Source organism: Python bivittatus, unplaced genomic scaffold, assembly GCF_059951505.1.
Source record: "Python bivittatus isolate LINGU-HERP-01145 unplaced genomic scaffold, Pbiv_v1 ctg000220_np1212, whole genome shotgun sequence".
Taxonomy (NCBI): domain Eukaryota; kingdom Metazoa; phylum Chordata; class Lepidosauria; order Squamata; family Pythonidae; genus Python; species Python bivittatus.
In genome coordinates this window covers 29,954,891-30,099,069 of record NW_028277048.1, presented here as the reverse complement: position 1 = coordinate 30,099,069, position 144,179 = coordinate 29,954,891, and the positions used below count along the sequence as shown (strand labels likewise).

The following is a 144,179-nucleotide window of genomic DNA, read 5'->3' as shown; positions in this document are numbered from 1 at the left end:
TTAATGAACTTACCTTGCTTTCAGACCTCTGTTTGGAAGTCCCCTGTATAAAATGAGTTAGGCAAATATCTTCAAAGCTTCAGGTTCCTGGTAATTTTAATGTGCTATTCTATCTGTGTTTCACTTGAGCTGTGTTCATGCAACACACTGAGCTACAAGCTAGCCAACCACATCTTAACCTAGATATTATGCAAACCCAGCCTCCTTAGTTGGTCTTATGATTCAATGTGTCACAAAAAATGGAGTTAATCCAGTAAATCAAGATTCACCTAACCATAGGTAAGCATATGCAAACCCAGTTTTTCTTTAAAGAACACTAATTCCCTTTTGCTGAATATGTCATATATTATTACTAACATCATTTAATAAATTGTCACAAATGGAAACAATAGAGTTGTCCCTTTTATCTAGCCTAGAATTCTGCCAAGCTCCTTATAAACAAAAGCACTCATAATTTATTGGAGGAATTAGAGGCTGATTGGGCTGAAGCTGATGGTATGACAGGGCTGATACCTTACAAGAACATCTGGGATTTGTATGAACCTATGATCTTTGAGCAATTGGCAGGGTTCTCTGTGAAATAAGCCCTCCCCCTGTGAGCTTGATCCTTGCCTTCCTCATTGGTTTTGGCTGCAAGGAAAGAGATGAGGTGCTGAGTTTGGGTGGTAGAAATGCTCCTGTGAGGGAGGGGTGATGTGCCCCTTTCTCAAGATGATTTCTCTTAACCCAGCCTATATGGTCAACTACAGGCTTGTCTCCAATCTTCTCATTTTAGAGTAGGTTGCTGAGAAGATGGTGGGGCAGCAGTTGTAGGAGCCCTGGATGAAGCAGATTTTCTGGATGCATCCAGTTGGTGTTCAGGCCTGAGCATGGTATGGAAACTATACATATTGGTCTTGTAGATCGGTGGTTCTCAACCGGGGGCAGTATGGCTTCCTGGGGGCCCTAGGATATTTCAAAGAGGCCACAGGTGAAAATCTTGTAACGGAGCCACAGCACATGCCAAGGGAATCACAGAAAAGCAAAGTATATTATACTGCAAATACTGTCTTGCTGATGCCAGAAAAAGCACCAGTTACTGTATTGTCCCATGTCTGTATCTGGTAATGGGACCTGGAAAGAGGGACCACAGGAGAAGAACAAGGTCTGAAGGGGGTCACAGTGAAAAAAGTTTGAGAAACACCATTGTAGATTATCTGAGAGAGAATTTAGATGGGGGGAATGACTCCCTTCTTGTCCTGCTTGATCTTGTCATGTTCAGTATCATCAACCATGGTATTCTTTTGGGCTATCTGCAAGGGTTGGGAGTTGGAGGCATTGTTCTGCAATGATTGTGCTCCTTCTGAATGGGCAGTTCCAATTGGTGTTAGTAGGTGGGAGAGGTTGGGCCCTTAGCCACTTCAGTGTAGAGTGCCCCAATGCTCATCCCTCTCCCTATCCTTTTCAACATCTACATGAAATTGTTGAGAGGTCATCCATTGGTTTAGAGTGAGGTACCACCAGTATCTGATGTTAACTCATGCTGAACAGATGTGGTGGAAGATCTGACCTAATGTCTGGAGGTTGTGAGAGACTGGATGAAACCAAACAGGCTTAGAATGAACTCCAACAAGATGGAAATGCTGTCTATTCAGAAGTCCTCAGGTTCCAGAAATTTGATTCTGGATTGGGTAGCACTACTGAATGAGCAGTTTTGCAGCTTGTGGCTCCTCCTGGACTCATGGCTCCTCCTCAAGTAGCAGATGGAAGTCATAATCAAGAGGTGTTTTGGCCAACTTTTCTGGATCAGGAGGCTTTAGCAACAGTTATTCATGCCCTTATCTCATGGCTGGATTACTGCAATTTACTCTACTTGGGCTACCCTTGAAGACAGTTAGGAAGCTACAGCTGGTACAAAATGCAGCTGTCCATATGCTGACTGCTCAATACTGATAGAATAATACGAATAATATGGGAGCTGCATTGGCTACCAGTTGACTTCTGGGTCCAATTCAAAGTATTGGTCATTACCTATAAAGCTCTTTATAGTTCAGGTCCTTGTTACCTTTGGGACCATTTGCCCATCTACTATATCCTGGTCAAGGGGGTAGGCTGAGTATCCCCCCCCATGAAGTTTGGGGCATCCCAGAAGCAAGCCCACTGAGCAGCAGCTCCCCTGTTCTAGAAGAGCCTGCCCTGAGGTTAGGATGGCCCCTTCCTTAATAACATTTTGGAAGGCAGTGAAAACTTTTCTCTTCCAATAAACCTTAACTGAAAAATGTTACTGAACTGGAGGCATCTGTGGCGGGGGGGGGGGGGGCAGCATGCAGCGTGGCATAATATATGAGTTGTGATGCTTTAAGGTATTACCAATATAATGTAATCCACCCAGAATTTGTGGAATAGGGGGGTCATATAAATGTATGCAATAAACAAGCAAACAAACTTTGAGGCCATTATACTTCTTTGTGCTGGAGCAGCATCAGTTCTGCAAAAAGCACCATTGGTTGATTAAGCTCATCCTCTAGTCATCAACTGTGGTCACCGAAGCATTGCTTGATGGTCCCCCATTGTCAGGAAGCTTGTATCAAGCATCCGATCTAAGATTCGGTATTAAAAGCTCAATTTGAAAAGGTTTCAGTTTCTGCAAAATACACTGAAACTTGGGGAAATTCCAGCCTAAATGAGCAAAGTACAAAGAAGGGATAGTCAGTGACCAATGTGCATTTGAGAGTTACTGAAAAAGAGAGATCAAGAATCACGCTGGAGTGGTGAGTTCCCAAGAGTAGCGCAGGAGTCTGCAATTTCCCTGCTTGCTGTGGAGATCAGAAAAGGACATATTGAATATATGATGGTTCAGTCTCACTTAAAAACAAAAAACTTGTTGCACATCTTGATCAGGAATTCTATATACCACCTTCTATTGCTATGCAACTTCAGGCACACCTATTGGTTTCTTCAACCCTTTCCAGTGTAGCATTTGTCCCACAATATATGGCACTAAAGGATGTGCAAGTGGCCTGAGCTAATGAGTCTCCCCACAGAAATCAATAAAGGAAATTGTGCCTTATTGATCATATTAGATCTCTCTGTGGCCTTTGGTACTATTGGCTGTGCAATGTTGCCATGATAACTGCAAGGACAAGTATGCTGTATATTTAGGGATGGCTTTGCTAATTCCTGACAAGGAAATCCCAGAGTGTGGTGATAAATTATTCCTGTTGAAATCCCAACTTATTTTTTTATCCTGCATTGAATGGCAGAATGCATGCTCTTTTTTGGGTTAAGGGCCATGCTTGGATTTTGAGTGATGTGGCAGGAACCGTGGCCTAAAAATTAGATGAGGCTGGAATAAAAATTTGATTTGATGTCAATTAAATTAACTATAGAACAATTAACATGATTATTACCCACCTACTTATTAATTTTCCTCTTCTGTCACATTAAAATTTATAATCCAGGGACAACTTTTGGAGGATATCTGGACCCCACCAAATGTATGGAAAAGCTGTTGGTTTTGTATCCTTGGTTGAATGGGACTACAGCAGTAGCTGCTACTTTACCAGAGCAATGTGTAAACTGCATTTGGGGTGTCTGCTCTAAGGAAGGTTTTTCCATAACTGAAGGGCACTGTGCTGAGTTTTTAAGATGAGTTTCCAACTTGCAGTTTCCAACTTGCAGCCACATTTTATACTCCTTCCCTAATTCTTCATTTCTCCTCTTCCCTTAAGAAATCATAATTTGGAATATGATATAAATCTGAAAATCCTAAGTATTAAATATTCTATGTGTAAGAGACCACACATAAGTTCATGAAGAAGACAAGGGAAACAGACTGGAGCTTCTCTGGGTATGGCTGAGGAGTTTGGCTGGCAGTGGACTTTTCCTCCAGACTAACACTGAACCTTGTGGAATTACCTTCTCCATGTGCTTCAGTGAACAAAAGAGTGGTTGAGTGGATCAAGAAAGCAGGAGCATAGTAAGTAGATCAGCTTGTTGAACACATCTTTTGCAACAAAGATTTTGAGATTTTGTAACAATGGAGGTCTTGAGTTCTTCAATGGTACTGGATTTGTCTCTCTCTCTTCTTTTTTTTTGGTGTCTTCAAGTCAGTGTTGACTCCTGGCGACTGCCTGGACCAGTCCCTGCAGTTTCCTTGGCGAGGCTTTATGGAAGTGGTTTGCCCTTGCCTCCTTCCTAGGGCTGAGAGAGAGTGACTGGCCCAGGATCACCCAGCTGCCTTTGTGCCTAAGGCAGGACTTGAACTCCCGATCTCCTGGTTTCTAGCCTGGTGCCTTAACCACTAGACCAAACTGGCTCCTAAGTGTCATAGGTGCTAATAAAGATACTACAGAATTGATCATTTCCCATCATCACTGGAGAAGTTACTGGAGACATTTTGCATTGGCTGAGTCTTCAAAACCATCGTCAAAGGCAGACCCATACAGAATATTCTAGTCTCAAAGCTCTAAAGGCATTTATTATGATTGCTAAGCCTCAGTAAGAGAGAAAAGGCTATTACAGAATTCTTTGCTGAGTTATCATTGTTTCCTTGTTTCTTACATTCCTGCTCCCTCAGTTTGGATTGGTACTTTTACCATATTGGTGTTTTTAGTGTGGCAACAATCTCTCTTGGATGGCAACCTCCTCTGCCCGATTGCCATTGCTGCTTGCAGAATGAACAAGAGTAATATTCTTTTTTTCTGAGTTGTAGGGTGTTTGAAGTACTAACATTAATTTAATATTTTCCTTTATCCTTTTAAAAGAAGGAGAGAAAGAAAAGCAAATGTATTTGGTTCAAAGGTGTATTGTGTGAGATAAGAATCTTGACCATAAGTTTTTTGTTTTTTTTTAAAGAAGCAACAGTAGAAGAGTTTGGTGAATTCATATTCCATAGAGCTGGTTTGGGTAGGCAGCAGGCCATGAATAAATTCATAAATATTCTCCTCAATCTCACCAGCTCCTCCCCCCCGAACCTTCCTGTTATAGGCCCATCTTATGACCAGCAATTCCCAGATCTGTGCCACATGGATGGAGGTGAAGGTGGGGGACTTCTCTTTTAGCAGCTAAGATGGAGGACCGGGGGTTGGGGAATTTAGATGAGGGGAGCATGCAAGAAGGAAATGACTTAGTGATGCAACCTTTTGCACCTGTGCTTCTGATCCATCCATCATGGACACCCCAGAGGCAGCTGGCTGGCAATTAGACATTCACTGCCTGAAACAGCTCCACCCCCCTGAGAAAGGCTGATGATGGCAAAGACCTTGAATAAAATGTGTATTTATGGTGTGAGCCCCCCTCCCTTACCAGCCTGTGTCCCTCTTGGCATCTCAATGGCCTTGTACAGAATGAAGCCATCTTCCCTTCACCCTATCCTCCCCTCCACATTTGAGGTTTATGATTTTTAAAAACTGCTATCCATTATGACAGCTGAATACTTAGAGCATCTTGTTCTTCAGCAACCTGTGGTAGTTGGCCTTGGCCCTAAAGAAAAACTTAAATTACATTATCCCCATTTCAGCACTTGAAGTAAAGGTTAAGAAATTGGAGGAGGAAAGGCATAATAATACTTTGAAAAAAAAATCCTTGTCTTCCTAAGTGTAACTGAACTTTCCTGAGAATCTGAGGAATAAAGCCCCCCCCCCCAAGAACTCAAGCGTTGCAGGCTATTAGTTCCCTAGCAGCAGAGACTTGCAAGAGTAGGTAATCCCAAAATTGCCATGCTTACACCACAGTGGGTTGACAGTTATCTCTATTAGAAATCATTATTTTATTAGAAAATTTTACCAGATTTTCAGGACTGTAAAAGAGTACGAGGGTAATTTTTTTTAGTGACTAGCTTTCCAAGTGGGACTTCCGGTCTTTAAGCAAGTAGTGGAACTTGCTCATCTTAAGACAATGCTGATGTTATCGGCGCTGCCGTCATACACCAGCAGCAGCAGCAGTAGCAGTGTTACTACTATCTAATACATTCTTGGTGTGATGTGCAAAAATAGAAAGTATATTCTGCTGGGTCCAAAGGAAAAGGAATAGAGACAAATCTGTTCAGGCTCTTGCACCTTTATTCACTGCACTCCTCTTAATGTTCTTAATGTTTCACCAACCTAGTGCTTTCACATGTGTTAGAACTCATCCTTCTGTATGATGTATGGGAATTCTGTGGGTTGGAGCCCTAGAACACCTGGAAGATGAAGACTAGGGGAAAGTATTCAAATGAGTCACAATCATTTTGAGACTTAAAAAAAAAAATTAACACTCTGTATAAGAATTCCAAATTAATTGTGTGACACAGATAAATATGTAGAGTAAAATACAAGGCCTAAGGGGACTGAAGCTGAGTTCATATCTTTCTGTGGCCAAGAATTGCTGTGAGTCATAGCTGTCTCTTACCCTCACTGCTTCATCTATAAAATGGGAATATTAATTCATTATCCCAGGTTGTCATAAAGATGTCTAGGAAGAGCACTGTAAAACATTAGCATCTTGAAAGTGCCATAGAAATGATTAATAGCAATAATGTGTATGCAAATGTGGCAATTTGCATAATGTACTCCCAAAATGGCAAATTAGCATAATTTTATTTGCTGGACAGGGAATGTTTAATGCTTTTACTAAAAACACGGAGTCATCATTTTAACTAAGGTCATCGAAGGCATGGGGATTACCTCTTTTTCTCCTGCCTTTTCTCCAAAAAATCAGTGTTATATATGTAGGCTTTACTGCATTTTCCTCACAGCAACCCTGTCAGGTCGACTAGACCAAGAACAGTGATTGGCCCAAGATTACTTAGCATGTCTCATGGCTAAGCAAGAATTTAACTTCAGTCTTTGATCCAATCCCATGTTTCCTAGATGAGAGAGAACACCAGCTCTACAACAGTGGCTAAAATAACATGCTTAGTTAGCTGTTTTTTCCCAACCGTTTAGCACAACTAAGGCAAATTTTATGCATATTAGTTGCACTTTTTGCATATAAAAGTGGTGTCTCCTTTCAGAATATGCTTTTCTTTCAGCTAGAGATCATGTTCCTTAACTCTGTATGACAACATTGTGTTGATAGAAATTTATTATTGTAGAGGGAATGGGGAATGGCCTTGAAGGACAGAAGGAAGAGCAGCTACCAAGGCAGTGTCAGATAAGCAGGACTTGAACCCAGCCCAAGAAACTAACTTGAGAAAAAGTCTCAGACAAGCCTCTTCCTAGTTCACCCAATGATAAAGGGAGGGAGGGGTAAACACATTCAGATTGGAAGATTCTGCTACTATAGCTGTTACAACAAAAGTAGCCCTGACCTACATGGCATTGGATTCTTTGCCTGGTCTATTTGTTGGGCTGACAATTATACTCCAAGCTCTCCAATGTCCAACTTTTTCTTACTCCTGTACTAGGCAAAGATATTTATTATTCCCTTTGTCCACATAGCCTTCTCCAACCTGGTATCCTCCAGACTTTTAGAAAAATGCCAGTGAACCTTAGCCAGGTTTGTGGAAGCTAAAGCCCTGAAGAGTACTAGCTTGGGGAAGTTAATTCTGATATCTTTCTCTTTCCACACTTACTTTATTCATCTCCAGCTGAATGCTGCACAGTTCAGGGACCTTTTACATTCTTTTACAAAAGCAGCATATTCACCAAGAAATCCATATAATTCCCCATAATCATGAATGTGGAGGGTGCATTGAGTGGCAAGTGCAACAGAATTAGAACAAAATGGGGGCATTGAGAAACAAGAGTAGGCCTCCACATCCTAAATGGTGTAACTTTGTGTTGAGTCCAAGGTTTGGGAAATGAAAAGAAAGAAAAGAAAGAAAAGAAAGAAAAGAAAGAAAAGAAAGAGAGGGAAGGAAGGAAGGAAGGAAGGAAGGAAGGAAGGAAGGAAGGAAGGAAGGAAGGAAGGAAGGAAGGAAGGAAGGAAGGAAAGGCAGGCAGGCAGGCAGGCAGGCAGGCAGGCAGGCAGGCAGGCAGGCAGGCAGGCAGGCAGGCAGGCAGGCAGGCATTAAATAAAGAACAAACATTCCCAATTAGAATGCATATACTGTATATGCAGTCCATCCTGTTTATATATAATTTATAGTTTACTGGAGAACAAAGTAGCTAGTTGGAACTCTCAAACATGAGTGTTCCAACTGGGAGGTGAGAACACTTTGGAGCATATTATTGTACATTGTTGCTGCAGAATAATAAATACCTCTCCCTATCCTATCCAACTAGCACATTCATTTCAGTTAATAGTGCTCTCTGGAAGCTGATAACTCTCTTTCTCTCCCAAATTCATATAATATGTTGTAAGATTTTTGTTTGCTTTAAACAAGCTTAGATGAGAACTTTGTTATCTACCCTGAGCCCAAGATGGGAATGTTCATCTAGCTATCACTTTAACAGGGAAAACAGAAGTACATGTATAAGGTATAAAATTCAGAATATCTCCTTTCCTTATAGGGGCGTTTTGCCACTGCATTGCCTTTACATGCAAATGGTATGGTCAGCTGAATTCAATGGCAAGGCACCTTGCATCGTAAATTTGGAGATGGGATATTACACTTCAGCTCTTGGACTTGGAAAAGTGAATGCTTTTAACTGTTGGAATAGCCTTTTCCATTTTCTAACTGGGGACTGCAATTCCCAGAATTTCAACAGCTGAGAATTCTGGTTGTTCCACTGTAGTGGGGGAGCATCAAGATGAGGAAGGATGGATAAAAAGAATAAAGTGAAGGCAGTGATGGAGAATTCCAGGTATCTCAGGTCTTACATATGTCTTTTTCTATTGTTGAGATAGGAGGATTAAGCCTACTGGGTCAAATATTTGCTAAGAAATAGGGAGAAGAAAGTGTTTTCTTTTGAGATAACACAACAAATCTGAATGAGTATTAATGACTAGTGTTGGAATTTGGCAGTGTTTCCTGGAAATAATCTGTTGTGGTTCACAAACCATAATTATGAAATTTGGAGAAGGCGGGGAGGAAGAAATGTAAGTAGCCTAACACATTTAAATGTGCTTTATCAGGCAAACATCAATATTAGCAGACAAATCAAATCAATGCAAGAATATACACATATCAGGAAAGGCTTGATATGCATCAGAAAGCTATTAGGATACAATAGAGATCAGCCCAGAATCTAGGATTGTACAATCCATGTAAAAATGGATGTAGAATTATTTTGGAAGGAATTATCAGATGCATTACATTATAAACATTGTCAAAATGTTTTTTCTAATTCAAACGTATTGTCTGCATTTACCACTTTATATTTATTGATTGAAGACATTTTCATTCTGCTTAAAATACTTCCAGAATGATTTGTTTACAATACACAACAAGACTGTCTCCTGCCTCTAGGCTTATACAGGCAGAGGTACAAAAGGAAAGCAAGATGGAGAGGGAAAAGGAAAAAAAAGAGCCCAAGTATCAATTCTTAAGATGTAATATTTTTTATTACTATCTGAAATGTATTAGGGGAAGGAGGAGAGAACTGAAGTTGTTCCAGCAGTAATACAAAATCTGATTGGAAGCAAGATACCAGAATAAAAACTGGCATGAACCTTCAGAATACAATATGGGTGTATTTCATGCCAGAACCAGAGATTGGCCCTGATTTCAAGAGGTTCATGAGGGACAAAGACCTCTCAAATGTAAGGTTTCACCAGTTATATTTGTTTTTAACTTCTGTTTGTTCACAGGACAGGGTAGTAAGATTAACAAGGAGCATATTCTACAACACACCACATAATAGATTACATCTACGTTGTAATGTGTGTGTGTGTTTTTTTAATGTAATGCTAAATTACGGAAGCAGAAGCGTAGATGGTCCCTGTATAAATGCACTAGACCTCTCAGCTTGTCAAGTGATATATCCATGTCCCATATGCTTAATGTAAGGTGTGAACTTCCCCCTCCCTACCCAGTTTCTTGTACTTTTATGATAGTCAGATGCTGCCTTGGGACACTGTCTAAATGAGGGGTCAGGTGGATTTCTGGACTGTTTTGGCCTCCAGTGTGCTGGTGCCTGAGGCTCCATTTCTGCAGTTATTGGCTCTTTTTTCTTCCTCTCAGTATAATAATGGTAAAGTGTAGGAGTGGGTTTCTTTGTGAGTGGGAAGAGGGAGCTCATTATCTTGGGAGCATAAATGTGTCGGGATCACAAACTCTGATACATTTGGTGCCTTCTGATCTTCCCTTCCTCTTTAAGATGGCTCTTAAATCAGTCTAGCAGGGAATTCTACACTCTCATCCTGGAATGCTTTTCAGGAGAAAAAATAGCTAGAGACAAAATCTGAGTTCACATGCCAAACTAACTAATAATGTGCTTTGTTTGGTTGTGGCTTAGTGTTACATGTGAACTGGTTTGTCCAATAAACTGTAGTTAAAATGTGGTTAAACAAACAGTGGCTTAGCATGATGTATGGCTCCAGCTATCATAAGAATAATATCATATCTCCATGTTTTTGTTCTTGGTTGTTGAAGGAGAGTGGGTTCTGATGGGGAATAAGAATGGGAGATTTTGTTTACTTGTTTGGAGTCAGGGAACAGAAATATATCAGATATATTTCAGCCTTTCCCACAACAACTTCCAGAATTCCCTGCCCTAATGGTGGGACAAGATTGAGAAGGCAACATCAGACAACTGATCCATCTACTGCAAGAATAGGGAACCTGTGACTGTTAATGTTCCAATGGCTGGAAATAAGGAGAATTGTAATCCAGATACATCTGAAGGATCATACCTTGCCAAACCCTGATTCTTGTCTTCTGCTATGACTGGGAGTAGTTCTCCAGTGTCTCAAATAGAGAATTTTCATTTTATGAAGTCATTTTAACTGGAGAAGCTGGAGACTGAACATAGGAGCTGCTGAAAGCAAAAGACATTTTTCCTCCTGAGCTGCAGCCCTTTCCAAATGGCAGTTTATGGATTTCACTTTGAACACTTAGCTTTCATTTTCAGAATAAGCAGGTAGCATATAGTTATCCTAGTTATAACATCTTATAACATCTTAGCCAACCATCTCTTCAGCTAAGTGCATGGGGCAAAGTGGGAATGTCCCTTAGCTCAGGCAGTTCTTTGGTTAGATCAGCTGCTGGACAGTTCCTCATGCACAGTGGTCCTGGAAGAAAGAAGCATGACTATCAGATTATAGTGAATCTTTCACACTTTTCTGCCCCAAGGAATTATTTCCAACCACCTCAGGTTACCAAATGCTGGCAGATAAGTAACAACAGAGAAGGCTTCTGAGCTCCTCAAAGTATCAGGCTGGCTACCCTCTGGGGACAGAAAGCTGTCCTAGAACTAGCAAAATGATTGGGTTTATGTTTCTTGAAAAAATAGACCCTAAAAAGGACAGCTCCTGAGACTACAACTTGTGCTGAAGTCACTCTGAAGCTGCCTGCAAATAGGTGGAGGGGTGCCCAGGAGGTGAGTACAGCCCAGGATCTAGAAGGCTTGAAGGGATTAAAAGCACACACAACCTGAGTGTCATAATGCTGCATCTTTGCATTGCATGAACCACATCTTTCACCAGATTCCCAATTCTGTGGATTCATTCTTTTGTACATGGAAGGGGGAAATGGACCATTCCAAGTCCCAACATTTTGGCTCCTGAGGGTGACAGATGCCATAATTGTCAAACCTTGGAGGCCTCTCTCTCTTTAGGGAGGAGCAAGGCCTGTCCTTTATTAGATCAGTTGTGGTGGTTCCCTCAAGCAGATGTTTTGGGGCCATCATTAAAACAGCGGAAAATTCAAAGTGGGTTATTGCACTATTATCGCACTGATACTGTTAGGGTTGGGAAAGAGGAATGGCACTTGATTTTCCAGATCTTAGGACTTAGGCATCCTGACTTTGAGAGTGAAAAATGTAATTTGCAGCAAAATATCTTGGTTAGCCCTGAGACAGGGCCTTGGAACTTTCCCATGGATTCTTAATTCTCCTACTTATTTATAATATTTTTCCATGTGATGATTAAATAGGTTGTTTGAACTCCACTGTACTGGTTACTTTGAATAATTAATTATAATTAGTTTGGAATCTAAGAAATTCTTAGCATCTGCAGACTTGGTGCCCAACCAGATTTCTGCCTCACTTAATTTTTGTTTATTTGTTTATATTTTTATAATGAAAGAAAAAAGGGGAAGTCACCATGCTACAAAGCACAGCACCACCTTCCAGAATCTTTGTTTACAAGAATGTCTCAATTTTCCACATTAACCTCACAGGTAACCATAGAAAATTACAACTGCGGGGTATGGCTCCAGTTTGGAATTTGATCACCCTTTCCCTAGAAAAAAGACAAACATGGGGAGGGAGAGAGCATCTTGCTGGGGACGTGAGTGAGGGACCAAAGGGTGACACTTCATAAAATTGCCTTCTGGCAACCCTTTTGTGAGTGTGCCAAGCTTTCAAAATTCCTAATGTGCTTTATTAGTCTAAAAGGTTGCTATCCCTGAACAGAGTAAGAAGTGGGAACTCTACTGCTCCAACAGTGCTATCATTGCACTGTTTGCATGATGCACTTCCCTTTGCATGATGCACTAAAAACAAACTAATGTGAGGATTTGGATTACAGATGTCCTAGCTCTATGAGATGAGTCCTCTAAATCTTAATATATGTCACCCTTCCCTGATCTGGCTCCCTCCTGCTGTGTTTGGGTTGCAACTTCCAAAGTAATAACAGTTCCCAGAGTGAAGTTGTGACCCCCTGGCATTCAAAGGGAACCACTGACTGCTCTATAGCTAAATACACTGCACAGAACCTAATCCCCTTCTTTGAGCTGAGAACTGATGGAATACTTTTTTCTTTTCACTTCCGCTCAGAGCCCAGCCTCTTCTACAAATAAAGAGAACTACAGAATTTCTCAAGCTCCCTGAGTGTGGAATGGCTAGTTATTTTCCCTTCTTCTGTCTTCTTTGTTGCTGTAAGTCAGTCAGGGATGAGAGATCAAGTCCTTGCTTTGCATCTTTCTCCCCTGTGCTAGGAGAAGAGGGTGAGAATACAGATGGGCTAAGGAACCTCTTGGATATTATTAATAAAGCCTCCAGCCTGCTTTGCAATTGCTAGCTTCTTATTTCTGATTGTATCCTCACCCCTCAAGAGATGGATGGTTTTTTAAAAAAAACTTGGGGCCAGGAATCTAATCTATCAAAATGTAGAAAAACTACCACTTGCCTTTTGTCAAACTATCTCAGTTCTGCTTTAAGGTCTGCTCAATGTCAATCATGCTTATTTGGTAGGATCTAGTGATTAGTGTGAAATTTAGAGCTTTTAACTCCTGTTTTTTTGGGGGGGGTGTTTGCTAATGGAAAGTGGTGTGTCTTATTTGTCTCTCATTAACCAGCAAATTAAATTACATATTGCTGTATATATCAATAAAATTGATTATTTGAAAATGAAAACTAACTAAAGTCACTGCTTCTTATTGCCGAGGTTATGGATTACCTATTTAATTTCTGATGCCTCTTGCATACACACATACATTCACTCACAGAATAAAGTACTAAAACAATCAGTAAGATAATAGGAATATTTTTCAGTTATGAAATATAAAGAAGCTATCTTGTGAGCTATTGTCTATTTTCTTTTTTTAACTCCTGCAGATGAAGAATTCTGTATAAACTGAAAGATTACTTTAGACATTTTGACCTTTAGCAGCTCCAATAAAGGCACAGTGTCACTTGCAGACAAATCCTTCTCTGTGAAGGGATATCGTCTTAGACATCATGGCTTGAATCAAGAATTGCAAATGGATTGTTTACGACACTCACACTGAAGCTCTCTAACGGGGATGGTGGGAGCAACTCCTGTTATAAAAAAGTACACATTTTACATGTGTTAATTATTAATAAGCAAATAAATGAATGTTTTATGCAGCAGTATCAACGTGCACAAACCTTTACAGAGTTTATATAAGTAAAAATGACAGGTCCTTGACTTCCAAGGGACATACTACTGAAATTTGACAACTGGGAAAATCACAAAAGCTGGAAGAGAGACATAAAGAAGCCATAGAGTAAACATGCAAAATGGGGAAGAGGATAATATGTGTAAATCAAAAACTAGAAAAGATGAACCAGAAAAGAATGATTTTTTCAGAAGGAATTAAAGGGGGAGGGGGACCCTCACTTTAGCATTCATCAGAAAGGACAACCCCAGAGGGAGAAGAAAGAATGGGGTGTCAGCTTTTTTCAAGTGGGTCTTTTAAGGATGTGTTGGCACTACAGCTCCCCAAGTTCTTTGCAATCCATGGAATAAGTAGACCTTTAGGAGCGCTTGCTCTAGGCCATACCTCCAATCACAGGAGCCCAAAATCAGAATTTTGGCTTGTGATTCCATATCCAGTCTCTCCCTTCCCTTCCTCCCCAACCACGTCCTTCCTGCATAGTTCAACTAACTTGCCGCCGCTTGGCTCTGGGTCAAGATTCCATTCAAAGTGCTGCTTTTAACCTTTAAAACCTTTGTGCCTTTTCCCCACCGCTGAGCTGAAGAATTATAGAACCATCCTTGAGTTGGGAGAAAAGTGGGCTGGCGTGAAATGTGCTGTCCCTACTGCTGAGCCCTGTTCTACCTCTATTGTCTGTTCTGAGTCATTGCTGAATTATGCTGTCCTGATTATGCATGTGTGGCACATCATAACAAAGGTGGCTGGTTTATTTCTCTAGCTCTGCAATAGCCCTCAGTCAATAGTGGCACTGCGGTAAGGAAGTGTGTGTCTGGCTGCAGGACCCCCCAGCATTTCTAGGGTTCTTCCTGTGCCCCTCCTCCTATACCCATTCTGTAGTAACCAAAGTTGGATAAATTAAAAAAAAAAAAAAAAAGACTGCAGGGAGCTGAGTCAAAAGTAGCATTTTTATTTAGTATTTCTCCCCCCTTCCTTCCCTTTTTTTTTTATAGAGGCAGCAGATACTGACTTCCATGTTCCTCAGTGCTTGTTTATTTATTTATGCAATTTACCTATCACCATGGGTCCTTGCAGGCTACTTGGGAGACAATGTGTGTTGGGGTATCTGTGTGTGTGTTTAATCCCACCATTCTATTCTTAGGCTTCATCATTTTGAAATGCTATTTCAGCCTGTTACACCACTTCAAGCCACTCATCATTTCCCCCCCTGCTTTCTGTGCTGCTGAGTCCATCTCTTTGGGGACATGAACACAAAAGAGCAGCAGAGGAAGCTGACTGGGAATAGGGCCGAGGTGTGTGCTGCCCATCGCAGCCTGAAATGGTCATTGAGGACCTCTTCAACCTAGTGGTGCTCACCTGACTTTGCCTCCAACCCAATGGATGGTAAAGCAGATTTTACCCATTTTGCAGCTGTTGTTGAATACTTTTCAACTTAAAAGGGAAAACACTACTATTGATGACGTGAAGGATGATTTAAGATTGTTTCATTCATGGGCTGGGAATGAGATGAACGCAAAGCCAGGAAGACTTGGCAGAAAAAAATGTTGTGCTGTGGGTAGGTGTGGGCCGCTGGGGAAAGGCCATTGGAGGCTTTGAGTCAGATTACTTGAAGAAGCGTTTCCCTTTGATTTCATTGTGTTGAATTCTAACATCATTATCTAAAATCCTCCAGCAGATGCCGCACGAAATGAGGAAGGCGGGTGATACAGGGAGAAAGCCCTTTTTAGTGGCAATGCCCTGTTTCTGGAATATCCTTGCATCACCTGGTGCCTCTGATCTTTTCAGCATCAAATAATGACCGTTGTCCTTTCTACAGCATATGAGGAACTAAGTTTCTATGCTTTTAAATCTTCACAAGATTTTTGTACTTTTAAAAAAAAAATACTTTTGCCTATAGTTTTAACCCATACTGTTCTTTTATCATTTTTTAATGGTTTTAATGTATTTGTATATTGCCCAGGGATTTTTGGCAGTCTCAAAGTGTAATCAGCAAACCCACAACAACCACTGTCCTGTTATGTCAGTCAGAGCAATGCTTTCTAAAGGACATGTTCCGGATACACCCGTGGACACTTCTACATGAGGAGTCTGCACTAGCTAAAAAGCAACTGTGGATTTCTGTGATTCCCGTGGCATCAGCTGTGTTTGAAAACTTAACTGGTTTATTTTGCTCAGTTGTCCTAAAGCTAGTCTTTGGAGTTTGTAGGGAGTATCTCTCCCATTTGCAGAAACTCAGAACCATTTGCATTTTTAATATGACTGGACAGATGGACAAAATACAAAGTAAGAATATGGATGGGTAAGTGTGCATGCAAGCAATTTATTTTTCTTTTATGAGCAATGGAGGGTGAGGAAAGGGGATGTTTGCTTGTTTGTTTGTTTGTTTGATCAAATTTATATAGCTGCCCATCTCACACAAAGTGACTTTGGGTGGCTACAACACTGTTACTGTAGAGCGGTGTTTTTCAACCTTGGCAACTTTAAGAAGTTTGGACTTCAACTCCCAGAATTCCCCAGCCAGCGCTGAAGTCCACACATCTTCAAGCATCCTGGCTGGGGAATTCTGGGAGCTGAAGTCCACACATCTTCAAGTTGTCAAGGTTGAGAAACACTGCTGTAGAGGCTGCAGAAACTTGGGACAGAGCGGTGTTTCTGTTCCTAATTCTTGGTGTTTAGGGTTGGAAGGCTTCATCTTCAGATAACTTTCAGGGGCTATGGAACAGAAGTGGTAGTAGTCAGGAAATGCTATGAGTCTGTTTGGCTATGAGAAGGAAGGTAGAAGAGCAAACCTTATTAATGGGTAATAGTTGGAAGAAATCATTCATTAGGTGTACTCAATACCAGTTTCCCTGAGAGTGTCTCCAGATTATATAATGCAGCATTATGTAGTTTTTACTTTTTAAAAAAACGTTTCAGAACTGTAGTTAAGTGAATGTGAGATAGTTAAAATGTAAGCTGTTATAAGTGTGCGGTTGGTGTGTGCTTCTCCCGGTGTCCCAAGGCAACTGAAAGATGCGAATCAAGTCATGCCTCAGGGAGAGAGCGAGCGACTGCTTCGCGTTGCTTTGGGATAGTAAATACAGCTTGCTAGAATAACACTTTCAATTTTCTTATGTTGAAGAGACTTTTGGCATTTGATTTTATAAAATGAGCTCTCTGAATATGGGATTTGAGGCTACTGTATGATACAAAGAGAGTATACAGTTCCTTAGTTATGATAAATGTATTTGCTGGGTACCTGGGCTAAAGACATATTGCACAGAATTTGAATTTATTATCTAGGGGTTGCATGGAATTTATGAACATTTTGTGTGTTCATATGTTTGCTGTACCCTGGATGAGCATTACACTCTTTTCCTTTGATGAGATCAGAGTACACAAAGCTAATATTGCATGCATTTTAATGCTATGTGTAGGTTTTTGTTTTATTTCTTTATATGATTTGCAGCATATATTTTTGATGATTCATTTCTATATTGTGGGATGCAAGGAAAGTGTAATTGTGCAAGAGTGCCCAGTTCGTATGATGTTTTGAAACTCTTGAAGGGACTGGATTTCTCATACCTTCCTAGTTGTCAGAACAAATATTTTCCATGAATATGTCTTATGGCTAGGCTGTGCCCGTTGCAGCTAATGGAACAGACTAAGGGAAGATTGGGAGGCTATGGGTAGTGGGGGCTGGGTTGACACTTCACCCCACTCTTTAGTAGGAAGGTCAGCAGGAGATCAAACAAAGGTTTTGGGGGATCCTTCTTGTTGGCCTCATGTTGCTTAGGAATTACAGACAGTCCTCTACGTATGAACAGGTTATGTTCCAAGAACCTGTTCGTAAGTCCGTTTTGTTCATAAGTCCAACCAAGTAAAAAGTCTTGTCAAAAGTAAAAAAAAAAAAAGAGGAGGAAGCAGGAGGCATGGCAATGGTATGGGCAGAGAAGCCCTGTCTTCTACTGCCAGTGCAAGAAGCGATAGCCTGCAGACTGTGGAGAGTGCAGTGGGATGAGCCGGTGCGGTGCGGCACACTGCGTTGCCAGGCAAGACAGGAGGGGCAGTGGTAGCTCCCTGGGCGAAGGGGGTGGCTATGCAGGAGGCAAAACTTCTGGCCCTTCATGAGGCCTTGCAGGAGGAAGGCTGAGGATTGCAGCCTTCCAAAGCGCGCTATAAACTCCAGTGCAAACCGCCAACCTCCCAGAAGGTGGAAAAAGGCAGGAAAAGTTTGGTTGCAGCCGACTGGAAACTAACCCTTTTCCTCCTTTTCCCGACTTCTGGATCTATCTTGTTTGTATTGGTAAAAGTTCACAACTTGAAAGTTCGTAAGTAGGGGACTGTCTGTATATGTACAGCAACAGGTGCTCCCTTTGCTGGAGAACAGAGAAAATCAGACAGGCCAGAACAGCTTTCAGGCAAAGAAGGGAAAAAGGCTTCTTTAATCATTGGTGTGGTACCATTATGGGGGCAAAATGGTGGAAGTCAGGCAGAAAAAAAAAATGGAAATTTCCAGTCTTCCAGCCTTTATCTTGTATGTGTTGTATACAGCTATGGCCTTGTACTCTTATTTATTGTTTAGGTTCAGTGGTCACACTTCTGAGTCTGTGTAGAAAGGGAAGTAATTAGGGCAAGCCTTCCCCAGAAGTCTCTCCTGAAACATTGTAGTAATGGATTCTAGTCTGAGACACATACAGTAGCTTGCTGAGGAAAGTCCAATGCTTGAAACAATTCAGGAAGATTCTGGAGAAGTTGTAACCAGCTAAGTGCAATTCAGCATGTTGGAGAAGAGTCCCCAACTGCACACTGTTCTTAGTGCAAGTGCTGGGGATCATGGATTGCTGGGTCATAGATTATGTAGGACAAGCCCCATGAGGATTTAACCCAAGAACTCAGTAGTTCAACTATTTCTCTTTCAGCAGGACAGCTCTTTGTAGGGGGGAACTGGAATGAGGTCCAACCTGAATGCTACTTAAAAGGTAAAAGACAATGTAGGAAGTAGGGTATGGCCTTTGTAGAAGTAAGAATGGTTTCCAAGACTAGAAAGATAGAGAGAGGTATCACGAATGGCATTAGAGTAAACTAGATTTAGCTATTTTTCCTTTTCCTATCTCATGCCTTAATTTTTTTACTCTTTCTTGCACCTTTTATGAACTGGACCGAATGTTGCTTCCCATAAAAGGTATGGGTATACAGTATATGTTTGCTGACTATATGACTATACCCTGGGATCCTCATGTTTCCAGGAATCAAACGATACCTATAGCAAGCCTCAAGACACTACCAGCCTTCCCTAAAGCTCCTGCTTTCTCTCTGTCTGAGCCACTTGACCTGAAGGCAGCCACAGGAGATCCCTCTGTGCTGCTAATCCTGTCTACTGCTGGCATTTCTGCCTGATTTTAAACACCGCAAGGCAATGAGCGGAGATCCGCTGCTGTATTTCCCATCCTGCTTCCCCTGCTCTTTCTTGTTTTCCTGGGAAGAGGCAATCCTGGAATTTTGCTTGCCCCAGTAATAGAAAATGATTTGGTGGAAGGGACTCATCCAAGAACTAGGTTGACTGTATCCAGGCTTTTGAAGATTGATGCAAATTCCTTGAGTTAATCTGTTAATCCTAACAATCAAGGGAAATTCCATTTGTATCTTATAAAACGGGGGGGGGCAGGGGGGCGGGGAGATAGCTTTGCTGGGGGCGTGTGTGCTGTCATATTGTTTTTAACCTTCTCTTGTTTATAGGAAAGGAATCTGGGAAAATGCATATTCTTCTGGAGAGGGAAAATTATGCTCTCAAAGTGTTAAATGTTTAAGAAAAGGAACAGCTTCAAAAGGTGCAGAAGATTGGCTCATGTTAAGCCACTACAGTACAATATCCCATGTCTCCTAATTCTGCAATGGCATTTCTTACAGCACTTGCAATGTTTAAACATGGGCAATGTAGTAACTAAGGTGTTAGATTGGGACTCGAGAAGTCCAGATTCAAATCTTCTCTTAATCATGAATCTCAGTGGATAACTTTGGATTCCTCTCTTTCAGTCCAATCACAGGTATGATGGTGGGAGCATAAAATGAATAGATGTTGCTATGGGGAATAATATGAGGATAAATATGTACAAATAATAAACATACCAATTACACTGATAGTTTTTTGTGGCTGAAGATTCGAAGCAGATAAATGCATCCTGGGGTGTCTCTTTATCCCAAAGGCACCCAGCTTTCAAAGCACCATAAGTAATATGTTACATAAATGCAGCTCTATGTGTTGATTGTGAATCTAATCTAGACTATTAAAAGGCAAGGAATCAAGGAAGAGGTTGAGCTGTGTTTTTTGTGAAGTTGAAGCCGGGCAATGCAATTTAACCCTTGTTCTGTTTCTTGATTGTGGGCAACAGTACCTTGGTCTGTAAGGTAGTTTCTAGATTAGAGACTCTATCTTGCATAGCATAGAGTGAGCGTGCTTGGCGTAAAATGGGCCTTTAGCTGTACTTGTGGTGTACTGGTCCTGGAATGCCAAAGATCCGCAGTACTGCCTTGCCATTGGCAGTGAATGCTGCATGTGGCGCAAATACAAGTGCAGGTCAAAACTAGTCTACACCTTCTCTGTCTTACTAGAAGCATTATGTGAATGCCTCGGTTGACCAAAGCCATGTTGAGCAGAGAGGGTCAATATCAACGGGACCTGTAATAACATGGGTAATATGGATGCGACATGGAGTGTAAGAGGAATAATCGGTAATTGATAAAGAGCATGAATTAATGAATGAAATTTTAAAAAGAGAGAAATAGGCATGTTATATGTCTGTAAAAGTAAGAGAAAAATGGAAGGATGTAATAGATCTGAATGATGTCTGATTTTGTGGAGTGGAGGTGATGAATACAGACAAGGAAATGAAGTATGTTTAAATTATGAATTATGAATTGAGCATGCCAGAAGATATGAATAGATGCCATCTATATTGCTGGAGTGTGTATAAAAGTAAGAATCTATAGGATGGTGATAGTTGCATGTTACCCTCCAGTGAATGATGAGGATGGAAGAACCAGAGATGAATCTTGGGAAAAATTGCACAGTATTTCAAATGGATATAATGCAGAGAAAAAAGAATTTGGTTAGCTGACATGAATGGATGGGTGGCAATAAGACAAGAGAGTAGAACAAGCCTGATTGGGCCATTTAGAGACCCAAGAATGAATGAGAATAGAGGCTGATTTAGTGAGCATCTGTGTAGAAAAAAGGTCTGTTTGTTTAAGATATCTGGTTTAAGCATGTCTATTTATATGTACATATGGCAAAGAAACTAATATAATTCTGAAAGCATGATTAGATTTGATTGTTCATGATGTACGATTGAGAGAATAATGAAGGATAAAAGGTGTTGAAAGGTTCTGAATATGGGTCAGACCATTCTGGTTGTATCAAGAGTGGATTTTGGGAAAAAATGGACTTGGCTGAAAAGGAAAGAAGTAAAGAAAACAGAGGGAAGATAGAATGTATGAGACGTATGAACAAGGATGCCTGTTTTCCTGCTGTGGCTGAGGAAAACAATGCATAGAAGAAAATGATCAGTGCAAAAAAAATGAAGTCAACAAATATATTGTATAATGTATGTATAGAGAGAAAGATAGTTGCAAAGGATGTTGTCAGAGAGAAAGGAATGGTTAAGATTAAAAGAGGAAGAGAAAATGCAGGGCAACATTGATAGAAATAAAGTGTTTTGGAAGTGGTGAAGAGGACTAAGCAAGGAGTTAGCAGCAAAATGATTAAAATAAAAAAATGAACACGATGACATGATTTGGCATGAAACTGAAACAAGGGAATTCTGGAAGGAGTGTTTAGAGATTTATATGGAAATTATAGTAATTTCAACCTATAGAATTGCAACAAATGCTATAAGTATCCAAAAAAAAATTATGAAAAGGAAGATATAAGATGAGAATGTTGCAAAATAAGGCTGCAGGTTTAAGTGTTTTCATTTGAGGAATATTCAAATGTGGATGTGCTTTGCTTATGCTGTGGCTGAGCAACTTGTCTAACAGGTGTGTGCAGACTATATCTGTGCCTGATATTGTTCTCTTATACAAACAGAAATAGGGCAAGAGTGAATCTAAAAGCTATAGGGAGAGTAGGCTACTAAATGTATTTTAGAAAGCATTTGGCAGAATTCTAACTGAAATAGTACAAGAAGTGACAGTGAACAAAGTGTGGGAAGTGCAGTATGGCTTTAAACCAAGCAAGGGTGTGTAGACAGATTTTGCTGTTCAGCAAGAGAATTGTATGTAGATGAGAAAGAAAGTGTGTTGGACATCTGCTGATTTAGAGAAAGCATATGATAAAATGATTAGACATGAATTATGGACTCTTTTGCATTAAATATGGAGTTGAAGGTTGGTTGCTGAATGAAGTAAGGGCAGTGTGTGATGGAAATGAAGCATGTGTCAGAATAAATGGAATGCTTAGATAATAGGTCACCAGTGAGCAGAGAGCGAGACAAGGATTGGTTGTTTAAAGCACTTATGGATAAATCTATAAGAAATCCTTGGGTTATATTAGAAGTGTGATGGTTGTATGCAAATGCTGCCGTGTTGTCAGTTGAGAACCTGAATGATCTGCAGTGAATATCAGCTAGATTATATGATGCATCATGAAGCATAAGGAACCATGTTAATTATGCTTGACAATGGAAAGTGGAGTAAATGATTGCAAGTTATACATAAAAACTAGAATTTATGTACCTTGAATGCTTACTAAAGGTAAGGAAATGGAAAAAAATTTATGAAGTGCAAATATTGGTAGAAAGATAATGAGAGCATGTTGTCTGTTGCAAGACATGAATATTTGTTGAAAGAAACACAAACTGTTAGGTAAAGAAGTGTGTTTCTGCTTACTTTGTTATATGGACATGAGATTTGGATATGTCAGGAGAAACATAAAAGTAAGTTCAATGCAGGGAGAATTTAAGAAGTCTGGAAAACAAGAGAACATGGAATCAAGAATTAATGTGGATGTGAGTGATCAGTACATTGAGGTGGCTTAATCACAGAATAAATGAGGATCAACTTGCAAAACAAATGTGTAGGAAGAGTGAATGAGTCAACAGGAATAGGAAGATAGCAAAATTTGTGGCTAGCTGGTGCTGAGACCCTCAAAGAGAGAGGTCAGAAGTTCAAAGAACAACAAGCAATATATGGTCTACAGATGTAGGATAGTTTGCAAAGTCAGAGAAGTATAGTGAATATTGGTGGAAGCTAGATTTAGCTGTATTTCCTTCTCTTCTTCTCACACTGTACCTTTTTTTTTGCTTATTATTCTGCTTATTATTGTGCTTTGCATAATGCATTATAATATGCTTATTATTATGCTTTGCATAATGCTGATGACCCTAAGAGAGAATAGTACCACGTATGTAGGATGTGTGTGCCCCCATATAGCTGGTAAAGAGTTCCCCAACATGCTCAGCTAATGCATCCTAGCATTGAGCTAGCTATGATTCTTAAGTGACGTTCACATAACTTCTACCTAGTTAGGTCAAAGTCAAGTCTACCCTCAGCCATAAAAACCCACAGAGTGTTTCAGGACAATCACTCACTGGCAACTCAAGCTACCTGACAGGATTGTGGTGGGGTTCAGAGAAATCCCCATAGAAACTGCCTTGAGCTCCTGGAGGAAAAATGGGATAGATGTGTAATAAAATATTAAACTAAATAAAAGATTAGAAGGATCAAGATGGACACGTTTTAGGGCGAAGAAGGCAGAGGTAGTGACATACAGTATTTGACTGCTGCTTGTGTGCATCCATGTACACATCAGCTCTCACGCTCCCCCTCCTTTCCTGTTTCCTGGCAAGAGCTCCATCTTTTTAACATTTTAACGTGGCATGTATGCATCTACATGCATTTGCATTCATTCTTCAGCTTACTAAACAAAATCTATTTATAAACAGTTTTAGAACAGTTCTGAAGATTAGGGAGGTGGGGGGAGGAGGTATGCTGGTGAACTGGGTGCAAGCCATGAGGCCTTTCCGCTCTTCCCCCATCTCTCCGATATGCAAATTCCCCCTCTGAGGGCATTCCATCCATAGCAATTGAGGGTTTCTGCAGTTTTTAAATGTTCTGCTTGGCTGCACCTCTCGCCCGCTCCCTCAACTTTAAAAGGATGGGGAGCATCTGTGTCTGCCTGAGATGGTCTAAAGCTACATTTCCCCTGCAGTCCTATCTAGCATGGCCAATGCTAAGGGGTGCTGGGAATTGTATTTCAAGCCTGTCTTATAAGGAAGGAGAGCCGCGGAGTCCTTGGGGTTCTCTGAGCTTGGTTGTTTTCTTGCAGATGTTGCATTACCCGTCTAGGTAACATCTTCAGTGTCAGCGTGGAGAGCTAGTTTGGTGTAGTGGTTATAAGGCACTGGGGTAGAAACCAGGAGAACGCGAGTTCTAGTCCCGCCATAGCACGAAGCCACTGGGTGACCTTCGGCCAGTCCCTCCCAGCCCTAGAAAGCAAACCACTTCCAGAAAACATTGGAGGGAAAACTGCAGGGGCTAGTCCCAGCAGTCTCCAGGAGTCACAAACTGACTCGGAGGCACACACGCACACCGATAAGGAGGGGCGAAAGACCTCATGCCCTAACCGTGCCCGGCCCCGCAAATTCTTCGCTGCAAGCGGGCGCCCTCTAGAGCGGCCGAGGCCTGCGCGTTCGCGGCTCCGTTTACCCGGCGGGCTAGGTGGAGAAGCGGGGTGGCGGAACTTTCCAGTTGCGAGGGCTAAACTGTGCTTCTTTCCTCTCAATTATTCTGTTGTGACGGGACCAGGAGACAAATTGGCATGTCAGGGTAGCTGGAGAAGGTTTGGAAAGAGAATTGTGCAAATGAATACAGATGGGCTTCAGGCGGCTGGGCCTGCTCGCCGTTTAATCCAGGGCCTGCTCGCATTAAAACAACCGCTTCTACACCGGGCCCTAAATTGGATGAAAATTGCCCTTGAACGGCTACAGAAACCCAGAAACGAAAGGGGGAGGGGCAAGCACGGGATTAAAATAACAACAACAGACCAGGTTTTTGTTTTTTTGGGGGGGGGTGAGCTCTATTTGTTTTGAAGTGAGTGGGTAGGAGGGGAACGCGCGTCCCCCGGGGCAGTCGGAAATCCATCTGTCTCCTCGGTAAATGTAAGCAAGGGAAGGAGCGGCCCCGGCAGGGCTTTATTGAAACAAAAATTGACTTGATTGTTGGGGATTACGGAGCGTGGCACGGAACGGCGCGGAGGATAATAGATTTGTTAGCATAATAGAGCCCGTCGCCAGGAGCTGTTAGCGTCATGCCTGGGTGGAGATCACGTTTCGCGGACGGCTCGTATATCACGAAATTGAACCCCTGGAGGGTCCCCCATCAACCCGGCGAACAGCGCTCTGCCAAACCTCCCCTCCCCTCGCTCGCCGAGCTCTCCCCCACCCCTGCCCTGCCGACGAGGGGGAGGCGGGCAGGGTGTGCGTGTGGACGTAGACGCGGAGCAGGAAGCCAAGCGAGGAGGTGCCAGCCCGGAGGTATTCGGAGGGGCAGACGGGAGGGTGGGGACTGTCAAGTGTTTATTGGTTGCGGGTGAACAGAGTTTTATGCGATCGTCAAAAGCCTGGAGGCTGAACGAAATGAGAAAGTAGCGCACGGAGCGGCACCCTTGCTCCGAAACGGGCTCTCATCGGCGGCGGCGTGAACGTGCCAGTGCGCAGGGCGGGAAAATGCACCCTGGTAGCGATCCATGTCGAGGGAGTGCCGTAGCCGCACGTGCAGAGTTAGGCGCTGGGATGCAGTGCGGAGGTGCCGGCTCACTAGTCCAAATGCATATGGGCACCCCGGTGTGAAAAACTAGCTGCTTTGGAATAATGCACATTTTGATTTCACCTTTTCTCTGAGCTCAGGGCATCCTACGCGAGGATCTCCCCTCATTTTATTATCTGCCAGGTAGGATGGGCTGAGACAGAGTTCACAGTCACTCAGTGTGGTGAATGGGGACTGGAACCTGACCCTCCAACATCTTAGATCAAGTTTCTAGTTACCAAACGGGGTGGATTACAAAGCGATTTCCGCTTATTCACTCCTTGCTCCAAGCCACAGATTTTTAAAAACCATGGTTCAGTAAGTTGCAATGGCTGAGTTCACACCCTAAGATAAATGGGAAATCGTGTTTTACTACTACAAAGTTAAAAACAAAAAACTGCCACACTGTACAATTGCCTATGTAAGGAAACACAGTACTTGGCAAACACATTTACAGCAACCAGATTTTCTCAGTCTTCCCTGGCTCTGCTCACAGAAGTCTTTTTAAATATAATGAAGTATGTTGACTTGGGTGGGGGACCTCTTCCTGCATCTCCTTTTTCAGATGCAGTGTTCTGCAAGAATGGATCTTATTCACCCAAATCTTTAGGACCTCTGGGGAAGTCTTTATGTTTCTCATGGTTGTTTTGAATCTTAGTGTTTTTGTTTTAATATCTCCTTGAGATTGTAACTTACCCAGGATCAATTTAAATAGGGACATTTGCTCTTTAAATGGATCTTTTAATTGTTGATACCTGTGGAAGGTGAGGAGAGGGATATAGCTCAAATACATAAAATTGTACAAGTCATTTTGAAATGCACGTGTCTAAGAAGAATGACCGAGTCATTTCCGGTTCCGTTTATGCCACTGCTGTTCTGTCCTGTGCACAAGGTCCCCATCATTACTTTATGCTGTGTAATACAGTATCAATTAAGGCATTTGGCCTTAATTGGTGATAATGAGCCTGTCCTCCCCTGGGGTGCCTAGGGTAATTCGTGCTATCTGCCCCACCTCTCCCAGCCCATTTCCAAGGCTGGCCCGTGGCAGGCTGGCTCTCTGCCCGGCGGCTGCGTGGGGAGGCTGCTCTTTATTAAGGGCTCCCAAGGTGCAGGCAGGTCCCTGAGCTGTCAGCCTGGCCTGTTTTGCAGTCTCGTCACGCTGTTCAAATTGGGCTCAGCAGAAAGCAATTTAAAGAGTGTCAGGGCAGGCAGCTGACTCTGGTGGCAAAGGGCCCTCACGCCAGCAGCTTGATAAACGAGATCCAGCCTGCCATAGTGAGGTCGATAACCAACAGCTGAGCATGCCATGGCAGAAAAGGGGAATGACACCCTTCCACTACGCAGGCATGCACACACAAAACCTTTCACACCTGACAATCTTGCCCTGTTCCCCTCTGTGCCCCTACTAGGAATGAAATGTAGAACAAATCTGAAAAGTATTCCAGGCAGTCCAGCACATTGGAGTTGGCTGTGTCCACCCTAATCCATGATTTATTTAAGTAACCCAACTGTATGGGTCCCTACAACTTACTGAACCATAAACTAATCCCCCCCCCCACCGATTAGATGTACTGTGGATTTCCGCAGCACATAGAATTACAAGCTAGGTAATCACATTTGGATTTCTCCTGTTGTATACAGTTGTACACAGACCTCATACCATCCAGATCAGTTTTCTGCAATCCTATGCCCTTGCAATTTGCTAAAGTGTGGTTCCCATAATCTCCAACCATTATGGCTATTCCAGGTATTGCTGGCATATAAATTAGATAGATAGATAGATAGATAGATAGATAGATAGATAGATAGATAGATAGATAGATAGATGGATGGATGGATGGATGGATGGATGGATGGATGGATGGATGGATGGATGGATGGATGGATACTTATGGAGGGATCCAGGTTGGTGAAGGCTCATCCAACTGATAGACAGCAGGAAAACCAGTTATACAACATCACTGCATGATGATTTCATGCAAACCAGGAAGGATGTCTTCAAGAACTTAACAGTTTTATTGTATTGTTCAACAGACTCTTTTGGTCATTTGGGTCCTCTTCCTCCACTTCCCTTGAAAAAGAATCCATGTTTCCCAAGGCTTTGTGGCATTGTGATAAAACTTTTGTTAGGTTCCTGAAAACATTCTTCCTTTTTTGGTGTTCTATCTGGGCCATCTCCTTCCCCTTCCTTCTCCTGCATCATGATAATGTAACACAAGGATGATAAAAATAGGCAAACTTAATCCTAGCCCTAACCTCAACCCTCCAGTATTTCCAGAATCAGCAGCTTATCTGATTCAGGAAATCAGCCATGAGAGCAGGAAATTCTTTAAGTGCTAAAACGAAATGCCCAAGGATTAGAATCAGTTTGAGACGGGTGCTTGTGTACCTCTGAAGGCATAGTCAGTTAGGCCAATGGACATGAGAGCCCAGCCCTTTCTGCCTGGTTGATTGACTCTACCAGTACTTTGGGTGGTACTTGATGTCCAGCAGTGATTCTTCTAATATCTTAGTTTCCTCTGCAGCTCCCAGGAGGTTAAAAATCAACTGGGGCCACAATCAGTATGGGGTGTGGGAAGGCTTGGGCACTTCATTCCCTTTGAGCTTATGTAGGGTAGAGGGTTGAAGAGTTAGAGTTAACTTTCTCTTCTGGTGCACACAATGTAGCCTGAGTCAAGCTGAGTAAGTAATTAACAATTACCCAAACATAGATGATAAAAGACAAAGAAGGCTCTAATCTACTGGAGAAAGAAAATATAAAGAAGAGATGATAATACAAATATATGGAAAAACTGTACAGAAACAATCCCAAAGTCAGTGATACTTTTGAAGGTTTGATAACTGAACTAGGGCCAGGCATTTCAGTGGCCCCTAAAAAATACTGTTAACAACAAAGCTGCAGGAGTTGATGAAATATCAGCAGAACCTTAGCAAGGTAATGCACTTAAGGTGCTACTTGTGATTTGTAAACAGGTGTGGCAAACACAGCAGTGTCCAAGGGACTGGAAAAGATCAGTTTATATTTCACTACCAAAAAAGGGCAGTGCTAAAGAATGCTCAAATCAAATAGTTGCAGACACCTTACTAGCATGTAAAGTAAAGTTCAAGATTTTGTAATCCAGACTTTAGTATATGGAACGAGAACTCTGAGATGTACAGCAATTCAGAAGAGACAGAGGCACCTGAGATCATATAGCTAACATCTGATGGATAATGGAAAAAGCAGTGGAGTTCCAAAAAGACATCAGTTTTCATTGTATTGATACTACAATTTTTAACTGTTTAAACCTCAGTAAGCTGTGGATAGCCCTTAAAAACATGGGTGCATCATGTCTATTTGTCTGTTGATGGCCAGGAAGCAACAGCCGGGATGGAATATGGAGCAACCAAATTGTTGAAGGTTGTAGATGGTCACCTTACTTATTTAGCTTATATGCAAAATATACCTTGAGAGAAATGCTGGACTACAGGAACTAAAGATTAAAATTAACATTGCATGGAAAAACGTCATTCTCAGATATCTGATGATACTTCTAAAATGGTCAGATATGAGGAAGATTTAAGGATTCTCTTGCTAAAAATGAAAGAAGAAAATGCAAAAGCCAGTATGCTGTTCAGAATTTAAAACGCAGGCAGTGCCAACCTAGCACAAATAGGCAGAGAAGAAGTAATAACAGATCATACTTTCCTAGGCTCAGAATTTTTCAAGAATGAGGACCATAGCCATGAAATAAAGAGACAGACATCTGCTATTTGGGAGAAATATGGCAGACAAAATATTAAAGTGCAGAGACATCATACTGCCAAACAAAGATACATATTGTTAAGGCTGTGGTTTTCCCAGTCATAATAGATGACTGTGAAAGCTAGAGCATCAGAAAGGTTGAACAATGAGAAATGGATACCTCTGCATTGTGCTGCTAGAGAAGATTGCTGAGAATACCTTGGATTGCAAGAAAAAAGTATGATTCAGTACTAGATGAAGTAAAAGACTACAGACTGAAAGCACTAATAAGCTAAAGTTTAAACATTTTGAATGTAATGCAAAGGTAAGAATCATCAGAAAAATCCTGATGCTTGGAAAAATCGAAGGTAATCAAAAAATGCAGTCAGGCAAAGTGGCTAGATAGACACAAGCACAAGTTTACAAAAACTTTAAAAAGCAGTTACATACAAACAATCCTGCAAAACAGTGTCAATGAGTCACAAAGCATCAGAAGTAACTAAACAACAACTTGGTTAGGGTTGTCATATCTGACCTGCAAAACTCCATGCAAACACTGGAGGGCAGCAAAGAGATGCAAAAAGTCTGAGTCTCTGCTGCCACCTGGTGGTGGTTTAGATGTTTACAGCCCAAATATGATAACCCAAACCTACTTTAGAAGACACAAATCAATTGCTTACTGCACAGGAATCTAATCAGGAATGTGTTGTTCTAAAAATTCTGACATTTTCTGAGCTATAAAACCTATATGAGAGCCAGTTTGGTATAATGGTTCAGGCACTACTAGAAACCAGGAGACTCAGATCTAGTCCTGCCTTCGACAAAGCCAGCTGGTGACCAGTCACTCTCTCTTAGCCTTGGGAAGAAGGGAAGGGCAAACTACTTCTAAAAATCTTGCCAAGAAAACTGCAGGGACTAATCCAGGCAGTTTCCAAGAGTCAACACTGACTTGAAGGCACACACACACACAAACCTATATGCTTTTAAAATCACACTAGGATTTTTAAACTCTGGTTTGCGGAATATATATATATATACACACACACATACATACATACATACACACACATACACATACACATATACATATACGAATGAATGAATGAATGAATGAATGAATGAATGAATGGGCTGCCTAACTCTGGTGGGCTTTGGGTGGCATACAAAACTAGAATGAACCATGTAATACCATGAATTGGTGAATATATTATTCTACACAATAAGCAAGCCATAACATGTTTTACTTGCATTCTATATGAACCAGGTTATGATTTTAGTAAACCTTATGAGAGCTTTTCAGTGGAGGGCAGAGAAAACTATGTTTAGACACTGATGGGTTGATAGCTGAAGCACACCCTTTTTTCAATTGCTTTTATGGCTCTTCTCTTTGACCAAGTTAGTGCTACCCATCAGTCCTTGAGCCAGCAAAAAAATTCATTGGCATAAAATTTGCTGCCTCAACTGGTGATCCCTGTCCTTCCACTCGCACAATGCTGCCCTTATTTCCAGTGTATATTAAGGACAGGGATTGGATCCCCCCAGCTTTATTTCCCTTCCCTCCCACCAGACATCATGAGCCAGTTGAGAAACATCCACCACTCTCCTTAGTAGCATGGGACCAGACAGAAGGCGAGTTTTGACCAATGTGTAGATGTTGGGTTTAACAAAACTCATTCTGGATTTGCAGAAGTGTTATCTGCAGGTGCATTCAAAGGGAACCTACCCCCTGGTCTCTCCCTTACTTCACTGTGCAGACTCCATCTCCACCACTGTTGAATCACTTGCTGTCCAGGTAGATCCAGGTCTCCAAGCTGGAAATGGTCAGAGACCTGGAAAATAAGGGGAAGAGCCTAGTTGGAAAGAAATGGATTCTCCTACCATCCAAAACTGAATGGCCTTGGAAGACCCAATCTGGCAACTGGAGGGAAACGGCCATGGCTGCACCAGTCTAAATGGGCCAACAGGTGCTGTGCTGATCCTGCCCCCAGGGGTCACCGGATTGCATCACTGACTGGAAGGCCACTGACACATGTCAGACTGTACCCATGGGAGAAAGTAGTACTTTAACACAAGTACTGCTGAAGAGGCCTTAAGGCTGCCTCAGTATGAGCTGCAGATCAGATGAAAGCAGTGTCATGAGGATACAGTAGATCAGTGTTTCTCAACCTTGGCAACTTGAAGATGTGTGGACTTCAACTCCTAGAATTCCCCAGATGTGTGATCTTCAAGTTCCCAAGGTTAAGAAACACTGCAGTAGATCAAGGAGATTGCTTGGTATGTATGTGCTGCAGTTAGATGCATGTGAGAAAAAGCTGTTTAAAACATAAAGCAACAGGAGCCCTGTATTTTACCACTTATACAGGCATGGAAATGAACTTTCTTCTGAACTTCCTATTGCCTCTAGCTTTGGCCTAGCAAGATACGTTTATTGGCACATTGCATGCTTGCTCCTCCTTAAACAGGACAGAAACGGCCTCTACTAACTTACTCATTTGATTTATGAGAAATGTGTAAGACAGAGGCATGAAGATGTGCATGGTTGTCCACAGGAGGGGGTCATGGAGGGTCAGAAGACAACATGTGCATTGCAGTATTGTGATGCAAACCCTGTCGCTTACATTCTCGGCTGCCACACTGGAAAGTTGGGGTTTGTGTTTGTTTGGCTGGACTTTGCGTTTGTTTGTTTGCTGGGTTTCTGTGCTGCTCCAGTCCAGCAGGGTTCTGAGTGTTGTGAGCTCATGACTTTCATTTTGTCATATTGCAGCACCGTGATTTTTACCAGACCTAGGTGTCTGGGAGAAGAGATAATACAAGTACAACCCCACTGGTTCCAATGATGCTATTGTAAGTAATGTTTTATAGACTCATATATATCTAATATTGGGATTTAAGGTGGTTAGTAGTCAAGGCCAACTTTTCAGGAACTGTAGAGATAGGACTCCAGGCTGTGGGAGCAGCTGTTTACCGAATGCCACATGCTGACCTCCTGTTTCCTGACATGAGTGTGTGCTGAAGATCTGAAGGAACTAGTAATGTCACCTGTCACTCAGCAGTGCATATGTTGTTGACTTTTGGTAGGTGAAATTGTAGAACATGGGTCCATGCTTTTCCTCAGGAGAGCATACTTACCCCTTCCCAGGGCATTCCATAATTGCATTAGACTGTAGGCTTTAGATGGTTGTGGGCTTCAACTCCAAGGGCAGTTGGAGGGCCCAAGTGACATATAACACAATACATCGAATTAAATATGTTTAAAGGTATAGATGCAATTTCAGTAGATACGACTCAGCGGCTGAAACTCCCATTAAGTCTTTGGGGTAAGATTCATGTTAATCACAATGAATAGTACCTAAGAATTAATGCATATTATATGAGGGATTGCAATGTTAATCCTACTAGATACTTTATTTATTTTATTTATTTATTTATTTATTGGATTTCTCTTCCACCCACCTCCCCTACAATAGATTTATACAGATATACAATGTGTATGGCAGGCTAAAATCCCTCAAATACCCTTGGCCAGACTGAGGTTGCCTTATAATGACGGTGGCTTTAGCCTACCAGATTTCCAACGATCATTGGGTTTTTGTGTTAACATCTACGTTCTTTTGGAATGAGGTTTTTTATGATTTTCCTCTCTTTCAGCTCATAGGGAGAGCAAGTGTGTAACACCTCTGTAAACCCAGCAAGTCTTAGAGTCCAAGTACAATATGCCAAGCAGGGATCTTTGAAGGCTGCTAGGCACATTTGGTGATTAATAGGTAAGTGGTTACGTTTCGATCCCAAATCACATAAGAAATTGATGACATGTAATAATCCAAATTTGAAAATGGTGGGAAAGATTGGAATGCCTGGACTAAACAGAAGGTCAGCACTTTAAATCAGTTGATTTCTAATGGTTGTTTTAAAGATTGTGAGAGATTGTATCTTAAGTATGACTTACCTAGAATATGTGGTTGGCAATATTTGTATTAATTAAATAGTACGGACCAGATGCCCTAGCAGCTTTCGAGGGTGCCTGCAATTTTAAGGCTTTAAGAGATGCAGCACTTGAATGAAAACCAACGATTCAATTTTATAAGAAATTAAAAAGTAAAATGAAAGTTAGTTTTAGTCATGTATCTGGACTGTGGAATAAAAAATGGGAACATCCAATTTTGAAGACTCGATCAGTCCAGATGTTGAGAAATGTGAAATATACTTCTTATGATTTAAATATAAAATTAATTTATCAGAAAATATTATTTTGTGTTTATAGGGCCCCTTAAATAATGTTTAAAAAAGGATGGACATTAGGTGATTTGCACTGACGTTGTAAGAAATTGGAAAGTTCTTTTACTCAAATGATCTGGTCTTGTTCAGCTATAGCCTTGTTTTGGTTGCAGTTGCCATATATGTCAATGCAATTTTGGGAAAACATAGTTAATGCGATGTTAAATATATTCCTGAAACAAGGAATTAATATCTTAGTAAAGAGGATAATTTTATATAATGGAAAGAAATTTAAGATTTTATGGAATGGAACCAGGATATGAGTTTGTTATCTATTTTTTAAAAGTCTCTGGGGTCTAACAGTGAGAGGATGATGCAGTATGTTTTTATATGGTTAGATTTAATGATAAGCCTAAAGATTGTATTAACTTTATATCATTATCTATAGTTATTATAGAAATCTTTTTCTTCCCTGTTAGTTTTCTTTTTTTTTTCCTATCATGTTTATTTTAATCAGTAGAATATATCTAGGTTTTCTTTCTTTACTATCTTTTTTTTGCTGTGGGCGTGGTAGGGTTTTTTTGACTTTCACCATTATTAAACAAATAATACATGTTTTTAAAATTGAAAGGGCCCAGTGTGGCAGAAGAGGATCAGAGTGAAAATCTGAACATCTCTGCAGAACTTTGCATGTCTGTTTTCCCTGGGAAAATGCCCTCCCAACCCTGCTTGTGCCCTAGCTGGGCTTCTGGAATTCCATGGGGTGGGTCCCTTCATTATGGCATGCACCAGACTGCAGGCAGTCTGTCAAGAGAAGTCCTTTCCCTGGGCAGTTGTGCCTGCTGCCTTGACAGGCTGGCAGAGACATAGGCCTGGACACCTGCTGGCTTTTTGAACACAAGCAAGGACGGAGGACTCTCTCCTTGCTGGGAGTCACCTCTTGCCCATGCTTGATGAAATATTGAAGCAGGTTGCTGGTGACAGACTGCTGCCTGCCTCAGGCTGTGCAGGAGCAGGAGTGGAGGAGTGTGGATATTAATCTGAAGACAGATGGGGCTAATGGATGGGTGCATTTAAGTCAGTCAGAGGAGAGGAGAGATGCAAAAACTCATTGCCAAATCTGCATGCGGAGGGTCGAATGGCAGAAGATCCCTAAGGACCAGAATCTTGCAGGGAGAATGCCCTGCACAGGCATGGTTCAAAGGAGGGCTGGTCCTTAGGTCCCCTTCCTTTACACTTTCAGGGTGAGGAGAAGCTCAGTGGTATATTGTGGCATTGAGCAAAGAGACAGGCGGTGATCGGAGGGAAAGGTGAAAAGTAGATGGGCTGCAAGGCAGAAGGGAACCTGTGGTCCTGCGTTCACCTTTGAATAACAAGCGGCATGTGTTAGTAAGACTCCCAGAAGCAAATCTGGGAAGTTATATCTAGCACAGATAGTAACCCTGTTGCTACTGGCTATTTATGACTAGGATTAAAGAACAGGCACCGTTCTTGGTTTTTCTTCTTCGTGCCACTTAGTGCAATCCTTTGCGTGTAGACTTGGAAGTAAATCCATTATGTTCAGTGGGTCTTATTTCCATAAATTGAGAATAAAATTGCAGTCTTGTTGTTATAACACAAATGAACACCTGATTGTGGTTTGTGGGATCTGTTGTGTTTTGTTTTTTGGGGGGGTTTTTTTGGCTAGAACTTTGATACTCACCAACAGAGCCTAGTGCTAAAGATGCCCATTTTGAATTCTCAGTCTAGGATTAAAAATTGACAAAGAATTCTGTACCAAAAATATACTTCTTCTTATCTGCCCCCCAAGTTTTATTCATATCTGTAGGGCAGAGGAGGACAAATTAAATTGTAGTACTTCCATTCTTGGGAATAAAGATACATAGAAATTATATTCCGTAAGTAATCATTTACTGCCCTTTTAGAGCACAAAATAAATGGCCAGGGTCAGCCATTCTGCCAGGGTTTGCCCTGTAAAGAATGCCTGCTGTGTTAAACCCTTGTTTTGCAAGAAATCCAGGTTGACCCAGCTGTTTGAAATCTATTTAATATTGATTAGCAATTAAAAAGCAAATATTAATTATTCTAAAAGCAACAATAACACTGCGTTTTCAGAGAGGTGTTCTCATTATAATTCAGCCTAAGAAATGGAAAGTTAAACCGGTATAACCTTCTATAAATGACTTCAAAACTGTCCAAAATTTGATCTTCAAGGAAATAGGGAAAGCTAGGAGTTTCACAAGCCATTACAATGAACTGATTTCTGAAAGGGGTCCCTAAGAAGCATTTAAAAATCGGTACCCTTCAGATTTACGGTAATAAGACATACCCAGATCTTAGCTTCAATAATGCACAATCCTCCTTCCCCTAGCTATGCTCTTTAGCTCTGGTCAGCAAGGACTTTTATTGGAGAGCCATTTTTGATAAAAGAGTCAAAGAGTCAAGGGCAATAAAGGCTTTAGGCAAAACTTAATTATTATACCTTCCCCTCCTTCCACCCCCAGGCATCTTGCTGTCTGCTGGACAGTATAACATTAGCATCTCAAGTGCAGAAAAGGGCAATCCAAATAGTCGAAAAGCAAGAGCACTTATGAGAAAAAGGGAAATATTGGAGGCTTTTCGTTGGTAATAAGGGCACCTAAAGGAGGACATGATAAAGGGGTTGATAAAATGATGCACGGGATGGGTAAAGCAAACAGAGTTTTCCTTCTCATATCGGCACTCAGATAACCAGTGAAATTGATTGGTATTATATTTAGAACCAAGGGAACTAAAAGCTGCTTCATGTAATGCATCGTTAGCTTGAGCATTTTGCTCCCAGGCTAGGTGGCAATGACCATTGGTTTAAAGATGTGTGGGTGTGTTGGTTGAGGGGTACCCAAACTCCTGGTGGATAGACCTCTCAGGAGGCATCAGCTATAATGGGGCTAAAGGAAGCCTGCAGGTCAGAATCTGCATGGTCCTGCACACCAGTAAACAACAAAGTAGAGTGATGGTGCTTATCTCATGCTTGAGGGGTTCCAAGAGATACCTGGCTGGCCTCTATGGGAAACAGTATGCTCATCAAGAGGTCCAGTCCTGCAGAGTTCTTACCTTCCTACATTGTTAAGACTGTTTAGGGTACATGTTTTATATTTATCAGAAGTGTCAGTAATTAATAGTTATGCCCTGTTCAGGACCCGATGGCTTCTCTAGAACAGGGATGGGGAAGCAGTGGTCTGCCAGATGTTGTTGAAGTAAATTCCCAGGCAGCACTGCTGGGATGAAGGATGCTGTGAGTGGTAGTTTAGTGCAGTAGTTCTAGAGAGCCACAGGTTCCCCATTCCTGCTCTAGAGAAATCTGCCCTCAGTGGGTGGCTTCCAGATACGTTGCACTACCATTCCCATCACCCTGCCAGCATGATCACTGACTGTGCTGACGATGGTAATTTAGTTCCAACCGTTATGGAGGAGGTCTATGGGGACAGAGAAAGTTAGGAAGTAAATTTTGCCTCCTCAGCTAACCCCGCTCACAAATAATCAAACTGCAAAACAACATTGGCAGCATCTAAAGGCAAAGACTATAACACACATCCATGTATTGTTTTGGCAGGCGAATTAAACTTTTGCTTAAAGCTTCTAGGTATTCTGTATGTTATTGTGGAGTTTATCACATTTTCTTTTACGTGGAAATATATTCCAAGTGTGTACTAAGTTTCACAGTAGTGTAGAGGTAGTATCTATGGATATAAAAATAAGTACTAATAAAATGTAAGAATTGTGCTATATGGGCCACTTTTCAAGAGTTTATTTCCTCAGTGTGGCTGTAATATTTCAAGATCTGCATCACAGAGGCAGGACCAATAGGATGGGTTCTTAGAATGAAATTGCCACCTGACCCTGACTTTTGTGGACTTGCACTCTAGGGCTCCATCATATGGTGGCTGACCATTTATGTCCAGCTTCTCACTTTCCATAAGTAGTACAGTAGTATATCAGAGGACCTCAAATCTCCATCTAGATCCAGTTTATCTCCAAACACGTCTTTTTCTGAACTCCAACTTACAGCATAGGATATGCATAGGTAGATTATATAGGTGTAGCTTACATTGTACAGCACACCTATATTTACATGTCTTCCCATGTAAATCACAGAGATTAGTCACTGAAACTGATGGAGACTGAAATTTGCAATTTGTTTGGAAGTAGCTTGTTCATCATTCTAATCCTGTAACTTCAGGAAGCTATGTCTTGAAACCTGACTGATCTGGGAAAGGGTTTTGCCAAAAAGACACTCTTATGAATAGGTTAAGAGTTGGCAACATGCAGTCCATAGTTGTCATCTATCACCACTTCCCAATTAAATTAAATGTACAGTGATTTTGAGATTGCTAAATTTCCTGGGAACACCAAAATCTCATAAGAACTCAAGTGAGAGTACTGAAATTCCATGGGAAACTTTGGACAAGGTGTTTGGGAAGTATCTCCTGGGGCCTTCAAGTTTCCCAGGTAGGTGTCTATCTCACTGCCTGTCTCCACTGCAGCTGTGCCCTGAACTTCTTCCTCCCTTCCTCCCTCAGTGGCCCTAATAGGCATTTCCCCAAAAAAGCAAAGAGCCAAACCCAGAGGCACCAAGGTAGTATTATTTGCCAGCCCTTAATGCACCACCCGCCTACTAATCAACTTCTTTTTTACTGATGAAAGCCCCTTCCTTCAGCACAGCAAGCCCTGTGGACTTTAACCCTGTTTAGCATTATATCTAGACCGTGGGACGCAGCTGTGGCAAAGTAATTCCTGAAGTGTATCTGTAGAATTTAAAATCTACCTGGGTTTGATTTCTTGGATGCAGGGGCATATATAATGCACACACAGAGAGAAATTCTTTGGTGGAACAATGCCACCAACCCCCATGGGTGGTTCACTTGTCTTGTTTCCTGTGTTCCTGGAAACCTTGTCTGCTTTATCAAAACACCATGTACTTATTTTTCTTCTGTCAAAAGCTGGAAAAGAGGAAAGGCAAAGCATATGTGTCGGCATCTGGGGCACTTCTTCCATGATTAGTATTTTGTGGATTACCGTCATATTTCTCTCAATTTGGGGGTGGGGGAGGAGAGGCATTACTTAACACTTGCAATGCTTCTTTTACTCTAGTAGTAGTTTTTCTACTATACTTAAAACTTCTACACACTGTCCGTATTACATTAGATTCCAGAGTGGTGTAGAAAAGCGTTTAATAAAACAGAAATTGATGATAACAATGAGGAATAGCAAAGAAATGCTTCTTCCTCTATGGACCTATGCTAACTCTTAGAGAGGCCTCAGAGCGTATCCTAGGTATCGTCTTAGGGATGGTGGCTTGCGAAATGATGGGCATTCACTTCTTGCCCCCAGCTCTGGAATACATTTTCCAGTATATAAGTCTTGCCTGGGACATACAGGCCTGAGCAAATAAAAATCCATTCACCTGGCACTGAAAAATAGCCATCTTTCCAAGTACCAGGTGAAGGCACTTTTATTCTCCCAGGTCTTTTCCTATTTGAATATATTAATATTCAGGTATTTTAACATCTATGCTCTGATGGAGCTTTTTAATCAATTTCTTTTCTGCTGTTGTGCTGCAGGTAAATTATGCATCTTAGCTGCTAATTTTAGTTTAATTTTCAGTTTAAATTTTAAATCCGCGTGGTAAACTTTGTCTTGAAAGCTGAGAGTTCAGGTGTTGGACCAGAGAGACCCCACTGAGTCATGGAGCTCCCTGGGCAATATGGGACCAGTTTCTCCCCGTTCAACCCACTGTGTGGGGTAGGTCTCTGTGAGACTAGAATGAGGGTATGGTACTTGGAACTCTCAGAGAAAACGTGGGATGTAAATATATATGTATCCTTTTGAATTTGGTTCTTATTTTCATAAGGCCCAGGTTCTCTTTAGAAAGATGCTGGAGGAGGCTTAGGGTATTTTGTAGTATTTGGTTTATTTGCAGTTTATAAGAATTGTGGTCCAGCACATTGGAAAGGGGACAAGTCAGAGAAGGCTGAGGGACCTCTTCCCCAAGGGTGGGTAGATTAGAAGCCCAGGAAGCCACATCCAGGCACATTGGTTCTTCTATATATTTTCCCTGAAACCTGACTGCTCCTCTTCCAGCAGTGGGGGAAGACTGATGCTTATTGTTGGGGGAGGAGGAGGAAGGAGGGTAGAGCTAGAAAAAGACCGTTTTTCTCCCCTCTCCCTGCCCAATTCAGCTGGGATTTACTGTCCGAGGAGATGCACTGCGCTCCAGACCATATAAAATTAGTCATTTCCTAAATCCACCAGCTCTGTGCTAATAAATGGCAGCCAGGCTGTATATCACCTGCATGCCAGTACACGCCAAGATTGATATCTGCAGGGCGGCCCGAATTAATTCCTCGGACAAGCGGCGTTTATTAAGCATTCTAGGGATGTCAGATGAAGAAATCCATCCTGCCCTCTTTTGGCAATTAGTCCGGCACGGAAAGATTGGGTGGTTTGAAGGGGCTCCCAGTGGGGTTCAGACACCAAGGGTCAGCACCTCTCCTAGCCGCAAGGATTCTGGGAGAGCAGATGTCCTTCGCAGACCCCCGTCCTTGTGTTGCACTGAACCTGCTCGCCTCATTAGAGGGCCATAGCGGGAGACAGAAGTCCCAAATCCAGACTGGATTTCAGTGCCAGTTTCAAAGGCAGGGCCCCAGTGGGCTATCAGGCCAGTGGGAATAAAGAAAAGTGTTCTGAACATATGTTGTATACTTGGCCTTCACTATGGAACGCCCATAGTTGGCAGAAATAGCAGACAAGCCAAGGAATAGGATTCTGAGTCAAATAGTTGGCGTCTATAACTTAATTTACAGTTTGGCTGTTGCTCAAGAACTGTTTCCATATGTACCCATGGGGGGGGGGTGTTACATGTAAAAATGGCAAAACAAAGATGTGTTTGCATGTTTGATATGTCTATCATACAGGCACACCAGCTAGGAAGGACAGGTTACACCATGTGAGATATCATTGCCAGATTCTTGTTACGCTCACAGACTAACACTTTCAGTATGAAAAGTTAAAGGAAATGTTCTTTCAAAGCCCCATTGTTAACTTTTTGCACTTGTTTGTGGTTGTTTTGATGTTTTCTTCTTCACTCTGTAAATAATGAAGTCATCCTATAACCAGACATAGGTAGAAGGATGCCTGTAGAATAAATTATGTAAATAAAATAATTTCCTCCTTCCTGCACCTTCACATTTCTCTGTTGATACCCACATATATGATGGTCACTAGCAGAGTGCTCTGATGGTACAGGAAGTGTCCACAGATTCATTTAAATATATACAACGTTGTACTGTATTTTTGTAATGGAAGCACTACAGCTTTAGCTATCTTTATCCCTCTCAACTCTACAAAGATCCAGAGGCTTTTCTAGAAGCTTGGGGGCAATTAAAAGCCCGACAGATTGGAGGGAGAGAAAGCAAGGAAAATTCTCTTTCTTTCCTCTCTGAACATTTGGATGGTGATCCTGAACGAGAAGAATTATAGAGTTAAAAGTGCTATAAAGCTGCCCTTGGAGAACCAGTGTAGTGTAGCGGTTAAGGCACCAGGCTAGAAACCAGGAGGCTGTGAGTTTGAGTCCTGCCTTAGGCACAAAGCCAGCTGGGTGATCTCGGGCCACTCATTCTCTCTCAGCCCTAGGAATAAACCAAGGGCGAACCACTTCCAAAACCTTGCCAGGAAAACTGCAGAGACTGATCCAGGCAGCCACCAGGAATCAATGCTGACTTGAAGGCACACACATGCACACGAAGCTGCCCTGGAACCAGCAGAAAGTATGCCATCATAAAACTATCTGCTACAGAATCTTTCCTCCGTTACTCCAGGAGGCAGTCTTGATATTTTGAGAGAGTGCCGTGGGCTCTGTAGTAAAATGGCTGCTGTGGAAAGGGAATATGATGTTCGTTAACAGAAGGGCTGCCACGATTGGCGTGGCTAATCATAAAACACCCATCTCACAGAAAGGAAAACTGGGTAAGGCTAAAGACAAGAAATCTGCAGTGCATACAATGGTTCCTCTGAGCCTTTCCCAACACATACCTGAGACCGCTTTCAGTTGTCCTTCATTATCCCATTGCTGAAGCAGTATTTTTCTCCTTGCGCCAACACAAGTTTTGCTGTGTGCACCATCTGACAGGCTTCATCGACCAGTCTGTAGCAGGATAGAGGTCACCAGTGGGGGCAGAATGGCTTTTGGTTGGCTGAAGGATGGGCGGGGAGCCCTTTAATTCAACCCTGCAGAGGAGCCCATGGGCACCGTGCTGGCAAATGGTGTTGACATTATGGTGTACTGGGCTTGTTAAGAACAAGGATTGGTTGATATCCCCAGCTTTGTTTCCCTCCCCCAACATCAGACATTACCATCCAGCAGGAATGGCCATGACACCCATCGCTCACTTGCCTTAAAGAGCGCTGGGGAAGAGTGAGTTTTGACAGATAACTAGGCTGTTGGGTTAGCCACTTATCAAACTCACTCTGATTTTGTGCAGGTATTTTGTCAGAGTGCCTTCATAGGGAGCCCGGCTATCTGCTGATGACAGCCAGCCTCTTTTTGGACCTGGGTTTAGCACTGCTCCAGAAGAGCACCAAATCTGTGTCTAGAAACAGCTGAGCACAGGTCTGTTGCTACACCTATGTTCAGAACAAGCTGAACAACGGTTTAGCTCAATTCCAGAAGACTGCTCAACCTGCCTTAGAAGAAGTCTGAAAAACAGCTGACAAGCTCAGGGAAGATTTCAAAATGAAGCAGCAGAGCGGGAACTGATTTCCCACTGCCACCACGGATGGCTACAGAAGGAGAGGCCATTTTGAAAGAACAAGACTTTCCTGCTCTCCAGAGCAGAATGGCTTTGGAGGACAGTGGCCAGACCTCAAAGAGAAGGGAGCATTCATGCATCAGCCTAAAGTTATCAACAGGTGTCAGACTGACAGAATGGAGAATCATTTATATCCACCTGTAGAGTCATTTTAATCCTAGAGCAGTATATGATGACTAGCCTTACCAGTCATGACAGTCATTTCATTAGCAGATACACCTTCCCCTTCCCAAGGCAGCCATTTTATTAACTATTATTAACCAGAATTGACCAAGCAATTAAATCTTGTAGGGGACATATGCTGGTGGTCCCATACTTCTGGGGAGGGGTGTCCAGATGGGGTGGTGGTGGTTCTCTGATGGTGCCTCTGCTCTGGAATGGTCTCCCTTTGGAGATCAAATTTCCCCCCTCCCTGCTGGCTTTGAGAAAGCTGCTAAAAATAAAACTATTCCATCGGGCATTTTCTTGATTTAATGCATGGCAACATTTTTATTATTTTATTTATTTTTATTGTCATTTATGCTGCTATTTTATCGTTGATGTTTTGTTATGAGTTGTATACTTTATAAGCTACCAAGAGTCCGTTGATTGCGGTGTGGTATAAGTTCAATCAGTCAGTTAATCAATCAATTTTATTATTACACCCATGGTATTCTCTCAGAATTTCAAAATTGCCCACCAGCTTGATGAAGTTGGAGATCTCTTATTTAGCCAGTCAAATATGAAACAATTCCAATTCACTGTGTTGTCCTAAATGTGAAGAATAACATCATCTGAACAATGTAAGGATATTGAATGTTTTGATTTAGGGGTGAAGAAGATGTTTGCTGTGAGCATTTTGCCTTCTTTTGAATCTCCCTGGAAGAATGGCAACAAAATAGGAGCATTTGTTTGCAAGGCAAGATCCACAAAAATATCAGTGAAATTCTCTAACACCCCCCTCCCCCCACTTCCAGAGTAGTTCAGATTAATCATCTGCTCGATGGTAATTTGGGCAGTATTAGGCTAATGCTAAAATCATAATCTCTTAAAGTATCTAATCCAGCCTTTCTCCAACCTGGTGCCTCCCAAATGTATCGAACCGAAAGTGCAAGTCTTTCATCAGCCAATAAGAGGTGAGTTTGAGTTTGATACATTTGAAGGACAAAAGATTGTTGGAGGCTGGTGTAATCCAAAGGCACGTAAAATATTTGAATCGTATTGAGTTTCTAGCTTGGCCTTGCTTCAGGAAGTACTTCGCTGCTAAAAAGAGGAGTTTTGAGATTCACATTTGCCTAGAAGACCCCCTTACCTCCCATCCTCAGGTGTAGGGTTGAGTGCACTCTGCACATGTTTAGAAGCACTTATGTTCTTCATCATTAAGAGAGCATATTCCAAGCCGTAGTGCTCCACTCAGTGCTCCATGGCTAAAAAAACTGTCTCAGATGATACCTTTCCCCAGCTAAGGCCAACCTTACCTTGCAACAATACCTTCTGATGGTTGGTTGTGCTCTTTTTCCTGAAAGGGCTAACAGAGCCCATGATGCTAACCAGAGCAGCAAAACAAAACAAGGAGCTTCCTGATGGAGCCAATCCAGAGAATTATTGGTCCAATTCTCCAGCTCCCTAGAGTCAGAGGAGATCTGCCAGATGTTGCTTGACTCCTATTCCCATTAGGCCCAGGCAGCCAGGCCAATGGTCACGGGTGATGGGTATTGTAACTGGAGGCTTGTGCTGGAGGAAACAGAGACTTCTGGCCCCAGCAGCAACCATCCTTTGCTTTCTCCCTGGAGGGCCCCTCTCCCTCCTCGTGGTGCTGCAGAGTACCTGGAAACTTTGTGCCTGGCAGTCCACCTCCCTAAAAGCTTCCTCTGTCTCCTTGTTGCATTGCCTCCTTTCTTCCCCACCTCTCTCCCCCCCATGCGCCAAGGCAAGCCGAGCAGAAACGCAAACATTTTGGGCTGCATGTCTCTGCCATCGATCATCTTGCGGCCCCGCTCCGGCAAGAGCCGCCCCCTCCCGTTCCGAGACAGGTTCCGTGCTTCATTCCCGATTCGGCTCATGCCCACCTGAGCCGTGCGCTGACAAATAGACATTTAAATCAGACAATTAGCTGGCCTCCACTGCTGACATTTTTAATGTATTAATGTGCATCAACAGCTAATACATAGAAAATTCCCCAAATAACAGTGCTTGGGTAAAAGAGGTTGCTTTGCCGCACGGGAGCTGGCAGTGATATACGACTCCGATGGGGCGCTGGACCCGCAGTTCGCATTAATTACCAGCCGACTGACAGGCCGACGTGACAGCGCGGAGTAGGCAGGAGCCCCTTTATATTATCTTTAGCCCCCTGGGGTGGGCGTGCTACGCTGGTGAAAGGAAGGGATCTACATTGTGCATATATAAAGAAAAACCCTCACCCTTGCTCACCTGCCTGTGCGGATGTATATATCGTAGGCAGTCTATAAGATGTGGGCCCTCCAGTCCTGGGGGTATAAAAGAATGAAATTTGCCTACAGTGTGAAATGCACTATGTATCTCTGAGTGTGCATATCAGAATTATAACCATGTAACTCAGTCTATCAGAAGGAAGGAAGAACAAGTGTAATGGTGTGTAAAAGTTGTGCACAAGTGAATGGGTGCATTTGGGAGGGAAGAATAAAGCAACCAATCTATTTTACTGTCTGCAAAAGCAAAGTGTACGTATGTAATGCATGTTATGATCACCAAAAGGAACATCAATGTAGGATGTATGTACAGATGTATTTGTGACAGAAAATTATATAAGGTGCATGGGTATAAGTGTAAGAATGAAAAATAAAATAAAAATGCTTTATTTCTACCCTGCCCCTCTACTACGAAGACAGTTTCCCTATTCAAAGCCACAAAATACAAAAACAAGGAAATAAAAACAAACAAAAATATATCATTAAAATCACACCAAATACCACTGTGGTGAAGAAAAGTATCATAGGTGTGTACAGAGTTTATACTTTAAACTCACACGTGTATTTTGCATACAAAGGCTGTACATGCACATACTGATTTCCACACTGTTATAAATACATGTTGAAGAAATCTTAAGTATTGTTTAAATTGGAATATGGTGTATTTCCATCTGCACATGTGAATCTAAGTGCGCTTGGGAGTGGAGAAGCTGTAAGCGTCTCTGAGACCCTGAGTGTATTTCAGGCCATACAGTCCAAAATAAAATGCATAAATTAAAGGGTAATTTCATACATATAAGGAAATGGTGGAAGCAAATGAGGCTACCATTTGCTAACTGAGTCTTATCATTCTAGTTAATGTTTGTAAAAACAAAACAAAAAGCAAGAATTAAACTAGGGATACTTTATAGAATAAAATGTATTTAGAAATTGTTCTTAGAAATTTATTTTGGAGTCATTCTTAGAAAAAAATGATGTGATCTTCTGGAAAAAGGCTGGAGGGTGATAGTACAGAGGGGGGCAGATCTTATAAAGATCTTTCTCTGTGTGTTTATTAAAAATGAAATCATCCATTTCTGATGCTGCTGCTAGTTGCTTCGATCGTTACATGTGTGAGTCTGAAGCCATTTTTAGTCCCACTCTGGCTTGAAAGTTGCCCTTCCCTTTGGTTTTTATCTCTTCTAATTTCAGTCTTCCATTTTTGATCAGTCATGGAGGATGTTTCCCTCTGAATACTACACAGCCCGATATTGGAAAATAGTTTGCTTGTGTAACAGATGTATGCTGTGGGTTGGCAAACATGGATTGCTTCTCTCCTGTGATATATTGCACATTTAGCTGAGGTTTAATAATTGCAGTACTTTGGGATTTCTTCTTTTATCCTGTAGATGTCACAGACTGCTTCAAGCTGGTGGATGAATGTGTGGCACTGCTTCCATTTCTTCCCTGAGGAAATGAATGTCATGGATGGCTCAGAACTGCTACCCTTGAAACAGCAAAGTATTGAATTTCCTTCTATCTCCTCCTATGTGTTTCTTAGTTGCCAGCAGCAGCAGCAACAGCAGCAGCCACCACTGATCTGAAAGGGAGCCTCTCCCTGTGTGAAACAACAGCACAATAGCAGGGATGTGTAAGAACGGTGACCCAAGGCTGCTGTTTTCACTGAAGCATTTGAAGTAAAGTCGAATTATAAGAAGTGATGATTCCATCACAAAATATGCCTTAGAGACTCATACACACATGACTTGCAGGTGGCATCTTTTCATTTATGCTCATTTGCAGAAATAGCATATGCAGTGGTAGATATTGATTCTCACATATCAGCTCTCCTTCATATCCATCACAGTGGATCCCCTTGTTCTGTTCTGGCCATGAATCATCCACATTCACTGCTAAGATATGGCTTGATTTGCTTAACCTTAATAACTGAATACAATTAACATGAGTTCTTGCATCATGCTAAAACTACGAACCATGGTTAACGCTGCCCAGTGGTTCTGCTCATAGAATGCTAAGTAAAACAAATTACATTATGACCAAATGTGATATGTGAACCCAGTCATGATGCATTGTGGTGAACATGCCAGAGATCAGATCTGGGTTCAGATCCTTACTCAAACATGAAAATTACTCAGTGACCTCGGACTAGACACACTCACAGGGGGGAACATACATGTTGCTGTTAGCTCCCTGGAGGAAGGCTGGGATACCCATGTAATGAATTAACATTGCTCGTAGTGGCTATTTCACCACTGTTGTAAATTTTCTTGCAGTCGAGTTGGACAGCTTTGATGCTGACCTCCCAGCACTGCCGGGAAAAGACATCCATCACAGCCTAGGCTGGAGGAAATGCTGAGGGAATGCAGTGACACACTGTGACACTGAAAAATCCAGGTAATCGTATCGCCACAGAGCTGAGTTTAATTTGGCTGAGATCCTGCTTCATAATATGATTAACACAACGATTAATTCAGCTCAGAGATTTTGGTTCGCGTATTGAGGGCCTCCAGATCTGGATTGCAAAGATCCAAACACCGCTAGGTTGCAGAAATGAGCTAAGAGTTTTCTATAGCTATTGGCTATCATTCACTGGTCCTTTGAATTTTCACAGCCCAGACCTGGTAGAAGGTTATATTATCTATGTTTTTTTAAAGAAATGGTCCTTTCTGTATCTCTTTGCTGCCATCTAATGGTCATCCTGATTTTTGCAGCCTAGATCTGGTACGATTCTTTTTTTTTAAGTAATCTTTAATAGAAGAATTCCAAACTGTTTTAAAAGCGTTTTTAGGTAATGTGCCCCTCTAAGGCACTGCTTCCTTGAGGAATTGGGATTCACCCCAGTGGACCTAACCATTCACCGTTAGAGGAGGGGAGAACGTGGAATATGGTCAAAGCTGGCCTTGCCAGAAAGTAGAGAGAGGTGGCTGTTCTGGCAGGACTGGTTTTAGTTGGGGAAGGGGAGAACTTTATATGTTTTTGTATATCAGATGCTAAAGGTAAAATATTTTAGCCAGTTTTGGCTATTATGCAGTTTGACTTAGAGCAGTGATAGTGGTGGGATGGTCTGTGATATTATTTCTCAGGCAACACATTGTCTTTGGAAGCCCCTGTTTCAGGAAAAGTGCTTCCTTCTTTTTCTCTTTCACCTCTTTGTTGACATTTCCTGCGATGATCAGACATAGACAAGTAGAATTCAGCTATTTGAAATATGTTCAGAAAGACCATTTCAATAGCCAATTCATTCTGGAGGAATAACAGGAACACAAATGGAATAATAATAGACAATGGAGCCATGTAAAGAAGCTGTGTCGCAACATAATCAAATTAAAGAGAAAAGGAGACACAGACATTGGAATGTTTTCCCAATGATTCTGCTTACAGCAACTGCCCAGGTTAAAAGACAGATGCTCTCTAAACTAGTTTTTCTTTCTTTCTTTAGTCGATTTGTATGGCCACCCAACTTACTACAGTGACTCTGAGCAGCCAGCAGTGTATAAAAATAAACATAGGTGCAACCTCAGATCCATAACATAACATAAGTTCATCCCACAAAAGTGAACATCCCCTATGAATGTTCATCTTATCAGTTGCTCAGTCATAAATGTCTATTTTAGTAATTTGAAGGCTAAGCCCATTCCTCAGACTTCTTCATCTGAGCATTTAGGAGCATTTCTCACTTGCCTCAGGAAACAGCTTGATTCATCTACTTCTGCAGTTTGGGGATATTATTGGGCTTCATTCTGAGTTTCAGGGTAGGGAGAGAAGCATTTTGTCCCTCCTACAATTTCCTTCTCTTCAGTTAAGGAAAGGCAATGGGATCCTTGACTACAATCTCATCCAGTCAGTGAAGGCTCTCCCGTGTCTTCAGCTCTGACCAGACCTCAAAAGACACAAGGGTAAGGAATATTTCTAGGTTGCATAGGGCCAGATACAGGTATGCATTGGATGCCTGTTATAATGCATAATTGGGGACATTGATCAGACCTGACCACCAATGCTTCAGAGGATCGATTGGCAAAATCTGCTTACTAATTGAGGCATTTATCATCTTGTCCAAACTTGGGTGGGTGGGGGGACATGGAAGGAGAATAGGATAGAAAGATAAGGTATAGTTTCATGGTCATATCACAACTCTTGGGTTCTCTCAACAACTTGATCCCTGTCGGTTTTCTATGCTGTCCCCAAGCCATTCTTCCCCAACAGGTTGCCTTCTGTATCAGACTACAAGTCCCATTGCTACATCCTGGGTAGGCACTGCTCTTTCTAGAGGGACTTGTAGGTTAACACATTTGGAAAGTCTCTGGTTAAGGAAGGCTCTCCTTCCATTCAAGATACCTCATTTTCCCATTGCCCTACCCCTTTGCATAGTGGAGGCTGGGATTCTTGTGCAATTATTTCCTAATCTTTACCATTAGTTGTTTCAGGCACAAGGTCTCTTTTGGTGGTTCATCCAGCTAAGATTTATATGGAAGTGGGTAAATTAAGACTGTGGATCAACAGCCAGGATCTGAGGATGAAAACCAATTCTGGCACTCGTTCCTCCCTGTCTTGTTAGCCTTTGCTTAATGTGAGTGTTGACAACCTGAGAGATCAATACAGCTGACCTTTTGCAGGGCTGAGGATCTGATGTATGACAGGTCAGATATGGTAGCAGAACACTGCTGAGGCCTGAAGCTCTGATCTGTGGAGAAGAAAGCTGCTGAGGTTTGGGTTTATTGCAGTGGGCATAGCATTTCTGAAGGCAAGGTTCCTAGTACAATATAGGCTTGGCTCATAGTGTGTATGTGTGGGGTGGATTCTGTCAGACTATATGGTCAGACCATAGGTCCCAGCTAAAGTCAGGTGCAGTCAAAACTCTAGGGATATAGAAAGTTGCTGATTTTCATTTACATCTCTGACTGCATCTTAGCATCTGGATAGTTCCTGTCCACAACTAAAGCATAATAAAAAGGGAGAGTGGAATGAAGATTAACCTAAGTCCGAACTGTGCCTGGCCACATGCAAAGTATATTTCTTTTATAAATAGGATTTTCTTTGTTTGCTTAGAGGTTGTTCACAAACACAAGAAAGTTTAGTATTCCCTCCTTCAATGGACACTCTAGGATAAGATGATAGGCAAAGGCTGTCACAATAAGGTAAATTACTCCAATATTTTCATCTCTGTATACTCAACATTCCTCAGGTCCTTGGAAATGTGCAGGGTCACATTTATGCTTTTAAAGATTGGTTTTCTTTTGATGTACAAATCTGTATTGGTCTTTATACTTAGCCCCAAGATCTACTTCCTAATTTTTAAGTGTATGTTACTATACTTTTCAGTGGCTGACTTTCACTTCCAAGTTGGCTTGGGATCATCTAAGTCGGCTTAGTGGAAAAGTGGGTCTTGAGTTCCGTCAGCAGTATCTTCTTTCAGGATGATCCATTCCATCTTTTCCATTGCATTCACTGGCTGGATCATGTTATGCCCATTGAGCTTAATCAGGCACCTCAGATTGTTTTGCTGGCCCTCATTCCTTTAGTTATATTTTCCCTGAAAGATCATTGGTATTATTGCAAACCTTGAGGCTCCTAAGAGATTTAATGAAAGGAAAAGCTTTGGCTATTTGAGAACAGGCATTTAGTAATAGGGTTGTAAAGGCCCTTAGAATGGGCACTTAGCATATAGGGTTCTAGCTAGGACTGGAAATTGTGGGTGACTAACCTAGATGAACCGGTCCTTCAAATGAACCCTCCACCTTTGCCTTCTTGAGATAATAACATAAGTTCTCAAGGATTGAAAATTTCTCAGTTCTCCTCTACCTCTTGTCTGCTTATGTAGTCTTCATTTGAAGTGTAGAAAGTTGAAGGTGTATTTTCCAGGTGTCTTTGAGTCACCTTTTGTTCATTCCAGTGTCCTTTATGATGTTCTAAATAATAGATGATTTATTTTCCCCAGAATATAGAGATGGATAGTGACAGGAAAGGGACCTTAAAAAAATACATTGACCCAGTTGTTAGCAGAAGCAGCTATTTGAAGCAACTTGAATCCAAAAAGGTGAAGAATTCACAAACTCAGTAGAGATACAGACAGGCTGAACAAATTCAGAGTAACCAGGGTGGGCAGCAGATGAAATCAGTGTTTTAGAGAATTGAGAACTCTACTCAGTACTGCATTATTGAACTTACTAGGTCTTTATGTACAAGAAATTCAGATTATGAGGCAAACCTCCCTGATTCTACTTATTTGGTAAGCAGCATGCATCCAGGGCTATGGACTAGGTCTGCACTCTAAGTCTTTAAAATGCTAACAAATTGCTCCTTTCTGATTTAGCCTCATACCAGTATATTTTCAACATTCGGAATGATCAAAAGTGTGTAGCTGAAAAACTCTGATCTCTTTCCTCTACAATTAATGTTTTGTGCTAGTATCTCAGTTAATGATAAAAAAATGATTTATTCAAAATATAATGGGTATGAAAAGGTACTTACTTGTGCAAACAGAAGCAACTTGGATTCTCCTGCCTGTGTGGGACTCCTTGTGCTACAGGCTGCTGATGGTGCAGAAAGAAGCCAGCACATGGGCTGTTGCTAAGCAATGCAGTCATTAAGTGAGTTGCGCACAATTTTACAACCTTTTTTGCTGTGGTTGTTAAGTGAATCACCATGGTTGTTAAGTGAATTACATGGTTGTTAAGCAAATCCGGCTTCCCCATTAACTTTGCTTGTCAGAAGCCTCCTGGGAAGGTTGCAAATGGTGATCACATGACTCCAGAACACTGCAACCATCATAAATACATGCTGGTTGCCAAGCACCCAAATTTTGATCATGCAACTGAGGGGATGCCACAATGGTTGTAAGTCACTTTTTCCAGTGCTGTCGTAACTTTGAACGGTTGTTAAAAGAATAGTCATAAGTCAAGGACCACCTGTAGACCAGATCAGGAAACTGACTCTACAGGAAGAGTACAGCTATATTTTCCCACCTCCTTGGGGTCAGTACATGCTTCTGCACCTGTTGTTGTCTTAACGGCTTCTGGATGGTTTCTTCAAGGTCATCTCCATGGCTCCATACAATGATGAATTTTTCCTTTCACATTTTAATGCAATTTTATTTTTACTCAGACAAGCTATTTCAGTCTGGCTCTCAGCATTCTAAAGACAAATGTATCACTTCTGAAGGCTGCAGGTTAATTCTTTTGTTTATTAAATATTACTTAAGAATGATAAAGGGCTCAACCCCTGGAGACTGGAAGGAGAATTCACCTTCTGGGCCTGAAAGAGTGTTAGTATCTTTGATTATATAATTGATATCTAATATACTACTTCTTGGCAATTATGATCTTGAACTAGTTTTCCATCCTGACCATGATCCCTTTCCACTGTCTGGGGCATTTGATCTTAATACTTTGTCTAGCACATGAACTCACAATGATTTGACTTAGAAAATGTAGGCACACAATCCTCAAGTCAAGTGGCCTAATGTGAGTGCTGCAGAAGTCACTCAGTTTCTAATTTCATTTGAAGCCCTATTACTTAACAGTCCATCAAGCTACTGAAGTACACTCATGAAGCATTAAATGCTTCTCACCAATTGCTGAAGCATGTACAAGATCACGTTATCACCCATCCACATTTGGCTAAAAAAAAAAATTTGCAACTACCCCTGCAGGATTGATTTATTTACTTATAATTCACATTTCTATGTGTTAGCTTACCCTCTACAGAGGCCTTCTGTTTGCTTGACAACTCTGGGCAGCATACAGAATGAAAAACAAAGATATAAGACATCCAACAGAATAGAAACAGAAGTTGGAGCAAACATCCACTAAAAATCTGTAAACCCCTCCCAGAGGGAGCCCACATCCCACCTTAGGTTAAACCTGGTGTAAGAGCAGGTCTTCAAACATTTAAAGGAGACCAGGGTTAGGGCCATTTGAATCTCTGGAGGATCCTTTAGGTCAGCTTCACTGACTTGATGGCAGCTTTTGGTTTGATTCTTCATGAGTGATTATGGCAGAAATTTGCTGCTTCTATCAGTTGCCATTTATTGCAGCTAAGTATTATGCTTCATGAAGATACCTCAGTCCAGGTTCAGTGTGATACCCCTTACTACCCTATGCACAAGGAGGTGAATTGCACCCATTCACCTTTCATGTTAAAGGAATTGTGTAAGCCCTCTTTAAGTGTAAATTTCCTCTCCCTCCTTCACTAGAGTACAGTTTAATCTCCTTGCTTCTCTATGCTGATGGCCCTGCTATTCTCTCTTTAATTCAAGTTGGCCTTCATTGCAGCCTCCGGGCATTAACTGAATATTGTCATGCTGAGAGGCAGGATAAATAAGTCAAGTAGGCAAAGGTATTTAGGCATTTACTTTGAGTCCTCTCCTTGGATGTATCATATCCCTGAAGTTACAGTCCAGGCTCAAAGGGCCGCCCAAACAGTGATCAAATTTGCCAGCTGCAATGGGAATACTTCTGTTCCTGCTGCTTTCAGACCCTAATGCTTGGTGCTGAAGTTGTCTGCTTCCCTCTCACAGGCTTTTCAAAGAAAATCTCCAGGAATGTAGTAAATTTTTCTCAATCACTATTGCCATTAGGAGGTTTGGGGCCTGATCTTTAATAAATCAACAAAGTAAGCAAAGCTTGATTTTTGAGTGATAGGATATCAGCTTATCCCATTACAGGAGGATTTTGAATGGAGAAATGCCCACAAACTGGATGTGTTCAAACAGCATTGATCTGTTTTATTTTTGACTTGAAAGGGGCTCAGTTTGCTATTGCAGTGGGGTTTTTTTTAAAGTATGACCTAAACATTGACATGAATTTCTATCCATCCCACATAAAACAGTGATAGTTTAATAGGCTAGGTATAATTGGAAAATTATTTGGAAGAAGTGCTTTACGTCTTGTGCAAGAGCACTGCTTCATTCAAGTAGTGTGACCTTCTCTCAGGCTTCTGGAATAGCTTGTTTTAAAATATTTTTTAAAAGCAATGATCTTACGTGTTTTTTTCTTAAAGTAGGTAACTACATTAACTCGCCCAAAACATCTTTTTTGAGTTTATTGGGTTTCTAAATTACTAAATTACTAAAAAGGTTAGTAATTGTTCTTGTTCTGGCTGGCATTCCAGAATGCCTTAAAGACCTGGCTGTTTTCCCAGGCCCTGGGTTAGGGTAGTTGTGGACCCTGTTGGATTGCGTGTGGGTGTGGTTAGCTGGATTCATCACTGGTTCTTCTTGTTTCTTCTTTTCTTCTAATTATTCTGTTTTTATTTTTTTAGTTTTAATGTACACCACTCAGAATCAGTTGGAGTTGGGTGGTGTCTAAATTGAATAAATTACATTAAATTACATTACATTAAATGTTTATGCTGAAGCTGTAATAAATTTGAAGGAACTTTAGAACATATGGTCTGGAATTGTCCTCTGGTAGTTCCTTTTGGTGCAGCAGGTCCTTGAGAAAAAGTTATGGTTTAAAGATATTAACGTGATGATGAATTATGTTCCAAACATTTGTGCTTTGGACTTTGTCTATTTCTGAAGCGCTTTGGCCATATTCTGTTTGGACAGTTGCAGAAAAGGTAATTGTGTATGCTTGGAAGGATGTGTGTGCACTAGACTCTAAAGGTTGGCTTAATGAAACCTGTCAACGCTCAGCCTTTGAACTGGCTCTTTATTGGCAGAGAGGCAAGATTGGATGATATGATTTCAAATGGTCTAGGTTTAATTTGTTGTTTATAGTGGTTTATACAATTGCTATATCACCATTTTCATAGCATTATATGAATATAGCATTTCATATAGCATTAGGGTTTTTATTCTTTTGTTTTTTCACTTTTTTCCTTCTCTTTCCATTTTGCATTATTTAGTGTTCTTTTTAAGTATATCACTACTTTAAGACATAGTTTGGAATGAAATGTTATACTTTTTGCTTTTAATTCTTATTGTTTGTATTTTTTATAAAGCTCAAGAAAAATTATATTTAAAAGATGGTTTCCTGCAGGTTGATGATGTGAAGAAAGGGGACAGGTACAAAGCCAGACTGTTTTGCTTCATGTGCTCTGCACATCCTAAATCAGGATAGTGGCAGCAGGGCAGAATGGAGGCTATGGAAGCAGGATAGGGATTGGCAGTGGAGACAGCAAGTTTTATATCAGTTAGTTGTCTGCCACCTCAGGGATGGTAAGGTTTGTGTTTGTGTTGAGCTGGACAGGCCCATCTTGACCTCGCTGCCATCCTCAGAGCTGTCTGCTTGACAGCCCTCGTCACTTCCCCTTTTTCTTGCCTGGGAGATCTGCAGCACCCAAATGCCAGCCCATTTTTTCCATGACAATTTGCAACCAAGGACATGGGATTAAGGATTTAGTTGACCCCATTAGAAGGGGAAGAAGTTTTGGGAAGTACTGTTAAATCCTTTTGTGCTGGGCATCAGCAACCTTTGCACAGAGCAATATTAATTCTGATTCCATCAGTAGGGACATGTGAAACCCCAGAGTAACAGATGTAAAAAAGCTGGATTTAGTAAGTGGGAGTGAGATCCCTTTTTGCATCCAGTCTATCTTTAGAATGGTATATACTGTCCACGGACCATTTTAAGCTCTCAGACAGGGTGATGCAGGAGTTATCTTATGTAAAATGCCCTCATTTTATGAGGCTTTAAATGATTTCTACGCTTCCGCTTACAAGGGGGAATTTTTACACAATGTATACCCTGTGTGGTGTTTTTACTTATATTGACCACCTTTTTGCATTCACTTTATTATCGTGTGGAATCAGCATTATTAAAAGTGAGGCAGACTGATATCTATCTATCTATCTATCTATCTATCTATCTATCTATCTATCTATCTATCTATCTACCTACCTACCTACCTACCTACCTATCTACCCACCCACCCACCCACCTACCTACCTACCTACCTACCTACCTACCTACCTCCTTTTGACAGAAACACTTGCTACATGAATGGTTATAGTTTTGTAAGTTTGTATTTGCACCTTTCTCACCACCCACATATATGTGCTTCCATTTATGTTTCTAGATGATGTATGCAGTATCTATATCCACTTGATATTAATAGTATATTATATATAGAGTATACTTGCCTGTATTTAACTACTTTTTGCTTATTTATAAATAAGGGTTTTGTATTCATACTTCTAAGTATGTTGCATGGATACATGTGGATAAACACTGATTTGGGTTTTATGCCCCTGTCTTTGTATATTGTATTTTCATGAATGTTTAGTTGGCACTAAGCAACAATTGTATTTTATTTATTTAAAGATTTGTATGGCTGCCCAACTTGCAAAAATGTGACTTGGGGCAGCGTACAACCATAAAACAAATCACAATGTCCAACAGAAAACCCCCAACAACAAATCACACAATTGGGGCATAACCTCATATACTTGAACTGCCAGGATGAATCCACCTAACATCCTGGCCTCAACACCTGAGGGAACATCCAAGTCTTCAAAGCCTTCCTGAGGGCTAACAGGGTCAGGGCCAGTCAAATCTCTTGTTCTCATTGTGAGAATGAATAGACTATGGCTATATATTGTTGCATATGCTGCGTGTTAATATTTAGGAATCTGGATGTATTTGCAGTCCTTTGGCTATGTTTTAAAAATAATGGGTAGAGAGTGTGCTTTTAAAAAATATTTAGGTATAGGCACACCATTTAAGGCTTTACTGTTAAAAATGCTTATTAGAGGATATATTCCACTGAAGACTGAGTAACCTTACAGAGGCTTGCAGTGTGAAAGAAAGAATGTTAGTTTAGATTCTTTAAATGTGAAGGACAGAGGCAACCTTTCAGGCAATACTTCCCTCTTCTCCCAAATCCTCTCCACTCCAAACCAGACTGACAGCCAGATCACCTGCCTGGTTACCTGTCAGGTATCTGTCTCTTGGCTCTGGAAATGCAGCACTGTATTTTATGACAACACACAAACAGGGAGCTGGAAGGAAAGCTCCCCATCTGGGCCAGTGTGCCGTCTGTATTGAAATGAGAGGCTGAGGTGGAAGCACGCTAAGCCAAGCATCCTTATCTAATTGCTTTAAGAGGGCAAGGGGTGCATTGGCTCTCCTTACTCAGATGACAAGAAGATGGGCAGGAGTTGAGCATAAAGAGATGCTGGGACCGGATTCTTCAGGGCATCAAGATGTGGAGTTCATTCTGAGCAAGGCAGAGCCCCACCAAGCTGGGGCTGCCTGCCCTTCGCAAATGTTGACGTCTCATCATCCTCTCCCTCCTAATCCGGCCCCAAGCAGAAAAAGGCAAATTTGACAGTTTAAAGCCAGATCTTTTACTGAATCGATCAGAGTTGGAAGAGAAATCCTCCTCCCTCTCTCAACAATTGATCTTATCAAACTAGTAGGGCAGGAAATCTTTAATGGGTGTAAATTATCTATCTATCTATCTATCTATCTATCTATCTATCTATCTATCTATCTATCTATCTATCTATCTATCTATCTATCTATCCATCCACAGCATTTGGGTGGGATTCTGCATGTTTGTGTTTTTCAAAATGACCAGCTGGGATGGGGCAGCAATCAACCTAGCAGTACACGTGACCTGGTCTCCAAGGCTGAAGCGGGTGGAGAAATGGATCTGAGAAATGCCAAAGATTAGCATCGTGACCCTTTAGAAAAGCTTTCCGTGGTCCGCTGCAAACCAAGAACCAGGCTTGGTATTGCAGTGCTCAGTTCCCCTCCTCTCTCTTAGCGAAAGCCTGATTTGAAGAGCTTTCATAGACTGTCTGCGCTTGGCTGGGTTCCATCCTTGGCTGCTTCCACCGGATCCCCTATGGGACAGCGCAGCTTGAAGCCAACCAAGGATTTGTGCTTTGTGCTGGACTCTTCTTGCTTCTTGTCCCCCTGGGACTTCTTGTCTGGGAAGAGACAGGCAGGAATTGGAGCAGAGGAGCTAAGCCTCAACACTAGGTGATAGTGGGAGGGATGGTGGGCTGGAGAGGTGAGAACACAGGAAGACTCCAGATCACTATAGATGCTGTTCTTGTTTCTTATAATCCCCTAGTCCTTTTCTTATGGATACTGTTTTCTTTGGGTTTCTGATTAAATTTTTCTTCCCTCAACAGCAGTCCTGATGAAAACCACATAGGCTAAAAGAACAAAGAGTTTTGTGTCACTTTAAAAATGAAGATTTTGTGGTGTGGGCTTTTGACACAATAGACTTCATTTTGTCAGTTATGTTAAGCAGTTAACTAAATGGCTAGGTCAGGAGGAAATTGTGCCTTGTTTAAAAAAAAGGGGCATGATTTTACAGCCGAAGTAAATCCTGGAGAGAAGTCCATTTAAGAGTTCCCAGAATGTCTAATAGTGCTACTACCCCATATAAATTACAGTACTGAAGTACCTTCTGGGTTAAGCCCAGCAGGTAGCAAGCACCCAGTGGATCTTGGCTTATGTTGAAAACAGCTAAGCAGGGGCAGATCTGGTTACTACTTGGAAGGGGAAACACCAAGATATCCCAGGGCCATAAGCTAGAAAGTAAAAATGAATGAATGAATGAATGAATGAATGAATGAATGAATGAATGAATGAATGAATGTAAAAAATAGGGCAGATTGCTTCCATACTGCTGCCAAAAAACTGCATGAACCTATTATCCATGGAGTCACCAGTTACTGTTTCTGACTCAAGGAAGACTTGACTTTTTGCCTTCTGAGTGCTTTCTATATGTAGCAGGGGTTGTATTCTGTCTAAACATTGCTGGACTACAACTCACAGTATCTCTAGCTAGTGTGACTAATGTGAAGGATGATGGGAACTGTAGTCCTACAACATCAGGAAGACAGCAGGTTTCCCATCTCTCATGTGGGCAATTGGTCTGATGTTCCAATAGCTACTACCTGATGTTCTCTTAAGTTGTTTTTAGTTCTAAATGACAGCTGGCTTGTGAGGATGAGCTTCAGTCCTTTCTATGATGCAGCAAGACAGTATGTGGAACTACGATGTCTTTTTTTGTTACAAAAATTCTATACTGTAGTACTAAATGGTTAAGGATGGGCAGCTTGACTGGAGTTGCAGTTAATAGCTAGAACAACAACCAATTGTTATGAGAAATAAATCTCACTTTGTTCTATGGGGTTTACTCGCTAACAAATGTCTATAAAATTCCAGCCTTTCAAAGGTAGCATTGATAGTTTCATGCTGAATTGTGGGCATGGTTTATGGGCAACCGCTGGGTGATGATTTTTTTCTTTAAACATATGAGTTTGATCATCCTTGAATGTGTTGTTTCTTATATACCAGAAGCTTGTATACTGAGAACTTTACAACAAAAAGAATAGCACTGATCTTGGCATTCCCTTACACAGCCCTAGTCTTTCAAATTGCATTCAAATTTTGTCCTTGATTCTTTGCATTAACAGAAGGCAGAATTCAGGGTTATCACACAATGTTTGGCAATATCACAATATTAAAAGGGTGAAATCAGATAGTTATCCAAGGGGTCAGCTGTGGCCCCCTATATCTCCCAAGAATTCTTTTGCCCAGCAGCAACCATTCTGAACTAGAAGGTTATAAGAGACCACCTTGGGGAACTGAAGGTATCCCCTGGTTGCAGTTAGGTGCCTGTGTTCTAATATATTGCCTTCTGCAATACCTGAACCAACATGTATAAGTTATGAATGTTGTTGACTTGGATATTACATTTATTGCATGGAACTGGAGAAAAAACATTCCCTTTCTCCCTGCCCCCTCCCACAAAAATAAAATCTATGAAATCCTTAAAAATGAATTAAAATTACATAGATGATAGTTTTATTAAGAAATATTCACTGTGATATCTCGTTAGCAATCCTAAGCACCTTTTTGGATGGAAATGCAGATACAGTACAAACCCAGTGAAAAGTCAGTTTCTGAAGCAAACCTAATTCCCATTCTGAGAGGTGGTATGTCTCCAAACCAGGAATGGCCCAAGAGGCTCTGCAGCTCCCAACTCCTGGATCTGACTCAGAGGCCAGTAGTTTCCAGTTGCTGTTCTAGAAAGTGAACATCCATTGGCTATCCTTGGGATTAAATTATTATAACCATTCCATATTATTATAAAAGCTGCCTCTGGTTTCAGAGTCAGGTAGGATGGTGGTGATTGTACTGCTTCATGTCATTCCAGCTGTTCTTTCATGTCTCATTTTAATCTTTGGCCTATTCTTTCCTTACAGACACAATGGACAGAATTCAGATGGCCTGCTTTGTTCTCCTCTCCTTAAACTTCACATCCCTAATGAGGAAGTTTTCAATGCATGAAAAGGCCAGGCCTGGATATGTCCTGGAGCTCTCAAATCCAGATGTCCTATAAACAGATGATGACCGCTACCATCTGAGTCAATCACAGGAGGAGTACCTGCTAATCAGTGATGCTGATTCAGAGCCACGCTGCATCAACATCTCTTAAGAGGACACAACGGCAACAAGAGGCAGCACTTTTTCATTAAAATTCATCAGCCTGTTAATATTTAACACTCTTCCCTAATCTGTCTTGACTCTATTCCCACAAAGGAGCCTGTCAACTATCTTTCTCCACCATCCTCTAACCTGCTAGTTTTTGGTTAACTTCTGTATCTGGGAATAGGATACGTAATTCTTTTTTTTCCCCTCAGTCTAATCAGTTAAACTCTGTTCCTTTCCCAGATGAAAGGCTAAACTCCAGAAGTCCTGGGTCTTCAGTGGTTTGCCTTAAACACTTCTCCGTTTTTTAGTGACCTCATTGTCTCTCTGCATTCTCATCACTTTTCTAACAGAGATATGACACTGATGATTCTTGCCAGCAAAGTGGAATTGGGATTTTGAAGGATGTTCACAAGTAGTCTAGTTTTGGTTCCTAGTCCTGTTGCTCAAAGTGTACATGTTGAGAGGAGGACTTCCAGAGGAAGAGGTTTTCTCACCTGTCACTGTTAGGCCACTGAGTATAACTGTCTGGTCACGTGGTGGAACAAACAAATGTTGCAAAAAAAAAATCCTGGTCTTAAAAGGACAGGGTAGTATTTGGGTGAAAGCGGCGGACCCAGCACAGTGAAGGCCCTTGATTAAGAGTAATTACAGTATATCCTGTGCTAAACAAGAAAAAGACCTGGAGTTTGCTCCAAGCAGAGTTGGTCCTGCCATTAGGCAAAGTGATGTAGCTGCTTCAGGTAGCAAACACTGAGATGTTACATATGAACCAAGTTGGATGCCTCACAAGACCTTTCCTCTGCCCCCACAAACCATCAGAACAAAGGTTTATTTTATTGCTCTTTTTAATTTTTACCTATATAACCCACTTTTCTCTTAAAACTCAAGATGATGCACACGGTATACTCCACTTATTTCATCCTCATAACAAGCATCTTGTGAGATAGAGTGGGATGACAGTTATTGGACACGGTCACAGTGGGCTCAATGGTTGGGTGGGGACTTGAATCTAGGTCTCCCATGAATACCATAATCACTACACCGCCCTGTTGCTAATGCTGAAATAAGATTCACCTGCCACTCTAGTTGCCAGAGGGGAGGCAACTATTTGTCCACAGCACAAAATATCAAATGCTAGCCCTGGTTCCAAAAAAAGCTCAATTCCCCATTTTCCCAGTACATAAGAAGAAAGTGGGGGTTATTCAGAAAATAATTCAGATCAAGATGCAGTTGAACAAAACTGATTCTTCTTTTGGGATTGAGTTGTATCCAGAGAACCAGCTCAATATGTTGCTCAACCAGCAACAATTGCAGCCAATACCAAATCAAAATCTGCACCTTTGAGCAGGAGGAAGACCAATTTCTGTTTACTATATATCTGCTGCTCTTTGACAAACTAAAAACCAGTTTACAGTCTGATGCTTCAGAGCACATCAGTAATTCCTAACCTTTGGGGTAACAGTGTGGATAGCTGTTTTTTTTTTTAATGAAATATTGAAGTCTCCCAATACATTTCCAGGTTGATGCAAAATTCTCCCAATTTGCATAGGTTGAGAAGCAGGTGGCTGAGTCAACAACATAGAAGGAGATTGGGTTGATTAATTATGAATTAGGACAAATTGGCGGCCCGCTACTCAGTAATCTATGTAAATAAGGATGATAATACTGTGAGTGCCTGTGCAAACAGAAGCTTGCTAAGGAGCAATGGGCAAGCCCAGCTCCCTGCAGTGGTGGGTCGGGAAGGCTTTGTGGTGCTATTAATTTTTATGGGGTGACAGAATGAAATTTACATGGACAATGAGATGCCTATCTCAGGGGCTGCCTTGTTAAAACTGATGCTAGATGCATCCATTGGTCAAAGGAAGGAAATGAAGAATGAACAGCAGAAAGTAGAAGATAGATACATCAAATATTAGGAAGACTGTTCCCCCCACATCTGCCTATATGTCCACCCAAGTGTAAGCTCTACTCAGCTGCATCTTGCTTTTTAGAGTACTTATCTCTTTTTGTACATGCCCAGTGCTGTGGGAGGAAAAGTAAGGGTATCTTAATTCAAATATCCTATTTCAGTCATTTATTCTCTGTAACTTTATAAAAGTTGTAGCTAATAGGATCACAGTGAATGGTATTGTAGAAAAGGTAACTGGAGTGGCAGCTTTAAAAGTCCATTTATCTACAGATGAGGAACCTATCAGCAGCAGATGTTTTCTAAATGAGACCTGCATTTCATTAAAATGCATGCATGCACACAAAAACAAGATTTTTTCCCACCCCAGTCACAAAAAAGAAAGAAGGAGCCATCATAATGCATAAAAGAAAGTAAACAATGGAGATACTGTATGACCTAGGTGGTATGTATTTTGGTATAGGAAAATTCCCATAGTTACACAATTATGTTCCTACATTTGTAGAGAGCCAGCCTACTTTAAAAAGTCCTCATTATGCACACAAGACAATGTCCAGTAAGACCTAAGATAGCATCGTGGCTAAAGTGCTGCTCTGGAATTGGAAAGCCCCAAACTCATCTACCCATTCAACTGTGGAGTTCACTGGATGACTTGCGCCCTTCATTCCCTATTTAAGCCTAACCAGCTTGACCAGATTGCTGTTGTGAAGATAAAATGAGACAGCCCCTCCTTGTATACTGACGAGCTCAAAAACGAAATGAATAAGATAATAAACTCGCTAATCCACATGGATTTGCAAGAGTTGCTGTTATTTTTGTTGCAAGAGATTAAAGAGCTGTACCTCTGGAAACTTAAATTGTACTGGAATCACATGATGTCTCAAACATTTAAGTTGTCTCCAACTCCCACCATATTCTTCCTTTGGGATTTGCATCTCTGGATGCTGTGAAAGAAGAAATCTTGCACAAAGAGTTTAGCCAGCCAAGCAGCTTTCATTATGATGTAGCTACTGCCACCTGGTGTCTTAATGCTGTTCTTAGGACAGCAGGAGTTTTATTGGATTGAACTGGAATAAAGCAAAATACAGGTTGCTTCAGTTGTGATGCTTTCCCTCTCCTGTTTTATTCCATTACAGCAGACGATTATCAGGCTCCAGAATAACAAGTGGTGTCCTGGATTTGAATGAACTGAATGCTCCACCAAGTAACCCACAGGATTTACATAAAACTAAAGTGGCTGGGGCTTAGCTCTGGAATGTTATCTCAGTTCTGGATGGAATTTATGGAGCTTTAGTAGGAAATAAGAGCACTTCTGGATCAAATTGAAGGTTCTGCTTCGACATCCGGTCTCTGCCTTTATAGCTAAGTAGCATTAGGTTGAGAGTAGCCTGACAGAGACTGCATATATCTCAGAGCAGCCTGGGTCAGATCTTGAGGGTTAAGAAAGGGAATAGGGAATCTTTTAGCCTGAAGGTCTTGTTTCTTCAATTTCTGAATGGGGTGAAGAAATGTGCCAATGGTGGCAAGGCTAGAGTTGGCAACACAGACATGCACATGCTACACATAATGCATACATGCACAGTCTTCTGAGCAGGGCAGCAGCTTCCAACGAAACAGTTTTGTTTACCTTTCTCATTGCTCCTTACCTCGGCTGAGTCCTGGTAAGCCAAACAGGAAGGATTTACAGGCTGGATCCAACCTGTGAGCCCATCCCTGCTATCTCAAAGAGCTTATTTGGGGACACACCAAATCTGGCCTACATCCAAGATCCCAAAGGTGCATGTAGCCATATGTCACTTCCTGCAACTGTTCTGCTTACAGGTTGGGTGCTTTAATTCTCCTGCTCATATCCTACCATTCCTTTGGTAAATGTGGCATCTGAATAATTTCTTAAGACTAGATGACTTGTCCAACCAAAGCCTGGAGTGAGTTCTGATCAGGGCTCCAGCCTTGCATGTACAAGTCTTGTGGCTTGCATAAACAAAACTGAACTGCTGTTAGAACTTGCTCCTGCTGTCTCTGACAGCAGTCAGGATTTTCTTCAGTTGTTGCTGAAGACTAAATACTGATCCCAAATAATGTAAATGTGGAACAAGAAATGAGAATGGTTGTCTAAAAAATGAAACCCAAATTTCAGAAATTATATAAAACTAAGCAAACTCATCTTTTCCATCTTTTTTTTTTCTAAAAAATAAAATTTGAATTTGTTCTATTTATTTGCAGGAAAAAGTTATTGTTTTCTAGCGTTGCAAGGTTCTGTCACTATTTTATTTCCTATACAGATTAACATTTAATTATTAATAGTAAATGGCATATTTATTTTTTGCTCAATGAAATCCTTAGTTTTATTCATGGGTGGTGGGAGTTGTTACACAAGTTAATCTTATTTCAGGGGGTCAAGTTACCTCAAAGTTTGAAAACATCTGATTTAGACAACCTCTGTGCCAAGAAGTTATATATGGGCAGGAATTAAGTAGCCATCCATGAGTTCTGCGGTTGTATCATCTGACACCCCCTGCCCCCCCCCAGTTATTCTGTATTAGGGATTAGGATGAGGAAAAAAAGGTTGAAAAAAGTTATTTAAATACTTGTCCCTTACTCCCCATGTTAATTTCCACTGTTAAGTACTTTGCTTGTTTTCTTTTTTGTACTGTTCTTAATTAATGTATTCATCAATACACTGTAGATTTCACCATCCGTTGTAAATCTTTCAGCTAAAGATTTATTCATGTTATTAGGAGGTTTAAGGATCTAGCCTAAATTCTTTGTACTATCAATCTCTGGAGTTTTGTGGTCAAACAAGGCAACTCCGCAATGATGGGTTTAGGCAGATATTGTTGATCAACCCAATTAACTGTCATGAGGTGAGTGATCACATTTACGCCTCTGGGGACTTCCAGTTCACTTGAAACAATAGCCACTGTATCTATCAGTCAGCAAACAGAGGAGCCCACCTTGGCCAAAGAAAAATCTCCAAAACCATATTAGGGGAGTCCCCTTTATTAGGTTAACTCAAGTCTGCAGAACAGTATGTAAGTTTTTGAGTTCATAAGAACTCTTCATCAGGTAAACCAGAAAGGGGAACTTATGACCCAGGGGAGATATGTGATCCCCCATCTCTACTTTAGCTCGTAGAGCAACCTCAGATTGTACTGCCAAAATTAAGCCACAAAAATCACCTATTTTTACTGGTACAATGTTTCACTTGGGAGGATAATACACTTTGCTCTTTGAACCTCCCCAATCCTGCCAAAAAACACAAGGGTTGAACATTTTGTTTCCCCCACTAAGCTTTGCAGAAGCTAAATTTTCTTTTAGGGAAATAAATGAGCAGCCTCGAGCTGCAAAAAATTTGCTCACTATTGACATAAACCTAACAAAACAAGAAAAGAGAAAAAAAAGGATTACATTCAAGTCCCAAGTCTGCATTAGAGTCTAATGTCAGACTGAATATGACAGTGGGTTGCAGATTTTCAAGTAAGGCTCTATCAAATTCTGAGATAGTTTCAGGTTGAATCCAGGACACTTCCTGGGGCTGCTGGAATGAAAAGAAAATTAAAAAATAGTCCATCATTTCTGAAAATACGAACTCCAGCTATTCAACCAAGAAGAGGTTCTTCTTTGGAATAGCATCCTTAACTCTCTGCCACAAGAACTAAAGGATATACATTGGTACAGTTCAAATACTGTATATGTTGAAGGCTTTCTTTATTCAGCTTAGCTTTTAAAGGTTGGAAATGCTCCTATTGCTCAATTATAGCTAACAGCTATAATTACATTATTTTGTTTTTGTTATTATTGTATTTATACTATTTAATGTGTTTTTACATTTGTACACCAACTGGAGATGTATTGCATGACAGGCAATATATATTTTAATTACTATTTTTAATATATTTGTTAGATTAACATCACACCTTTCCTTCAAGATCCGCTTACATGGGATTCTTCATTTTATCCCCATAAGAGCAACCCTGTCAGAGAAGAGTGACTGGCCCAAAATCATTCAATCAGCATCCATGGCTGGGGGTCAGCTTGAATCTAGATTTCCCCTAGTCCCAGATTAATACCTTAACTGCTACATCACATTGAATAAATAAATAATAAACAAACATAATATATCTCCTTATTAATTTGATTGGTATAAATGCACTCTGAAAAGTGTGGGTAGATGATAATTTTGTCCAGGCTTCAGTGCTTAATTCTCTACCATGTTCTGGTGAAGATTCTCTGCACAGCCATCTCTCTGTTATTTGCAACACAGTGTGTGCCACACTGCCCTTTGACCACTCCTCCGCCTTTCCTGACATATGTCCTGTGTGTGCAATCCTCTGTGTACCTCCTCCCCCTAAAGGGAGACAAAGTCCAAGTTTGTTAGCCTTGTGAGATCAAAGGCCTTCTGAGGCATTAGAACTGATTGCATTTTGCTGATGTTCCCTCTGACAATGAGCCGAAAGGTACGTGATTATGATTCTGGAAAGTGGTTTACAGAGATCTGCCTTAGATCAAATCAAACGTTTGGATCCTCTAATTCAGAACCATTTATTCTTACTGAAGAACCTTCAGGGTTCCTGGCAGGAATCTTTCCTAGTCCTCCCTAAAGATGGAAGAGCTGGGAACTTTTGCTTGAAAAGCATATACTCTGCCATTGAGATATGATTGCTTGGCTGGATTCAATCTATGAAAGTTTTGGGAAACTATGGAATCAATGCTCTGATTAGAAAATGATTTATCTTATAAATGGTAAGCTGTAGGAAAGCACCAATGGATCCCTGTTACTTGCCAGGAAAATCTAACTGGCACTAGGACCTCCTACACAGTATCATAATGCAGACATCCGGATCCAGAAAAGGAAAGGGCAGGCAGTCACTACCAGGGAGGGTGTGATTTGACAGCAGCCAGGAACCATGACCTAATCTGACCTACTGTCCAGCCTTGTACTGCAGATACTGCTATATTTTACTGTTTCTCTCTCTCCTCAGAACTGCTATTTGGCTTGCAAAAGGGTGCACTACAGAAAACAGTATTGTCTGCGGTGAAGAGATGTCTGGTGGATGATATGGCCAAGCATCTTGTGGTGGCTGTTGCTCTCTGGGCTGTGGGGGGCCCTGCTGGCCTTCACCATCTCTATCTGGGCCGAGATAACCATGCCTTACTCTGGATGCTGACTTTGGGTGGATTTGGAATAGGGTGGCTTTGGGAGCTGTGGCTGCTACCTGGTTGGGTAGCACAGGCAAATGGTACCCCAAACTTGCCCAATGGTCAACACCCACCTTTGAACCCTGTGCGCTTTCTTGGCCAAGCTTTAGTAGGCATCTACTTTGGGATAGTGGCTTTCATTGGTCTCTCTACTCTGCCAGGTTTTTACTTTCTGGCTCTCCCTCTGGCTGTGGGCCTTGGAGTTCATTTGGTGTCTGAAGTGGGTGACCAAGCCTCCAATCTTCAAGCAATCTTAATGGCTACCTTCATAACTGCACCAATCTTCTATGGCCATCCTCTGGGGATCTTGCCCATTACTCTCACCGCTAGTGTGACAGCCCAGAAGTACCGACGATATAAAGCCAACAATAGCACCAAGAAGCAGCTTAGCCTCCGACTTTACCGACTAGGTCTGGCCTATCTGGCTTTCTCAGCTCCACTGGCATACTGTGCCTTCAGCAACACAGCAGCCACTGCCAACTACATAGCCAGCATAATTGGAGCAGCCCTGGATTATGTCAGCGTGTTTCCATCATTGAATGGAATATTGGAATCAGCGCTGCTTTTCCCCTACCATGCCTGGAAGATGTTGGGCTTCAGTGGTGGCTATTTCCAGGAATGGGAGAACATTTTTAAATTTGTACAGTCCTTCCAGAACGAAAGACGTCAGATGGCATATCAGGTACAGTGGACTTTATTATTTCTTAGCTCAGCACACTTTGTGGGAAGTGTACTTTAGGAAAGAGTAAGTAGAGCAATGTTTTTTTATTTTTTATTTATTTGGATTTCTCTCCCGCCCATCTCCCCTACAATAGGGGACTCTGGGCGGGTTACAAAGACATTAAAACTATAAATATATATAAAATACATACCATATATACAATTAAAACAATACTAGAAACAAAAAAATCCAAGATGGAAAATCAGGGTGGGGACAGCTGGCCACTATGGGGCTAGCCATCTCCCTGCTTGAGATGTTCCCTCCCCACCCCAGGCCAAGTGGCAGAACCAGGTCTTCAAGGTCCTTCAGAAGGTCAGGAGTGAGGGGGCCAATCGCACCTCCGGGGGCAGAATGTTCCAAAGAGCGGGGGCTACCGCAGAGAAGGCCCGCCTTCTGGACCCCGCTAGACGGAGTTTTTACTGAGGGGGTCTGAAGCATGCCCTGTGTGACCGGGTGGGACGGGTTGAAGTCAAGGGGAGAGGCGGTCCCTTAGGTAACCTGGTCCCATGCCATGTAGGGCTTTAAAGGTAATAACCAACACCTTGAATTGGACCCGGAAGCAAACTGGTACCCAATGCAGCTCGCGGAGCAATGGTGTTACATGGGCCCTTCTTGGGGCTCCAAAAATAGCCCATGCAGCCGCATTCTGGACCAGCTGTAGCTTCCAGATACTCTTCAAGGGTAGCCCCATGTAGAGCGCATTGCAGTAGTCTATCTGCAATTTAAGTCTATTTACTTAAAGTCTGTGGTTAACTGCGTTGGGAGGAGAAAAAACCTTTCAGATTCATGGGCTCTTTTGCCTCAAAGATAAGATATTATATAATCAAATACGGGCCTGAGAATCTCTGCATGTCATGACACTAAATCTTTCCTTACATTCTGGACTAGCCCAGAATCATCTGCAGGAAGGATAAAAAAAGTCAAGATAATGGTCACTACCACTTGATTGAAGCCCTGTCCCTTTTTTATATGCATCACAGTATATATAAACTTTGACTACATGTTTGTGACCACCCTCTTGATTGTTTTACCCTCTCCCACAGTCATCCCCAACTCGGTCTTGTCATATTTTTTGTGTGTGTTGGTGTGTACCTTCAAGTTAGTTTTTGATTTCTGGTGACTTTCTGAACTAGTCCCTGCAGTTTTCTTGGCAAGGTTTTTCAGAAGTTGTTTGCCCTTGCCTTCTTCGTTCTAGGGCTGAGAGAGAGTGACTGGCCCAAGGTCACCCAGCTGGCTTTGTGCCTAAGGTGGGACTAAAACTCACAGTCCCCAGTTTCTATCCCAATGCCTTAACCACTACATCAAACTGGCTCTTGTCAACAGACAGATTGAAATAGCCACTTTAAGCCTTGGGTATCATCAAAGGACTGCAAACTGTAGATGGTAAAATGGCATTAAACAAGAATAAAAAGCAAGCTCATATAATAATGCAGTGTACAAGATAAAAAAACAACAAAATGTAAGACATATTAAATCTAATTACACAAAAAGGGAAAAAGAAATATATTTGTGAAAAATTGTTATTCAATTCATTAATAAAATCTTCTACCTTAACAGTACTTAAACACAGACAGGCAATTAAATGAGTACATCAAAAGACCCTAGCCAATAATTTTGCACTCCTACATTCATTTACTAATTTTAGATGCTACATGTGAAAAGAATACGATTATTTGAAACCAGAGCTATTTGGTCATAAGCAAAAGAGTACAAAGGGCAAAGAAGTAAACAATGTGTTAAGCTGTCTGTCACGCATACCTGCTCCAGTACTCAGTATTTCTTTCCTTTTTAGTATTTTTCCCTAATGTTTTAGAACTAAAATTCCCAGAATTCTTAGTATAGCCCTCGGCTAAAATTCTTTAATTTTGGACTTAACACAAGAACAACATGTTGATTTCAGTGGGATTTTCTGAGAAGATTTTCTGAAAGATTTCAGCAGAATATGCCATCCTTAAAGGCTGGAAACTGGATAAAATATGTCATCTCACTGGCTGAAAGCTATACCTGAAATATATGACCAGAGATAATAATAAGGGTCTTCAGTCTTGATGACTTTGGATGTAGAAAGAAGGAAAGGACAACTGCACTTTGCAGAATTGCAAGAAAGAAAAAGTACCTTTATGCTTAGCTTTCCAAAACTCTGCAAAGTTATGTGCTCTACTATTAGTTCAAAGTCTACAAAATCACCCTTCATTGGATTTTTGGCTTTTATAGATTTTCCAGTAAGTTATAACAGCAAGTACAAGAAAATTATTCTTTGTTCTTTCCACATCCACTTCATCACTGACATATGACTAGTTATGAAGCTCACTAAAATATTCAACTCACAGCTCTGATAGGATGTTGATACTCCTCTCTCCTCTCTTTCTAGATCTTAGGTGTCCCTGATGATGCCACTCCAGAAGAAATCACCAAAAGCTACCGGGAGCTGGTGAAGCTTTGGCATCCTGATCATAATCGGCATCAAGTAGCAGAAGCTGAAAGACGTTTTATTGAAGTGCAGGCTGCCTATGAGCTCCTCATGCAGACAAAGAAACCAAAATCTGCATGATTGTATTTTAGATGTCACAGAAATTCTGTTACCATCAAGCAGCTGGGGATCAAACCATTATTATTAAAGTAATGGTTCTCAAAATACATGGACCATGTTATAAGTGTGCTACTTTCTATGTATTTTAAATTTATTAGGTGAAGATTACAAGCACAACTGTTTTATCATCTTTCACTAAATGGTGGTGGTAGTTTCAGGACTCATGGTTTTTGGGACATTGGGGGGAGGGACTTCTTATTGGACTGCTTATTCTCTAGGCTTGTTTTTTTATGAGGAGATATTCACATTCCCTTTTCAGGTTGCCCATCTCCTGATACAAAAAGGGAATCAGTGCCATCAACCTTTGCTGGTTTCTGCTCCTGAAATATCTGTACTGTATTGAAAAAAATAGGTATTTTACAGTATTTATCAAATAAATCCTACTTTGTTAACAATGGGGAGATGAACCTAATCCTTTCAAACTTCAGGAAAAAAATAGGAATTACATGTTCTGACTAATGTTCTTTGTATTTTATTGCTGGTTTTATATTTTTGATTAACCTTAATTATAGTGATTGGTTATGACATTGTTTTAACTGTAGTTTTAAGCCATCCTGAAAACTTTTACAAGGAAAAAGATGGACATCCATTTCTTAAATTAAAAAAAATCAAGCAAGGGGTTAAACCAAGGTTACAGTTTAGTATCCAACCTCATGCTGTGCATACTTAGAAGTCCTATTGAATCCAGTATGTAACTACAATAATTACATCTTGGGTTTCCTTAAACTTGTTATATTCTCTCTAAACTGCTTGCTTCATTAATATTTTTTCCCATATCTCTTTTAAGAATTTTAATTGCCCCAATATTGTCTTTGATAGAGCAACAGCATTAAATCCTGTAAGGGTTTCTCTTTTCTCACAATAACATTTAATTATCCTCAACATGAGTAAACAGCAAACTATCATATGTTTTATTATGGCATAGCATTTGAAAAAGTACTTTCCCTCTACACTGCAATTTGTCTTGGTAACTTTTCTTGAGTGCTTGGATGATGATAGTTGGTAAAACACATATCTATAATGTATTTGTTATATTTTATTTATTATTTTATTAGCTATATTTTACTGGAAACATAGTATGGATTATTGCTTTGAAATGCCTACAAGCCCATCTAGGCCCAGCAGGTGACACTATTGAGCTACTAAAAAAACAAAGAATGAATGAATGAGATTTGATTAAAAAAAAAAATCAGGAAAAGAAAAATTATATTAAACAGAAAACTAGGGGCAAAACCAGGTGCCAGAAATGAATTCGTATTTTTTATAGCAATGTGCTCTCATTTAAGGGACATTCAGATTTTCAGTCCCGATCTAGTAGCTTGAGAGAAAATTACATTATATTTTAGAAGTAGCAGAACACCTTAAATACTGTGACTGGGAAGACGGTCTCAGGACAAATCCAGAAGTTATCTTGAGGTCTGAAGGCAAGTGGTGCTTTGCCTCAAAGATAAAGGGTTTGGGGAGACTTTAAATCAGACAAATTCAGTGTGAAGTTCATCATAGTACCATCGTGGAATCAAGCATTGTCCTAGGGGAGATTTGAAAATGTGCCATTACCCAACCATGGTACAAATCTGAGATTGATTTCATGCTACACTAACGGGATTTGGTTTTGTCTAAGTGAAAGATGGTTTTGAGCAATGTGTACATTCAGCCAACCATGGCCTAGTCATATGTGTGAACCCAGCACACTTGTACGTTTATTAAAAAGGATTAGCAAGAATTTTAAAGGGCCTACATTCAGACGAAACACTGAACCATACAACGTGGCTAGCGTAGGGTGCACCCATGAATTGATGTGCTGGATGAATTCAGAAATAGGGATAGAGAAACCGTAGGTAAGCTATCCATAGTTCGGTAGGTCATGCCATCCATGATGACGACTAGACTCCGCAGGGGCAGATGTTCTGAATCCCTCATATAAAACAGGGCAGACGAACAGCACAATGAATAACAAGGGTTTATACACACGGCACATCCGAAACTTAAAAAGTACAAGCGGCATGCAGGAATTGGGGCGGCCGCATCCTCCGCCTCCAGCAGGGCACTGGAGCCACTCAGAGAATCTAAGCAACTGCCGTCAAAGGCGCTTCCCTTGGCCGACCGTTGCCGGAAAGAACGCAGCTGTGCACACCTGGTTTCAGGATTCGCGGAACGAAAGGAAAGAACGGTGGCGATTAAAGAGGGCCGTTATTGGATAGCCAGAGCGCCTCGCGCCCCTCTGTATGCCTGGATTGGGTCTCCTTCCACGGCTTTGGCAATTGGTCTAGCGCCGTAACGATTCGGCCGAAACAACCTCTTTCGCGGTAGCTGATTGGGCTTTTCTAACGCCAAAGCCGATTGGGCAACGGGTGAAGTGCTTCGGTGGCTAGAGCGATTCTGTTGTCCTCGAGCCGAACTCAATTTTGGATCTCGGGGGGAGGGAAAGGGTGGGAGCGAACTCGCTTCTCCGTTGCTCCTATTGGCCGGCGCTCTGCCGAAGGGAATGACCTTTTTCATTGGCTGGAGGAAAGAGGACGCCTGTGTCCGGTTGGTTGTGGGGCTCGCGTAGCCTTCGACGATTTTATTCTCTCCGTCTCTCCCTTACGGGTGGGCGGGGCTCATTTTCCCCGGCGCTTGGTGGCGGCGGCCTGAGGTAAGGTGGGGAATTGTAGCGGCCGCGGTGATGGGGTTCTCCGCCGAGGAGGGTAGGGCTGGGGCGCGTGGGAAGAGGGCGAACAGCGGGGACTGGGCGGCGTTGCGGGGATCAAAGGCATGTGGGGAAGGAGCCTCGGAGGAAAGAGTCTGGAAGCGGTGATGGGGAGGAAGAAAAGGAGTCGCGGCACAGGCAAGGCAACCGAGTGAATGGCCTGTATTAGGAGAGTAAGGGGTGGGCTCAGAAGCAGGCCATTGAGGGGCGGCAGGCTGGAATGGGCTGGAGAGCGCCGAGCCGATGTGGCGGTGGAAGGAGGGGTTTAATATGTGGCAGGCAGGGCTGAAGCTCAGCCCAGAGCCCTGGCGTCTCCTTAACTCCACAGGATCAGAACAATATCTGACAAAGAATAAAAAGAAAGTACCAACAGAGGCGAATATGTGTAGCTCAGGGTTGAACTGTGGAGTCCTTGGGGTTCTCTGAGCAAGAAAAGAAACAAGCTCAGAGAACCCCAAGGACTCCATAAAAAGAAAGGTTGCACGCGGAAAAGTAGCTGCGTTGGCTGTGCGAAGAAGAGACCCAAATCCTTATTGATAAGGACATCCCTTTCTCAGGACAATCCACAAAGAACAATTTACAAAACAGGCTGCAGGGCAGGCTGTTCGGCTTAGGAGAACCGTTCATCAGGCAACTTGGTAAACACCTACAGAAAGACAGGAAAGTGTCCCTGAACTAGTCCAGAGGGACTCTCCCCACATCAGGATTTGTTTTCCATACCGGATAAGAGTGTTCCCACATGCCCTAAACCTTTAATTCCACTTTCACTCCCTTTCCCCATGAAACACTGGTAAAAGGAGATGATGGAAGGAGGAAGAAGACAAAATAACAATAGGGATTATGAAAACTCATGGGAGGAAGTTTAGAAAAAGTGAGGGTGTTCTGTCCTAGCAGTACTGTAGACCATTGCTTGCTGCTGTAGGATTTGCACCTGAACTGCAGCAATTTGGTATTTGAAAAACATGTTTTCAAAGGGAAACAGCAGTAACTAAAGAGTGCAAAAGTGAAGTATGCTACTCCTGAAGTAAATTACAGTGCTGATATTCTGGAAAGATAAGGTAGCAGTGTACCAGTGTACCTAATTGTAATGGAAAGGTGAAGCAGAGAAGCTTGTAGGGAGCATAGCTTTAGACTGAATGGAATAACATAAGTTAAGCAGGAAAGAGAAATCAAGGCAAAGCAGGGTGGAAAAGAATTTCCTAAGAATGGAGGCTGAGTTCAGGAGAGAGAGAGTTTTCTTATTTAATTATATAGCTCCAGTCACACAGTACTAAGCTATACTATGGCTTGTGGCTTTAATGTGAAGTGTGAATCCATTCCAAGAAAGGAAATACATTTATTTGCCTGGTTACAAAGATGCATGTAAGTTGGGAAAAACAATTTTGGTCTTTAGGGCATTTGCTATTTGTTGTAATGTTTCTGTCTTATGATCTTAGAAAGTAATTGAAAGTTACAGACTGTGAATATGCAGAGCTCTTTGTGATCAACAAGACTAAAATAGCTTGGTAAGGGACTACTGTACTCAAAAGCCAATTAGCCAGATGTTGCTGTTTAACATAGATGTTGTTCAGCCTTGGAAGACAGTAAACTTTTTTTCTTTGTTCAGTAATGCAGAATGAAGAGAAAAACAGACTAGGCCTGTCTAAGGAGTGCTTGCCATCTTGGTTCAAGGTAGATTGGCCACCAAGAGCTTTGGATGTATTGATCTATTATGGATGGTACAGTGGCAGGTTTCTAAAATTATAGACTAATGATGTTATATAAATATAGAAAGCACAGTTGTGCAGATAAGGTGTGTGTTGTTCAGAGTTTTTTAAGGATAGGAAGGAAGACTGTAGTTAGTTTCTTTTAAATCTTTTTTAAGTATCGAAATTGGACATAGTGGCTAGATGTCTTGTGATTGTGAAAAAATGTCGCATAGTTTTGCATATTGCATAGAGCCTTCTCTGCTGTTGCCCCCGCCCTATGAAATATTCTTCCCCGAGAGTTGAGGCGGGCCCCCACCCTCCTGGTTTTCTGGAAAGAATTAAAGACCTGGCTCTGCCGGCTTGCGTGGGGCAAGAAGAGATATAACCAACCCTGGGGGTGGCTGGTGTCTTGAAGATGCTCCCTGAGCCTAATAATTTTTACTTCGCCATCAATATCTTGGAAGATATTTATTATTTGTAGGAATATTGTTAAATTGTATTTTAATTAATATTTATTCTTTTACTATAAATCGCCCAGAGTTGCTTCCAGTGAGATGGGCAGCGACAAATGTGAAATATAAATACATAAGAGTAAAAAATAGTTGGCTGCACTTGTATCTTACTCCTTATTTAAAGAGTTAGTTCAGAGTGACTTCTGTATAATGTCCTGACAGACTTGCACAATTTAGAAATGCTTTCAAATCAAACTTACTTCAGTAATAAATTTGTTGCATCTTCAATCTAGAATATGGGAGAGCATCATGAACACAATCTGTCTTGGCTTAATGTATGCCAAAGAATCTTCTACAATTAAATAAAATAGAGCTTGAAGAAACCATAGTTTATTCTGTTTTCCCTAACAACATTTCTATAAGGCTGTTTTATTTGGCATTGAAAGTCAATTTCCTTGATTGTTAATGGTAAAGAAATAATCATTTTCTTAGTTTTCTGTAGTGACGAAAGCAAACTTCTCTCTCTCTCTCTCTCTCTCTCTCTCTCTCTCTCTCTCTCTCCCTCTCTCTCCCTCTCTCTCCCTCCCTCTCTCTCTCTCTCTCTCTCTCTCTCTCTCCAGAAACGATGTTTTACTGCATCTAATAACAATAACAGGACATTTATGCTTTGGACATTCTTTGGCAACTCAGGACCATATATTATTGCCAGTACTTCATTTCACAGTACATTCAAAACTGCTTTTAAATATTCTCTACATTGCTGAATTGCTCCCAAATCTTGAATTTCTATGCAACACTTCTATGCAATATATTATAGATCCTTCTAGAACTGTGCAGCTCTCTTGAAAGAGGAACTTCAGAAGCATGATATTTCTGAATTGTTAAAGCAGCTGCATCTTTTTCCAGGCGTATGTGGTTGCTCTGGAAACTGTTTGTGCTCTCTGCATGGATATATATATGCCCAGAGGCTTCATTTCATGTTCCCACTTGTTCTAGAACAGTCTTTTGAAGGACTTGCACAACTCTATTAACCATGTGTGAACCTTCATATACTGCTTATGGCTTTTTGAGATAAGCAGAACCTGAAGCTGTTCTAATTCTAATGCCTTCATTTGTTGTGAAGTTTATTTGGTTATAGACTTACATTTATTCATTCTATTTAATTTCTTTACAATTTAAGAACCTCCTTTTCCAAATTTTGAGCAGTTTATTTTGTAACTGTCATGTCCATAGCCTGTATTTATAAAGTATAGTATTTATACTTTATAAAGTGTAGTATCAGATATTGCAGTCTGTGAATAGGCATGTAGTTTTTTTTAAGCTACAATCTTGTGCAGTTCTTCTGGAATAAGTAGCATTGAGTTCAGTGAGGTTGACTTTTGAATAGGATTGCACTTCAAGGGAAGATGTTACTAATCACAGATGGGCTTAACAGATTGACACAGCACTGGCGAGGAGTGAGGGTTGTTGCCTGCAATTGTGCAGAGTTTCAGAAGCACTTCTGCTTTCTGAGTGGCACTGAAACTGAGTGCAGCATTCAAATAATTGTGTGCTCTCTGTTTACTCTTGGGATCATTTGGTGACTCTAAAATATGAAGTTCACTTTGAATCTCTTTCAAGAAGAGGTAGGGGAAAAATGAATTTTAAAAAATGCAATTTAATCCACCCAAAGCACTGCTTATTCTTGTGGCTGCCATTATTAATTGTACTTGAGGAACACATGTTTATAGATGTGATTTCATCAACATGGTAGTTCTTCAATAGGGTAGTTAAATGAATGCTTCATATTCTTATGAAATCATCACTTTTTACCAAGTCTTGTAATAAACAAGTACTTTGCTTGTTATAATTTCAACTAAATATATATTTCCTGTTTGAATATTTTGAGATCCTTTTATTGTCAAAGAGCTTGCAAAAAGCCAACAATGAATGTAGGTTAGTTGTAAGAGCTTTTTCATAGGACACTATCCAAAGGGATTAGCTTGTTCTGCTCTATGATAGGCAGAAAGTCAGACATAAACAAATAGTGTATACTTGCTAAATGTATTCTAACTGCCATGTAATAACATTCTGAAAGAACCCATGGCCAGACTGATTACAAAATTATTGTCTGCACTTAAGTTCCATTATGATTCTCTTTCCCCAGTCTGTGCCAGTTAGGTTTTCTTAGTATCTTTGTCACTACCCATTTTCATGGAGGATATACATCATAATCATTATTTTCTTACATCTGTGTCCAGGCCTCAGTTACAGTGGCTATGAGTGCACCATTGGGAGACTTGAAAGAACAGGTTAGGGATAGCTTGTCATGAGAAAATCTATGTGGTCGCTAGGAGTTGAAAACAATTTGATGGCACATAATCAAAATCAATGTCTAGGCAGTTGCCAGGAGTCAAAAACTGACTCGAGGGCACACTTTTTTTTTTTAAAGCCTTAATACATTTTCTTCCTTTCTCTGCTTGCTCCATCTTAGTAGCCTCCTGTTGGACAAGAGTCTGTCCCTTTCTAGCTTGTGAAACATCATAAAGTATTAATATTGTATAAGTACTAATGCAGCTGATGGCTGACTACAGATGTTATAAAGCCAGTTGTTTCTTCTAAGTGCTGATATGTAACTCTATTTATAAGAAACAGTTTGTTACAGTTCTGAAAATGTAATAGTATTGCAGTGTGTCACGCAGCCCTTAAGCATGGTTAGTTTTCTATTAGTATGGCTGGCTTCTGGCGGAATAGAGTATTGCCTTTTAGAAAAATAGCTGCATGAAACAGACCTTGCTTTTATGTAATGCTTCGAGAGTTGCTAGTTGGTTTTGGGACAGTTATTCATGATCAAGGATCAACATGCTTATTCTCACAGCAATTATTTTGTCTTGGGGGAAACAACCATGACAACAGCCCTTTGTATGGCTGGAATAACTGATCCAGCCACTGTATTTTTAAAACATAATTCCATGTTAAAAGCTGGAAGCTAATCATCTTGGGCTACAGTCCAAAGTTGCCATTTGGTATAGACAAATACTGTAGATATCTCCAGTGATACACCAGAGATAGATGAAACTCTGATATGTTTGACAATATACCATTTAGTTTTTAAAACATTTAGTTCATGGATATACGAACTGTACCAACAGCCCTATATAATTGATTTCCTTGATTTGCAACTTTAATTCATTCAAATGGTGCCTGTGACTTTCATTGTTGATTAATCAGAGAAAATATCTCAAAAGGAATAACCCATTCAGAGAATCAAACCGAATGCCTTAGTTGAAACAATGTACATTCCTGAAATACTCTCTTCTTGAAGAAAAAAAGACTGGAATGGGTTTCAGGATGGGTGGATGTGGCAGTTTCTAAAACCTTGAACCTTTTAGGGTTGTGCATTTCTTCCAACAAAATTTTCTTTCACTAAAGTATTTTTGTATGCTGGAAGCAAAAGAAAGATGTTGAAAAAAACACGTGTCACAATGGCCAACATATAATTTTAAATTACAGTATTGTTAAAATTGTTCTCTTTTTTAATGTAGCTTTCAAGTCAAGTTTGTATCCTTTGTGCAGCTGTGATCTTCATTTATTTTTTTCCCAGACTCCGAGGGTTGCTGTGAGTGGTATGGTAATATGATGATATTACTGGATGGTATGCAACTAGATGGGATTTCTGGTTTGTTTTTTCATTATTCAGGGTGGCATTTTTTCCTTTTCTAGGTGTGTTACACTGTCAAAAATTTAGGATGTGTCTGTTTTCTAATCGAAAAGAAGCAGGAAAGTGTATAGCTATTGTTTTAGGTTGCACAGTTTGGGGGACTATACGTGACCTGATGGTTACAGTTGCTGAGTCCTGCTTAAAATGTGTAATAAACTCTGAATTCTTCTAAAAGAAGTGAAGTTGCCTTCTTCTGGGAATGGTGGTTGCCAAGTAGAGAACAGGAAGTTGTATCTTGAACAAATACTGAACCTTTACCATTTTGAAACTGTATTTTTAGTTGCATGACTGATGTTGGATTGTATAGCTAGCAGAGCTTAAATTGAATGGTTTTAGAATTATAAGTACTCTACACAAAACTAAATGAGTAACACATGTGAGTTTCAGATCTGTTGAGTTTACAGTGTTGTTGCCTCTGAGGACTTTGCATACTTTTAAGAAATGGTTTCAGGATCCTTTGCTTGCTTTACATTTATTCTTGATTTTTAATATCAAGTAAAATTATATTTTGTAAAAATGGCAGTTTATTGTAGAAATGCAAAGACTTTTCACATAAAATATCCTAAGTAGATTAAGAGATAAAACACCATTTATTGGCGTATTTGTACGTAATTTGTTTTAGTATCAGGTACTCAAAATCGCTAGGAGCTGAAATCTATTCAGTAAAGTCCTTACCTATACCTTTTTACTCATACTGCACAAGTTAGCATAGTTCTATGTATTTTAATATATGATTGCAAGATCTGGAGTATTCTATGCTAGGAAGCTCTTGTGGCTAATACCCAATTAGGAGCTTTTGATTTTGGGAAAAAAAGGGTCAAGAGATCAATTGATGATCAGGAAAACTTTTTATTTGGTTGCTTTCCTTTCTCACCCATTAAGAGGGGATATAATTTGATTTTCTGCCCTAAGTGTGAATTTCAGAAATAGTCTATTATTGGAATTAGAATTAAGCAAGTCTGCTGTATCTGTAGTACTGTATGCTAAAACTTAGAACTAAAAAAATGAAAATTAATGTCTGAGTGTTTAATAGTATTGAAGTTTGGAGTATAGTAAAATGCTATTCCTATGTGACTATTTCTGTTCTTCAATTTCTCTGTTTTAAAAGTGACTTTCAGGTTCGTTGGATGTTTTGTGTCTTTCTGAGTGTTGTTTTATAGTGGAATTATAACCGCTTCTGGTGACAAAGAAAAAAATTATAAGGCTAATACCTAATGATTTCTAATTTCATTTACTTTGTTGTCTTTTATGATGGTGGTAATAACATAGCCTTTTTTCTAAACATTTTTTTCTGTAGCATAAGCTTAACTTTTTTTTAAAAAAAAGTTGCTATTCCCTAGGAACTTCAAAATTTCATGGCTTCTTTTGTGCTGTATTCACGCATAAATCTTATACTATAAACTCTTCTTGTAGTGCTTCTGCTCATGAGTCAAACCTTCTCAGTGCTCTCAAAATGTTTACATTGTGTTTTGGTAAAATACATTAACTTCAGATTCAGAAGTACTAGCTGTTTAAACAGAGGGCAAAGTCTGCCAGATGTTATACTGACCTTGATGAGTTTCTCTTGCTTTGCATTTCAGTGAAGAAACATTGAGTTTGGTGAAAACCACCACATTTTGGGGAATGCTCTTGCATAGTGACTACAGTGTATTGTTATGATTATTTATTTATCCTGCATAATTCTTTATTCTGAATTTTCCTTGTTAAAATAAATAGAAGTAGTAAATTAAATTTGTGCTGTACTTCTTCTTTTTCAGAATCTGAAAAACAGCAACGTGAACTGCTATGTGGGTGCTTCCTGACAGAAGATTGGTGCTAAAAGAAAGAATCTACAGTGTTCAGCTAGCAGGATTTTGACAACTCTCCAGTTGCCTTGGGAGCTGGGGGATTGCTGTCTCTGAGCAGATATTTGCTGTTTCCTGCCTGGATGCAAAGCAGTACTTGAATCACATCTGCCACTCTCATACTTGAGGAAACATATTCTTTGCTGTGTAATCAGACATTAAATAAGATAAGCTATTATGTCTAAGAAGCAAAACCAAAAAGGTAAGCTTTAATATAGAGATAGTATAACTAATAAGAAGGACTATATTATAGGTTGCTATCAAATGTGGGAATTTAGTCAATGTTAATACATTTTTCAAAGTCAGGGAGGTTCTCAAGCTGTTCTCTTAAGTGTCTGTGAAGAAAAGAAATCCTGTTCAAATCTTGCTAAATATAAGATTACTTTTCTAAAAATATGGTCCTTAATCCCTTTCTCAAATCAAAGAAGGAATGTTTTCAGCATCTGAAAAACTTTTGACTTTCTTGTGTTAGGAATTTAAGCTAATGACATACATGAAAAATCCAGTTTTACTTCAGAACCATCAGTACTAACAACTGGCAAGACCTGCTATGGCAATGAATTGACTATTTCCTGTGTCTCATTTAAGAAGGTGCACCTATCTCTAGGCAGAATTTTGTCTTCCTCTGAGAAGTCATTGTCATTTTAAGAATTACTACTTTAGGAACAGTAAATCATTTTGGAATCTCTGTTTGCCAGTTAATAATTAGTAAAACTGGCATCTCTATTTGCCAGTTAATAATTAGTAAAGATTGTATGAGAAGCATGTCTGTTTGCATGAACATTTTATTTTTATGTATGTATGTATGTAGGTATTGAAAATGGGAGTTACTGATGATTTTTCCTTCCTTGATAATGCTATCATGTATGTTTCCTTGCTCTCTCTTAGTTGCCACTGATAATATGTCAAGATGTAAGATTCACTATGCATCTTTGAGTTGGAGAGTTAACATGAAATTTAGGCAAGTTTTAAAGATCAAAACTAGCACTCTGAATTAGGTTTAGAAAATGACTAAGAGTCAATTAAGGTTTTTATGAATATGTGGAAGATGTCTGAGACATTTTGAGTTTGAGGTAGATTGTTCCAGCTTTACTAGAAGTGTTCTGATTCTGAATAATTGGCATGCTTATTGAACAGTCTTATTGAACAACTTTCACCTAAGGTGACTAGGTTTATCATTTACAGATTCCAAAATTATAACTATTCAGGGGCTTCAGAAACATCCTAGAGCAGAGTACAGGTAGTCCCCAGATTAAGAACATCTGGTTTAAGGATGACCCATAGTTAAGAACAGAGCCTATTCTAGCAGAATTCAAGTTAAATGCACAATGATTTGAGTTAAGTACACAATGGTTCAAGTTAATTACACACTACTTTATACAGTATTATACAATAGTACTGTTCCGGCTTACTTACAAATTCAATTTAAGATTAGACCTTGGGAACAGAACTTGTTCTTAAACTGGGGACTACCTGTACATGATTGGTTGGTCCCACTTCTTCCCAAATCGGCATGAATCAGTTCCCACTTACCTTTTGTGCAACCATCTTTCAAAGGGGCTACGCTGAAATTTCTAGGTCACAACTGGCTTAAAATTTATGCCTGTTTTAGAAATGTGCCTTTTGTTTTTGTTTTTGTTTTTGTTTTTGTTTTTGTTTTTTTGTCTTTTTCTTGCATACTGGAAAGGGTGTTTCTCTTTCAGTGTTAGACACATCTGACTGATTTTGAAGTGTACAAGAGGCCTTTCTGCATACTTAATTCCCTGTTGTATCTTATAGAACTGAAGCTAATTTGAAGTGTTGATCTGCAAGTTTTATTCCGATCCCTGAACTCTAATGGCCAGGTGTTTGTTTTAAGAGTATTTGGATTACCGTATTGAGAACAAGTTACTGACCCCCCCCCCCCAAAAAGGCATTTTGAATAAACCTAATGTATGGTACAGTATAGTCTTACTGCTTCTATGTCATAATGTTCAATAAACCTCACTATTTATTGATTTCTGTTGCCAATCTCTCCTGAAATAAAATTTGACAATTGTACAAGAATAAATTGCTAAGTTGGCTGTATGAACTATTTCCAGCTGTAAATTGTTACACTATTCATCCTGTGGAAAAAAAGATTTGTGGCTCTCCATTCTAAAACAGACATTTAATACAAATTACTGTTTCCAGTGTACTTAAATGCTTAATTATGGTTGTGTTAATAGTCTGTGCTATAATGTCTAGAAATAGAACATATGACTAAAGAATTTGTATTTTAATTATGCATATTCTTAAGTTATTAACATATTAGCTCTGATTTGTATTTTCTAATTGGTTTATTTATTGTTTATTTCTAATTGGTTTAATTACTATTTATTTCTAATTGGTTTATTTACTGTTTTCCCACAACATAAATGTCTTGACACTAAGTTCTGAGAAGTATATGTTTCATCCTGTTTCCAGAGACACAGTCTGAAGCAAATGTATTGGGCATGGCTGCAAAAACCCTGCCCAGTTTTTATGAACCAGCAAAAATTTGGTCTTGTTTCAAACAATATACCTTTCACATAGAAATCATCTTGTATACAGTCATAATTTCTAATGTTTCAGTTCTGTACATTATTTGTGATGAGAAGTTGTAATGAGTCAGGTTTTCTTAGTGAAATTTTTCATGTACACACTAGTTGAACGTAAATAACAAGTACTGGATATTAGTTGTACTAGTATGTAACTGGGTAGTACCTTGTGCATACATATTCATGTTATTCTCTTTTGGGAAAAATATGTAAATTGCAGAAAAGAAATAGTAAACAAATAATGAGGGGATGTTAATCACTTACTTTTGTATACAGATCACATTCATTCTTGACCCCATACAGACTTTTTCTTGTACTCCATTCCTGCAGATTCATTCTACTTGCCCTAATTTTTCACCACTTAGGTATAACTTGCAATTGTTACTCTGTGTTCTCTGTCAAATGCAGTTAGCTTGGTTTTAAATACATCAATTACAAGTCCATACTCCTGATTGTATCATACAATCTATCTACAGATTATTTGGGGTCTCAGCTAACAATTCAAAATTCTCAAATTACAGGTACATTTACATTCCCAACCAACCAACCCACTTCTAATATCACCACTCTATCATACACTTTCTCTAAATCAACAGATTTATATACAAAATATAAATAAATTACTCACTTGTATACATTTCTCAGCAACCTGTTAAAGAATAAATATCTGATCTGTATACACACTGCCCTGAGAGGATTTCCAAATTTTACTCATTGATTCTTGTACTCTTTCAACCAGAATTCTGCTACACACCTTTCCAGTTATGTTTAAATTAATCCCCCTATAGTTTTCGCATTTACTCTTGGTATTTTTCCCTTTGATTTAGAAGAACAACAGTGGCATTTTTCCAATCATCAGGCACAGATGTAGTCTTCTCACACACGTTAAATAGGTTACACAGCACTCCATAAAAAAACCAAAGCTATACTTTTACATTTTTCCAGGCGTACCACCTACATCTGCAAATGTACCATTTTTCAACAATTTCAAAGTATTTATCTCTTCTCATTTTTTTTTCTTAGATGTCAACATTTATAGCATTCATCTACTTCCATCAAAACTGCTCTGTATTTTCTCTGCCTCTTTTAAACTTAACTCTCCCTTGTCGTCTGGTGACATTCTTTGAAACCATATTTTTTCAATATACACATTTGTAGTGGCAGTGCTGAGTAGTCTCAAACCTCTCTCAGAAACCCTCTGGGTTTATACAGCTTGGCCCCTCCTTCCTGCTTTGGTGTAGCTGCTTAGTAGTTACTGCTACCACTGCTTATCTTCCAAGAGGAAAGAAAAAGATAATGTAAAAATTCCTTTTCAGATCATCATACGCAAAACCTTTACTGTTGGAGAAGAAAATATAGGCATGCTCAAGTCACAGTAGCATCTTAAAAGATCTCCCGAAGAAAAACAGCACAGAACAAAGAATGATTCTAAGTGAATCACAAAGATCTGCTACTAATATAGAAGAAGCTCTGATGTGAAGAAGTGCATGAAACAATTTACTGAACATGTATAAAAAGCATAAATATTAGAAACCACAAAGCATTAACTAGCAGGAAATAAATTAAACAGTGTTGTTCTTAGTTAATTTTCCTCTATTCCTCTAGAGAATAGATTAGCCTTGGAACAGATATTATTCTTTAGTAGTCCTGCTTCCTGCAAATTCCAGCTTAAATCTGAGGCTGAGGGATGATGGTAAATCTTACTTGTTTCCAGCCTTCTGTCCAGCAACTTCTGCCTGATTTCTAAAAGGAGAAAACTTTTTCTAATTTACAAAAAGGATTAGGTTTGGGGGGCATCTGCTTGTTGGATACATGCCAAAACCCATATGTTTCTGTTTGTGACAAAGGTGCTGATTTGAATGACTGAGCTGGTAGCTGTGACAATGAATGTGGGAATGGGGGCTTGCCCACCCATTCATTACAACAGTATACAGTATCTTTCATTCTTATTTTTTGCAGTGATCATTCTCTGTAAACCATTTTTTTTCTTATGTATACACTTTTTGACCTCATCATTTCCTCAAGCAATCCGTTGGATACTTCCCATTACAGTATCCTAATGTCCATTTTCCATTACTTTTGTTGGGAGATTAATTTGTCTTGTAATATTTTTTTAACACTTTCTCCCCCTGCAACCATTCTACCATCATTCTTGTTTCTTTCACTTTTTTTTCCAAGTTCATTTTTCCCAAGTTCCACTCTTGGCACTACCAGATAACCTTACTGGGATGTTTGAGCAGCATACGACAAATAAAAACATCCATAATATTACCTAAAACAGCCATAGTGAGGAAGATGATAAATTCAAAAATAGTTGAGAATCAGATAAAAATACAGAATAAAAATGACACAGCAGCAATAATCACAACAGTCCAACAACAACTGTTCAATTAGCAGATACTCTGCAGAAGAGCTTGGTTTGTAGCATCTCCTGAAAAGTAATCCATAATTGAACAAGTCTCATCTCCAGTGGGAGGCTGTTCCAGAGAACTGGTGCTGCCACTGAAAAGCAGCATCTCTGGGCCTCAGTCATTTGATGATCCATCTTACATTCAGAGGCTCTCATTGCTCTTGTATCCTTCACTGATTCTCTCAAATGATGAGATCAGTCATTCCTTTAGATTTATGTACATACAATATTCAAAAAATACCTTTTTCTAAGCAGGTAATCACTATTCCTATTTATTCTTAGGTCTCTGAATGGCTTTTTCTGTTCTCCCTCATTGTTTTCGCTCATCCATTCATATCACCCAGCAGAATAATGTTTTTCCTTGCATTAGAGTAGTTCATAAAATTGTGCTATCTTTCTCAAACTCATTTCTAGTTCTTCTGTTATTGCCAGTCTCTGGAGCATAACATGCCATTGTCATCAAACTATGAATTCTTACTTTAATATACACCTACTACAGTCTAGATGATAACAAATTGTATTCTCTGACATCTGCATTAGCCCTTTTAAAATTAAACCTACATCTTTACTTTCATGCATGTATTCATCACCTCCACAAGATCAGACCAGCTTCACTCAGATCTATTAATGCTTCCACTTTTAGTTAATGTTGTATGTTTGTGATTTGGTCTGACATACTGTAATACCTTTCTATTGTCTAAGAGTTTATAATTGGGTCTTAATTGTACTGTAATTGTATTTTAATTTGTATTGTTTTAGATTTTGAATGACTGACTTGCTGTCTAGTTTATATATGATAGTGTTATATGGTTTATATGGTGTTTTTATTTTGCATTTTTTAATTTAATTGTATATGTTTTTATTCAAATTGTATTTTTAGTGTATTTTATGATAAACCACCCAAAGAACTTCAGCTATTGGGCGCTTCAATACATAAATAAATAAATAAATATAACAATTATGATATAGAGATATCAAACTAAAACTGGACAATGATAAAGCACACCCAAAACTTACACATCAATATGTTCTCTACTATTTTATACTCTCAATGTGCAAAATTGATATCCAGCCTTATTAAACATTTTCTGAGAGACATATTTAACATTCTTTAAAACCTTAATGTGCTTCTTGGTTAAAATAGGATATTCTGCCTCATCCCATTTCTTTTGCAAATTACCACTATCTTCATAAAGTTCTTCTGTGATCTGTTTAAAAAAAATCATGGGTTTAGAATCCTCCCAAACACTTTCCCATAATAATAGTAATTCAGGAGTTGCTAACATTAGTGTCAGAATATGTTTTAATGTGTATATTGCCATTCTGCAATTTTATTCAGACCAATTCATCTTGCTGCATCACAAATGTTTTAAAAGATGAATTAATCATAAGCTGACCTAGAGTATTAATACCATTTTTTGCCCATGAGTTCTAAAAAAAAGAGATTTACCTGCAGTTCTGAAACTGATATAATCCCACATTGTCAGTTTCTCTTTGGAATATAGATCAGATTAAGTATCCTTCTAAGTACCAATCAAACATGTCTTGCCAGCTGTAATACAGGAAAGACAATTGATTTGGCACAGAGCTGGAATCAACCAAGGATAGCAAACGAGTAAAGCTCTACCTTCATGAATAAGGTGAATTGCGCCTTTCACCACAGCCAGGAAATGATCCTTCCCCTCCATTCCCTTCCCAAAATCCAATTAGAGAAGGATTGGAATAACTTGGTCACCAGACAAGCAGGATCTACTTGAGCAGAAGGAGGAATTCAAACTTACACAGCATCTTAGTTTGGTTCCAACAACTCCATGTGGACTGCAGTGATTCTGAAACAATGTCCCCCCAATGTATATTTGACCCTGAACCTGTTGGCTTTTAGAAAGATGTTAAAAACCTGATTGTTTCCTCAGGCATTGGGGCCAGGAAGATGGGAGTCTCTATCTGGAAGAGAATAATAATTGTGAATCTTTGATTGCCTATCAAGGGTTTGTTATTTTAATGGAATCGTTTTATCTGCTTTTCTTTATTTTGGTTTATTGTAAGCCACCCAGAATTGTAGCATTCAAGTTGGGCAGCCATATAAATTTCATAAGTAAATAAAGCACTGACCAAGATCTCCCTGTGGGCCAGTGCATGCATTGAATTAGCCTGTGTGATTCCAAGTAAGCCTGCCACACAGGAAATTGTGGATGTCGTCACTAGAAGCACCTCTACACTAAAGCCTCCTAGGGATGCATATGTAGGACTGCTGCACAGTATTCTTCTTTAGAAAGCACTGTTCACTTCTACTTCCTGACAAAGCATCTTTCACCTGGATGATGATGCAGAAAATAATTTCCAACAAGGATTAGAGGTCCTCCAGAAGTAGGACCCCATTCCCAGGGACAGCCATGGCATATCCTATATCAAAGACTGTGGCTTCACTGTAAGCAAATGGTGCACTGGACTTACCTAAAGGTCATTTTTCTGCAGAAGATAAGGCATGCAGCCCATCCACACACTGATGGGGCCCCTGATACTCTTGTTTATTTGTTTATTGTTTATTCCATAATCAACAGTATATAGTTTAATTTGTATCTGTACCTTACCCCTGCCTTTCTTGTGTGCTTCCTTTCGGGCTTGTTATTACAGATCTGGAGATCTGTATCCTCCCATAGGAAGCACTGCCAGAATCCTGTCTCTGGATTGGGGGGGTAGGGGAGTTATCTACTGTTGAGTGCCCTGTCTCCACTGTAGAAAAAGACTTTTATGATATGTCCAAAGTTAATATCTTTACCACTAACTCTTCTTACATTCCAAGTCACAATATTCCATATGCCATGGGCAACACCAGATGAGCCAATACATACTAACCTCCACTGCCCAGTTAGGTAAGACTTTTGTTTAAGGCTTTTCAGTAATTTAGAAAAGTAGAGTAGGTTACAAACTTTAGCTGTAGCCTTGCCACATACAGCATTCCCTGCTAATGGAATTCCCTGTTAAAATGCATAATTTTTAGGGGTTGAAATATCTTGTTGCATTTTGTTTTCTTGTTGTAAAAGAACTGAGCCTAAATATTTAAAATAATTTAAACCAACTGATTAAGATTTATATGAGCAGAAAAGAGGAATTTGAAGTGCCCAATTTAGTCTTGTTCAAAACATTTACTCTGAAAAGAGTGAAAGTCAAATTAAACATCCCCTGAGCTACTTCATAAAAGTCTATCAACATGCAGCAGCTCACAAGGAAACTTTTAACAGCTGAATGCAGTCTGATTTTATATATTAGCTTACTTTTTCTCTACTTTTCTCCTGACATTCAACTAAGTCACCTGACATAGTAATGCACTAGCCGCTTTTTGGGTTTTAAATAAGCAGATGGTTATTGAAGCAAAGTAATTGAAAACTTTTTAGAAAGTAGCCTGAAAATTTGTATTTTCTTTTGTTAGTAACTAAAATAGGAACTCAAAGCTTAATATATAGTATGAACAACATACTTGAGTATATTCAGTATATAGTAGTATATTGAACAGAATCTAGAGTATGAAAGAAAAAAACAGTGTAAGTATAGTAGCAAAATCCATAGGATATGGATGAGGTTCCAGCAACAGAACAATTTAGGGTGGGGTTTCTTTTGTTTTTTGGGGGAGGGGTTGGTCAAATTTGATGCTTTCATTGGGTAAGTAATTCAGAGCTCAAATGGTTTACATTGGCTATTTAAAAAGGAACATGTTATCATTCTCACAGTGAATGTGGCTCAGAATATTGTATATCTGCATTTGGAACAATAGATTGTATTAAGTAGTTTTTACATTTATTGATAGCAAATTGCATTTTAAGTTCCTGGAATTGTAAAGACCCAGTTGAGCAAAGTAGATGTAGATAGAAGAATACCTGGGGCTCAGTTTTGGAAAGGAATTACAATCTTTATGGATAATTTCTGTGAGGATTGAATGGACTAGTATCTTTAAGAATTTAATCAGAAAAATTGTTTATGACAGGTACCTGTATGAAATTTGCAAGCACTACACTTGATCTTAGCCAAAAGGCCAAGAAGCAAATGAAAATTGAAACAATCCACTTATGTTTATATTTTTATATATAATATGTGTGTGTTTGTGTGTTTATATTCCTGGGAGAATTTTTCTGACGTGTACAGTAAATGTTTTAATATTGGGTATTGTGATCTGAAAAAGCTTTTTGTTTCTGCCTGATACAAGCAGCTCTCTGAAGGTAATTATTTTGTTTTCCAGGCTAACTTCTTCTTTTTAATCTAGTAATAGAATTTGCAGCTCCCTAGTGTGTCATGTTTATCTTTTTTGTAAATTGTTATAAGTAGATTCAGCTGTAATTTGATGGAATTAGAAACTGTTTCCAAGTATAGTTTTGCTCAGAGCTGCAACTGAATAGTCTTGATAAGTGATAAAGACAGGCAGTGTAGATTGTAAAAATGCTAATTTTGTATTCTTCATGATTTATTTAAGGCATACATTTATTTATAACTAAAAATAATAACAGCTCCAACCCCATATACCAATGAATAAACTAATAGTGTCACTTCAGCCTCCAAAGGTCTATACAAAATAGTTTCAGTTTTAATAACAAGCAGAAAGCCAGTACTTTGAGGTCAAAGTCACCAGCAATCCTGTTACTGAGGTGTGAAGCCACTAGGCCAGAAGCAAGGACTGACAACAGATAGTCACCCCCTCTTCCACTCTAATGGCAAGCCTACTATTGCCTATCCTATCCCACCACAATCAGGGTGCACCTCTCCCCTGATCTGAGCCCCCCAGTATAGTAACAGATATTCTGACTACTTTCTGCACAGTTTCAGCACCTACCGGCTGGCAGCAATATAGCAAAGCCACTCATACTGGAACCCAACCATACACCCACCTCACTCTCTCTTCTACTCCCATCCTAATCCCCCCCAAATGTTCCTTTTGGCAAGGATACATCTTCTTATTAATGTATCCTGTCATAGCCCCTGACTTGTTATCTCACTACAAGTGGGGGCCCACCTCAAGCTGTTTCCCCTTTTACTTAAAACAGCTACCCCAGTCCAGCGCTTCCACTGCCCACAAGGACAGCAACATTCCCTTGGGGTCATTCTATTGATAACATTCTCACAGGGATTCCCATATTACCAGGGGTCCTGACCTGAGCTGTAACCAACTCCAGGACTTCAATTGCTAGGCCCCTGAAGCCCCCACCAGACTATTCTGGTTGTCCCATTCCTAAAATGCTAGAAGTAAATCAAGCTCCACCGACACCTAGCCACAGTGCTCCAAGAACCACCCAGGTCGGAAAATTGCTAGTGATTTCCACTCCAGTTACAGATCCTTGAACCTGAAAACTGCATTCCATCATGGTGAACCACCGTGAATTGAATTCCTGATAACCACTCTCTCTCTCTTCCAAATCTCTAATGTCTGCCCAAGGCACTACTTCACTGCATATAACTTCACTCATCCGCACTGGCACATTCCACCAGCTCCACGGGAGTCTGTTAAAGACCCTCAGCTCTAGCCAAAACCATCACTTCTACATCTACTCATTTTATCCACACCCAACTCACAGACCCCTGTAGAAGTAGCTGCCATTTAGTGCCATTTTTTTTTAAATGCTCTAAAATAATCATACTCCAACCTCTGACAAAATAGGATGCATTTTATGTAACTTTATTTTCCTGAGAGTAGTTGTGTTTTTTTATTATGCCACTAGCTGTAATTAATCTGCCTTTTCCAGTTGTGGAACAACTGCTTTGGTTACATTTGGTTTTTTATCTTCCCATTTGTTGAACAAATGAGTTTATGGAACAAACAACTGCAAAAATCACAGTGTTGGGTTGATTTAGTAATGATTATATTGCATAGAACAATGAAAATTGTGGGTCCATCTTTTACAAAGGAATTTGCAGCTATACTGTCTGCTTTTATCAGCAATCGCTCTCGTGTTGCATCAGAATTTCTCACTTAGAAGAGTTTCAGTAATTGTTTTGAGCTGCATAGGAAAGCTGCTACAGAGAAAAGTTTTGTAGCTGTTCATCTTGCAGTTCTCCTTATTGAATTTAGATTGTTGCATAAATGTATACTATAAATATTACCCACTCTTTTAAGAGTTTCTTAAGACTGATCTCCCTGAAATGCCTTGTTTGTTAGCATCCTCACTTTGGGTACTGTGCTTAAGATCTCTATCTTTATATGTGTGCAAAATTATAATTCTCTGGCAAGTCTGCCTTTGTTTTACTGCTGTTTATTTTGAAAGCAAATTAGGGGTAAAATGTAACTTTTTGGTGTGCATTTTTATGAATTAAAATTATTGTTTTTTATTATTTATTATTATTGTCAACCCTGAAAGCTACTCTTTAAGAGCAAAACGTTTAGATTCTTATATCTATCACTTTTGCTCTCTTAACTGTTTCACTACTTCAGTTATGGGTTCTTTTACTCTAGATGTAAAACGATAATGAGTATAATAATCACTAGTTCAAATGGGACGAATTAGTGATAAATGTACTGTCTTTCTATCAGAATGAGAAATTTCATAGTAATATTCTTGTAGCCATCTAAACAGTGATGCCTTGATGGTAACCACATAAATAAATAATAAGGTTTGGTCTGCTAATTCACTATTGTCTGAAGTAACAGCAAAAGAGAGACTGCAAATTTTATAAACTAAAATGCATGAACCAATTACAGTTTTAAACATTTTAAAAAACCACTTAAATAGAAAATACATTCATTTTATAATCATCTATAATAAAACTAAATATGTTTGACCTTCTGGTGCTCCTCAGTGATCTGTTAAAGAATTCCACTTCTCATATATGTAAAAAGCATATATATAACCATTCTGCTAAGACCAGTCAGCCAGCAAGGAAATACTGTATGGCATTATTGCAACCTATAAACACAAAATAAGAAACTACATAAGAGAACTATAGATATAATAAAAATAAACTCATTTGAAATCTCCATGTCCACAACTATGGCTAAAATTCCAGAGAAATCTGTATACACCCTGCTAAATGCTGTAGTAGGCCATCAAGTTTCAGCATAGACAGTAATTCTAAGCAAGCTTAAAACACACCCACACTCTCAAATTCACTATTTTTCTTCCTTTCAAAAGAGAGTATATTTGCACAGAAGTTGCAGAATTCAGTAGAGCAACAAAAGGACAGCAAATGCAGCTCCATTTTATATAGGTGACTTACCATGGATCTTATTTCCAATCAGAACTAATATCTAAGGTTATTTCCTTGGCAGTCAAAGTAACTCTTGAGACTCTCAGTTTATTCAGAAAAATGTTGCTTCTCATGCTATAGATTATTTTATAAATGCAGTTGGCAATTGTATCTTTGCTGGAAGCAGTCTTATAGTTCCACAGTGCCATTGAAGCTCAGTGTGACATCCACTTGTCTCCTGAGTCTTTCATGCCATTCACAATAGCTAATCATATATACAGCTAACATTATGTAGACATCTTTGTAGATTACTATAAGAGAATTAATCCCTCAGGGCCTCTAACATCTAAGTTGTCTATAGCAAGTAAGTTGGACATGGCTACATACCAATCTTAGCTATATGAAAGGCTTATATTAACAAGACTGTCTGCTCTCCACAATGGGGACCAGAAAACTGCTTAAAAGATAAAGGATGCAAACTTAATTATACATTTATACTTGCAAATTTTGTGAGTAAATATTTTTTATTATCAGGCTAATAAGCCCACTTTTTTAAAAACTGAATTTCTAAATCAGGAATAGGGCTCTTCTGGGCCTCATTCACCCTACCTGCCTGCTGACTTAACTGGCCCCACAAACCATCATATTAACAGCTTTGTCTTGCTTAACTGTTTCTTTTAATCCATCTAATGGGTTCATGTGGCTCATTCCCCTATTTCCCCCACTGGAAAAGTCAAGACTTGGCAGCTCATTTGCTCAAATTGTATCTTCTCCCATTTATGGAATGCAGACCAATTTTTTCCAGTGGCTTTCTGTGTCAACCTTGATGAAATGGGGGTCATCAGGAGGTGGGACTTTAATAAGATTAGAGAATGATGATACCATTTGACCTGTTAACTCAGTTGGGAACCCAAATCCAATTGTTTGAAGAGCAAGAATGTGGTTTTGTATATTCTTGCCAAAATTGAAAACCTTACTCAAACCTCAGCTCTATATCTAGCCTACCCAAAAGCCTTTATAGAAACCTTTACACTACTCGGATTTTAATAAAATTTCCTGAACAATAAAGAAATAGATTAGTTAATATTAGAGTCTTTGAATCCAACATGATTGGGGAATTCTGGACATAGCAGATTATTAGCTGTAATTCCATTGTTACTTGTATTGTTCTTGTGCTGATTTTTGTTTCTCATTTCCCCCATATTTGGCCTCAGAGCCTTAGTGGGGTGGAGGTGGGGAGTGTCTCCTAGCAGATGATTATGTTTTTGCTTTTAAAGTATTTTACATAGAATGACAAGCCTTTTCAGGTAGTTCTTGAAGAGTTCATTGAATAATGATTGGCTGAAGAGAAGATGTTTGAATTTCCAGCAGTTTCTGCTTAGGTATAACTAATAGGTGAACAGTTTCTCTTCTGTGGTTTAAAATTGCCCCAAAAGATTGTTTCTTTAATTTTTGTTGTTGTTATGCTGGTAACAGCAGATTTCCTCCATTGTTAAATCTGTGTTGTGCTGTTTTCTGTGGAGAACTGCTGCTAAGTAATTGGGAAATAAATAGGATGACTAAATAGAGGTGCCCCAAACACATTCTCTCTTGGCCAGCAAAGTACACTTTTTTCACCTTGTCAGGTTGCTCTGTCTCTTACAGAAGTGTCATCAGGGAGCAAAGGGTTAGTTCATGCTTGACCCGATGTACACTGTTAGTGTGTTTACCATGGTCATTTTGATGTTTCAGAGGAAGACCTGCATCTAAAATTGCACAGGAATGTGCAGCACAAACAAGATGTTGAACCCTGATAGCTGGCTCTGTATTACAAGGCATTGTGTACCTCTTCACATCTCCTGTAGTCTTCCTATAAAAAATAAATGCATATTATGAATAACTTCCGTGCAGCCTGGAGTAGCAGTTTTCAGCTGTCATCTAAGAAAAATGCTAAGTGTCAGTTTAAATACTTTAGCTTTTCTTGACCTGGTGTTCCATCCATTCTTCTCAGTACAGAGAAAATGGCATGCGGTATGGAAGAAGGAAGAGCTCAGTGTCTTTTCCCCATATGCTCTTTTTTATAGTTACAGATTCCACACTCACCCTTACACTACATTCACATCTTGAGGTCTGTGCCTAGGCCAGCGATGGCGAACCTTTGGGGCTTGGTGTGTCAAAAATTCGGAAAATGCCTAACTTGACTCTGCTAGTGTGTCACTCCCCTCTGAACAAAAGAGAAACAATTCTTTACATATTCATTTACAGTGGTACTTCGGTTCACAAACTTAATTCGTTCCGCGACTCTGGTCGTGACCCGAATTGGTTGTGACCCGAATCAAATTTTCCCATAAGGTTCAATGTAAATACGGTTAATCCGTTCTGACCCCTCCGAATTTGGTCACGATCCAATTTTGGTCGCGTCCCGAATCAAATTTTCCCATAAGGTTCAATGTAATTATAGTTAATCTGTTCTGAACCATATGTATTTTTTTTTTAAAACCACAAAAATATGAAACAAAATACAGTACAAAGAGAGAGAACGCTAACCTTGCTCGACGCGACTTCTGGCGTGGACAGGAAGGCGGGTGGGGAGGCGGTTATTGTTTGGAGGGAGAGTCCCCCTCCCTACAGGAAGCCGTGACCACGTGTCACGGGAGGGAAAATGGCTGCAGATCCTGTTCGTAACCCGATCTGGCGTTCGCGAACAGAGGCAAAATTTTGCGAACGGAGCTGTTCGTGAACTGAATTGTTCGTGGACAGAAGCGTTCGTGAACCGAGGTACCACTGTATAACCTTAAAATTAATGTGCAGTCTGTTTTCTAATGTACTAAATTGAAGTAAATAAAAGCGCTATTAAATATTTCCTTGCTGGCATTATTATTGATAGAATATTCCATGTTTGGGTTTCATCTTAATAAGGAGCTTGGAAAAAAGGCTTGTGAACACCTGACTGAGTTCTTTGTTTATTTACTAAAATAGTGTCAATATAATTGGTTATATGAATGCAGTCAGCAAATAACAAATATACTATTGCTATGGTGAATGGGTTCTTTCCAGTATTTTAGTTACTTTAATAATTAGTATCTATGAAACATGATTGAATGGTAATCTGAATGCGAATTACTTGTGACAACTACTTGCATATGCTTTTGTCTGTGAAAGAAAGGGCTGAACAGTGAAGCAGTTGCAATAGTTAATATTGTCCCTGGAAGAGACTGTATCTAATGAAGAGGTGCTATGTGCTGTGTTCTTTTAGAGTCACAAAATAATGCTTGACGACTTCTTTGTGCACTCATTATGGTGTAAGTGTATTCTTGTGAAAAGAGGACTGTTAAATCATTAACAAACAAGTTGAGATTTTTTTAAGGATCTAAGAGGAGCAATTAATTGATTCCCCCCAAACTGCTTTTTCAACTATTTCTTTGTAAAGTAAAAAGACCCCAAGTCTTTTGGAGAGCATAAATGCATTATGCATATTAATATATCAGCCAAATCAGATAAAATACTGATTTCTGCATCACCAGCTGGATATTTATGCTGCTTTATCCTTTATTTAGGTCTAGAATTGATAAAAGGATAGCACTGGAATACCTATTTTGTGGCATGTACAAAAGCAGAACATATAAACATTTTTGTGAAAATTATAATAGCTAGTAGATCTAATGAATGCATTACAGAACTCCAGCAGCTTATACATCCAGAAGAGAGGCAGTATTAAATATTGAGTAAAGTCTTGGGCTGAAGTGGATTCATCTGCATAGATTTAGTACCTTATCTTTGGATTAGCAAAAAGCAAGAAAATTAATACAGTATTGAAATTGGTTCAATTGTCATAATTAAAACTATATTGCTGATGTTGATAGAGGTTACATTCCTTCATTGCTTTTGTGATCCTTCTGGATGTTTTTCTTTTAGCCAAACTGGCCAATGTAGAAGAATTTCAACAATATAATAACATTTTCAAAAATGATTGGGTTAGAATAGAAATAGAACTGGTGTGTCTCTTGATAAACTGCTCTACCCACTCAACCTGACACTCCTGCTGTGAGTTTCAATAAATATAGTGGATTCCAGATTATTGTTATGCATTCCACTGCTATATATTTTGAATTCTGATCTGAGTTGGTGGGCCAATGCCAACTTGAGGCAGAGAAGGGGTGAAATTTATACTTCTTCCACATAACTTATTATTTTTTGTGGACTAGGAAGAGCATAGTAGACCTTTGGTATGGAATCACTGGAGGACAGTTAAACCCTATCACTTTTCCCCAGCAATCTTGAAAGTAAGAACTGATTCTTCACTGCTTTTACAATGACCTCAGCTGCATCACATGAGTTTTTCCCAAGCAACCAGCTAATGACTGACCAGCAGTGCTGCCTTGGAACATGGAGAGAATAGCCATAAAAAAGTTTACAGCCAGCAGGACATACAACTTGCTATAATTTTGGTCTAAAAATAGAATTACCCTGAAAATTTCATAAAATCCAGTGATGAACATTAAAAAAAACCTTTAGTATGTCTCAGGAAATATTCAGGAAATACTCAGGAATCTAAAGTTCTGACTTTGAAAACTATTCAGCTGAAATGTTTTCTGGAACAGGTTTTAATATTTGACCAGTTTTGCGCTACCGCCAGAGCTATTTGTTTCAGAACCCTACTTCAAGGAAGTTTATACTAATGCTGTGATGCTCAACAGGTGAAACTGCTACGTTTTCTTCCTCTCCCGGGGGGTGTGTGCCTGCATGTTATTGCTTCCAGGGATTGGCTGAGTTATTCTAGCATAATTTTCAGCCTACTATTTATATGATTCTGCACAGAACAGTCTATAACTACAGCTAGTCTCTGACCTTAATTTCTTCCTTCTTGCTGCCTCTCATTCTGAACATTAATCTCTTTCAGATTTGTCAGGATTTATTTTTGATGTACAGTCGAATACTGTGATGGCCCAAGGAGGTACCTTTGAAAACATGAAAGAGAAGGTAAGTAATACCTTAGCAGTTACTTCAGCAAGAGCTTAAAATAATGTATTGTTGTTTTGAAAGTCAGAAAATATGATGAGAACTATGAATAGAGAATACATGGATGTGTTCAGCTTAAAATAAGCAGGCCTCTTACTGTTCTTCTGATCCTTTTACTGTTAGAAGTGGTGTCTTGCTTCTTCCACAATCTCAACATGTATTGATAGATAGCTTGTGCTATGGCTGAACATATTTTTTTCCTTTTTTTTTTAGCTGCCTTTGGTTTGGGGGCAAGGTTTTCTGGTCAGAACCTGTTTGAGAGCATATTGAGTCATAGTATTTGCTTTTCAGTGACAACTTAACCAGTGGAAGCCGGATGGCTTTATTCATGCTGTGGGCTCGTGCCGTTTGCAGCTGTAGCATAAGTGCTTGGGATATGTTGCTGCCAGAGAAGAAATGAATGGGCTGTTCCCAGAGCTAAAAACGAAACTGACATCAACTTAGAAGAATAGAAACCTAATTTTTCCCTTGTGTTTGCAGTAGCACATATTTGTCTTGGAAGTAATTGGTTAACGTGTGACCTGCCTATCTCATTTTTCTAGATTAGTGCTGTGAGAGCAATAGTCCCTAACCGCAGCAACAATGAGATTATCCTAGTGCTGCAGCACTTTGATAACTGTGTAGATCGAACTGTACAGGCTTTCATGGAAGGTAAGTTCTTAGTTTCTACCTGAAATGTTTTCTGGCAGGCTTCAAAAACTAAATCGGTGATGGAAAAAAAGCCGTGGGCTGTCACTTAACATATACACTTACTATTATGAAATTACAGACTGTTAAAGAATTACTCGCTTATTAAAACATGTTTATACATTCCTTCGTTTCCTGATACTGTGGTATTTCAAAAAATATAACAAAGGAACACGGCTTACAAGTTTTGCATGGTACTTGGAGTACATTTTACAAGACTTAAACTTTCTATGTGAAGGTTAAAGTTATGCAGGAAATATAAAATGTCTCTATGCCCTTTTTATTAGATACATTTCTAAGTTCTATTTTTATTGCTGAAGACTAGAAATGGGTGCCTGGGGTGGAGAAAAGTGAATGGTGCATTCAGTTAAAATTTTGCTTAGCTATTGAGTTTTGTGTTCTTCAATAGCAATGTATATTCACAAGTTTTCTTCGTAACTCATTTATGCATGTTCATGGAAACTCATGGAAACTGAAATTTTCCTGGCCTAATGAGAGGCTTGGCAGGAACTACTTGTGATGTTTACATGCTGCCTTTGAAAGCTTTGTGTTGCCCCAGAGACCCCAAAGGTTGTTAAAGATCGTCATTTTAAATGTGACAGAAGGGGAGAAGCATTAAGTGCCCTCCATATTAACTTTAATTTTTATTAAATAAAAATGAAATTAATGTTTTTTTGAGGTGACTAAACCCACTGCTTTTAGCCCAGAAGGTGTTGTACATTTCTGCTCTAAGCAATTTAGGCTTTTTTCATAGTTTTTTAAAAGAAAGGTTTCATTCTTTATTCTAAATTTGGTTTTATCCTATGTCTTCTTTCACAGTCTATTTAAGACTTCTGAAAACAAGCCTTTCTGGTTGAGCTTAGAATTGTGCATTTCAAGGCCTAGACTGGAAAAGCATTTTTCTGAGACCCCTTCCAAAATATTGTTCAGTACTGAAATGATCAAGTGGTTTGATGCTTTTCATTAGGTACTAAAATTAATTGGAAAATAGATTTCAGGAACTGAAATTTTTGGTTTCTACTCACTACCATTTATTGCCTTTTGGCTTCAATAAATTAGTCTTAAAAAGACTCTGGTAAACATAGAAATCCTAAAATCTTGTCACTATAATACAAAACCACTTTGTCTAAAGAGGGGCCTGAAGATATCGTTTTTTAATAGTAATTTTATTAAACATTACAATTAAAAAGATAAAAACTAATACAAACTAAAAAAATAAAAGAATAAAAAGAAAAAATAGAAAGTGCAAAAAGAAAGAAAAATAGAAAAGAAAGAAAAAAGTAAGAATATAATAAAGAAAAAGAAAAGAAATACATGAAGAAATGAATTCCCCCTTCATTACAACAAGTATAAACAATTTTAGTAACTTTTCTCTTAAAATACAACAGATGATCCCTTCTTCCCATATCTCATTTCTTATCTATAAACCAATCCTTAAAACCTCGTCGTTCAGTTCTGATCAGCAAAAGTCCATTAAGGAGACAACATATCTATTTTAACAATCAAATAAGCCAACTTTATATTTCTTCCTTTAAACAATCTTGATCTTTAATCCCTTCAAATAATGTCGTAGAATTTGATTTCTTTTCATTTTTTCTTTGTCCCTTCTCACAAAATTCTTCAAAGCTTTAACAAGTCTCTTTTGTAAATCCAATATAGGAAAGTTATCCAGGTCACTCTTTCGGTTTGTTATTTGTATATCCCTTTTAATTACTAAGACATCAGTCAGTTTCATTTGTATAGCCAGTGTAGTATTTTTTTTCCATATCATTCTTGTAGCCTGTCATTTTTAAATCCACTTTCAGATTGGTTTCAGTCTTGTCCAGTAAAACTTGTTTCTCTTCCATAACATCTTTTAAACAGTTTATCTATAAGGGCAGACACTCTTAAAATTAACTTCTGAGTCCATTGTTCAAATATATCGTCCAATGTTAAAATATTCTCCTTTAATTGTAACCTTTAGTTCCTTCTGGTTCTCTTGAGTGTCCAAGCTTCAAAGTCCCATCCTATCATGTGTGTGTGTGTGTGTTTTTTAAGAATTCAAAACAAAAGGATTTTCCTGTGGGAAGGATTCTTATAATTAATTTCAGAATCTTATTTCAAATCCATCTGGACCCATTTGTAACTTTCTAAAATCAATGTTCTAATCACCTTTTTGCTGTTTCTTCCAAAAAAAAAGTTTTTTTAAGTTGTTAAACTTGTATTTAAAACTTTTTTTGCTAAGGATTAAAGGTAACTCGGTGGTGTAAAACCAGTTGATCCAAAGGTTCCTAATAGCTGAAAAGCAGCTATTGTATTTCCAAAAGCAGTTAGAAGAGGAAGTATGCATACCCAGTGTCTATAAAGACGCCAACTGCGGTTTGAGCGAAGATGGCTATTGCCTCGTCTCCCAGCACTCTAAACCTGCTGGAGACCGCTGCCTTGCGGTTTCCTCACGAGGAGCAACTGTCTGGAGTACTTGTGGGCAATCTCAAGTCCTCTCCTTGTCCAGAGAGGAATTACAAAGAGCTGGTCTACTTGCCAGCTCCCCATTGTGCCGTGGAGTCATCTTCATTTCACCATTTCTGCCTCAGAAGTCCGTTAAACAGTGGCCCGAAGATATCCATTTAGCAACTTACTTTCTACTCAACATCTTGTAGACCTTTTGTATTTTATAAAATTGTACAAAGTAGACCTTTGTATTTTATACAAAAATATGAAGACCATCTTTGTATTTTAAATTCCACCAATTATTCTGGAAAACAATGCAGGTCCCACCATGATAGAAAAGCAAAAAGCTCACTCTTCCCAAGAATACATTTACATATTTATAGGCATTTTATGTTTATTATGTTTAATAAATTAATAAATATGTTTGTTGCTGCCAGTGGGATAGGGGTGGGGTTTATTGTTTTTTGTATTATGGGTTTTAATTCTGTAAGCCACCCAGAGTCACCGTGTGTGAGTTGGGTGGCCATATAAATTTGTTTAATTAATTAATTAATTAATTAATTAAATTTTGTTATTATATTGATTTTTTAAGGTAAATTTTAAAGACTTAAAACTTCAGTGACATATCCTGTGTCTCACCTTAAGAACCACACACTCTTTTTTTTAACAAAATATGCTGTCTTCTATCTTTTGACCAGAAAATAAATTCACATGAGCACATGAACCTTAATAATTATGTGATTTTTTTTTTTTTTTAACAGGTAGTGCTACTGCAGTGTTGAAAGAATGGACGGTAACTGGCAAAAAAAAGGCAAGTCTTCATTTGGTCTTGAGCTTGCTTTGGTAGAGCATTCTACTGAATTATAATGAGGCTGTTGGTTATTATCTCTGGTCCTCGTGGCAGATATTCCAGAGGCTGTAGTTCCTCATTCATAGGTCCTCGCTCCCCCACCAAGGATGTAGAGCTGGGATCCCCAGTGGAGCATTTATAAGTTCCAAATCACCTGCAGGACCCTCACTTAGTACCTTCAGGATTCCATGCCCACCTTTCTTTTAACTTTTTTTTTTTAAAAAAGGAAGTGAGTATGCTGTATAACAAAGAGCTGACTCCTGGCATAGTCTAAATTTACAAAGAGATACTGTATACCTCCTTAGAAAATGAAACTGTTGGTGACTCTAGTCGACTGCTTTGGTTATAAGTGTGCCCACATGATTAGAAAAAAATACAAAAGTAAGTTATGGTATAAGAAAAGGACCAATACCAAACGGACCAATCTCATCAGTTTGTTTTCTGGTAAATGAGTATTTTGTGACTGGCTGTTCTTCCTATTGCAGTCATTTTGGAAATAGTAAGACTACCCTGTTTTATTTTTTATTTATTTAATATTATGGTCAGGGATCTCCATCCCTCTGTTAGCCCCCACAACGTAATCCTGAAATTCCAACAGTACCTGCTAGTCCCCAAAATCTGGTTACCCCAATGAAGGGAGAGACATGCCCCATTAGCTTCTGATGTCACGTGGCATAACTGAGGTTGTGCAACTCAATTCATTCCCACTAATTTCAGTAAGAGGGAATGACTTTTTAAAAAGACCTCTGGGGAAGGGAGAGAGAAGCAAAAATTCCAGCAGTCATTTATATTTCTTAGAACACTCTGTAACATCAGGTGCGATTTCCCAGAAACACTGAACATACAGTATGTGAGAACATAAGACCCCTGCTGGATCAGAACAGGGTCTAACTTGTCCAGCATTCTCCATCAATATGGAAAGCCCAGAAATACAATATAAATGCAAGAACATTCACCTCCTTCCATATAGATTCTGTGTGCAAAGATTAGTATGGATATATAACCATGATAAAAATCAAGCATACACTAATTAATTCTGCTTCTTTTAGTAATTTAGAAAGGTTAAGGAGATGGGTGATGGTAAGGTCTCACCCATTAACTATTTGAAATCTGACTCAGCCATTGTCCTGTCTTCTAAGATTTCACAAGGCATATTTTTTCTGTAATTGTTGGAAATGGAAAAGAGTCTTGGATGACTTAATTCCACATTCAGTCTGTTTCTGTATTTGTATGGAACTGTGGAATGTACACATCTCTGAGAATAGTCAGTTCTTCAGACTAATCTGTGGTAAAAAGCAGCATTTTTAACATCCCTCAGAGCCACTGCCTTTCTCCATACATGGCTGCTATGCATAGCACACTTGAATCTCATTAATATCACAGTCTGTCAGTTCTGGCTATTAAATAAATCCGCCCCACATTTAAGGGATCAGTCCTAAGACTTGACTACTGAAGAATGTAATTATTTTATATTCAAGCAGTAGTACCTCAGTTTCACATCAGGAATTAAGCTTAGTTTTTTCTCTCATAATGTCGGTATCTTAATCCTAGAACAAAAAGAAGAAAACCAAATCAAAAACCCCCGCAGAATCAAGTGCCAACCTTCCTGACCCCAGCAAGCCAGCAGCCACTGAAGAAGAACAGTCTGCAGTTTCATCAGAGAAGGGTGGGATTAATGGTTACCATGTCAATGGTTCGGCCAATGACACAGAGTCTGTGGACTCACTCAGTGAAGGCTTGGATACACTTTCCATAGATGCAAGAGAGCTAGAGGAGAGTGAGCCTGCTATGCCTGAGGGTCCTGATGGGGCAGGTTAGTTGTCTGTTACGTTATTATAAAAATCAGAATATCTGTATAAGTCTATATAAAAAGTAGGAAGGCTTTCTCCTTCCAGTGTCTTCTGCCACACTTCAGTATTTAAAGACAAAACAATTACAATTTGCCTTCCACAATCAGCAGGTGTCACAGAATGGAGGTGAACCATTCTTTTTGAAATAGCTTTGACTCTTCCCAGGTTTCCAAAGGAGGGGAAAGAGGTGGGAATGAAAGTAAGATGAGAGAAACTATAGACAACTAGAATTTATACTAAATTATATAGTCTCACTTGAAAGTCCATGGATTCCATGGGCAGTTAATGTATTGAAATGGAAAATTGGGTACCATGTAAATTCTAGGTAGGTAGATGTTCACCATACAGAGACACCCTAGAAAAGTAATTTGGGATCTCATCTACATAATATCCCTTACTCTATTGTTCTTTTTTATGCTGTTTTATGATTGCGGGATGTTTAGAGTAAGACTGTTTTTTCCCCCTTCCTCAGCATTGTTTCAGTTTGAAAATGGAATAACCAACTTGTGTCCAAAATCTGCAATCATGCGGTCTTCCCAGAATACTCAGTCCCTCAGAGTGCAACCTGAATTGAGAAATGCTGGCAAGCCACACTCCAGACCTGCCTCCAGCAACCAGTCTCCAGCTCCTTCATCCCTAGCAATGCTGGATGAGGTCCCTGTGGCCCCTGGAAACAAAAAGCTAGGTAGATTGATGGATCTGTGGCATAATTCTATTGACCTCTTTCTAGTTTTTCTAAGAAGTTCTTGCTGTGTTGCAAAATAAGTATAGGATGTCAGTTGACATTTGTTCCAACTATAAAGCTTGTAATTCTTAGTATATATCGCATTAGTTATTGTGTTATAGTGGATAGTACAGGACTTTGATCCAGTTCAGATCCTGCTGAGTCATAAAGTTTATTGGGTAACCATGTACCAAGTCCGCCTAACCTTCAGCTGTTTCAAAGATAAAGCAAAAAGAACCTAATCTATCATTTAAGATATTCCTTGAGAAACAGTAAGATTAAATGAAACAGGATCTAAATTTGAAATAGTTATTTTTTGTTCTGAATACTTAGTCTTCAAATATATGAAGATGTATTTTATTTTACTTCATCTTAACATTTAAGAACATTTCAGTATGATTATCCATGTACTATCTTGACTTATGCTTATTGATAACCCTTTATTATGCTCTGAACAACAAATAATTTGTCGCTGTGGTTTTTTTTATTGCTTTTTAACATAAGTAATATGTTAGCTGCTGCACTAGGTCTGGTAAATGCAGAGGTGATTCCTGTGGAAGTTGCTGCCACTGTGGTAATTCACATCCAGCTTTATGGTGACTTTGCAAAACTTGGATCTAAGGGATTTCTAGATTCAAATTCAAAATTGCTACAGACCTGTCCAAGCCTGTTGGCTTAATATCGGGTTGCTCTGGGAATAAATGCATTCACTGGGCAAAATATCTCTTTCCAGTTCCATTTGAATTCCATATCTATTTCTGCTTGGGTTGCAGAGAGCTCTTGCGTAATGTGTTGTATAAAGTAGGGATTAATTTGCAGGGAATCACTTGCCATTGATTGTAATTAAATTACCAAATAGTGGAAAGATTGTAAGTTATTTAATATAAATATTGCGTCTTTTGGGGCAGCTTGTAGATTATACCTTCTTTCCTCATCTGGATATACAAATAAAAGGAGAATTAGTTGATTGAGATTGTTTAATTAGCTGGCATTACTCAGTGATTCACTCCATATATCTAACTTGCAACATAGTTTCATAGTCATTATATTTCTTATTCCGGCTTTGCACACTTTTTTCCATGGTGTGAGCCAGGTTTTCAACAAACCTTAGTGGCTAATGAGAAGCAACAGCTCCTTGCTGTTTCTTCTTTTAGTTTCTGTTCTTCCATTCTCCACCTGTCAGCAAATAAGACCTTCAAGATCTTGATTCTAAACATGGTCATTATCCATAGTTTTGGGGAGACGGGAATATCTGCCTCTTGGCAGCAGTGTTTCAGCTTTTTGCTTTAACAAGGACCATAACAAGCAGCTTAGCAGGGGGTGAGCACTTCAGCAATTTCTGGTGACAGAAAGAAGCATGGAAATGTGCTGGCTTGAAGATAGGAGGCAGAGAGACTAACCTTTGCAACAAGCACCTAAGCCTTACATCTTTCCTGTTAGAGGAAACAGCATTCTCACGCAGATTTGATTTTAATGGAGAGAGACATTCTTAGTTTGAACTTTATAGTTTTGTTCACAATTGGATATTTTCTTTTTATAACCCAATGCTGCTGCTTTATTCCTTGAATATTTTTTTTTCTGGTAAATATTTAACATTATTTGGAAGAAATGGCATTCAAAATAGCATTCAAGTTTCTTTTGAATCCCTTTTTTTGTAATGACCAAATACTTCATGGCAAATAATCTGTAGTTTTGATAATTACTGGAAAACTTGTAAGGACTGCTATGTTTTAGTACTGTGTCTGTTCTTTTTGGATAGGTTCCAATATTGAAAAATCGGTAAAAGACCTCCAGCGATGCACTGTTTCACTGTCTCGATATCGAGTTGTGGTTAAAGAAGAAATGGATGCTTCTATTAAGAAAATGAAGCAGGTCTTTGCAGAACTGCAGAGTTGGTATGCTAATACTCTGAAATCTGGAGTATTCAAGTGTGGATATAGTTTTAAAGGATTGATCGAGAATAACTCTAATTTCCCTTTTTTTCTTCACCAAACTAGTCCTTGCCTCAGGGTCTATATAGTATGATTAGGCAAATTGTAGTGCATGTGGTTCAGTCTTGAGCATGTGTTCTATAAAAGGTCTAGGGATTTTTATTTGGGGGGGAAAATATGCAAAATTTCCTAACTATAATGGTGTCTGACTACCAGATTTTGGTGGTATGATGTTAGGATACAGAGTTAAACTATTTCCAAATAACATCTTTATCCCCAAATAAAGCAAACAGTGTATATGGGTGACTTTGTGTAGGGAAGTCATGGATTTAGAAATGGCACGTTCCTAAGAACAGAAGCCTTAGGAGTTCATCTATAGTATTGCAGCATATGGTAGTCCCTTTTTATGTTCTCCTAATTTTTAGAAACCAGCTTGTGATGAAAATGGGCCAGAGTTGAGAGAGAAATGTTCTGTACATATACAGGATTTCACTGAACACTCCCTTCTAGTAATTAATCATCATCATGGTTGAGAAATCTATTGCATTTGCATTTCAAATGAACTAGTGGTTAAGGCAGTTTGATTCCCACTTTTCACAAAGTTACAACATGAACAGTAAACAGATATATAAATAACAGCATGGTGCTTAATACTGTGTGAGTTTAAAAAGTTAGTTTGAAATCTCACTCAGTAAATAGAAATTTCAAGGACAGAATTATTTTCCATGCTAAAAAGCATTTTCATTTTCAAATCTTAGCAACTTGAGATCAAGGGACTTGTGGGGTTTATAGGCCGACCTAATCTGTTGCAACTCTGGGAGTTGCTTATCAAACACATTGTTAGAGTACTGCTATAAAATGGATGGTCTGAATAGCGAAAATTTGTATTTATAAATCCTTGGTATTTATCCCAGATACAGCCTTAGGAAAGATAATGGAAGCAAAATTTATACTGAGGGTCACTTGCATCTGACTTATTTCTCCAAGAATACCTATGGAGACTATAGGCACAGGGGAATCTTGAAAGATTCCTCAAGTGAATGCTAACAGCCTCTGCATGACTTTAATATTAAGAACTAATTCTGGTTGTGGATTTTGCCAATAGATTTGTCATTTAGTATTATCTAACATTCATTCGGATGATCTATTTTTCTACAGGTATCTCTATGTAATTATCATTCCTTCAGTGTAAAAACCTCTAGCTGTGCTACTTATAGTTAATCTCTTCCTGCATCAGTCCTCTGATCTTTGCCTCATCATGCGTCATGTTTTAAAAGGCTAAGGACCTTGTTTCGATAAATCTGCTTGCTGTGGGGCAGAGTAAGGGCAGAAACCAGGAAGTGCAGTTCCGTGACACAGGGAATTACAGGGCCTATTTGGAAGTAAGCCAATGGAACCTCCTTTAATAAATGTCAAATGAAGCAGCAAGGCTTTGTTATTTGTCCTTTCCTGAAAACAGGATCACTGCCATTCTGCAAGAAAGGTTGTGTATATTCGAACCAGGGCATACAGATCAAACCCCTTTCTGTTCACTTCTGAGGAAAATTATTTGTATCGGCACATAAACGCAGCATTGCCTGTTCAATGTCTGTCAAGAGAACTGATCTTGCAGCTGTTAGTGTTACAAATATTATGTTCTTAATATATGTTGGCTGTAATCAGTTGCTGGAAGAAGTGTAAACGGAATTGCCACAATTTTGTAAACTAAAATTGAACATATAACATGTTTTTATAGCATCCCTTGAAAACATAATTGCTTTGCTTCAGAAATCCATGATGTGCTCATTATGCAGGCTGTATTTCTTTTTAAATATAAATGAATTTATAATATTAGTCATAAAAAGGAAATGCCTTCAGAAATACCTTGCTGTTTTACAGACTGAAGCGTTCACAGTTTTCTGAAGATCAAGCCCTCATACTAGATATTCTCTGTGTTACTTTTTCATAGTTTTCAACTTCAGTTCTATAGTAATTTTTAACAACTCTGCAACTGAAAACCATATTCTCAATTTTTCTTTGACTTCTTTATGGTAATATGTTGGGAAAGTGTTTACTCTTTTTTTGGTATGCTTTCCTTCTTTCATTATCAAATACCTATCACCTTTTGTTTTATATTTTTATTTTCATCAGAGGTAGGCACTGTTCTTCCACCATAGATCTTTTTGGGGCCATGTGCACCATAGATGCTATTTTATAATTGCAGAAAGTACAGCAGTAAAACTTCTCCCTGATGGGAAACTCTCTTTGCCTCTTCCAAAAGAGAGGAACGTGTTGTGGAGCCCTGCAGTCGTTGCCAGGAATGAAGTAGGCAGATTAAGAGTCCCCCTCTGTGTTCAAGCCTTTCAGGTTTTGGATATCACTGCTCAAGATGCCCAGACTTTAAAATCCTTAAGTTCCATCTGTAAATTCTGAGTCCTAGTGATGTTCCTACTGAAGGACAAATCATCCATGTCTGGAAGTACATCACAAATCCACCCTGATCAGCCCTTTGGAACTTCTGATCAAACTCTGTGACTGCCTTGAACACTAGAATTATTTTGGGACTTAAAGCCCAAACAGTTAAGCAGGCAGACTACACTTGATACTGAAGATTTAAGGTATAATAAAGAGAATACAAAGTATATGGGCAGTTCAGCCCTTCAGGCCCACTTTTACATAGTATTGGTCTGAGAAAGGCATCCATTACTTGTGATTTCATCAGCCTTGCCATCAGGATTGCTTTTATTTCTTCTCTTAATTCTGTCATTCAAACACAGAATTCAAACACAAACGCTTTGGTTCCCCTGTACAGGTAGTCCTCTAATGATCACTCGTTCAGTGACCATTCAAAGTTACAGCAGCACTGAATAAGGAAACTAACAACCAGTCCCCGTAGTTGCAGCCACAGCAGGACCCCCGTGGTCACATGATCACAATTTGGGAACTTGGCAACCGGCTCCAAATTATGACAGTCGCAGCATCCTGTGGTCACATGATTGCCATTTACAACTTTCCCTGCCAGTTTCCAACAAGCAAAGTCAATAGGTGCTTAACAACTGTGCTTAAGGTGCTTAAATCACAGTGCTTAATGACTGTGTGGGATTTGTATAATGATGGGAACTAGAACTGCCACAACTGTTGTAAGTTGGCACGGTCACATGATGTGCTTTATGACCGCATCACTTAATAACGGAGTTGCCAGTCCCAATTACCATCTTTAAGTGAGAACTGCCTGTAATAGTTCTTTCATTTATATAGGGAACCAGTGGATCTCTACTCTGTAGCTGCTCTAACAGTAGGATAAAGGCTGATATCTACACTGTCTTGATTCTCCTGACTCTAAGGGTTCTTATTGGCTTCCATTGGCTTGCTGCCCTGAATAGAAGCTGAAACATGTTTGTGGATGGTTACTAGGATTTAAAATTGTATCATCATCCATGGATTTTATTACCACAACCCCTGAACCATTGCTCTGGGACTGTTCAGCCTCTGACATGCAAGCTTTCAGCCCCTTCACTCATTCAGTTTTATTCTTCACCAATTGTTCATCTGGAGGCATCTAAAGAGAAGGCTATTCATGCAGCTATCCAAAATGTGCTGTTATCACCCATGTCTGTGCATGTTTCAGTAGAGCTGTGTGACAGATAACCACTCTGATCTATCTCAACCACTGAGAAATTTGGAATTAAAATTGAAACATCAGATGGCTCCTTCATCTCTTTCTCAGATGTGATACTTAGAGATTGGGGCCCAGCACCCCCTCAGAAAATCTTAGAGCTTGTTCAGGTCCCATATGACTGTTGACTGTTTTTTGGGGCGGGCGGTGTAATTTATTAAAACATTTAAGGGAACAGAATAAATAGCTACAAAAAAAGAAGATAGAAAGAGAGACAGTGGATAAAAGATAGGATATCAACAAATGATGTTTTATTTATTTCCTTGTTCCTTGTTAATGAGGGTGGTAGTGAAGATCAAATAAGGTAGAACCAGCTACGTGGTGAGCAGCCCTTGGTAGCCCTGCCAGCCTCTGCTGAGAATCCTGAGACGAATGTCTTTTCAGAGACTTTTAGAGGTTCTAATGATGCCTATAAATAATCCCTGCCCATTTACTATCCTGCATTTATTAGATCATTTTTTCTTTTTTTAAAATATTTTTTATTAAAAGATTTTACATAGATAAATTCATTCAAAGAAAGAAAAAAAGTAGAAAAAATAGCAAAGTATGTGTAAAAAAAATGAAATGAAACAAAAAGATAGAAAAAAGAAAATAAAAAGACAGAAAACATGAAAAAAATTATATATATAAAGAAATGGCTTCTGATATCCCTTTCGGCAGTTACATATACAATTCTAATCAAACCACTCTCTCCAATTTCATCATAATTCTCTTCTTTCTATAACCTTTCTAATCATCAAAACCATAAATCACAAAATCATTTTCTTTCTCATGCAAAAAGTCCTAAGGGGTTTCCAGTCATTGATGAATGTCAGTAATGACCTTTCTCTAATCAATGAAGTCAGTTTGTCCATCTCAGCAAGTTTTGTCAATTTCACCAACTATTCCTCCATGGTGGGTAATGCCGAATCTTTCCATTTTTGTGCATATAGTAATCTTGCTGCAGTTATCATATATTGAAATAATCTTCCATGGCTCTTTTCTGTTTATCCATCAATCCTAAAAGAAAAAGTTCTGGCTTCAAACAACCATTTTTTCTCACAACAAATATTACAGCATGGAGTATGAGTGATCTTTGCACCCTATAAATAAGTTCTTTGCATTCCATAGGAATGAACTAATGCTGCCACAGTCTATTCTGTCTTTCATTTCAACCAAGAATTTATTCTTCCTATTTTCTTTCCAAATCTGTCTTCCTCTTTGAAGTATGCTATGCATGCTTAGGAGGATAGAAGCCCTTCATAAGGAACAGTATGTTTTCCTCTACAGGTAGTCCTCACTTAACTACCACAATAGGGATTGGAAAATTGGTAGTTAAGCAGGGTGGTCATTAAGCAAGTCACCACATGACCAGACCCGATTTTACAACCATTTTTATGATGGTCGTTAAACAAATCACTGCAGTCATTAAGCGAATCATGTGATCATTAAACAAATCCAGCTTCCCCAGTGGACATTTTTTGCCAGAATTCATTTAACAACCATGTGATTTACTTAACAATCATCATTAAAAAGGTCACAAATCGGGATCACGTGACCTCCTGGGGTGGTGCAACAGTTTGTGATGGTTGTAAGTGCGAGTACAAGTTGTAAAGCACTTTTTCTGAGCCCATTATAACTTTGAATCGTCATTAAATGAATGGTTGTTAAGCAAGGACTACCTGTACTCTGAAGGAATAAGAAAGTGGTACCTGTGTCGTGTAAAACACTGTTATTTTGTTATGCTGTGAGCTGGCAAAGGAACCCAGTCTGTACTGGATCATACCACCTTAGCTATGTATTTACCTACATATGTAGTGATTCTTGAATTGTATAGATCTGGTCCTAGGACCATCAGTGTTTGTTCAGTATTACTTTCTCAATGAATCATTTTGTCAGAATGGCTCTTCTAGTGCAGCAAGCCTGTCTTCATTCTCTTTTGAACACTTGTCCCACCATCAGTAATTAAACTCACCCATATGGATAACCCAGAGGAAATCACAGTGAAGAAGAAATATGAGAATTCCAGGCAATTAAATGCTTTTATAGGCCACAGTGATTGTTACATGGGAATTAAAAGTAGATTAGAAAACTGTAGATAACTTTGGAGATTACAGCTTAAAATGTCAAGGTGATTTTTGGAACCAAAACAACGATGAACCATGTGGGGTTTCTGTTAGTAAACTCAAGAAAGAGAAGTTGTGCTGGAAATCTCAAAAAAATTGCAGCTTTCAGCTGCTGTTTGTTGGCTTGTTCCTTGTTAGTGATATCGATCCATTCAGTGTTTGAAAGCTTAGTGTACAGCAGGGAACTGTTTTCATCAGGGAGGTAGAAATTTGTCCTAATTTATTTCTTACCATCTGATTAATAGCTTGGTTGGTTTCTGTAATGTGGTATATAGCCTATGAATATAAGAATTTTAATCTTTCTCTCCTTCCTTCCTTCCTTCCTTCCTTCCTTCCTTCCTTCCTTCCTTCCTTCCTTCCTTCCTTCCTTCCTTCCTTCCTTCCATCCATCCATCCATCCATCCATCCATCCATCCTGTAGCCTCATGGATCGAGAAGTAGCCCTTCTAGGTGAAATGGACAAAGTAAAAGCAGAAGCAAGTAAGTTTTAAAAAGCACAATTATGCTGTTATCTTTGTACTGAAACTGTACAAGACCACTGGATTTTTAAAGTGAGCAGTGCAAGACAAAATACAAAGTAGGGTTTCCATTTCCACAGTGTTTCCAGATATGTAAACCCCATACTATATATATGCACATCGGCTATTTTTTAATCACATCTACTTGTATAGGTTCATGTCTCAAATAACTTGTAATTATATATACATGGGTAAGACCTGGTTATGCTCTACTTATTTTCCAAGTGTAGTGCCATATTTAATCTAAGTTACCCCTACACCAGAACAGCATGGGGGATTTTCTCATTTAAAAATAGTGCTAAACAGAGTGCTCCTAAAACCTCTCTGTGTGTATTTATGTGCTGACTTACTCATCCTGGATGACAACTATCACTGTCTCATTTTCGGTGACCAGAAGAACAGCACCATTCCAACTGGTATGAAACTTCTCACTTTAGAGTCCAAATATGCTGAAAAGTATAAGAATAAGATATGTGCCTAGCTTGATGTCTGAATTGAGACTTGGATCACTGTTCATAATTCCATAGTCTTCATATCTAAATAAACCTAATGCTGCTATTACTACTGTACTATGAAAGATGTGGATTCCCCAGAACAAGGTAAAGGGAACACATACTCCTTGAAGACTCTTAATTTATATGCAACTTGATTAATATGGCTCATACAGGCAGTCCTCATTTAAGAACCATTTATTCAGCGACAATTTGAAGTTATGATGGCATTGAACGAGTGGCACATATGAACACTCCTGAAAGTTCCATCCGTCACAGCACACACACAGTCACGTGATTGTGATCTGGGCGCTTGGCAACCCGCTCGCAGTTACAACAGTTGCAGCATCTCGCAGTCACATGATTGCCATTTGCAACCTTCCCTGCCAGCTTCCCAAAAGCAAAGTCAATGGGGAAGCTGGCAGGGAAGATTGCGAGGTGCTCTGGTAAGTCTCTCACACTTTCCCCCACCCAGCAGCAGCCATCCCCAGCCCAGCCCCATCACACTTGTGTTGCACCTTGCTGGCCACCTGCACACCTTCCCCCACCTGGCAGCAGCCACTTACCTGTCCACCAGCCTGCTTGCAAGCCACCTGGGACTCACTTAACGATCCATGATCCTCGCTTAATGACAGCAGTGGGGGGTGCTGGGATTGCCATTGCTAAGCAACGTGGTCCCATGACATCACATTTTACAACCACATTGCTTAGCGATGGCAATCCCAGGACAATTACCATTGTTAACTGAGGACTACCTGTATATAAAAGGAGCAATCCCTATTATCCCCCTCTCAACAGAAAAACTGCAGTTCTTTCTATTGGTTGCTAACTTGCAAAAAACAGCATTTAAAACTTGAAGCAGTGGGTAAAGCTATTAAAATGTATTTTGCTTGGAACTGGCCTGATGACTGTACAGAAGTAGCTTTTTTCTGGCAAAAAGCATGAGAACCTTAGCTCATGGTGATAATATTGAAAGTGTTCATATTGACCTTAAATGGCTATGCATAACATACTAAGAGACTTCTGTTCCTCAGGGCTTTATTGTAGTATCTATATGGTTTTCTCTTTATATGGCAAAATAACTGCTTTGACGCAGCATCATGCATTGGGAAAAGAGTACAGGAGAAAAGAGTTACAAACTGCGCCCCACCCAAAGCATTGCAGTCAAGTAAACAATTAACCGATTTGACTTGATAACTTCTTCAATTTTTTATTAAAGAGAGAGAGACAAAGTAAAAAGACCCTATTCACAGATTTCTTGTGTTGAGCCTGAGCTAGATAAGAGTCTGTCAATTTAGGAGACTTCTCAGTGTCCTCTAGGTGATTGTCCCATGACACGAACGCCAGCTTCCTAGGTGTTTTCCAAGGCCTCAAGCATTTTTCAGGTGTATTGCAAAGCTTGAGTTGACTTTTAGTTTATCCTTTAGTTGAAGGATAAACTAAAATATTGGCGGGGGGCAGAACGGGGGCAGGAGGGAGGCGGGAATTAGATTTGCAGTGATTATACATTCTGTTTTGTGCATGAGTTGATTAACAATAATAAATATTCATTATAAATGCTCAAGAAATGTGACTGCATTTTTGGGGTTCTATTTTACATTATAGTGGAAATCCTAAGCAGCCGCCAAAAGAAGGCAGAGGCACTGAAGAAACTAACTGATGTAGCAGTCCGAATGTCAGAAGAGCAGCTGGTAGAACTTAGAGCTGACATAAAGGTGAATCTCAGACTGCTTTGGGCTATATAAATCTTTTTCTAATCCACACAGACTAGGCAACTGGGGCAGAGTTCTTGTCAAAGTGCAGCCACAACATGCACAGAGAAATTACACTCCCTATTGTAGTTAAATTTCCTTATATTCCTCTTTTGCAGGAGAGCTACAGTAGAGTACGTATTTAGGGTCTTAATCTTTAGCGTTTGAAATTGAAACAGGCAATTTCAGTACTGGAGCTGGCAGCAACTTTTAAGTTCAGGATGGACTGAAAAACAAAAGCATTGGGTTTTTTTTAATAAAAGAGCATTTTTGAAACTCAAAAACCAAGTTGAAGACTTTGTCTGAACCTTTTTCACATTTATTAATATCCATAGAGCTGAATAATAATTTGATTGTAACTGCAAAGAGTTGATCTTGGGTGCGTTGTGTTGCATGAACCAGCAACTCTGACAAATGCTTCCTTTGCCTACCACTAGAGGCCAGAATGAAGTTATGTTCAAATTCCAATAAACTCTCGCTGCATGGAAAAAAATCACCCTGATAACTGCTGTTCTGTCAACAGTTCCATCTTTAAACCATTTATTATTTGCTGGTGGGGTTATCTTGCATAATAAATCCAATTGTTTATTTTTATGCAATTGTGTAGAATCAGAGAAAAATATATGCAGTTTGTGCTTTGGTTGATCCCTATACACCTTCTCTTCTAAACCATTAATGTGCTTTATGTATAATGTTAACATGCCTATATTTTTTTTCTCTGCAGCACTTTGTTAGTGAGCGCAAATATGATGAAGATCTTGGAAGGGTGGCTCGCTTCACTTGTGACCTTGATGTGCTAAAGAAAAGCATTGAATCCTTTGGACAAGGTGAGCTGGACTAAACATTGTATAACCTGGGTACTCACACAAAACAAAAACACAGCAATTATGGGATAAAGCTGAACTGAAGTAAACACATGTGAGTGGTAAAAGCATTTCTAATGAAAACATGTTTTCCTGTGGCCTTCACCTGAAAAGGCCCTGCTCAGAATTTTATCAGCTCAGGAAAGGTTAAGGGTCTAGGTCTCTTACATGTTTCACTGTTAGTCTTGATATTATTACTGTGTATTTCTGAATTAAGTTATATACATGCTTTTACTAAACTTTACCTTGCTTATTTTATACATATTATATATTTACATTTTATATATCCTTTGGATAGGGGGCACACTATAAATATTTCAAATTAATATGGTGAAACAGGGACCTCTGTTTGGAAGCCTCCATTGACATAGCCCGACACTGTAGATTTTAAGAAAAAACAAAAAATGTTTGAAGCCCTGTTGCAGTACCAGTGAAGTGAAAGCCCTTCATTTATACAAAAATGCATTTGCAGGCTTTTTCTCTCTGCTCGCCAGTTCTGTTTTTTATTTTCCAGTTTTAGTGTACCTTTGGGCCTACTAAGATTGTCAGATTCTCATTGGATTGTGCCTTGCCTCTTCCAGCGTCTTCAGTATTTCTCTGCCTCCAGGTTCCCTCCAGCAGGCCCACGGCTCCCCCTTGTTTGGCTCCCACCTTCTCAGGAGCCTGTCAAGTGGCGGCAGCGGCTACTGCAGGGGCGCTGCAGGAGCTGAGATGGGAGCATTTTTTCTTTTAGTTGCAATTTGATTGTGTAAGGGTTTGGAAAATGTATCACTGGTTGTGGGTGGGGTGCGGGGCAGATTCACCTTTACATTACAGAAAATGTGTGAAATAGTTTTGATAAAAGAAACGGGTTTTTGTTGTTCTTGTTTCAGTTTCACATCCAAAGAACAGTTATTCAACCAGGTCACGTTGTAGCTCCATTACCTCCATGGCTGTGAGCAGCCCGGATGAGTCCACTACCACAGTGTGTGCCTCTGCTTCTTCTCCTAGCCTCATAATGGCCAATAAGAAACCATCATCCCCTGTAGAAACTTCCACAAGTGCAACAAGCCGTCCATACCACTCCCACCGGGAGGTAATGATTTAATGTTGTTTCTGCAGTTTAGAGCAGCCTGGAGATTGGCTAGGCTTGGGTCATCTTTAGTGTTTTTTACACTTAGAGAGGGAAAGTGAAGGCCCCACCTTTTACACATATGTTGTCACACCACACTTTTAATCTTACAGTTGCTTGTCTTAAGCCAACACTTGGAATGAAAATTCAACTCTACTAGAACGTGCATCAAATTTAAAATAACTTCCCATTTTTAAATACTGGATTGACAGCATTCAAGTGAAACATTCTAGGCTATTGCATCTTCTTAGCATCACTTGTATAGTAAAGAATGCTAATATGCAGTAATATAAGGCTAAAAATGCTGCCTAAATTCTAATTGTATATGGTTAGGAAAAGAGTGGAGTGCTATATTTTCAGAACCTCTTAGAGGTTAGGGTTCTGGCAAGATGTTCTACTGATTTGGTTGTAGAACAATATCCTTGGCATCTATGGATCTTTACCCTGTTCTGAGTATGGAAAAAAGTAGCCAGGTAATATTGGTACTGATCACACTGATCTCCCCACCCCCACCTTTCTTTCTCTTTCAGGGGTTCCAGGGAAATAGAAGATCTGGTCAAGGTTACAGGTCCCAAGGACAACGCCAGAATGGCTCATCACACCTCAATTCAAATCGCTACAGAAATGGGTCTTGGTACCAGTCCAACCTCAGGGCCCGACCACCCCCTGGAAATCCAAACAACCTCAACCAGACTTGCACCACCGGAATCAATGGAACTGGAACTGGTCCTGAACCAGGTCCACCAGCCCCATCCCTACAGACACATTTGGTCCCACTCAACAAAGAAGCCAAGGCTCTGCCACAGAGGAAACCTAGATCAAGCCAATATGAGGTATCCAGTTCCTGAGGACCACAAACTCTGCCACTTTCCAAAACTGGATAACAAGATTGTAGGACACACTTAGCTAGAGATATTAACAAAAGAAAATTTACACTTTGCTATCCCTGTGCCACCTCTTTTTCCCAATCATTCCATTCTGGGAAAGCAGCTTCTTAGTGTTTCTCTTGCCCTTGCTTCCTGCAGTGTGAAATGGATCAGATTTTAATGGAAAAACATATTCTTGCTGTCCAGGAGTAGCCTTGGCACATCTTACTGATGCCCCTCCTTACATCCAGTGGCTCCTTATGTTAATGCTAGTTTCAAATATTGCCAGGTCTATATCATAAAAGTGTGGGGGTGGGTGGGAGGGGAGGATGCCTTCCAGTAGGTCTAATCCTAAATTCTCTGATCCCTACTCCTCCCAGGATGCCACTAGCCAGGCCTAATGTCTAACAGCAAAAGCTATTCATGCTGGCAATGAAACAAGTTGCTGTGAATTGTGAGTTTAAGATTAGAAATTTGAACGGGCGAAGCTGTAAGAGATTGCTGAAATAGTTATTTTTCTTCTCCTTCTCCTTCTCCTTTTCCTTCTCCTCCTCCTTCTTCTCCTTCTTTTGCAACGTATCCTAAAGTCTATATTTGGGAATATCTCTTCCAGCAGTAGGGGAGCAATTCCCATTCTTCCTGAGAGAATTAACATTCTGTCTATTTGTCATGTATAAATTTAGATGTTCCCTAGTTTTAATGTTTGGTGTGGGATGGGAGGTTTCATTTTTTCACTTCCCAGCCAAAATCCCACTATCTGAACCTAAACTAAATTTCTAGCAATTTATTAGTAGTGCTAAGCCTAAGTGATCGCAAGTAAAAGCAAAGATTGCTACATTCTCTCTATCCTTGTATAAATAAAAACTACATACATGTTTAAAAGATGGTAGCCTCCACTTTGTGCCCTTATTTCTTCTCCTTAAAAAGAGTTCATAGTAAATGGATTACTGGATATGTGGGTTAGATTAATTCAGGATTGGTTTAATTTCAAGGAACAAAAAACAAACTTTTGGATTCTTTTGCAGAAAGTATTATGATTATGGTTGGTTTGGGTATCTAGTTTGCTGCTGCAACTGATAAATCAAGAAAGAAAAAATAATAAGATTTCTAGAGATAACAACAGATTAATTCAGAATGTTCAATTTGGGCTTCAGGCTTTGACTTGCAGAGTAAGTGAAAAAGAAGGAAGAAAAATCAGTTTGGAAAAGTACTGGAACTCAAAATACTTTGTTTAGGATGCTAGAGTGTTCAAAGAACTTCAGAGAACCTGAGCATTTCATACAGCCATGCTAAGTGTTAGCACCTATATTGCAGATAACTGAAAGTGGTGATTTCCTTAGACCAATCAATGCAGAAGTGAAATTTGGATCAGACTCAGTTTTTTATCACACTATTTATATTAAATAAAAGTGGAGTACCAAAATACTGGATCATAGTGTAGAGAAGGATTAGAATGCTTACTGTAGCCACAAATAGGTCCTAGAAGATGGGCAATAATACATGGTTAATTTAAAAGCATATTGGAGTATTCAGATTAATAAATTTGGTAAGATGCAGTTTCTCAAATGTGCTGGTAAATTATGAAGAGGAATAGTCAGAGCATCTAAGTGATCATTCAGAAGACTGGATGTCTGGCAAAGAATTGCGTATGACCAAGGCCTGAACAGTAAAGCAAGTGAGAATCACACTCATCTTTCTATTTTGCATTAAAGTTAACTTGAATCTGACTACTGAACATCAGTTTGAGAATGTTCAGATATAGGTTAGGAAGACATGCTTACCGAACTTAGTAATAGAGTCGAGTTTCAATCAGGAAGCTTTTCAAGCAGTCATAAAAATGACAAAATTGGTTTGAAAAGGAAAATTGGAGAAGTACAATAAGGTTTCAGAACAATTGCAGTAATGGTTGTACATGTTAACTTAGTTAACTTAGTTAAAGTCTTCACTGGCTATTGCATCAGGCCCTAGAAGTCTTTTCCCTTTGAAATTTCAGATAGCAAAAAGCCACTATATGCTAAGATGAGGCATATGGAGGTAAATCATAAATTCACTATGGGACCAAATGTGGGTTATTGGATAGTTGGAGGCTTTAATTTTTTCAGGCCTTCTATACAACCTAAACATGACAATAATAACCAATCTTCCTTATAAATGTGTTTAGGTTTGCTGAAATAATATATATGAACTAATTTGGATAACTCAAGTACATTATTTATGTAATATTATTCACAATGATGCAACCTTACCTTCTAATTATATTAATAAAGAGAGGACTACAATGGCATTCTCTTCACTGGCATGGTAATTTAATGTGAAAATTACATTATAATGCAACTACAGCCTCAAGGTGGTATAGTGGCTTTGCTAACCAAACAGCAATGATGCACTTGGGGGGAAAATAGGTAGATTTAGGCCCACTGGGGAGAATATGAAACCTGTGGGGAACCTAGTATGGATCCAGTCTTTCTCCAGAATAAAGTTCTTAGTTATATGTAATATAAAACTGTATAAATGACTGTTGTAGATAAATATATTGACTACAGTCAATGATGATCTTAAGAATATTGTAATTGCATGTGTCTCATCTTGTACAGAACCAGATTCTAGAAGCTCTAACAAAGGAATCCATCTTTGCACAATATGCTTACTCCAGTTTACTTAACTGTGGTTGACCCAACTGGACACTTTGTCTGGGTTCATACAAAATATAAACTAACTACATGGTGCAGGCCGAGTTTACAGAAAGGCATGTATAAGCCTGTTAAGCATGTATGGCCCACTTGTAGCTATAGCGTCATTTGGACACAGCCAGGAAGAGATTTGGCTTCATATTCCAACACTCTCTCCTCATATTTACCGTGTTCTGAGGTTGAACTTAGTATTCCATACAAAACACTTTTTTCCCAAGCAGTCAAGATAAACTTCTAAGCACAGGAAATCCTAATGCTTCTCAGAATTTTTACATCTACATTGCCTTAAGTTTTGAAATAGAAATTTCCTAGGGGGAGTTTTAGTCCTTGCAAGTGGGGTTGCAAAGACTAGCTAAACTCCCAAAAGTAAATAAGGTTTGGGGTAGGGTGATGTGAAAACTTTCTTTCCTCAAGAAAAGAATGTAAGACGTGTCCATACGGACACGGTCCCTTGCAGCAGAGAGGGTGTATTACCATATACAACCCACAGTTACTTAGTTGTGTAGCAGTATTCCCCAGTATTAGATACAAATGCTATTAGTCCAAAGCAGGGAAGCTACTAGTTGCCAACCCCAAATGCATTTAGGACCTAACATGCAGTGGGAAAAACAGCAACTTCTTGAACAATCTGCCCAGTGAGTGTGCTGATACACATTGTGCTAAAGGAGAACAACCTTGAAGTATGTATTATATTCTTTGCCTAGCAGTTCAAAAGCTGCTTTTGAATGGAAGAAGTTCCAAGAACCTATCAAGCTGTTGGCAACTTCTGCTGCTAAGGTGCTCCTCTGATGATCTACCCTCCCATGGCAGGTGTACCTGCACATAACAAGCCTGAGCTTAGATCATAAGGAGGACCACACGCTTTGGGAGGGTGGGCAGCTGAGAGGAGGATCCGCTGCATTCTCGTTTCTCCTTCAGCATCACTTCATGAAAATCTCTCCAAAGTGTCCATCGTTGCCAGCTGCTGCCTGTTACTTCTGAGTTCACCCTCTACCCAAGATTTCTTTTTTTTTAATTAATTTTTATTAAAAGTTCTTATATAGCTAAAAGGCAATACAGAAATATATAGAGAAAAGAAAGAAAAAGAAAAAAGGGCAGAAAAGAATACAGTTAAAGAAAGGAAAGAAAAAGTTAAAGAGGTGACTTCTGCCCTTCTTTACAGCAGTTACAAACAAACTCATTATCCCTCCTCCCTCTATTAACATTACAATAATCCCTTCAGCCCCTTATTCAATCTTTTTTCAATTGTCAAATCCAAAAATCACCATTTCACTTTTTTCCATTTTTAGCAAAAAGTCCATGAAAGGTTTCCAGTCTTTTGTAAAAAATACTTATTGTCTTGTCCCTGACCAAACAGGTCAGTTTTGCCATCTCTGCTAGTTCTGCCATCCTCATAGTCCATTCCTCCATTGTAAGAATTTCAGTATTTCTCCATCTTTGTGCATGTAATACTTTTGCTGCAGTTACTATATATAAAATCAGTCTTCCATAGGTCTTTTCCAATTGGCTATCCATAAGTCCCAATAAAAAGAGTTCTGATTTCATCTCAATATTAATCTTCAACATTCTTTGTATCATGTTTTTATTACTTTTTTTTTCTTTTTTCTTTTTCACAAGTCCACCATGCATGGTAAAATGTCCCTTCATGTTTTTCACATTTCCAACATTGACTAGAAGTACCTTTATACATCTTAGATTTCTTTGGTGTCATATACCAACAGTACATCATTTTGTAAAAATTCTCTCAAATAATAACAATGTGAATTTCAGTCCCTTTATCCACATTCTCTCCCATTGATCCATCTGCATATTTTAGCCGACATTCTTAGCCCATTTTATCATGCAATCTTTAACTTGTTCCTCTTTTGTTTCAGATTTCAACAAAAGTTTATACACTTTTGCAGTCACATGTTCACCATTTGTACACAATTCATTTTCAGATTCCATCCTATGTTGTTCAATCCCCATTACCTTTTTATCTACATTAAATATTTATCTTAATAAAACATTTAAAACTAAATCTCTCTGCAGTTGACTTCACCTTTAGCTGTCCATCTTCCTGTATTAATAAGTCTTGATATGTTAACCACTTCTCTTTGCTCGTTGTTTCTTTTCTATAAAATGCTTCTTGGGCTGAGACCAATAAAGGTATTTTGTGGCTTGTATTTATTCCATATTTTTAGTATGGCACTTCTCACATAATAATTTTAAAAATCTATATTAACTTTAAATATAGACCATAAAAAGCCATGCCAACCGAACTTCAGGTTATGTTCTTCTAATTCTAACATTCTTCTATTTCTCAGTAACACCCACTCTTTCATCCAAACCAAACAGCAGGATGCAAAATACAATTTAAAATGAGGCAATCCTAATCCTCCTCTTCCTTTTGCACCCTGAAGAATTTTAAATTTAACCCTTAGTTTCTTACCCTGCCATATAAATCTGGATATGTCTTTTTGCCATTGCTCGAAAGGTGTGTCATTTTTCAAACAGGTATTGTTTAAAATAAAAACATCATTCTAGGTAACACATTCATTTTTAACCACAAAAATTCTTCCAAAGAATGATAATTGTAATTTTTCTCATCTTAATAAATCTTTCTTAATTTCACTTCATATCTTGACATAATTATTTTGAAATAACATACAATTCATATTCCCTCACCCCAAGATTTTACGGGATAGCCAGGGAGTATCCACAGAGACTATATAGGGATTGTCTGCCCACAGTCTCAAGCAGGACACCAGCAAAGGAAGCAACTGGCTCCTGTGTAAGACTTCTCTCCTCCCCCCTACCCCTACCCCCAATTCAAAAGCAGCCTTTGAAACTGCTCGGGAAGAAGCTTAAATATACATATGACCCAACCCAACACGGGGATGCAGTGATGTGGAAATTTACCATCATGCAGGATTAAAAGACATAAGGGTTCTGTTAGAATAAAATGGCTGGTAATTAACTACAGTCCCCCACGTTTCTTTCAGAATAATATGGATGCTGGTTGCTATTCAGTAAAGGCTCTGTTTGCTATGGTAATGACAATTATCCAGATGGAGCCATCTGCAATCTTCTTACTCACCTAAGAAGTTTTCAAAATTTTTATTTACTTGTTTTATCTTATCTATTTATTCCTTACACCTCTCTCAGCATTATAGACTTCTCAAAAGAGATGGGTCTTTGTCTAATGTGTCAAAAATGCAGTAATTTGAGTCTAATCATTTATGCTTTGATTGAGAACTCTGGATTGATTCGTTCTATTGACTGACAGAAACAGATAATCTATCTTTAATTTATCCCCTATGTCTTACAGTGGGGGGGGGGGCATGTAAAAAGGAGCAGGCTTCAACCATATGGTAGCAGTCATCATCTCGATTTTTTTACACTCCTCCTCCCCCTGGGCACCCCTGTGTAAGGTGGAGGGTTTTCCAAGTGTGCAGAATAGACAGATGCTTTTTTTTTTCTTTGCCTGGGGAAGGTACAGGAGTGTAACAGAAAAAAACTGAATTAATACTCAGGAGAAGACCATGGAAACAGTTTTGCAATGAGTGGAGTTCATATTTGGAGAATATCTTCCAAGGATATTGTGAGAACTCTACTTATGGTTTGGTGCTGTTAAGATGGCTATCTGAAGCCTGAAATTCTGGGCCCTTGTTTTGTGTTTGTGTGCTTTAACTAATTTCTAAATTTCCTGTAAGTTTTTTTCACAAAAAGCTGTCTCCTTGGGAAGAATCTAGAAAACTTATCTAAATGTATTGCACCCTCTGGGAATGTAGGTTTATTTATTCTTATTTATTGATTACAGCCAGCACTCTCCACAGACACATTTTGAGTAGGCCGGTAGAGTCTACTTAGAGTAGGCGGTCTTGGAGGTAGCCTGGTCTTGCGTCACATCGGACCATAAATAATCACACTGCTGGGTTTAAAGCCAGAAATCTGACCAAGAGTTTGCCTTGGAAGCCATTTTTGGTTTGCCTTGGAAGCCAGCCCAAATTTGCTTTAGTCAGAGCCTACCGCCACTCGTGTGGAAAAGGATTGAATCTCCTGATTGGGCTACAAGGTCTGGTATATGAAACTTCAAACACCAAAGAGCTGCTTACTCCTTGTGGTCATCTAATGATTGTCTGGATTTTTGCAGCCCAGATCTAGTAGCCCTGCCGTCTGGCCTTGTGGAGAACCTGTGTTTCAGGAAGAAAGGAGTGAATCCTGGCCCTCCCATGTAGCTGAGGAGATGGAGAAGAAGCTGCTCACTGCATTGCATAACGCCCAGGCCCTTAGAAAGCAGGGGAAAGCCTTCCAACTCTCCAAAAATCTCAGATTCAGCTCAGCTCCTCTTCTTGTCGTTCTGAAGCCAGTCTGGTGTCACTCTTCTCCAAGAACAACAAAATAGCAGGACATCTTGTTTCTGCATTCTTACCAGAGCAAGAGTGGTTTTCTTCTCTGGCAACCTGGTGGGTGCATTTGGGGATCCTTGGACATGGTGGTTGTAAGATTCTCAGCCTCAGCCTCAGCAGCTGTCATGGTAGTTCCAAAGCCCTCACTGGCATACCGCAGTCTGCCTTAGAGTTGATTCAACCCCGGGGCAAAGGGGCACATATTGTCTGCAGCTCCCTAAAAGATCACCAGTAGTTGCCCCAGAATTGTAATAGTGAATGCAGTCAGGAATGTACAGATATTTAAGCTGACATACTTTTCTGCCAGCTTCTGCATTGGATGACAGCCCTTTAATCCTGCCATGCAGAACCACCCTTAGGAAGGCTGAATGGAGAAGCAAGATTGATCGATTCAGTCATTTCTTCCAGAAGCCAGAGTTAGTTCTGAAACAAATTCCAGGATTTAGCATAAACTCACAGTTGCCTTTGTGCCATATTTCTATGTGTGCTGCTTCCTCCTTCACTGCCAGTATTTTGCAACTCGTTCATGTTAGTGGCATTGAAGATCTATTAGGAAAAAAAACTAGTTCTGCAAGCCTGGCTACTTCTAGTCTAAATTGCTTTTAAAGTATATTGCAAAAAGGGATTTGGGGAGTGGGGAAGCAATCACATTCAGGACACATTTCATGCTGCTGCTTCTGTTTGCTTAATAGGTACAGGGAAGAAATGTCAGATTTGTTTTGTATAAATGAACAAGTTTAGTGCTGTATTTTAAAACCTTTGTGTTTACTACTAAATGTTTATTGCTTTATCAATAAAATATATCAGGCAGATTCTGTTGGAAGTATTTCTAAATAGGATGTTTGAAATCCACAATTTCAAATGCCTTTGAACTCAGTTTTTGCATATCCTGCCATCCTTACTGTTAAATAATCTTTCCTTCCTTTTGTTGGTTCTCTCCTTGTCAGAATTAGATATGGCAACATCTGCTCTTGCTTTCATTTATTTTACTCTCTTAAAGCAGCATGGATAGCTTAGACATAGAAATGACAGTGACAACAACAATAGCAATAATTCAAAGAAATAGTTAGGACTACACATTACAGTTTCTTCTGTTTGGAATAGATCATTCTTTTCCATTTCTGCTAGCTTAGAGGGGACATGAAGGGTTTTGGGGGGGGGGTTCTAATGCATTCCTGAATACACGTTTTTCTACTGCCACTTCCAACTGTTAAATATGTTGCTTGAAATACAGGTGGCTTTTTATTTTGCTGATTTTTTTTTCTCATATCCTTTCACAACCCTCCAAACCCCAGAATAATTGTCAGAGTACCAGACTCTATGTTTTGTTCACAGGGATAATAAAAATGCATCCAAGCTCCTAAAGTGATCCCAAATACTCTCAGAGTATCTTTCAAATCTCTTTTCCCCCAAAAATCACAGTCGTTGTGGGTGGAAGAGGTGGTGGAACTATTAAAAGCAGCACAGATTATTTTCCTGCTACAAAAGAAACAAAGGAAGAAACCAAGCCTAGGCTAATGACTCTCAAATGTTTAGGGTAAGGCGTATTTGCAATTCTCAAAAAATGTTTTCATAAGTAAAATAGTGTTTGCATAGATGAAATAGCAAAGGCAGAGTCAACAGAGGCTGTCAAACCTGATTTGGCTATATGTGGGATTAGGAAGGGTTCCAGTAATTTAATACAGAGCAATTCAAAATAAATAGGTTTGTGATTGTGTGGCACATGATGACACATGGATAGCCGACATGATCACGTGTAGCCTGAAGTTAACTTAAAACGATTGTCTTGGCTTTCCCAGACATGCACATTCTACAACTCTTCTGAGGTAGACAGACTTTCCTCAGCTTTTATCAAGGTCCAAGGGCTTTCAAATCCTCTCTGTTTGATTCTAGAGCGAATGGATTTAATTTTTGTAGATATTGTGACTGAATCTCTCTCACCTGCAATAATATAATCCTATAAAAAAATGAATGTATAACTGACCAGAGATCTAAGAAAACCCCGCTGGTGCAAATCAAGGGGCAGTCCAGCACTTTATTCTACCCATAAGACAGCAGGAAGACAACGGTCCTCCTAAATTCAGTGACACAGGGTTTCTGGCAATCACAGAGTCCAAAATTAAGTACATTTTAATTTTATACTATTTATTTTTCAAGCTTCCAGGCTGCTCAACTCCAGGCGGCCTCACATTAAAAGAAAAGAGCATTATATAAGAAAGAACAAGAACAAACAAAACACTCTGACTATATCAACCCCAGGTTAAGGGAGCCCATCAAATGCAGTAACCTAAGGCCTGGGGAAAGAGCCAAGTTTTTAGAGGTTGTTTGAAGTGGTGGGGAGGAGGGCTATATGAATCTCTAGGCAGATGCTGTTCCAGGGGGCAGCTGTGGCAAAGAGAAGGCCCACTTCCTGTGTCCTATGAGATGCCATTGCTTGATCAGCAGGACCCAAAGCAAGCCAACTCTGATGCTACAGGAGACAAACAGTCCCTCAGATAAGCAGACCCTAAGCCATGTAGGGCTTTATAGGTAATAACCAGCACCTTGAATTGCACCTGGAAACTTACTGGTAACCTGTGCAGGACACAAAACAGAGTCTTTTTGGAGCTGGGCAGCCTCAAAATCTATGATTGATTAATAGGTATGTGTCTGTGTTTGGAAACTGCTGCACCTAGCATTAATGTGGTTTGTTCACTTTTGGCTTGGCATATTGTGTAACCCAGCTATTGCTGTTTATAAACCATGGTTTGTAGCCTAATATGTTTTACAAGCTCAGCCACTCTGCTTTGTTCAATAATCATGATTCAGTAAACCATAGCTTCACATCATGTGTGAATTCAGCCAAGATACTATCCACAAGCTTCAAGGCATTTGCAGAATCCCATTTCAAGTACTATTTCAAATGAAAATGACTTTTTAATGACTTTTTTGCCAGGCAAATAGATTTGAATTTGAATAATTGGAAAATGCAATCAAATTGAAGTGCCTTCCTGAGAAAAAGTAGATTCCATACCAACAAGTGGTGTATTTGTTTCTTGATCTGCTAAATTTTTGGAAGTATTCCTTCAAAAGTGAAAAAGTTGGCCAAACTGCTCAAATGCCTGGGTAATTGACCCTTAACTGCTTTTCAGCTGTAAAGCGTTTCTGATACCCTTTATTCACCTGAGTATTGATCTCTCAGCTCCATATTTTGCCTCTGATGAGAGCGCTAGGCACATGCATTTTTTAAAAAATGAAAGCCAGGTTTGGATGTGTTTTGCACAGAAGCTGCAGGGTGTGCCAACAGGCCACAGGCCTTCTGCTGTGGGCTCCTGCTCAGCTGCGCCCTTGACAAGCTCCCTTTATTTTCCCTGCTGCCACTCTACTCAGACAGCTTGTTCACCGTCCGTCCCACACATGCTGTGCTCAAAATAAAGCCTTTGCTTAAAAGATTGGGTGCTGTGCACCCACACACAATGAAATGGGACTAAAGAAGCAGGTACATGGTGAGAAAACACCCCCGACCTTGTCACTCCTCCTTTGGCTGACAGGGAGGCAGATCCTCAAGTCTATTCCCACGGAAGCTTTCTCAGATTCTTTTATGCCAACCAGCGGTGGAACAAGTCTGACAAACCAAGGCCTACTTTGCTTGGATTCAAATTTTGTTTTGATTCTCTTTGCAACTGATGATCCTATTAGGAATGATAATCATCATCTCCGTGAACCTTTTGCATGTCTGCAAAAGCTTGGGATTTGCTCTTGATTATAGGAATAAAATAGGACATTATAAAATTTGCCACGATGTGTTACAAATTACCATCATTTGTTCTGTATATGTGTTCTAGTGTCTGAATAGGCAATCCTGGCAAGCTCTCGTAAGTTTACAAGCTAGTCAAACCTTAGGAGCTGGAAAGGAAGCTAAATAGGATTGTTAACATCATATGGGAGCAAATGGTAGTTCAGGGCCCATACTGCTACTTTGCTCCTCCTCAGGAATAACACGATCAATCATACTAGTTAAGTAAATATCTATGGGTCTGCTCGGTTTGCATTTTAGGGTGCCTCCTTTGAATTGCCTAGATTCTTATGAATCTCACATGAAAGAAAGCAGTATCAATAGCCTTGGTCTCTGCTCACACTGTGATCATTTACTTTTCTACAACCAATTGCCTCTTTCATCTGGAGTAATGGTCCAAATGTACAAGTGGTTCTCCTGCAACCTGCCAGTGGATTCAGTGGAAGGGATGTGCAATTCTAGCTATTATTCCTAAACAAAAGTAGGCAGAGCTTTTCAAGGTTTTCATCACACCCAGGATCAACACGGAGAAGTTCAGAATTTCCTACAGTGCAGCTGCATTTGTGTAATACACTGATGTATTATGATTAACTTTCACATGCACCAATTCACCCAATTTCCTGGATTCACCCAACACATTGAATCATAAACTGATCCCATCAGGTGGGATGACACAACATTCTAGGCTAAACTATGGTTAGTTTGAGGTTCAGTATGTTGGGAGACCCAGATATCTAGGAAGTTTTGCAGGTCATTTCTTTTTTTATAGTAATTTTATTAAAAATTACAATTGCAACAATAAAAACTAATACAAACTAAAAAAAAGAAAAAGAGAAAAGAGAATATAAGAATATAGTAAAGAAAAAAAGAGAAATATATAAAGAAATTACTTCCCCCTTCATCACAAGTATAGTAACTTATCATCTTCTCTTAAAATACAACAAATGGTCTCTTCTTCCCATATCTCATCTCTTATCTATAAACAAGTCCTTAAAGCCTTGTCATTTCAGTCCTGATGTCAGCAAAAGTCCATTAACGGTTACCAGAGATAACAGCATATCTATTTTAACCTTGATCAAAATAAAAGGAAGGAATATAAAGTTGGTTTACTTGTAACAATCTTGATCTTTAGTCCCTTCAAATAATGTTGTAGTACTTGATTTTTCATTTCTTCTTTGTCTTTTCTCATAAAATTCTTCAAAGATTTAACAAGCCTCTTTGTAAATCCAATGTAGGGAAATTACCCAAGTCATTCTCTTAGTTTGTTATTTGTATATCCCTTTTAATTATTAAGACATCAGCCAGTTTCTTTTGTATGTCCAGTGTAACATCTTTTCCCATGTCATTCCTGTAGCCTGTCATTGTGAAGTCCACTTTCAAATCAGTCTCAATCTTGTCAGGTAAAACTGGTTCCTCTTCCATAGCATCTTTTAAACACAGCCTATCTATAGAGGCAGACACTCTTAAAATTAACTTCTGGGTCCATTGTTCAAAAATAACCTTCAATATGTTCAATGTTAAAATATTTTGCTTCATTGTGTATTTGTAAGTCAAATTTAATTGCAATCTTTAGTTCCCTCTAGTGTCCAATTTTTAAAGTCTTCTCTTATTATTATTATTTGAAAAATTCAAAACAAAACTATTTTCCTACAGGAAGGATTCTTATAATTAATTCCAAAATCTTATTTCAAATTTATCTGGACCCTTAGTCCACTTGTAACTTTCTAAAATCAAAGTTTTAATCACCCTTTTGCTGTTTATTCAACAAAAAAATATATTAAGTCCTTAAACTTGTATTTAAAACTTCTTTCACTAAGGATTGAAGGAAACTCACCTGGTGCTGTAAAACTTGTCCATCCAAAGGTTTCTAATAGCTGAAAAGCAGTTAACAAGCAATTTCCAAAAATGATTAGAAAAGGAAGTATGTAAACCCAGTGTCCTTTTAAAGGCACAGACCCCAGTTTGAGCAAGATGGCTATTCCCTCATCTCCCAGAGCTCTAAACCCACCAGAGACCACTGTCTTGTAGTTTCCTTGTGAGAAGCAACTGTTTAGAGCACTTGTGGGTGATCTCAAGCCCTGTTCTTGTCTGGAGAGGAATTACGAAGAGATAGTCTACTTGCTGGCTCTCGATTCCGCCATGGTCATCAGCTCTGCTTTTTGTGGAGCCGTCTTCAGTTCACCATTTCTTCTCTGGAAATCCAAAGTTTTGCAGGTCATTTCCAGGATGTGGGAGAGGCCTCTGATGAAATTGCCATCAGAAAATCAGCCAACAGAATAGCATTAACGTATTCTGTTGAACCCTGCTTCTAGCACAGGCAGCATTTTTAATAACTACAGTATCTCCTGCCTTCCTGTGCTAAAAATGCTCAGAAAATTTTAACATTGTGACTGCTACACTCATCACTTGAGTATAGTAGTCACAATGTTAAATTTTTCTGAGCATTTTCCAAAGAAGGGCAATGCCAAAGAATGTTCAAACTATCGCACAATTGCACTCATTTCACATGCTAGCAAGGTTATGCTCAAAATCCTACAAGCAAGGCTTCAGCAGTACATGAACCAAGAACTACCGGATGTACAAGCTGGATTTCAAAGAGGCAGAGGAACTAGAGATCAAATTGCCAACATTTGCTGGATCATGGAGAAAGCACGAGAGTTCCAGAAAAACATCTATTTCTGCTTCATTGACTATGCAAAAGCCTTTGATTGTGTGGATCACAACAAACTGTGGCAAATTCTTAAAGAGATGGGGGTATCAGACCACCTTACCTGTCTCCTGAGAAATCTGTATGTGGGCCAAGAAGTAACAGTTAGAACCGGTCATGGAACAACCGATTGGTTCAAAACAGGGAAAGGAGTACGACAAGGCTGTATACTGTCACCCTGCTTACTTAACTTATATTCAGAGTACATCATGAGAAATGCCAGGCTGGAAGAATCACAAGCCGGAATTAAGATTGCAGGGAGAAACATCAACAACCTCAGATATGCAGACGATACCACCCTAATGGCAGAAAGTGAAGAAGAACTAAAGAGCCTCTTGATGAGGGTGAAAGAGGAGAGTGCGAAAGCTGGCTTGAAACTCAACATTAAAAAAACTAAGATCATGGCATCTGGACCCATTAATTCCTGGCAAATAGAAGGAGTAGAAATGGAAGCAGTAACAGACTTCATTTATTTGGGCTCCAAGATCACCGCAGAAGGAGACTGCAGCCATGAAATTAAAAGATGCCTGCTCCTTGGGAGGAAAGCTATGGCAAACCTAGGCAGTGTATTAAAAAGCAGAGACATCACCTTGCCGACAAAGATCCGCATAATCAAAGCTATGGTTTTTCCAGTAGTAATGTATGGCTGTGAGAGCGGGACCATAAAGAAGGCTGAGCACCGAAGAATTGATGCCTTTGAACTGTGGTGCTGGAGAAGGTTCTTAAGAGTCCCCTGGACTGCTAGGAGGTCAAACCAGTCAATCTTAAAGGAAATCAACCCTGATTGCTCATTGGAAGGATTGATAATGAAGCTCAAGCTCAGATACTTTGGTCACCTAATGTGAAGAGAAGACTCTTTGGAAAAGACCCTGATGCTGGGAAAGATTGAAGGCAAAAGGAGAAGGGGACGGCAGAGGATGAGATGGTTAGATAGCATCACTGAAGCAATGAGCATGAAACTGAGCAAACTCAGGGAGGCAGTGAAGGACAGGAAGGCCTGGCACGATATGGTTCATGGGCTCACGAAGAGTCGGACACGACTTAACGACTGAACAAATACTCATCACTTACTGTTCTATGATTTAGGTTGTTGGGTTTTGTTTTAAAGTTTAAGGACATTTTTGTTTGTTAAATTCCCATTTTCTGTTGTTAGTCTCCTTGAACTTGCAGGAGCAAAAACAGAATAGAAATATGTTTTAAAGTCTGCTTAAAAAGTAACTAGGGACCCTTTCCCAGGGAACAGGCGTTCAAAATACAGTAAGCTTTAAAAATAAATGAAATAAATGATAGCAACTGCTAGAACAAGGACAATGTAACCAAGTTGACTGAGAAACCCCTAAAGGAACAGCTACGTCTCCCCCTCTTCCAATACATCATCCATCAGCAGCGTCCCACTTTATGCTTCATACTGGACAAACAGGCCATGCTCTATGCGTTAATTAATCAACCTCTGAACTCAAAAATGGCATTTACAAAACAAGCAAAGAGAGGAACATCTCAACTCTCTAGGACATCCTGAAAGAGTTGACTTATCGCTTAAGTCATTTTGTTTATTTGGTTTTCTGCTAAGCACTATCCTGGTTTGTAAACCATGGTTTATGACTTAGAGCTATGGATAATGCCAGTCAATTGTGGCTTATTAAGTGAATCATAGTGAACATGAACTATAGCTTTGCACAATGAATATGCATAAACCCTGCCTCTGCTGCTGGTTTCAAGGCGGACATCCTTCAGCAAAAAAAATGACTAAGATGGATTTCATCACAAAACAAATGAGGAAAAATTCATTGGGAAATTTAACACTATTTCTCATAGATTAAATCAAAAGTAAAGTTATATGTATTATCCAGCTCATCATCACATCCAATTAGGACCTTCTTAAAAAGGGGATTGCCCTGTTCCCACTATGGGGGTGGGATCTCATCTGAAGAATTATTTAGTGCTGGAAGCAATCAGATGGATCATTGTTTTTTCATTTAAGGTTAGAATGAGTAAGTCAATATATAATGCTAAGACTTATTTTAAAGTTCCCTACCCAATCTCAATGACTTCAATGAAAAGAAAGGAAGAAAGAAAGAACAGGGAAAATTATAATGACGTAGGGTGCATAGAGGAAAAAAATGGGGGCGCTCAAATGCAATAATAAATAATAATAAATTGCAGTGATGAACACATACTTTACATTAACAAGCTTCACTCCTGTGGCTTGGTTTCTGCATTGTATTAAATCATGGCCTATTGACTTAGCCACAGTTTGAATCAGAAGAACTCAATGAGCTACAAATCCTTGTTTACAAATCACACTGACTTTGCTCCAGTAATATTTGTTGTTGTTGTTCAGTCGTTAAGTCGTGTCTGACTCTTCGTGACCCCATGAACCATATTGCACCAGGCCTTCCTGTCCTTCACTGCCTCCCTGACTTTGCTCAGTTTCATGCTCATTGCTTCAGTGATGCTATCTAACCATCTCATCCTCTGCCATCCTCTTCTCCTTTTGCCTTCAATCTTTCCCAGCATCAGGGTCTTTTCCAAAGACTCCTCTCTTCGCATTAGGTGACCAAAGTATCTGAGCTTGAGCTTCATTATCAGTCCTTCCAATGAACAATCAGGGTTGATTTCCTTTAAGATTGACTGGTTTGACCTCCTAGCAGTCCAGGGGACTCTTAAGAGTCTTCTCCAGCACCACAGTTCAAAGGCATCAATTCTTTGGTGCTCGGCCTTCTTTATGGTCCAGCTCTCACAGCCATACATTACTACTGGAAAAACCATAGCTTTGACTATGCGGATCTTTGTTGGCAAGGTGACGTCTCTGCTTTTTAATATGCTATCTAGGTTTGCCATAGCTTTCCTCCCAAGGAGCAAGCGTCTTTTAATTTCATGGCTGCAATCTCCATCTGCGGTGATCTTGGAGCCCAAATAAATGAAGTCTGTTACTGCTTCCATTTCTACTCCTTCTATTTGCCAGGAATTGATGGGTCCAGATGCCATGATCTTAGTTTTTTTAATGTTGAGTTTCAAGCCAGCTTTCGCACTCCCCTCTTTCACTCTCATCAAGAGGCTCTTTAGTTCTTCTTCACTTTCTGCCATTAGGGTGGTATCGTCTGCATATCTTAGGTTATTGATGATTCTCCCTGCAATCTTAATTCCGGCTTGTGATTCTTCCAGCCTGGCATTTCTCATGATGTACTCTGCATATAGGTTAAATAAGCAGGGTGACAGTATACAGCCTTGTCGTACTCCTTTCCCTATTTTGAACCAATCGGTTGTTCTGTGACTGGTTCTAACTGTTGCTTCTTGGCCCGCATACAGATTTCTCAAGAGACAGGTAAGATGGTCTGGTACCCCCATCTCTTTAAGAATTTGCCACAGTTTGTTGTGATCCACACAATCAAAGGCTTTTGCATAGTCAATGAAGCAGAAATAGATGTTTTTCTGGAACTCTTGTGCTTTCTCCATGATCCAGCGAATGTTGGCAATTTGATCTCTAGTTCCTCTGCCTCTTCGAAACCCAGCTTGTACATCCGATAGTTCTCGGTTCATGTACTGCTGAAGCCTCGCTTGTAGGATTTTGAGCATAACCTTGCTAGCATGTGAAATGAGTGCAATTGTGCGATAGTTTGAGCATTCTTTGGCATTGCCCTTCTTTGGAATTGGAACGTAAACTGACCTTTTCCAATCCCGTGGCCACTGTTGCATTTTCCAAACTTGCTGGCATACTGAGTGCAGCACTTTAACAGCATCATCTTTTAGTATTTTAAATAACTCAGCTGGAATACTGTCATCTCCACTAGCTTTGTTGCTAGCAATGCTTCCTAAGGCGCACTTGACTTCACTCTCTAGGATGTCTGGCTCAAGGTCAGTGACCACACCAGCATGGACATCAGGGACATTAAGATCTTTCTTGTTTAGTTCTTCTGTGTATTCTTGCCACCTCTTCTTAATCTCTTCTGCTTCTGTTAGGTTCCTGCCTTTTTTGTCCTTTATCATGCCCATCTTTGCACTAAATGTTCCTTTGATATCTCCAATTTTCTTGAAAAATCTCTAGTCTTCCCCATTCTATTGTTTTCCTCAATTTCTTTGCATTGTTCATTTAAGAAGGCCTTCTTATCTCTCCTTGCTATTCTCTGGAAATCTGCATTCAGTTGCTTATATCTTTCCCTTTCACCCTTGCTTTTCACATTCCTTCTTTCCACAGCTATTTGTAATGCCTCATCAGTCAGCCATTTTGCTTTCTTGCATTTCTTTTTCCTTGGGATGGTTTTAGTTACTGCCTCCTGTACAATGTTACGGACCTCCGTCCATAGTTCTTCAGGCACTCTGTCTACCAAATCTAATCCTCTAAATCTATTCATCACCTTCACTGTGTACTCACAAGGAATATGATCTAAGTCATACCTGAGTGGTCTAGTGGTTTTCCCTACATTCTTCAATTTAAGCCTAAATTTTGCAGTAAGAAGCTCATGATCTGAGCCACAGTCAGCTCCTGGTCTTGTTTTTGCTGTCTGTATAGAGCTTCTCCATCTTTGGCTGCAAAGTATGTAATCAATCTGGTTTCGGTATTGACCATCTGGTGATGTCCATGTGTAGAGTCGTCTCTTGTGTTGTTGGAAAAGAGTGTTTGCTATGACTAGCTTGTTCTCTTGACAGAACTCTATTAGCCTTTGCCCTGCTTCATTTTGTACTCCAAGGCCAGACTTGCCTGTTATTCCGATTACTCCTTGACTTCCTACTTTAGCATTCCAATCCCCTATGATGAAAAGGACATCTTTTTTTGGTGCTAGTTCTAGAAGGTGTTGTAGGTCTTCACAGAACCAGTCAACTTCAGCTTCTTCGGCATCAGTGGTTGGGGCATAGACTTGGATGACTGTGATGTTGAATGGTTTGCCTTGGATACGCACTGAGATCATTCTGTCGTTTTTGAGGTTGTACCCCATTACTGCCTTTCCCACTCTCTTATTGACTATGAGTGCAACTCCATTTCTTCTAAGGGTTTCTTGGCCACAGTAGTAGATATAATGGTCACCCGAATTAAATTCACCCATTCCCGTCCATTTCAGTTCGCTGATTCCCAAGATGTCGATGTTCAATCTTGTCATCTCATGTTTGACCACATCCAGCTTGCCTTGGTTCATAGATCTTACATTCCAGATACTGATACAATATTGTTCTTTACAGCGTCGGACCTTCTTTTCGCTTCCAGATACATCCACAGCTGAACGTCCTTTCGGCTTTGGCCCAGCCGCTTCACTCTTTCTGGAGCTACTTGGAATTGCCCTCCGCTCTTCCCCAGTAGCATATTGGACACCTTCCGACCTGAGGGGCTCATCTTCCGGCGTCACATCTTTTAGCCTTTTGACATTGTCCATGGGGTTTTCTTGGCAAGGATACTGGAGTGGGTTGCCATTTCCTTCTCCAGTGGACCACATTTTGTCAGAAGTCTCTGTCATGACCTGTCCGTATAGCTCATGGCTTCACTGAGTTACGCAAGCCCCTTCGCCACGACAAGGCAGTGATCCATGAAGGGGTCCAGCAATATACTAAACGACAAACAAGCACCCCACACTGCAGCTTATAGTTAGTGACCCCACTCTCAATTTGCCATTCTACTGGGACTTGCATTACCTTGAACAGGATCAAGTGGCGGATTTCTGTGAACTATATGCTCTTTCTTTTTTAAAGATCTTACCGTTCATAGACTTTGTAGTTGCACTGGCTCTGAAGATGAGAAGTTGGCCATGTCGCCTATGCATGCCTACTCCAAAAGAAGCCCCATAGGGTTTAGTATGACCAACTCCCAGGTAATTGCATGTAGGATTTCATTAACATCCAAAATAATTTCACACTATGTCACCAAGGAGAAGCCAGTTCAAACTAGAAAGAAAAGATATGACTTTTCTATAACACAGAAACACAGGCACATCCCTTAAATTTGCAAACAATCCTATCCATATCTGTTCAGAAGTAAGTTGAGTTTAATGGGACCAGGTAAATGTAAGTAAGATTCAGCCCTACGTCTCCTTGCCTATGCTTTTCCTTCAGGAGGCAGAACAGCTGGTTGTAATAGTCAACAAAGCCAATTCTTCATCCACATGCACTTAACCCTTGTCTGCAGTCTTATCATATATTTAGGTTTCTTTGACAAGATGCCATTTTGAATTATTCTTTGCAAAGCTGAACTGAAACTGAGAGAAATTTACATGCACATACTGTTATGCAGCATACAGAAAAGGAGTAAGATATAGTAAACCAAAAAAAAAAAAATGTAAAAGCATAAGAGGAAAGAAAAGGATATTTTGATTTATTTTACACAAACACTCTTCATGATATCTCTCCATACCCAACCCTTCTATCCTTACAAGCCACCTTTACTTCCACCAATCCATATACTTCTTCATACATTGCTCTTTAAACATCTCACCTCTTTCTTCTTGAGGATCCGATCACATCTATCCAGCTACGGTTTTACTTCCTCTTGAAGTAAAGAGGAAGTAACCTGGGTGATGTATGGTAATCTACCATGCTGGTCTGAAGCAGGTTGGCAGGTAGTTTCCACTTTCCAATCTAGGGCTGGAAGAAAGTCACTGGTCCAAAGTCATCCAGCTGGTTTCTGTGCCTAAGGGAGGACTAGAACCTGGATCTCCTCCTCACTCTTAGTCCAATACCTTAAAAACACACACACACACGGATGGACAGACAGACAGAGTGTGTAAGAGAGAGAAATTTGCTGTTTATTCCTTCTGTCTGTGACCAAACAACCTCAGTGAACTTATTTCTTCAGTATTAGTCACTCACTTTGGGAAAAACGGTAGCATTCAATATCATAGAATTACAAGCCTTTTACAGATTTTGTGTAGAAAAAGGTAATTTTAAAGCAATGTTTTTACCAAGTGTTCAGTGCCACTTACGCACGTGCATGATGTAGATCTGAACTGAAAATACATAGGCAGGCTTGAACTGGGAGTGCCTAAGGTAGGATATCCCCAAATCCACAAAGCTCTGGAAAGGAGTAGTTGATTACAAAAGAACTAAAGCAGGTTCATAACACCTCTAAGGGGAATTCAAGCAATATTTTAAAAACATGACAAAGCAGTTATGCAGCATGCTTCAGTGAAAATATTTTTTTATATCTGAGGGAGGATTTGGGCAGAAAGATTTGGGAAAGGGAAGGGTAGGAATGACTTTAAAACAGGATTGGGGAACAACTTCTAAGGGCAGGCTTTGGGGAGGAATGTTGGAGGCAGACTTCAAGAGAGTTTGCTGATGTTGGTTTTGTGATAAAAACTGAAGAAAAGGGCAGTCAAAGAAAAGCTTAATTGGTCTAGGAACCAATTCAAAGACACAGGAGTTAGTATAAAAATGCACCTCTCCTTGTCTGCTGTCTTGGATGTGATAGAAGCTGGCAGGGCTTCTTCTGAAGAAAGAAGAAGATGGAAAGAAAGAGAAAAGAGGTAGGGGCCACTGCTCAGTTGAGCTACAAGAGGGAGGATCTCTTCTGGATGGCCAGAAGCTTGTCCCTTTCCTAGTTTGGACTGGTGAAGGCCTTTGCCAAATATGGCAAATTAAAAAGAGAAGCAAAACAAATTCTCACTTCAAGATGGCCCACCTGGATTTGGGAAATCATCAGCAAGTTTCCTTTTTTTTTTTTAGGAGACATTTACTTTTTCCATCTTTCTGGTGGGGGGGGAGAATAAGTCAATTATTTAGCAAAATGATTAGTAGGAGACAGGATCTCTCAAAGATTATCCTAATAAAAAGCTTTACTGAGATGATTGTTTGGCAACATGAGGAGCTTGGAAGAAATACATATGTATGGTGTGTGTATGTATATACACATACACCAGAGCCAGTGTGGTACAGCGATTAAGGTGCTGGACCAGGATCAGGAGACTCGGGTTCTAATCTTCTCTTAGGCACAGAATCTAGCTAGATGATTTTGGGCCAGTCACTGTTTCTCAGCCCTAGACTGGAAAGTCAAAAAACATCTAACTTATCAACCAGACTGGACCAATGTGGTCTGTTACAATCCATAAACTTCAACAAAGAGATCTTTATCCTGCAGTGGATTAATCTGAGCTGATATTAATAACACACCCATACATATTGTAACTTACTCTTCTGTTCTGGCGTAAATAGGAAGATTCAAATCAGCACAGATCTTCCTTGGGGATCTCTTCTATGACTCTTGGCTCTTTGGTACTCTGCAATTTTAGAAATGTCAATGGTGGGACGTGGATAAAGACAACTCCACAGTCCACCAAAATCTCTTTTAAGAGAATGCTGTATGTGGGAGCTTCCTAACAGTGTAGAACATCAATAGTGTCCATTCCATACTTTCAAATTTCTGGAATTTTTCTTCCTTAAAATCCCAAGGTCCACTGTAAAAGGTAAAGTGTATGAGACAGAACCCCCATTAGAAGAAAATATAAATTGAGAGCAATAGTCAGCCAACTGATTCTGTACTCCCAGGTGCTGTTATTCTTCAACAGCTAGCTAGGTTCAAGAGCTGTTACCTTCCCTGCAAATGAGCTTTTGGCTGCACTCCTGAACCACTCTGGAGGGAGCTGGTTGTGCTGCTCTTGTGGGACCTGTTGCTGAGAAACAACCTTAAAGGCCAAATGTGTGCCTTCATCAAGCAGGAAGAGAAGCAGGTGAAGCAGCTGAGTGAGACAACAATAGCCACTGCTCTGAGAAATCAGCTTATATGGGTATATTTCGATCATAATGGTGCTTGTAGAAACCATCAGGCAGATGTATGTTAATGCAATTCTCCATCTTCTGTGATTCTATCCATACACTGAATTCAGTGCAGAATCTATTATATCCAATTTGATTAGTTCAACTGGCCTTTTTTAAAATTAAAGAAAAAACCAGTTTGTTCAAATCTGCATTATGGAGCTGAACAACAGTTAGTAATAATGACCAAATCAGTTCATTACAAGTGAGTCAGATGGCCTCCTTGCTAATATTAGGAGAAGCCTCCATAACTACAAACTGATGCCAAACCAGGAAGTGGAAGAGTTTAGGCTGATATGCACATAAATTAATCCAAGATGTATTTCTTCAACTTGCTTTGTCTGAAAGTTTCAATCACATGGGTACAAACATGGTTTCTTTTAGTGGCAAACTCCAATTTGAAACTGGTTTTAAGTGAGCATACAAAGGTTATGGGTTACATTCCCTTAGTTGCAGTGCTTGGCCCCTACTGTCACTATTTAGAAAATCTGTAAAAAAAAAAAAAAATCCTTTTCAGCAGGCATTTCATCATAAAGCAATTTTAATTTTAATTTTAATTTAAGGGGGGGGCTTTTAAACATGTTATTAGGCACTTTGAAGATTCACATGAGTAGCAAAGCAAGGTAAATCAAACATTTTAATTATGGCTTCTTATATCTTAACTTCAAATTGACTTATTCCCCGTGTGGTTTTGTTCTCTCATTTTTATCATTAACAGGATATGGATGCAAGGCAACAACAGCTGAGAAAAGGAACTTTGGCTAAATGCCTCTCCCTGCCCCTTTCATTTTTCATAGTAAAAGTATTCTTTCCATGCCCAGGTTGTTTCATCTCTGAACACTCTCTAGAAGCCACAATAAAATACCCATTTCATAGAAAGGAAAATACTGCTGTTCCAAAAAATTAAAGCAGACAAAACACAAAGACTGCACTAAAAAAACGCATGCACACATTTTCCACCTCCCTACAAAACAAAACAGATAAATAAAATACACAGGCACAGAAATCACAACCGCAGGCAAACCAGTGCTTTTCTGCTGCAAGGATAAAAGAATCTCCTCTTTTACTGGGTCCCAGTAAAAGAGATGGAAGAATACAAACTGTTGAACAAACCATAATGACACTGCTCATCTGCAAGGCTGTAGCCTATTCCACAAGTCATCTTTGGTTCAGCATACGCTATGTGAACCCAGCCTACGAATGGGCAGCCGGATGGCTAGGCCTTTAATCTGCTTGATGCTTGGGTCTTTGATCTATGCCCTCTTAATTATCATTCTGGAAATATAAAATGCCCCTCCAGTCCTTGAGATCTCCTATCCTGTTCTACTATTAGGAAAACAGAAGAGGAGGGGAATTAAGCCAATTAGCAGATACCTCTGGAGTGCTGCATACGGAGGGCCTTTCTTCTTGTGATCGCCCAGTTGCACCTCTGCAAAGGGCTTCAAGAATTCCGGAAGAAACCATACAAAAATGTATTAACTTATGTCATACGCCGCACCTTGATATGGCCTGCTTTTTAAAAAAAGATTAAACAGCCAGGCCCCATTATCCAAGCCCATGGAAATAAATGGGAGGTGTAGCAGCGCACACCTGCTTGGCCTTATCTGTGTGCGGAGCCAGTCTATGGATGAAGAGCCCTCTCATCCACACAGGGTCAACACAGGCACAATGAAGCAGTTCCCGCTTTGTTTTATCTTTGGATTCTTTTCTGGGGATATTGTGTTCTTCAGGAGGTTTTTTTTTTTTTTGAAAAATAGAGTTCTGTGTCTCTGTAGTTAAACTGAATTAATTTAAATACAGGTGTTGCCTTTGAAATTTCTTTCTGAGTAATGTAGGGAGTGAGGCGGGATTTGAGGCAAACCCAGCCTTGACTAACCAAAGAGTGAAGGGCTTTCCTGCTGAGTTAAACTACTGCCTCTGGAACAGCAAAATAATAACAGTTATTGACACTGTTAATATACTCCTCCTTCTCCAAACAGCTGAAAGTTCAGGACCGACTTTACCAGGCAAATCTCCACTGGAGATAAGAGTACTGGAGCTCTCCAGTATTTGCACCATAATCTGTATTAAAGTATGTGGAACAGGATACTGGGTCTGAGTGCAGAATGAAACCTGCATTCAGTGGTACTAATCTTAAACCAGCATCTGTTCAGAACCACATCAAAATCAGTTTATCGCCGGCTTGCAAAATCCTGAAGGGCTGTTCAAAGTTTCCAGTACAGATTTAGACTGGCTAGGGAAAAGCAGCTGTTTCAACTTCTTCATGGTTTTAAATGAGGTGCTGCTACTGTGTTTCTCCACTTATCTTTATAATTGTCAGATCTGACAAAGGTACGACCTATGTTACATTTTCCATGTACTGACAAGCAAACATTCGATAAATAGCATTCACAGCTGGATTATTTTTAAGTTAATTAGATGGCACATTAAAAAAACAATACATCCGAAAGCCGGTGATAGGTAGCGTTGACTTCATCAGGCCAAAGCAAAAGGGTTCAGAGGGGTACGGGACTTTCTGAAGTCAGCAAACTCTTCATCAGGAAAAGTCCACAAAGCAGAAATGTCCAGGAATTAGACCAGGAATTTTAGCCTGAGATGCACAGTTTACAGTCAGTCTCAAGACTGTAGACTGAATACATTCACTTGTGACAGAGATTAAACTTCACATGCAGAGACAGAGAATAAGTTGCTGACATTCCCTATTTATTACAACACCAAGACTTCTCGTGTCCAGTCTGTCTCCTGCTCTGCTGTGTGTCATCCCCAGTACCATGTTGGAATGGAATGTTCTGCTCTCTAAAAAAATTAGGGTTAGGTATAATCAGATTGATTCTGTTCTCCATGCCTACTGAATATGAATAGAAAGAGGGAAGAAGAGGCTTCAGAATGTTTTCCCGAGTTAAAGAGGTGGACAAATACACCACCATTCTTTGGCCCTTTGCTTAACAGCAGCTTGTCACACTCCGGTTTGCTGAGTGATGCATTTTCTGGCAGGACCACAAGTGATGGGTGATGTTTCATTCAATTTCTGTGTGTCCATTTGTTGTTAAAGGCACAAAACTAAGGCCAGGGTATTATGTAGCACTTTTAACACTAAACTATTAGACGCAGTTTAAGCATTTAGGTTTGTCAGTGGACCCTGTCAAAACCAACCTATTTCAGTGATCTGACACTTCAGACAGTATCGCTGGTATATTCTGTGATCAGACATTGATCTGATTCATACACATAAAGTTATGCTGGAATTGGGTTTGTTCACTCTGACTATGTGAGACATGAATTTACTCATTTTGACTTGTTTAGCATTTTGTGGGAGCCAGGCCCTTTTGGCTTATTCATACCGCTGTTTAAAGAATCCCAGGTTAGCCAAATACATGAACCAAATCAAGGGGAACCATTTGAAATTTGCCTAACCTGGGTTAGAGTAATATCCTGTATCTGGGGGAGGTAAATCGGTGCTTCAGCTCTCATTAGCCACAACTGTCTCTAAAGACTGGTATCCTAGTCCCTGGTGTCTGGAGGAAGAAGATGTTTTGTAATCTCCCCTACACTGCATGTATTGGTATTCAGGAGGTTAACTGTTCCTAAAATTATCTTAAGACGGGAGAACCATCCCGTTTTGTACCTGCTGGCTCCGAACGGATCTAGGGAACTTTTGAAGGGCGGAGGAGGCCCGCCACTAAGACCACACCCAGCCACCAACCGCCCCCCCCCCTCCCTTGGCAGGTTGCTTGTTGCTTTAAGGGAGAGCCGCCGGGTGTGTCTTCAGTAGCTATGGTAACTTTCAAGTTGAGGATGCTGGGTGCTGCTCGGGGTGGCTGAAACTGGGGAAGGCTGCTCTGGAGGCGAGCGCAGCAGTTCGTCTCCAACAG

At 39.7% G+C, this 144,179-nt stretch overlaps 2 protein-coding genes and 1 long non-coding RNA gene across 3 annotated transcripts; all 3 read left to right on the top strand.

Annotated features, from left to right (window-relative positions):
* The first annotated feature begins 25,178 nt into the window (after window positions 1-25,178).
* LOC112540416 (uncharacterized) lies at window positions 25,179-64,669 on the top strand. The gene is made up of 6 exons (XR_003084499.2): window positions 25,179-25,374; window positions 32,134-32,213; window positions 33,018-33,133; window positions 46,245-46,356; window positions 47,130-47,250; window positions 60,029-64,669. It is a non-coding gene; the product is annotated as an uncharacterized LOC112540416 (long non-coding RNA).
* Window positions 64,670-66,518: 1,849 nt separating this feature from the next.
* Window positions 66,519-71,694, top strand: DNAJC22 (DnaJ heat shock protein family (Hsp40) member C22). The gene is made up of 3 exons (XM_007426227.4): window positions 66,519-66,620; window positions 67,146-68,044; window positions 70,455-71,694. Exons 2-3 carry the CDS (start codon window positions 67,223-67,225, stop codon window positions 70,632-70,634), a joined length of 1,002 nt encoding a protein of 333 aa, XP_007426289.1. The 5' UTR covers window positions 66,519-66,620; window positions 67,146-67,222; the 3' UTR covers window positions 70,635-71,694.
* Window positions 71,695-73,175: 1,481 nt separating this feature from the next.
* SPATS2 (spermatogenesis associated serine rich 2) lies at window positions 73,176-118,912 on the top strand. The gene is made up of 13 exons (XM_007426224.3): window positions 73,176-73,308; window positions 80,960-81,248; window positions 98,061-98,140; window positions 98,722-98,830; window positions 102,058-102,107; window positions 103,698-103,959; window positions 104,469-104,681; window positions 106,480-106,615; window positions 112,833-112,891; window positions 115,026-115,135; window positions 115,896-115,998; window positions 116,907-117,109; window positions 117,676-118,912. The coding sequence occupies exons 2-13, from the start codon at window positions 81,224-81,226 to the stop codon at window positions 117,991-117,993; spliced, it is 1,668 nt and encodes a 555-aa protein (XP_007426286.1). The 5' UTR covers window positions 73,176-73,308; window positions 80,960-81,223; the 3' UTR covers window positions 117,994-118,912.
* The last annotated feature ends 25,267 nt before the right edge of the window (window positions 118,913-144,179 follow it).

What these genes read in the sequence shown, in the direction of transcription:
- DNAJC22 (XM_007426227.4), top strand. Translation starts at nt 67,223, where the DNA reads ATGGCCAAGCATCTTGTGGTGGCTGTTGCTCTCTGGGCTGTGGGGGGC. An exon ending in GACGTCAGATGGCATATCAG is followed by an intron (nt 68,045 to 70,454) that starts GTACAGTGGACT and finishes CTCTCTTTCTAG; the next exon opens with ATCTTAGGTGTCCCTGATGA.
- SPATS2 (XM_007426224.3), top strand. Translation starts at nt 81,224, where the DNA reads ATGTCTAAGAAGCAAAACCAAAAAG. An exon ending in TGAGGGTCCTGATGGGGCAG is followed by an intron (nt 103,960 to 104,468) that starts GTTAGTTGTCTG and finishes CCCCTTCCTCAG; the next exon opens with CATTGTTTCAGTTTGAAAAT. An exon ending in CCCTGGAAACAAAAAGCTAG is followed by an intron (nt 104,682 to 106,479) that starts GTAGATTGATGG and finishes CTTTTTGGATAG; the next exon opens with GTTCCAATATTGAAAAATCG.